Source organism: Protomyctophum bolini (genome assembly GCF_963924005.1).
Source record: "Protomyctophum bolini genome assembly, chromosome: 3".
Lineage (NCBI taxonomy): Eukaryota > Metazoa > Chordata > Actinopteri > Myctophiformes > Myctophidae > Protomyctophum > Protomyctophum bolini.
The window spans coordinates 15791754-15935932 of NC_137864.1; the positions used below are offsets into that span (position 1 = coordinate 15791754).

Sequence of the window (144179 nt, forward strand, 5' to 3'; positions counted from 1 at the left end):
ACAACAACATTACTACTACTATACTACTGTAAAACATGTGTACAGGCTATTTTACATGTACATAAGCAATAAGTGAATTCACTTTACCACTTGCAATTATTACACATACAATGTATGAGTACCCTATTCCCTATTCTTTTCTAGCCATGAATTAATCTATTTCTCTATTTTAGACCAGAAAGAACAGAATCATCACTTAATGAAAGTTAAGTGATTTGACGTAAAGTGACATGAAAACGTTTGAAACATCCTGCACTAACTGAAGATAAATAACACTGGCCTTGGATCATCATTCTGAATCCCGCCACATCTATATTCATATGCAGTGCCATTGGCAGACCGAAGGGGGTGCTATATACCCAGGATACACACACGCACGCACGTACACACTCACTCACGTACACAAACACGCGCGCACGCGCGCACACACGCACACAACACAGCACTGGAACTGCACTGACTGAGGGGAGAAAGCTTTGTGCCGAAACTAGAAACCCAACCTGTGTCAGACCAATGAATTAAAACGGCCTACTTCAGAGGTAAATACTAAAGAGGAATCCGCAGCAAGCGCCTGCGGGTACGTTTTGCTCAAACTGTATGTGTGTGGAAATAGATTGAATTCATTTAGGATGTTTAAAAATAAAAGCAGCCGTGAGGGCAAGTTGGTAGAGAGGAGAGAGGAGCTAAACTAGCGACAGGAAGAACCAATGTTGATGAAGTTGTGGTGGGGGTAAAAAAAAAGAAAAGAAAAAAAGATACAAATAAGTACATTTAATTGCATTTCTTCAATTAATAAAGTTGTAATGATTATGAGAAATTGCAGAAATTAGCCACGAGTACAGCTATTTGAAGCAAAGGGTTTGGAGACTTTTCTCTCATTGTTGTAGTGCTTGATATGAGGGTATGTTTGAATAGTTGGCGGCCTGTGTTAGCAGTCCATGCTAACCAGTTTGCTAACATGGATGGACAACATGACTAGTAGCCGTTAGCTAGCTAGCATCCTCAGCTACTCCCTCCCGCAAAATTGCCTGTGAATGATGCCTGCAGTGCAGCTAGTTGGCTAATGGACTCGTAATGTTCTGGTGGGCATGTGGCTACTGTTCGACTTGTAAAGCATACCACTTTGACTCGTTCTATTCGAGTGGTTCGTTTGACTGAAGATTGTAGTCTTTCTTGTCCCCTTGCCTAGCGACTCTTTGATTATGGAGCTTGATGTTTAGCTGGCTGTGTTTTAGCATCCGAGCTAACATTAATGTTTAGGTGGTCTTATTGTGTTTTGTCTTGCAAAAACATTTCGTTGCTCAGGACATCACAGTTTGAACGTGCTCGCTGTACCATTTTCTGGTACAGAAATTATCACTGGAGGCAAGGAATTGTCGCTTAAAGATGTTTTTTGATAAGTACGGTAGAATGGTTGTGTTGAACTTTTGTTTTGTGACCTATAGAGGCCAGTAGAAGACCGTGCGGATTATACTTCAACAAGCATGGAGTTCCCGCAACAGCAGAAACCGGCGCCGGGGCTCATCACCTATCCGCCAGGGGTGAAAGAGATTACGGACAAGATCAGCAACGATGAGGTGGTCAAACGGTTGAAGGTAATGTAATTCATCTCATGCTCTCTTTTGAATATATGGCATAAACCTCACAGCAGCTATGCTGTGCATTGATGATTGAACCTATTCGGATCGATGCCTATTGCCTACCACCTGGACCATAGAGAGAGAAACCCCCTAACTTTACGAATTAGAAAGATAACAAATCAAGGTGCTCTCTAGAACTTGCCAGGTATCGACTGACTTGTGTAACATATCCAATCCAGCATTGAGATTGATTAGTGGTAGCCTATCTGTGCTGTGAATGTGCTTGCCAAAATGTATTTAAGTTTAAGTTTGGCATAATGTCATCACACTTAGACAAAAACGGAGTAGTGGTTCTGAGTAGTGGTTCTTCTTTGGTTCTCCCCCCCCCCCCCCTTCTTTTGAGCCATGGTCTGCAAAAGCGAAATGGGGCTTATGTACCAAAATATCCAATGACCTAAAACGATTAATTTGGGACAACTACAGCCTGCACTATATTGGGGTGCAATACACTGTGTGTAGGTGTTTGTCTGTGGTGGCAGCAACACAAGATTTGAACTGTCCTACAACAACATACCAACAGTCAGACACCCTGGTCTCCTCAAACCCTAACCTCACAGGAAGCCACCAGTGATTTTTTTTAACCCGCAGCACAGATTAGTTTTAACCGGCCATGCATGTTGGGAGCCACGGGTGATTTTTAACCCGATGTAGGGATGATTTAACCCGCAGCACGGGTTTGTCTGACTAATGACTATAGGACTGTTGGTATGTCTAACCAACGTATGCATCCCTGGTTGCACTGGTGTGCGTTTTCAGAGGTGTGCCAGAATATAATTTAGGTGTACCAACACATACACAGATTACACACACACACACACACACACACACACACACACACACACACACACACACACACACACACACACACACAGACCTGCTAAATGTAAGGTGCACTGGTGTGACCAATGAAACGGTTTAGTTGTTTTTGGGTGCTTTGTGCGATTGTGAGACGGTTACATGCTCCTTGACTCCTTTGGATTAAAATTGAAACACTTGCCTTAGGGCTCCCAGTGAAAATGTTTTCCCAAAACAGCCTATATTCCCCCCCGAGCTTTTTCACATTTTTTATTTAGCTGCATTGCAAAAGTAACATTACTTTTAACAGTGCAGAAACATAGTTGCTTCCTTGATGTATTGATGAGCATCAACGACCATCACCTAGGCACAGTCACAGACACACAGCTCCCATCTACTACTGATTACTGAAAGTGACATTTTTCTCTCCAAAAGCACTTGAATAATGGAAGATGATTAAAGCTCACATTTCATATCACACACAACATAAATCACTAGCCCCCCTACATTTTATTTTATATTAAATCGATTAATATTTTCGGGATAAACGATATATGTCTGCAGGATTAATATGCATATACGATATATCGTTACATGCCTAATACATATTAGCTGGTGGACAACACCGACATACATACCCAGCCGATCGCAGTACTTGCTTGTGCAAGTAATGAGCAACCTCTAACACCAACCAAATGTAACTGAACAGCGAATTACTGTGAACTAGATAAAGTGCCCAAGGCAGGTGAGGTTGTGGCCTCACCTATAATAGGCCAATGTGAAAAGGGTGCCATTTCTTCTGACGCCTTGGATGGCAATTGGATGATTTAAGGCATTTTGTTCCAAAAATGTGTTTTGCTAAAATCCACCTGTTGGTGGCGCTCTAACCGACCAATGTGAAAAGGGTGGGATACTGTATATTCCTCAGCCTATATTACTCTCAATGGCTCTGTAGTGACATTGTGGCAACAAGTGCTGTTGTATGCTAGTGATGCAATAGGGTGGATAGTGTGGATGTGCTTAGTTGGGTAAACTTGATAGGATTTATTTTTATTCTAAGACTAGCACCTAACGAAAGCTTCATAGCATACACCTACTTATGGTCTGCAAACAAAACATTTTTTGTGATCAAGAAGAGTTGCATTTATGAGGTTCACCTCTGTTATACTAGTAGTTAGTGTTGCCTGGACATATTTGATCAAGGCTCAAGCCACGTCTCCCTTTCATACTGAAGCTGTTCTAGAAAATCCTGTGTATATCCCAGGTTGTGAGTTGTGTTTCCTTAGCGTGCTGTGAGGTAGCTTGATTTACACCTCTGGAAATTACGCTAGTGATGCCTTGATTCATGGAGGCATTGCGTATTTTTTTTTACTCCGTAACAAGGCCATACTGAGCTATGGAGCAATCCTACTCCTTAAAATTTGAACCTGGCATAAATCTTTATTACATTTAGTAAAATAAATAAATAAAGTAAATCTTATATTAGTGCTTGGACACATATGTAGTCGAATCAATATCACGATTATTTCAATGCGTCAATTACGATAATGAACGATTATTTTATACACTTTTCTCACACACACACACACGCACACACGCACACACATTGTGTAATTTGTCACAGGTGTGTGACTGGCGCATGGGTTGACAGTTGACACAGGTAGACCTGAGAATGGGTGACACAGGTAGACGGACAGAAACAGGCATCTCCATATATGGGCACCAAAGGGAAACAGACGGGAATAACCGGTACTCTGACAAAGACCCACTATGATGACTCTGACATATTGGTCGGCTTGGCGGTGCGGCGTAGGTGTGAGGGCTATCTACTCTGAACCTATAGTATAGATACATTTGCTGTGTCCAGGGTTAGAGATATGCACGGTGACAGCAATTAATTTGTTTCATGGCCAAGGTTTCCTTATTGTTATGTCTTGTGTACAGTTACAGAACAGTACTAAATTGATTTTGTTCTGGTTCCTCAGACATTGTAACAAAATGAATGATTGTAAACAACATGCTGTACGACAATTAAAAAACTAAACAGTTTGACTTTGACCGTTGTCCTAGTAGTGCTTAAGGAGCTTGAAAGCACTGTGTGCAAGGTTGTTACTCCTGGGTTATAAATATATATCAAGTCTCAACATCTTTGAGTTCATAGAAAAGCTTTAAAGTGACATGGGTCAGTGTGCCCTTGGCAGTGTTTAACACAGAGGCTGTCTGACCCCAGACAAGCAGTCATATATACCAGACAGACAGACAGTGGTAGTGAAGCATAGATTTCGAGACTATGATATAACCACAGATTGAGGACAAATACCAGTAAGACCCCCTGAGGGCGAGAAGCGTGCAGGCCTCCACTTGGGTGACGGCAGACTGCTGGGCGAGCACTGGCGCTTTGGCATGGGGGGTCAGATCAACATGGGATGAATTCTGTACTGGCCATATAATAATAATAATAATAACTTCATTTATATAGCACCTTTCTAGGCATGAGCCACAAAGTGCTGCACAGGAATAATAAAAAATTGAAAAATAAGATGACCTATCATAATAAACGTAATAAACAAGAAATAACCAAACATTTAAGCAAATCAAGAACATATCAGGGGCCCGTTTCACGAAACTTGGATTAGAGATTAAACTGGTATTTAACAGATATCCTGGTTTAATATATCCTGGATCAGCGATTAACCTGTTTCATGAAAGCTGGTTAATCTTGCCAGATTAAGTTTGCCAGTTAACCTGGATAAGTGGATATGTTGAGGCTTGATTCAGTTTCATGAAAGCAATGCCACACAAGTTACTATGGAAACTAATGCTGTGGATTTAGCCTGCTTTGGACCAGGCTAACGGCCAGGTTTAACCTAATCCTGATATCTTTACTGTTCATTAAGCAGTCAATCTGATCACAAACCAATGATTATTTCCACACTTATTCAATTATTATGGGTTTATGTTGCCTTGTTTTAATCGGTCTGCATTAAAGGACTAATTTAAGCACTATATACAAAATCAAAGAACCAACATATATATGATGGCTGCACAGTGCACAACCTCATCCTGACAGCTTGTAGATCAGCTACTTTTGGTGACTGTTCCCCCAGAATAGGTTTGCTGTGGTGCAAGTGGTAAAAAAGAATTATTATATTATAAAAAATAAAGTAAAGGTGAAAACATGACTAAATAGCACCATTACTCATTGTTTTACAACATATTACCATTGTAACATTTTACCCACTATTGAACCCATGACCCACGGTTCACCAGTCTGGCCAACAACCCCCTTCCCCAAAGGTAACTCCCTCAGAGGAGGGAGTTATGGCCAAATATCACGATGCTACAATATCATTATGCTTACAATATTAAGAATCCATTACATTTATTATGGCGATTTAGTTAACCCATTTTGGGCGGGACGGAACCCCTTTTGGTGTTAGCATTATATTATGCTTTAGCTATTGAAAAATAGCAGATCTACAAGCACGCAGTGCGCCACCGAGTGGTGCGCTACAAGCTTGTAGGTCCTAGGTGGAGCATAGGGCCGAAATCGCACCCTTTCATTGGACTCTGTTTTGAGCAGTTTTCTTCAGCTGGGCCCATGATAGTCCGGTCGACTCATCTTTGCCTCACTCTCCACTGATCTTGTGTCTGTTTTGGCCTCCCCACTTTTCTTTTGCCCTGTGGATTCCAGTCCAGTGCTTGCCTAGTGATGTTGTCAGTAGGTTTTCGGAGGGTATGTCCAATCTACCCCCACTTTCTCTTCTTCACATCCTATCTGATGGAGTTTTGGTTGGTTTTCTCCAACAGGCTGGCATTTGATATTTTATCAGGCCACCTGATGTTCATAATGCGTCTTAAGCATCTGTTGACAAATGTCTGGAGTTTGTTGGTGGTAGTATTTGTCACTGTCCATGTCTCTGATCCATAGAGGAGAACTGACTTGACGTTGGTGGTAGTGGTAAAATGTACTAATGTAGAGGGTCAGATCCACATATGGAATGTCAGAACGGGAAGGACTGGTGGAAAGGATCATCATATGGAATGTCAGAACAGGTCACCTCCATATATAGAGATTTATGGGTTTGAGGTCAGATGTAGGGTTCTGGCCGGCTCCATATATGCAGATCTAGGTGATGATCTAGTCTTCTCCATGTATGGTTATTAGTGACCTGCGGATGGTGGATTTAGCCGCGGGTAACCGCGGTTGGCATATGGTGCGGTTAATATAAATGGGATGAAGCGGTTGGATAATGGGTGAATAATGTCTTTTCGGTTGCGGGTGACAAAAAACTCCATCCGCAGGTTTATAATGTTTATCCAGCAGAATACAGTGTTGTAATTAATTGCTTAATAATATAAACTCAAGCTGGACAAAATGGCACCAGTCCAGCAGATTCTAAGCTTATTTGCACGTTTAGAGAGTCCTTGGTTGCAATGGCTTTCCCAGAAAGAGCGTGATTTCCTTTTTGTTACCTAAGTATGTTACAGTTTACTTTGAGCCAATGTCATCCCTGTTACAGTTTGCCTTCTGAAGGTCCCTCCCTGTTTTTCCAAGTCGCAATTTGGTCTTTGCCATCCATCCATTCACTGACAGATTCTCATTCCATACTCAATGTCTTCTCAATCTTTTGCCTGATACAAGTAATGCTGAATCATTGGCTTACAGTAAAAGCTTTCATTTCATCAACCCATTGGGCTGGAAGCAAAAACCTTAAATCACAGTCGATCCATCTTGCATGAATTTCACCACGACAACTCAAAATGTGACTGTGTATTGTGTATGACTTATGTGTCGGTACTACTACTGGATGATCATGTACAGGCAGAAATAGAGGGTATGCGCATGCTTAAAGTGAATGGCACATCGAGTGGCAAAGTAACATGCAAAGTGAGTAGGACTTTTAAGACTTTTCTGTTTGGATGCATGGGTTGTCGAGTCCAGAAAGTAGTTTTTTGCCACTCAGTAGGCATTCCTGCATAACTTCCGGGTTTGATGATGATGTCACGTGCATACCCTCTATTGGAGATGCTCCGATGCATGTTTACACTTTACACACAGCAACTATCTTAGGCAAAGACCCGCCCCCGTCTGCCTCTGATTGTCCCCCCTCCCACTAGTAGTAGGAAGGAATGGCCATTGGGCGCCCACATTGTCAAACTGGCAGCCAGCTGGGTTGCATGCATCGTTAGTCATTAGACTCCCAATCCACACCTCCCGGGTTCGAATCTCGCAGCTGGCAATGCTCGCGAATGTGACACATGACTAGAGGCGAAGCAGTTCATGTGCGTCACAGAAAAGGACGTTCGGTAGGCCAATCATGTTGTTTGTATGTGTCATATTTTGCTTTGTAGTCGCTACAGTGCATGTACAACTATCATCAGATTGTAAGGCAAGAGAGATGGATTTCTCCTCTTTAGTTTAGTTACACTTAACACTGGAAAAACTATGGTTAAGTGGGAAATCGTCTATGATAAATTGCAAAAAACTCTATTGATTAGTTGCCGATTCGATTAATCAATTACTAAATTAGTTGACAACTAATTGAATAATCGATTCGATTACGATTAATCGTTGCAGCCCTAATCTCAGATGTGCTCAGTGTGAACCTGCTCTCATCACTGAAGAGAACCGGCCGGCGGGTGCGAATGGTGGACCTTTCAATTCTGGTGTTCTCTGATGAATGCCAATCGAGCTGCACAGTGCTGGGCTGTTGCCACACATCCCACTAGAGGAGTCGTTGGGCGCTTATGCCACCTCATGGAGTGTCTTTCTGACAGAATATTGGTCAGAATCATCATGCACCAGTAGCCAGTAGTAGTTGCTGGAGGTTGTTTTGTATGGGTCTGGTTTACACCCTGTTCCTCCTCCTCTGCACAAAGAAGCAGATACCAGTCCTGCTGAAGGGTTGTGCCTCTACTTGTGTAAAGGCTGGTCTTCTGGTATCCCCTCCATGCCCTTGAGACTGCTAGTGACTGCTACGGTCGCGGACACGGTCGGCAAACCATTTTGCATTACTTCTAACCGCATGTATATGGATGTGCAATCCTGGATTGAGGCACCCACAAGTACCGCCTCATGCTACCTCATGCTACAAGTCAAGGACACTAGCGGAACACAAAACTAGATAAGAATCAGTCAGAAAGTATAAAGAGTGAACAATTGTCTGTGGCCACCACCACATTCGTGTGACACTCTGCATGAGAGGGGATGGGAGAGAAAAAAGATCAACACATACAAACATGATATAAATTATTTCATGTTAAATTAAGTAGAATTTCCAGATTAATTCGCCAAACACTTTATTTTCTGCCTCAGTCTGTACTGTGTGATGTCAAGTTGGTTCTGTATTGGCTATATTCGTTTTGGTGCATTCATTGGCAAATCTTGTCACTCAAACCCCTGTCAGAGGGGCTATAAAACCGACTTAAGACGGCTTAGACTGAATTTAATATGCGCAAACACAAAGGCCCTTTTTGATTCGATTAAACTTGATATCTGTCAGACTCAGCTGATCGAAGCTCCAGTTGCAGCTGAAAGAGCCGAAAGAAAGAATATGTGTGAGAGTCTGTTGACAATTTATTTAAGGGTAGATTATTTCTTCTACCTAACTCCAAACACCATTAGCATTCTGGTAATGGTACAGTACAGTACACAGGCATAAGGGGCAGGTTTGATCACGCGTCACACACCATGTATTAAGTAGACATTTGTGATTAAAGTTCAGACCAGATTTACTCAGCTGAACAGTTCCATCATCACTGATTATTATTCTGCACTACCAGAGCTAGTCGGGGAGAAGATGCTGGAGTCAAAACATTCATACACAATCATGCATATTGTTGCAGGAAAGTAATAGGGCTACGAATTCTATTGATTACTTCTTTGATTCATTATATATAATCCAGATTCATGTTTTGAATGTTTTATATATGAACAAATGTAAAAAAAATGTGAAAAAAATGTGAATAGATCTTTTCATGATGGCCGAGCTACACCAAGTGCACAATACGTGGATACGAGCATCCTCCATAAGCACTTAAGTAGACTTTAAAATAGGACTGGATCTAAACGTGTGTGTGTGTGTGTGTGTGAGACGTGTGCATTTGTGCGTATACGCACACACGCACTTTGAAAAGCCTGTTGTAGCTCGGCCGCAATCGACTAACTGATTTAACAACTTATCCCTGTGTTATACTTTGTTATATGATGATGTGTCGCAAAAATGTTTGCCACGTTGATGACCTACAAGCTCATATATCATAATTCCATGCTGCACGTTATGAACTCTAAATCAGTTATATTTTAAAATAAATGTCTGAGACGTACAGTACATCAGCTAGTCTTCAGTGCTGGTTGCATGTAGGGCTGTCACGATTTTACATTTAAGTAAAGACGATTAATTGCCACACAAATAATTGCGAATAACGTTTTAGTTGTGTTTTTCTCATTGGAAACTGGAACATTTAATATGATTGCCTTTTAGGCTTCGTAATGAAAAGGTGCACAGGGCAGATATGACAAGTAACTGAAATAAGACATTACTGGCATTTTTATACATTTTATACATAACGGTAAAAATAGTATGACAAGTAAGCTTGTAGATCTGCTATTACTGCTTTTGTTAATGTATGAACATCTTTCAACCTGGAAACGACCATGACAAAGACAATTATGACAAAATAATTGCAATTATCTCAAATAATTGTGACGAATATGAATATGTAATAATTGTGAGAACCCTAGTTGCATGAACTGTCATTGCTTATTTACGTAATTCCCTTATTTATATTGTTTGTAAAACGTCCTGGAATAATATGATCTTGGTTTGCAGATGCCATTGGAAAAACAATAGGATCAGTTTGCATGTGCAGAAAAAGAATCCTGCAGAACTCTGTAACTGATCTCAAAGTTTGTACAGAGAGAACAGTGCTGTAATGAGGGCATGCACACGTGCACGTACACACACACACACACGCTGTTAACCACAAGGCCCACAGACATGTCTCTGTGCAAGTCGACATCATCGGTTGGGAGTTTGGCTGTTTTCAGTTGAGAGTGACTGAGCCTGTGTGTGGAGGAGTGAGTTACACTGACTCTACTGCTTGTCGGGAGCAGTGTGCCCATCCCCCACTCCACTGAATGACTGTTGAGGAAGCTCCACTGAGCCTGCCACCCCCCCTCCCTCCCAACACACACACACACAGCTACAGGACTGATTGTTGGGTCCTAGTGCCTAGCATGTCATAAGATTTGTTTATGGCTGTGAACTTGTTTGAGAGCAGATATGTCCTGTTTACCATTGCACAGCTCAGTGTTTTAGAGGCCAGGTTAAAGATTGATTGTAACTTGAGACTTGGAAGTGCTGCAACAGTTATTGTTTTTTTGTTTTACCTGTTGCAGCACTATAAAAGGTTTTTTATAACTAATGATATCGATTAGTTGTCTTGTATTGTATGTTCTTGTGTTGTGCTAGACAAATTAACGAAAGCTTTTTTTTTGTCACAAGGGAGAGTGCCTTGATTTGTTTTTATTTTTCTATTTTATCCCACAATTTGTGTCAATTGTCTAATGTAGGCCTGTGCCGTGGCGCAGCGGTTCAGGCACCTTGGCTGGTAGCCCAGTCTGGCGGTGTGCCGCGGGTTCGGCTCCCCATCCCGACGGCCTTTTCTGCATGTCATCCCCCCGTCTCTCTCACCATTTCCTGTCAGCCTACTGTCTGTCCCTCCATAAAAAAAAGTATGGAATGGAGGCGAAAGCCAAAAAAAAATCTAAAGTCTAATGTAATCCTGAGCGCTACATTCCCTCTGCCAACCTTGGGAGAGCAAAGCCGGACTGACCTCATGTTTCCTTCAATGCATAAGGACTCAAGGAGTCCAAGCCGCTTCTTTTCAAAAACGAATGGAAAGACGAGACTTGCGCTCAACATACGTACAAGTACAAGCTATTAGGAAGAGAGTTTTATCTCCGCAAAATCGGGGATATTATGAACACACTCACACACAGAACGGAAAGATGATTTTGACAGCCACTTTCAAGGCTACAACTGATGCACAGCGCAGTAGCTTACCTTATCGAAATTTGAAGGAACGAACTATTATAGGCCTACTAATTGCTTAGCGAAAACATCTGCAGAAATCTTTCATGCCCCATGATTATTTTACATCTGCTGGTGGGTGCTCAAACTCCTGATTCACATCCACAGACTAGTACAAAACAGAAAAGCGTCAATACTTTTTCTAGTTGAGTGCCCATTTGTATATGAAAACACATGGTAGGTTATGATTCAAGAACACTTATTAACAATACATAGGCCTACCTCTAGATCTGGTGCGTTTTATTTTTATTGATTGTTAATCTCCACGTTAACTCTGTTCATTGAAAATATCCGATCTGTAGCCCACCAGTAGCCTGACACCCAGCCTTATAGTTCGAAATGTGTTTGTTTTTTTGTTTTGCAGTGACATTCCTCAGAGCCATGACAGCTTTGGTACAATTTTTTTTAACTGTAAATAAAGTGAAAAAAGGCAGCGATCCTAGCACTCAAAATGGTTTAAAATTTGTCCTCATTTTTAAACCATTTTGAGTGCTCGGATCGCCGCCTTTCTTTCTAGTATTCCAGTCCCACTGATCTTTGTAGCACCAGTCGACTTTATGTTTTACTTTTATTGCACCTCCATCGAGCACCTGGTTGACTCTCTCTTTGTTGTAAATAAAATGAGACTGGGAGTGGGGTGCGGCAGCTAGGTCAGGACGTAACAGGGGGTGCACGGCCAAAAACGTTAGGGAACTGCTGAATAATCAATCGTGTGAAACATGCAGTAATAGGATGCTGTCATGTTGTTCAATGCCAATAGTTCTGCATTCTAACACCAATCAACTAACCAACATAAATAAATTCCCAGCTTACCCCTCTTCCTCTCCGTTCACCTCCATCAGATGGTGGTGAAGACCTACATGGACATGGACCAGGACTCTGAGGAGGAGAAGCAGCAGTATCTAGGCCTGGCGCTGCACTTGGCTTCAGAGTTCTTCCTCAGGAACCCCAACAAGGATGTGCGCTTACTGGTGGCCTGCTGCCTGGCAGACATCTTCAGGATCTACGCCCCGGAGGCACCCTACACTTCCCATGACAAACTCAAGGTATGGAAGGACAGAGTTGTGAGTGTTAGGTAGTTAGGTAGTCGGAGTTAGTGTTGAAGTGTCCTTGAGCAAGACGCTGAACCCCTAATTGCTTCTGAATGTGCAGTTTGGTGCCTTGCATGGTTTCCTCCGCCATCGGTGTGTGAATGGGTGAATGTAATGCACAATCTATGTAAAGCCAAGGCGCTATATAAATGCACCAATTACCATTTACAAACATTTATTATAACCATGCTCTGTACTAGGGCATTAACCAAACGTGATTTTTGATAGTCGACTCGACTACCATCAAATTCTATTAGTAGTCGATTAGTCGGCGGTAAAATATGATATTTATTCCATCAAATCAAGCATTAAAACATCGTGTTCTGAAACAGCCAACGAGACGAGCGAGTGAAGCAAAACAGCCGGTGAGTAAGAGAGTGGCGACACACCTATGGGTTTATAGTTCCAAACATTGGAACTATCCCATTGAGATAGAATGAGCACTTCCGCATTCCATTGTTACAGTGGGAGTCAACGCGAGTGTCGCCACTCTTACTAGAATACGCTGAATGCCGCTCTGATTGGCCGAAATTAGCTCAGCTGTTTCAAGTCAAAGTTGCAAGTCCACAATGACTCACGGATGGACGCGTTGTGAGCTTGTACATCTGCTATTTTTGATGCGCAAGACCGTTCTACGGAGCAGCATAGCATGTTACGTTGTTCTCAATGTTTGGAGACTGTCTGGAGCCGTGGAGCGGGGAGGAGGAGGAATGAACCATGCGATGTTTTTCATACAACAATAAATGTTCAACAACAAGTTACAACCACAGTTCCTTTGGTTTTTAGATGGAGCTACAAGCTAGGAGGAGGTTATGATTACATACTAGGTTTGCTAGCTAGCAGGCTGCCACGCTATGAAGATGATCAACTACTTAACTTCATCGCGACTATTATAACTATCATCGTGCGGCAACAGTTTTTGTTTGTTGGATAAGCATGAAGAAACATGAAATCACGGCAAGAGCTACTGTAGTTTGACTGTCACCAAACTGGATAATATTGGGCAGAGTGAGGAGGAACTCCTGCTATACTTTACTGTACCGGACGACACGTCTCCAATCTAACTTGTTGAACAAACTACAGTAATAATCTCACCAATAGTAAAAGTATTTACACACTGTAGTTGTCCCCATTGAGCGTATGAGCCTATGAGGCATATCGCATTATGCTTTTCCCAAAGAAAAACTGTCTTGAATGCTGCTATAGTGCCACTGCCGATCCGCCGCCCACCGCACCTACACGAGTAAGGGTGACGGCAAAACCCACGTACAGTAGGCTTGTATATGATATGAAAACAATCAGCCAGGAATGGATTAGTACTGAAGTTGGCGAACTACCAACAAAACCACCGAGCTCACAGTTGCATGTCTGCTGTAGAAAAGCAAAAAATAATAATAATATTAGCGAATAATCGGATGTCAATTAACAGTGTCGACTAGTGTTTTGCTAGTCGACTAGCCGACTATTCGATTATTATGTTAATGCCCTACTCTGTACTCCTCTGGGAGTGGTGAATTTACCAGCTCAACTAGCTTTTGCCATCATAAATAACCACCAGCACAATACAATATCCCCTAAACTTCATCTAAATAATAATGTGACTGGGGTAGGAGAATAAAAGAAAATGGGCCTATTTTAGAAATATATTTCGTTCACATCAGGATGCCCATTTTATTTATTTCTCCAGCACACAGGGAGCTTCACACCCTCTGGTCAATACAACTTCACACAGGGAGCTCCACACCCCACACCCTCTGGTCAATACAACTTCACACAGGGAGCTCCACACCCCACACCCTCCGGTCAATACAACTTCACACAGGGAGCTCCACACCCCACACCCTCTGGTCAATACAACTTCCCGCGGCTATGCACATAGATGTTCTGTCCAGCTCATTATTACCAAACCACCCTCTCTGTTGTTGAAAGGTGCAGTTGGTAGTGTTGAAGGGCTAAAATAACCCTCCCTTTTTTAATGAAAGCGCCTTTGTTTCTTTTAGTACGTCAAATACAGTACAAGTGCATTGATATGCAGTTGCAATTATGGGTGCTGTTTTGGACATTTGAAAACATATTCACCCTGCAGTTTAGAGAAACATCAAACTGGGTCAATGGGGCATGTATTTATTTACTGGAGCGCAACACTGGCACCATAGTGAGGCATCTCTGAAAATCAAAAGGTTGCGCTCTGCAGCTTCTTTTAATCATAACAACATTTTCTTTTTTTTTTCATTCACATCCATTGTTTCTTAACTACACACCTTTGTTCTGTGTTAATTGCCCCCAGGATATCTTTCTGTTCATCACCAGACAGCTAAAGGGACTAGAAGACACCAAGAGCCCGCAGTTTAACAGATACTTCTACCTGCTGGAGGTGAGGAACTCAGTGGTGGCTAGCTAGAGTTACAGGGAAGGCTCGCTGGGCAAGACCTACGCTGTAGAGTTACAGGGAAGGCTCGCTGGGCAAGACCTACGCTGTAGAGTTACAGGGAAGGCACACTGGGCAAGACGTACGCTGTAGAGTGTATTCACTGTATTGAACTCAGTAGGTGCTAGCTAGAGTTACAGGGAAGGCACACTGGGCAAGACCTACGCTGTAGAGTGTATTCACTAAGTTACAGGGAAGGCACACTGGGCAAGACCTACGCTGTAGAGTGTATTCACTGAGTTACAGGGAAGGCACACTGGGCAAGACCTACGCTGTAGAGTGTATTCACTGTATTGTATTGTATTGTAGAGTTACAGGGAAGGCACACTGGGCAAGACCTACGCTGTAGAGTGTATTCACTGTATTGGCGGAAGACCTACGCTGTAGAGTGTATTCACTTTATTGGCGGAAGTAGCCGGATTTAGGAGGAAGTACCGCTCAAGGAAATGACGCGTTGACGCTTTACAAATCTGTTTACATCTTAGAGTATATATGAATAGAGACGGCACCCAGAGGAAACCCTGAGGCGAAATGGACATAGTGGCCGAATTTGGTATTGCAGCGTGGGCCCAAACACATGAACGTGCTGGTCCGTTGACAGTTGACTATCATTGTGCACGTTCACGATGACACATGAACGCTGTTTCATACGTGAACGCGTGCAATGATGTCTTTGGGGCAAATCCATCCCAGAATGCACTCTGTTCCTACCCGGAAGGAGGAGTGAAATCGCCCCATGCGCTTTTGAGCAACTTAATGCAAGTGGATGGAAGGAGAACTTGGGTGCCATCTCTATTCATATATATACTCTAAGGTTTACATTCTCTGTGAATTAAACAAGTGATTGTGATTGGTCGAAAAATATCGTATCCGGGGGAAATGCATCTGACAGATGTTCCCGGCCCGACACTTCGGCTATACACTGTCTGCCTTAGATTGTGGCCAGGCTTTTGTCTTCGCAGATGAGTAAAACCGAGGCTAAAGGGAAAGAGGTGTGATTTTAAGATATGTGATTGTTACTATCTGATGAGACACTCCTCTCCATCTGAGGAATGCGGTAGATGAGGACGGGAAAATAGAAGATTGTAGGTGGGTGGGTTGAGGGTCGTAAAGGAATGGAGAAGAGCCATCAATTTGTGTGTGTGTGTGTGTGTGTGTGTGTGTGTGTGATGTTCTTGGGGAGGATGAGTGAGAGCTGACGAGTATAAATTGTTGTTGTTGTTTGTCGCTGTAGAACCTAGCATGGGTGAAGTCCTACAACATCTGCTTTGAACTGGAGGACTGTAACGAGATCTTCATCCAGCTCTTCAAAACTCTATTCTCCGTCATCAGGCAAGGCCCTCAACACTTACCCACTGTCTGATTTGAATGCACCTTTTTCTACAGTCCCTTCATTTGAGCTTAAATTCTGTAGCGATTGCGATATTTGCACAAATGTCCATGACTCTAATCTACCCTAGTTTCTGAACAGTGACCTTTTTAAATAAAGAAAATAACTATTTGAGAAGAATGTATTAAAAATGTAATGTTTTTTAATGACTCGCGTATTACTCGCGACCCAAAGGGTCAAGACTGTTTTAGCGGTCGTCCCAGCGGTGTGATATGTCCTGTTGCATGGTGGCGCATGTCGACCCAAGTGATTAAACTGCTTCAATTCAATGGCCCAAACCACACCAAAGCGTCGCCAACTCGCCATGCAACTCCTTGCAACCAAACGGTTGCAAGAAGTTGGGCTTTAATTACTATCACTATCACTAATCACTATTTCAAATATTTCATAGGGCATTTAAAAGACAGTTTCACAGTTTTCAATTTTATGCAAACCGACTGGTGACATTTATTATGACCCCAAAGAATGTTATGTTCTGGTGGTGTGCACACAAAGTACATTTCCAGGGTGCTGGTTATTACCATAACTTTACCAGCGTCAGCAATGCACGTGATGCGCATATTAACATTGCCCCACTCGTCGGGAAAATGCAAAGCACCAGAAGAAGCGAGGCATGTATTCCCCTTTGACTGATAATCAAGATAAGATAAGGATTGGAATGATTGTGGTGAGAGAAACTGAATTCTCCAAAGACAACCCCAGATTGGGCTGTTTACTAATGCCCAATCTGTTTGCTCAAAATATAGACGCACATCTGTTGCCCTGATAAAACTATTACAAACCAGAGTGCTGTAAATCTGACATGTTTCTCTCTCCCTCCACAGTAATAGCCACAACCAGAAGGTTCAGATGCACATGATGGACCTGATGAGTTCCATCATTATGGAGGGAGACGGAGTCACACAGGAGCTCCTGGATACCATCCTCATCAACCTTATACCTGCACACAAGGTGCTATATTACACACACACCACTGTTCCTAATTCAGCCTTCTGATTGGTCCCTGACTGACTAACCAGCTGGCTCTTTCTGCCTTGTTCCGCCCTGGTTCCACCTTGTTTATATTGAATTTGCTAAAACATTTCTTTTGGAAAAAACTAAAAACAAATGATATGCCCAGTCACCTTTTTACTGACACAAAGTTTAAAATAAGAATTGAGTGCACAGAATATCAATATGAAGCAACTGAAAAACATATTATTTCAATGGTAGTGGATGGAGAGAGAGAGGATTTTTGTCCAACCACGAAACGGCAACCAATGGGTGCGAAGAGGGGCACAACCACGGGCGGGACTTGACAAATGGTGTATTTAGAGGTCCCAAACTGTGGTGCGTGCACCCCTTGTGGCAACATGTGCAGCAAGACCAGCAATACTAATTGTTAAATCTTCTGTGACACAGAATCTGAACAAACAGGCCTACGATTTGGCTAAAACTCTGCTGAAGAGGACAGTCCAGACCATCGAGGCATGCATTGCCAATGTGAGTACCAGCTCCTGTTCTACTCTTCCCTCTCCTCGCTTGGTGTCCTCATTTGTTTTATTCATTGTCAACAGTTCTCTAAATTAGTTTTTCAAGCATGTGATTCAGTCTGTTTTTCTTTCCACCTCACAATTTATTTCCTCACTCTCCTGTAATGGCGAATTGCAATTTTTCTGGGTTCATAAGCAATCAAGTAAACAACGTGAATGCAGCTTCACGTTAATGGAATCATCATCATTTGGAAATGAGGTCGCATAGCTGCATGAATCGTGATTGTGGTTACTTTTTGTGCTGCCCTACTGTCCTGTCTGGAACATTCTGTTGTGCCTCAGTTCTTCAACCAGGTGCTGGTGATGGGCAAGTCATCGGTCAGCGACCTCTCGGAGCACGTCTTCGACCTGATCCAGGAGCTGTTTGCTATCGACCCTCTCCTTCTCACCTCTGTCATGCCTCAGCTAGAGTTCAAACTCAAGGTTGAAAACAAACACTATTACCCCCAAAGATTTAAACCCGTTTATCCGTTGTAAATAACTAATTTATTTTCAAATAGGCCAAGCATGCTGTCACTTAGGCCATATACACATACATTCCTGACATTTGACCAGGTACATATATAATATGACTGTATTTGTGTAAACGAACAAAAATGAAACCAAATGAAAAACAAAGCTAAAATGTAAAATCTGTGCTGCTGGCTAGAGACTACAATGCTACAATGAATATAGAAAGGAAATAAGCGTCATTATTTAATAGATTCAGCATACCTTGCTGAAAGAGCCAATGACACTTTTTGATGTGTGGGTGGTAGAGACAGACTTGCAAATGAATAAAAAACAAGTAGCTATTAGAATGATTTTGATCAAGATAGCTTTATACATGGCAATATTTTCATGATTACATGTCTGTATTTTTGATGGTATTGGAAGATATATCTTTGGGATTTCTAAATGGGGTAGACGCTTACAATTTACAATTTACAATTTAGGCATTTAGCAGACGCTCTTAATCCATCTTATCTGACCACACCAACGTCCGGCATGCGCAAATCACCCATTGCTTCCGACATGCGTTGGTCCGACATGCGTTACGTCGTGCTTGCGGTTACGGTTAGGGTAGGGTGTCGGACTAATGTCAGACTGTTAGTATGTCGGAACTTATGCCTGTACTGTACCCTTCTAAATATCCTGGTATTCTGTAATACTTTGGACACCGCCCAAGCCTTCTTACAATAATAGAATATTGAAATAAGTCACATGCATTTAGCTTTCCTTAGCGGTAAGGATCTTATAAGGATACCCTTGTGTTTCAGAGTAATGATGGTGAGGAGCGGCTAGCTGTGGTACGGTTACTAGCTAAATTGTTTGGGGCCAAAGACTCTGAGTTGGCTACACAGAACAGACCTCTGTGGCAGTGCTTCCTAGGACGGTAAGTTACACACACACACACACACACACACAGAAGCCTAGTTGTGAGCCAGTGTGAAGCATAGAAAGTAGTACATGAGCCGGTCACTATTACACAATTAAGTTGCCAATTCATTGTCCCACAAAAGGTTTTGCGATTAACGATTTGTATTTTTTGCATTGAACATTGAAACGTTACAATTTGTATTTATGTTTGCCTTTTAGGCTTCGTAATCACAAATTGCACAGGGCAGATATGACCCTAACCCAAATTTATGAATGTACATTTCTTTCTTTCCAAAACATTTACAAAATTGTGGAAATGGCTGATTTACAAGCTTACAACATGCACGCTTGTAGATCTGCTATTTTTGAAAAATGTTTGAAAATGTATGGACAAAACTATTGACGATTATGAAAAAATTATTATCTCAAATAATTGTAATAATAATAATAATTTTATAATAATAAAATTAATAATTGTGACAGGCCTAAGCAGATCTAGATGCTCTTAAATCGGTTGTCTGTGCGTGAGATGATTTGCAACGACTTATAAATCAGGTGTAATGTAACGGGGCAAACCTAGCAGCACGCACCCACATCTGTATTTACTTACCCAGTCGTTGACTTGTGTGAACTCTTTTATCGTTTGTGAACTCAACGTTCTTTCGTCCTTCCACACCAGGTTTAATGACATCCATGTCCCAGTCAGGCTGGAGTGTGTCAAGTTTGCCAGCCACTGCCTCATGAACCACCCAGACCTGGCCAAAGACCTCACAGGTGTGTCTGTGTGATTCTGTGTGTCCATAATGTGCATCTTTTTCTCATGTATAGCTGTGTTCTACATCCCTTTCACATAATGTACAATAGCACAAAAACCCAACCCTGGCCCTCTCTCTATGCTTCAATGTATCAGAATTCCTGAAGGTGCGTTCCCATGACCCAGAAGAGGCCATCCGCCATGATGTCATTGTCACCATCATCAACGCTGGGAAGAAAGACCTCAACTTGGTTAATGACCAACTGCTGGGCTTTGTGCGGGAGAGGACCTTGGACAAAAGGGTGAGATCTCCTGCATGGGAAAACAAACATCTACCACTTAGACATGTGAAATAGTAAGGATACGGTATGAGACTGTGCGCCTACTCGGTGTGTTCTGACTCTTGCACAGGAAGCCAAACATGTACTACTTAATCAATCCCCTTTTGGGCAAGAAAGATGGCAGGCTTCCAGTCTTGCTGGCAAGCGATGCTGCTGCACATGTGTACAAACACACTCATGCATAACATGTATTATTCATATACGTAAACACAATGTGACTGTACATATGGAGCAGGGTATACTGTACATGTATTTATAACTACATAATGTGCATTTGCCCACTTTGTATTTTTGGCTGCTTTAGCCAAGGCCCTTCCAATAAGCATAATGTTATTCTAGTACAGTACAGTATAGGCCCCCGGGGTATTTTTCCCCGGGGGGAAAAGGCTCAACTAGTGGGGCACATGAATGGATTATTTTCCAACGAATGTGGGCAGTCAATGTTTTAATATTGAATATCACAAGAAAAGTACATTATTTGTCCTTCTCGTGTCCCTCCCCCCACACAGTGGCGTGTGCGTAAGGAGGCCATGATGGGCCTGGCCCAGCTCTTTAAGAAATACTGCCTGCACCACGAGGCAGGCAAGGAGCAAGCCCAGAAGATCAGCTGGATCAAAGACAAGCTGCTACACATCTACTACCAGAACAGCATTGACGACAAGTGAGCATATAATAACATAGATGAAGACACCCGCATTGCATGGCTAATAGTAATACACTGACTGTGACTGTTAGAATCAATGTCCCGGACAGAAACTATAAAAGACGGATGGGAATAATTGTGTAATACAAACAGCTGGCATCAAATGCTTACTAATGTTTCCTGCGTTTTGTTTTTGCCTGCTAGCGGTGTCGTTCTAAAGATGGTAATGTCTGTCCGCCCAAGTCTTTGGTCTCAAGATAGCTTTAAAACTGTCTAGCTTGTAGTCATAGGATTTGCTGTTCACTCGGGTGACCCCATGGCCTTTACAATAGTGCCAAAATGTCCACTTTTCCACGCATCTTCCATGCAAGAGATCTAAAAATGGACTAGGCAGAATGCCATGAAACGTGGAACAGCACAATATCTAGGGGAGTATATCATCTATTATCTCCATCTTATCTCTTGTCTATCTCACAGGCTATTGGTGGAGAAGATCTTTGCCCAGTACATGGTACCTCACAGTCTGGACACAGAGGAGAAGATGAAATGTCTCTACTACCTGTACGCCTGTCTGGACACAAACGCCGTCAAGTCAGTGCACCTGTACACTCATGCATCCACACAGACTGTCAAGTCAGTGCACCTGTACACTCATGCATCCACACAGACTGTCATGTCAGTGCACCTGTACACTCACGCATCCACACAGACTGTCAAGTCAGTGCACCTGTACACTCACGCATCCACACAGACTGTCAAGTCAGTGCACCTGTACACTCACACATCCACACAGACTGTCAAGTCAGTGCACCTGTACACTCACGCATCCACACAGACTGTCAAGTCAGTGCACCTGTACACTCACGCATCCACACAGACTGTCAAGTCAGTGCACCTGTACACTCACGCATCCACACAGACTGTCAAGTCAGTGCACCTGTACACTCACGCATCCACACAGACTGTCAAGTCAGTGCACCTGTACACTCACGCATCCACACAGACTGTCAAGTCAGTGCACCTGTACACTCACGCATCCACACAGACTGTCATGTCAGTGCACCTGTACACTCACGCATCCACACAGACTGTCAAGTCAGTGCACCTGTACACTCACTAGGGATGTCAGGGGTTAACCGGTTAACCGGTTAGCCGACCGTTAAGAAACATCCGGATATTTTTATCAGCTTTAACGGTTAATTTGCATAATAATAAATACGTGTTCTGATCTTAAATCCCTTTATTTTAGATCGTTTTTAGTAATAGTACAACATAAACATTACAGAGACTGTACTTGTCACTGTACAATACTTTAAAACAGTTGTCATGTTGCACACATGCCTAAAATTGTTCTTATTTGCACCGCCCAGCTTAATTGTCACACTCCAGGCTGCATGAACAGCGCTCTGGCTCGGTTTTCTGCCCCCTCAATATCCCAAAGTTCTCTGTTGTACTTCTGGCTAGTTGGCTACAAGGGTAGCTTTGCGGACTTGCGGTAGTCGAAATGTAAGCGAGTGACAGCGAGACGAGATGAACACATGTCGACCGTATAAATGCAGAGACCTACTTGGCATTATTAATTCCATTATTGGCCATTTGGCCTGGACGGAGAACGTTTACAGCCGCTGCCGCTTCCTCCTCCTATCCGTCTCCCCACACTGGGCACTGGCACGGCTTACGGCTATCAAGTTAGCCATGTGCTATCGATGTTTGAGGGATTTCTCGTCAGCGAAAAGTCAACAAACAGAACACGGTGACATGCTTGCTGATCTTCCTTAATAATAAAAAAAAAGGCTTAGCCCATGTGTCCAGTGGCTTTATAGGTAGCTCAGATCTGGACTGGATTTATTTATGTTTTGGACTAGAACTGGCGGACCTCTGTACTGTAGACGCGCATATGCATGCATCATGCAGATGCGATGCATTGTTTATTGATGATTAAGCCTACAACAATTTATTTATATTGTTAAATGTTGCTTTTTTGTTTGTCTTTTAAAAAAGGAGCATAAATAAATGTATACCATTCGTCTACCAACTTTAATTATGTAGCCTATACATGCATATTACATTTGGGGTAGCCTATTAAAAAAAAGAAAAAAATCAACCACTATCCGTTAATGACCCGGTTAATCCTGTCGGCTAACCGGTTGGGAAACTATCCGTTACTGACATCCCTAACACTCACGCATCCACACAGATTGTCATGTCAGTGCACCTGTACAGTGTACACTCACGCATCCACACAGACTGTCATGTCAGTGCACCTGTACACCCACGCATCCACACAGACTGTCATGTCAGTGCACCTGTACACTCACGCATCCACACAGACTGTCATGTCAGTGCACCTGTACACTCACGCATCCACACAGACTGTCATGTCAGTGCACCTGTACAGTGTACACTCACACATCCACACAGACTGTCATGTCAGTGCACCTGTACAGTGTACACTCACACATCCACACAGACTGTCATGTCAGTGCACCTGTACACTCATGCATCCACATTCCACACAAACGCAGGCATCACAGAACCCTGTCAAGTAACACTGACCCACATGTTTGAACTAAACACACACTGTCCCTATTGGGTTACACATTTGCTTAACAAGAACGGTGACGGAAATAAAGACGGTGAAGTTTCTCCTCCGTTTTTTGTAATCTCTCGAGTCTCAATTTACTTTCCTTTGTCTCTTTTTCTACACTTTTTTTGCACTCGCTCTCTTCTCTCAGGGCTCTAAATGAGATGTGGAAATGTCAGAACATGCTCCGAGGTCTGGTCAGGGAGCTGCTGGACCTTCACAAGCTGCCAGTGGTCAGTCTCACGGACACACGCATGCACACCCATACAAACATACTTGACATTGTTTTTGTTTGCAAGACATTCATTATCTCCATAATCCTAAATCTCTCTCCCCTGGCAGTCTGAGCCCAACAGTACAGCCATGTTTGGGAAGCTGATGACCATTGCCAGTGAGTTGAATAAGTGCATGTACACCATAAAAGTTATATTTTTTGTAAGCTTTTATACTCTTTACTCTACGTTTGTCAGTCTACATTTGTTCAATTCTTTACATCAAATACCATTTCCTTTATCAGGCACTGCAGGCAGTATAGTGTTTCTCTTGCTGCCCATCACACATTATTTAACCTTGACCTGTGTGTTTCCAGAGAACCTGCCGGATGCAGGAAAGGCCCAAGACTTCATGAAGAAGTTTAACCAGGTGCTGGGTGAGGATGAGAAGCTCCGAGTCCAGCTAGACATGCTCATCAGCCCAACCTGCTCCTGCAAGCAGGCTGAGATCTGTGTGGTGAGAGAACACGCCTACATCACACCTCTTTTCCTCAAACACATAGCAGATTTGACCTGTAAACGCATTTAACACCTCCCTATGTATTTCTGATATAAATCCTCTGCTGAACTAATCAAATCAAATCTAAGGGGAAATGATTGAGAAACGGGTATGACACTTTCTGGACAATAGGGACTACGGTTGTGCACAGAACACAGCCTATTGTATTACAGCATTGCCTATTATCATTTTAACAATATTTTAATTTAAAATTGCACATAGCACGTCGCAACGTGTTGTGATTGTGGATATTTTGTTCAACACTCTTGTATGATGAAGTAGGGCATTACAAAGAAAATTAGAAATATGGAGATATGAGTTTTCTTCCCGACAACAATTATGTTACTTTAGAGTTAGACGGACATGCTGTTCGCTTGGCTACAAATGTTAAGAATGTTAGTAATGTAGTTCACTTCACACAGATGTAGGGTTTGATGTTAACTAGTATCCTAGTACCTTTGTAGCATTTACCCTATCATTTGTTGACTAATTATATTGTAAACTGAGAACAGCAGAGCAGTTTTGTTGCATTTATTTGACCAATGAATTAGACGCCCGTCGCCACGCAACGACTTTGAAAAAAGGCGTATTTTTTAGATTTAGGGCAGGGGGAAGGAATGAGTTTATCAACTTAGATGTGAGTTTGCCCATGTGCGCACGCGTGCACACATGTCACACAGTCACACAGTCACACACACACACACACACACACAGTCACACACACACACACACACACACACACACACACACACACACATATGTATACTGTGTGTATATATCACACTCATAATCTTCAGCGTAGTGATTGAAGTGTGTTTACTCTGTTCTGTCCACAGAGGGAGATCACCCGTAAGCTAACGTTCCCCAAGCAGCCCACCAACCCCTTCCTAGAGATGGTGAAGTTCCTGCTGGAGCGCATCGCCCCCGTCCACATCGACTCCGAGGCCATCAGGTCAGCAGCAGGTCTTCATCCTTAGTGGTCCACTCCACTTACCCCTTTGGTCCAACTGGTGTGGACGTGCATTCGAATTCTGGTGCGGATCAAACATAGTGGAAAAGGCCTACTAACACGTTCCGTTTCCAAACGAACCATAGTCCGGTTCGTTGCGGTTGGCAAGACGACAATCACAACAAGCTTCTGTTGGCTAGCTTGAAAAAAGTCCTGTGTGAACGCTAAACAGACCAAATTTAAACATTTGGTCCCTGATCCGGACCTTCTAAACGATCTTTGGATGTGAAACAGACACTTTATTTTAGTTTTTTTAAACAGACCCCAGTGCTATTTACTGAATACATTCTTGTAAAAACGTGGTCACGGTATGCTACACCAGCCAGCAGAACTCTCTACAGGTCACATCCAATAAGCCTTGTGCTCTCCTCTCCCCCATGTCCCTGTGTGATTGTATAACAACACATTTACAACAGCATGCAGGCTTTTCTCATTCAGTGAGACACCTACTGGTGGCAGGATGCAACTACAGGTCTCAGACCAAATACCAGTTTAACCCTTTCTGATCAGTGGAAAAACACCACACACGGGGGCTTAACATCTGCTCTGGATTGACCGATCGAATGGATTGACCGTGTCGAAGCTGGTCAGCCTGACCGCTTGTTTCATGCAAACACTAGACATCTGCGTTAGTGCTAAAACCCTTTACCTGCAAGTGATTTTCTTCCCTTTTTTTTTTAAACTAATGAATTAAAAGAGGAATGAGTGATGTTTTTGTGTGAAAATAAGGTTCAATAGCTCTATATGTGCCATATAAAACATTGCTTCATGGTGTTTAACTGTTTATTCAGTAAAAGGGTTCTCCCCGTCTGTCAAGCTCTTTGGTAAACAGAAGAATTTCAGGGAGAGAGAACTCATGCCGGAGGCAAGATAAACAAGTGAAATTAAAGACATTAAATAAACAAAATTGGGACAGTATAAAATTGAAACTGATGAATAGGTTCTCTCTCCTGTTTAGATTACTATTTGTGACCCATCTGACAACTTATCTCTTGTCTTCACTAAAGAGCTGGAGAAGGGAGACCATGATTACTTACTACCAAGTGATTACTATGGGAATATACGCCAGAGCTAAAGAATAATAATAATAAAAAAGAATATATATATATATATATATATATATATATATACACATACACCTTATGCCTACATTTTTTATTGTTTGTTTGTTTGTGTTCTCTATCAGTGCTTTGGTGAAACTACTCAACAAGTCTATTGAAGGCACAGCTGACGATGACGAGGAGGGAGTCACCCCTGATACAGCCATCCGCGCGGGCCTGGAACTACTCAAGGTTAGAGAGTGAGGCACGGCAATGCAGGTGGACAGAGCAAAGAAAGAACTACTCGCGGTTAGAGAGTGAGGCAAGGCAATGCAGGTGGACAAAGCAAAGACTCAAGGTTAGAGAGTGAGGCAACGCAATGCAGGTGGACGGAGCAATCAAGGCATTGCTGCTTCCATGGATTCAAGTTCTCAGTCGCCACAACTGATTTCAGTCATTTGGATTCCATAGAAGCCAGCGTGTCTCCTGTGAAAGCATGCTGCGCACCGAAAATAGCAGATCTACAAGATCACAAAACGTTGCAGCGTGACGTGTTGTTGGCTTGTAGATTGGCTATTTTCGGTCATTAGTTATTTTAAGATGAAAGAGAGAAATTAAGGGCTGGCCCTAACTGATCTGGCCCTGAGGCCTGGTAGGGTTTGGGCAGAATTTGAGAGCTAGGGATGTGCCGATGAGACATTTTGGCCGATATCAATATCCGATATAATTAATTGCTGTTATTGCCGATAACCTATATTAACGATGTCGATATCATCTCATTCTGTATTAAAAAATATATAATTTTGTCCATTCTGAAAAAATACATATAACAGGGTGTCTTCACTGCAGGCTTAGGCAAGTCAGCTTTAACTTTAATACCTTTATATTTAATATTGTGAGCTTGTAGATCTGTTCAAGCTGTTACTTTGGGCTTGTTTATCTGTACAGACAGACCGATTAATCGCCAGTCAACACCATCTTCATAATAGATAAATAGTAATACACAAACCGATAGAACAGAACTATTATTTTTATAATTATGGATAAATACACAAACGGAACAGAACTATTATTTTTATAATCAGGCTTTTCATGGAGCCTGAGGCCAGGCCAGGCCCGGACCTACTGATTAGCATACATTTTAGGCCCGGCCCTAAAACATCGGGTCGGGCCAAGCTGACGTAGTCGGACCTGGTCGGGTTCGGGCAGAGTTTGAGAACACTAATGGTTGCCCACCTCGGCCACCTGCCACTGGCGGGTAAATAAAACCTTCGGGAAGGTGGAGTTTGCTTTCAGGTTGCCCGACCGGGCAAGTGCTCGTTAGAGAGAGGGTGCAACAGTCTATAAACACAACACAAGATATCAGTCGACTTATAACACCTGAGAGTGGCCAGAGTGCTCTGTCTTCTGGTCTGTGGAATGTAAAACATGAAGGCATCTGATTTACCTATAATGTGCCGTTTTCACTGTTGCTACAATTAAAAATATAAAATAACAAATGCGAATACGCTGCGCTGAGGCGTGCTGTTGTTGAAGGGAAAGGAGGAAATCCAAGGGAAAAGCTTTGCGACTATCGGACAAAAATGCTTTTTATTGAACAACGCGGAATGCACTGGTGCTAATCACCGACCTAGCAACATTCTAACATCCGTGGTGAGCGCTTTATATTTGAAATATGAATGTTTGTTTACACGTTTGCTCTGTAAATGTAGCAGCCGCGCAAAACAGGCTGAAGTTGCTGCATGACTGTCACGTTCCAGGGCTACCCCATGCTGAGCCCTTTCTCTGCCTCCTCCAGGTCCTGTCGTTCACACACCCCACAGCGTTCCACTCGGCAGAGACATACGAGTCTCTCCTCCAGTGTCTAAAGATGGAGGACGACAAGGTGGCGGAAGCGGCCATCCAGATCTTCAGAAACACGGGCCAGAAGATCGAAACGGAACTGCAACAGATCAGATCGTAAGAGACTGACAGATACATGGAGTGTTGTGGAACGAAGGAGGATACTGTAGTGCATTTTCTTTGCAGTTGATGTTTGCACTGGATCTATTTTGGGGGACAAACTGGATCAGGTCATTGGACCAACTGTGGATTAATCACTTAAATTAGCTATACGTAATAATATATATTTTGGGGTTGTCCTCAGGACAGCCAGCAATGGGTTTAATGCTCCCAAAATAAATGTAGTCTCTGACATCTCTAGGGGCCGCAATCTGCCTTCAAAGATGAGGAACAATGCATGAATTTGACTGTCCACTTCCTGATTGGCTAGTAATTTGCCACGGAAAAGGTTTGGACCAATGACAAAGCTTCTAGGAAAATCCTGGCGTGCAGCCTGCGGCCGTTAGAGGTGTCACAGAGACTAGATAGAACATTTTGGGAGCATTTAATTCATTGCGGGCTGTCTGACAAAATAATAATGATACTAATAAACCAGTCATTAAAAGGTTATTTATATTATTACTTGTAGGTAGTTTAACCCTATATATTTAGTTGACCAGGGTCCTTCAAGGATCTATAATTGGTCCTCTACTTTTTGTCTCTCTGCACCAAATGTCATGTGATTAAAATACATTTCAACACTGTCTCCATTGATCTGTCCCCTCTGTGCTCACTAGGACACTCATTCCCGTACTGCATCAGAAAGCCAAGCGGGGCACCCCCCACCAGGCCAAACAGGCCGTGCACTGCATACACGCCATCTTCAACAACAAGGAAGTGCAATTGGCACAGATCTTTGAGGTGGGTCACTTCCTCTGCTTTTGCCCTGCCTGAATTTGCACTTCAAAATAGATGATCGTCTAGTTCAGTGGTTTCAACCCTTTTCATATCAAGGCCCAATTATTTATTCGTCATTTGAGCCACAGACCAACATTTGATTCAGACCCAAAACTAAAGATTTTGTTGTCATTGGATAAGATTTTGTCCACAATTCCTTGCTGTATTGATTACATTCTCTAATTGTGTAGACTTCTTGTAAATTACCAGCTGCAAACAATAAGGTGAAACGAAATGGACCCATAAGGGTCCATTTGTTTTCATTTTACGCTCTCAATAGTTCTATAAGGGTCCATTTGGTTACCAACTCCTCCATCATTTAGCTGGGGACAACCTGGAACCTGCTCAAGGACCACTGGTTGAAAACCACCGGTCTATTTGGTTATGTTCCATTCTACACATTTGTCATCTTTTGTCCCATTTCCCCTCCCGCAGCCTCTGTCTCGTAGTTTGAACGCAGATGTCCCAGAGCAGCTGATAACTCCTCTGGTGTCCCTGGGCCACATATCCATGCTGGCCCCAGATCAGTTTGCCTCGCCCATGAAGTCCATTGTGGCCAACTTCATTGTCAAGGACTTGCTCATGAATGACAGAGTATGGAACGAAGCGGTGTAGTCGCACACACACACACACACACACACACACACACACACACACACACACACACACACACACACATTCTGAAGTATTGTATACCCCATTATACTTATTCAAGGGGTGATTACTCAGCATTTCTCATATATAATACATAAAGAGAAAGACATAACATAGCCATGGTTCTTCTTAACCACCAAACTTGCAAGTTTTCATTTTTTATCCATATGGTTTCAGTATTTACTTGTACATGTAATAAGTAAGTAAGTAGGTCATGTGGCCTTCATGTAATAATATTGACAATTAACAATCAATCATTGAAACCCCCCCCCCCCAAGGACCCCTGGGGAGTCTCTGGGCAATGTTGAGGCCATGGAATAAAGTTTTCAGTCATTTGGATTCCATAGAAGTCAACATGTCTTCTATAGAAGTGTGTGCTGCACCAAAACTATTGTCTGTTATTAGTTATTTCAGTTAGCTGTATGGTTACCAAAACATCGTAATTTGACATATTGTGTTAAGTGCTAGTGTGTGTGGTGGCTCCTTTCACGCCGTTTCACAAATTACTTGGCCTAGCAACATTTTTCCGTCTTTTTATTTTGTTTTCATCCATGTGTTGAGGCCCAGAGACCCCCGGTTGAAATATATGACGGGACAGTGTTAATACTTTCTAATGCAATCTGTCCTGAACCTTTGTTTTGTCAAGTCAATGGGGAACAAGAATGGGAAGTTGTGGACATCCGATGAGGAGGTCTCGCCTGAGGTTCTAGCGAAGGTAAGACCCTTTAAAACACATGTGAGAGTTAAGGATGCTTTATCCGAACATGGATCAAGAACAATCCTGTGTTGATGACATGATTGTGGCTTGAACCTTTGTTCTAAAAACGCAAACACATGTGTGAAAGAGTGCTGTTTCCTCTATAATCCCATTCGAATGATGATGCTTTATTATTTTTTACATTAAAATATATTTGACTATGAAAACAAATAGCCTCTCCATCCACCAGGGCTGTTGATGGCCACAGGTCGACGTTGTAGCGACAGCACACACAATGTTATATAGATTAACTTTCATGTTGTACTAATTATGAAAGTTTCTTAAACTTTCAAATGAAGTTTCGTTCCCACGGCCCTTGTAACAGATGTCGTTGGGTCAGCGAGGCAGTGTTGTTAAACACCTCTTCCTTCCTCTTCCTCCAGGTGCAGGCCATCAAGCTGCTGGTGCGCTGGTTACTAGGGATGAAGAACAACCAGTCGAAGTCGGCCAACTCCACCCTGCGACTGCTCTCTGCCATGCTGGTCAGTGAGGGAGACCTCACGGAGCAGAAGAAGATCAGGTAATTCTCAGTACCCAGGCTTTATTCGGCTCAAGATGACTTTATTTTTTCTCCCAAGGGAGAAATTTGTCTTGGCCACAAGGGCCCACACTGCAGCAAATTGTACAATACAATACAATTGAGGTACACAGTGACTTGTACAACATCTAAGTAACACACACGCCAAAATACCTAGTCCAAAAGAGAGAGCAGCACCCTAGTACCACCTCAAAACCTTCTACCCCTACCCTGTCTGCCCCCTGCAAAGACTCTGGTAAGGAGTGTGATTGACAGAGGGACAAAGGGATGCTTGTACCAATTATACCTATTATATTTGCACGCATTAGAAATGCCTTCTAAATCAGTACATCTGTGCGTATGTATGCCTTTGGACCTCTCAGCTTCCCAGAAGAGAAGACTCTTCAATATTAAAAAAAAAACAAATAGCAGATGTACAAGCTTGTGGCACTGAGCAATGATTAATTAGTCTCTCTCCTTTACAGTAAGTCAGACATGTCTCGTCTGAGGTTGGCTGCAGGTGGCGCCATCATGAAGCTGGCCCAGGAGCCCTGCTACCATGAAATCATCACACCTGAGCAGTTCCAGCTCTGTGGCCTGGTCATCAATGTCAGTCCTCTCTCTCTCTCTCTCTCTCTCTCTCTCTCTCTCTCTCTCTCTGTGTATGTGTGCGTAACTGTGTATGCATAAAGGGATCATTTATACCCATAATCATGCAGTTTGAATCTTCTGTTTTGATTTGCTTTGATTTCCTGCTATATTTAACCACATGTCTACGAACGTGAGTTTGTACAGTGGTTCCCAAACTTTTTAGCCTGGGACCCAAGCGCGCAATGCAGCGCGTGCTTGTAGATCGGCTATTTTCACTACTACTTAAACATTTGTTTTCTGATTTATAAAATGTATTTGATTATTTTTTAATTCATGAAAGATTTTGCGTTCTTGGGGATTTTTTTCTTCTTTTGAATGTTTTTCTCGTGGCCCATGAAAATGTGTCCCACTGTTTGTGAACCAGTGATCTAATTGTGTCAGCCTTTTCCCTGCCTCCTCCTTCTCCTCTGCCCTGCCATGCAGGATGAGTGCTACCAGGTGCGTCAGATCTATGCCCAGAAGTTGCACTTGGCGCTGGTGAAGCTGATGCTGCCCCTGGAGTATCTGGCCGTGTTTGCACTGTGTGCCAAGGACCCCGTCAAGGAGCGACGCGCTCACGCCCGACAGTGCCTGCTCAAAAACATCACCGTCCGCCGCGAGTTCATCAAACAAAACCAACTGCCTCAGGGTGAGTGAGTTCAGGGTTGCTTGGACTGAATTACATTCACCGTTGATCACCATCATTATCCCATAAAGACCTGAGAACAGATTCTACAAAATGTCTTCCAAATCTGAAAGTTTCTATGTCAGTGGTTCTCAAACTATTTCATGTCAACTTAAGAACCCCCAAAATTATATGTAATTGGCTGCCAAACTCCATCTGAAAATATGTTGTTCCAGGGACCCCCAGAAGCAAAGATATGAGTTAAAAACGTTTGCTGTGAAATTGATAATATATTCAAAAGATTTTCACACGTTTTCACGAATTTTCAAAAATAGCGGATCGAGTGCTATGAGCTTGTAGATCTGCTATATTTCAACAGTTAAAGTTTAAAATAATGGTTAAAGTGGTTAAAAGCTATAAGGTGACACAGATGCGTCCTCAGGACTAAATGGGTTATGAGAACACGGCTAGAATTCGTATTATGTCAGTGGTTGATAAGAACTTACAATATAAGTAATAAAGAGACGTAACATGAACTTTATTACTTATGGCTTTTTTGTTTTTACAGAAAAGATGTTGTCGCTTCTTCCCGAGTACGTGGTTCCCTTCATGATTCACCTGCTGGCCCATGATCCAGATTTCACCAAACCGCAGGAGTATGACCAGTTAAAGGACATCAAAGAGTGAGTCATACGTGTCATCTGGCATGTTTAAAGTTAAAGGACGGACCACTTGTCCACTTCACCACTTTTCAACCTATCTTCATATAATTGGTCCTCACTAATCATGATAAAATAGCAAAAGATCTACTCAGTGTGGGCAGTTCAGAAACCCGTACACATCAAATCCAAGCTAATAGAAACTGCAGGCTTTCTGTTCCTTAAAAGTTGCAATGCGAAAATGGAAGCCATCGTTCTCATGATAATACAGATCTAAATGTATGTTTTAAAAAAATCTTCCTAACGATGACACTGGTGGACGGGTTTCTGAACTGCCCACAGCCCTCCCATGATTGATATTAAAGGATTTCATTTTATAGCGCTTTTCTATGCACTACGTGCTTACTCAAAGTTTGGCACAGTTTCTCAGTACCGAGTTTCATTTATCCAACAGGTGCCTGTGGTTCATGCTGGAGGTTCTGATGACCAAGAATGAGAACAACAGCCACGCCTTCCTGAGGAAAATGGTGGAGAACATCAAACAGACCAAGGACGCACAGTGTCCGGAAGACGCAAAGGCCAATGAGGTAACGTTAGCCGAGTTAACAGAATACCAGTGGTGGAAAAAGTACTCAAAGTTACTCAAAAGTATCAATACTGCAATGTCGAAGTACTACCGTTACAAGTAAAGGTCTGGAATTCAAAATGTACTTGAGTAAAAGTACAAAAGTATTGGCATCAAGATGTACTTAAAGTACCAAAAGTACTCATTATGCAGAATGTCGAATGTTTCAAGTTTTCAAGTTTAAAAATCTTTTGAAAATAGTCTATCTACAAGCTCACAATGCGTTGCATAGCGACACATTGGATGGAGTAGAAGTAAAAGTTTTGGAAATTGAAAATTCTCAAGTCAAGTACAAATGCCTCAAGGTGTACTTAAGTACTGTACTTTGGTAAATGTACTTAATGTTACAGTGCCTTGTAACACAAATTCTGAGCCTCTCTCTGTTTCTCAATTTCATTATATTTTGTACTGCCATGTCAATGTGCCTCATTTTCCATGGTTACAGAAGCTGTATATTGTGTGTGATGTCGCCCTCTTCGTCATCGTCAACAAGAGCACAGCATGCTTCCTGGATCCTCCCAAAGAACCCATCCTACCTGACAAGTTCTACATTGCGCAGGACAAGGTGATATCTTTGTTTATGCATTCACATATAGTTTAGTTTTAGTTTGTTTTGACAATAATCTTTCTAAATCACTTATTATGACATGCCCAGAAATGGGAACGCTGTGGTTCAAGTGGTTTTAGTGATTGTGCTCATCACCAATTTCTTTTGCTCGACAGGACTTCAAAAATGACAAAGACTATCTTTCTGCAGAAACCAGACAAGTGCTTCTCACCGGCAAGGTAAGTACATAGTACATAGTACATAATGGGCTTAATTTGTAGATTTTATCATACTCTGTTGCAAACGTTTCCACAAATAATTGGCATTAGCAAGTATTAACCACTTCCTTTGACCAATACCAATAGACCAATAAACGAAAGACAGTCCTGGTTGTTTAAACATAAATGCACCCCCACTACTGCTTTGTTCTCACCCTAACGTTACGGCCATCTCCACAGCCTAAGCCCTCTCCAGTTCTGGCAGCAGTGAACAAGCCTCTGACCGTACCAGGGAGGAGGGTCTACGTCAAGCCCACTACGGGCTCAGACACAGCCAGCAACGCCAGCACCAACTCCCAGCCGAGCTCTCCAGCCCTCAACAAGAACAGGTAGACAGAAAGCCCCCACACACACACTGAACTCCCATTCTCCTGCATGGTTTGTTGACGCACGTGCACACATTTTTGAGGAAAATGTTTTTACTTTTCTCGTTTCTCCCATAGCAACAGTAATGTGGGAACAGAGTCGTCGGAGAGCGGAGCACGGGAAAACGAGGAGAACCCGATCATCAAGAATAATGACAACAACGCAAAGGTAAATAAAACCTAGACAGGATCTACACAGGGTCTAAGAAAGGTAAAGCAATAATACCGGTATGTACTTGAAGGTTATTAAAAGAGAAAAGGAACCGAATATGTATTCAACATCAATTGGCATTGAACATTAAAAATGTGTTTTGTAAGTAACCCTCTGTGTTCAAAAGATGTAGTGGGGCTATTCCATATACTAAAGCATGTGTAGACAAGAAACAGATTGGCTTTTTTTGTTATTCAATAAATCTAATATGATACTTTTAAAATGGTCATAAATGTACTGCTCAATACACATGCTCATGGATCTTCATCAAGCGTTTCCTCTCTCAGGAGGAGGTAGGCCGGAATGCGACCACCCCTGACGCTACGACGGAGGCGTCGCCCGTCAAGCGGCGCGGGCGTCCCCCCAGGGGGTCTGCGCCCGCAGCGCCCCCTGTGACCATGGCCGACAAGGAGGGAGTGGCGGTGGTGACGGGGGGCGCGGGGGCTGGCAGAGGGAGGAAGAGGGCGGCTGACCCTGCTTCCGACAACTCGGCGGACTCCATCAACATCAAGATGTCAAAACAGCAGCAGCAGAAGGACGAAGGCACGAAGAGACAGATCGACTTACAGAGGTGAGCCCGTTGATGGAACGGGGGTGTAATGTGACTGAGTACATTTACTTGACACTTTATTTTACCATGAATATTCAGAATAAAGGTGCTAGAGTGCCCAGCAGATGAGGCAGAGTTTACTCTAAAAAGCCCCGCCTTCCATTATCCCCCAAAACAGGGAGACATAATCTTCCATTATTATGTCTAAACTCTCTATAGAAGCGTTTATATTCCAACCGAGATGCTAGGTTAAGTCAGAAATGAAGACGGAACATTGCCGTTTTAGTCAAAACCATGGAGAGCGCCGTAGATTTAGAGTTATGAGCCACTTTAGTCGGGCGTAAACAAGGAAGTGAATGGCAGTGCGCATGCGTGAAACAGGTGAAGAAGGAATGGCAACAAAAAAAAAGGTATTGAGGTATTGATTATGAGTATTTCCAATACTTTTACTTCTACTCTACTAGATCTTGGAGACAAATATTATACTTTTACTCCACTACAATTATTTGAAAACTTTTATTTGTAGATTTGTAGATCAGACCTAAATACATTTCGGCCATTTGAAAATAGCTGATCTACAAGCTCACAATGCATAGCGATGCGACGCATTTTGAGCTTAATGTAGACCCTGTAATTTTCAAAAGAGTTTTATACATTTTGAAAACTTCAAATGAAAAATTCTGCCTAATGAGTACTTTCTACTTTTGGTACTTTAAGCACATTTAGATACAATACTCTTATACTTTTATTCAAGTATATTTTGAATTCCGGACTTTTACTTGTAATTTCTACATTGCAATATTGATACTTTTACTTAAGTAGAAAATGTGAGTACTTTCCCCACCGCTGGAATAAAGGCACCCGGGGCAACAGTTTAGGAAGACTATTTTGGTTACTGTGATGAAAAGAGAGGAACGAGTTTTAAGTCTGAACTTTTGGGCAAATTATAACTTGACACAGAATTCTGTCATCTGTTAGCATTTAGCTTGACTGAACTGTACATATTGCATACAAGGTTTGGGGGGTATAAATGAGAAGGAGCACCCAGCCTTGTCTTTGTGTAAAAGTTGTTTGGAATCCGTCGCCAATTATGTCATTGATGGGCAGGTTTCTGTGTACAAGGACATGGTACCGTATTATCATAATGAGCAATTATTGTTTACAATTTCTAGAGCGACTTACAGGTCAACATAAGAACATGGAGGAAGTTCTCATTAAGGAACCAAATGGATATCCAAACAATGGCAAATCACAGTAGAACACTGAATAAGCTCCTTCACTTGATGGCTCTGGTTTTTCTCCAGGTCTTTGCCCCTGAGCAGAGAACAGGATCCAGTGAAAGACAGGGAGAGTGGAGAAGTGACGTGGACAAATGTAGGAATTGCCTTCCTCCTGGACAGTGAGGATGATGATGTCAGAGAGCTGGAGATTAGCCCAGAGAGTTCTCTCTGGTAGGAACAATGTGTGCAGCAAAGTTGACACCAGTGTTACGCCAGGGCTCCACCAGACGCGTTGCGTCTCCGTCGCGTCATGACAACGTCAACGTCACGCTAGAGGTGCTCCACCGCGGGCTTTTGCGCGTCGGCAACATTATGGACAATGTATTGTAGGTACATGCGTGCGTCAAAAAACGAACCGGGGCAATTTTTGAATCACCGAACGCAGCACAACGCAACGCGGGCAGTGGAGCCACCCTCCATTGATTAAAAGGGAACATTCCCAACGCTGACGGAGACGCGACGCTGACTTGACGCGGACGTGCCCGGTGGAACCCTGGCGTTAGGGGCAGCGCCCTCTGGCAGGCAGCAAGAGACCAACGGGGAGACATGACAGGGATACTAACAGTGAGTTGGTGAATTTTTGCTATTTGCTAAAATTTTGTCAAATGCCAGCAAATGGCAAAACATCTGATTGCCAATACTGGCCCAAACAATGTTTGCCAGGGGATACACATTTTCTCTGACTTAACTACCCTGAGCGTCAGTGGTCTTCTAAGGTTGGTTATGTGAAAGTTGCATTGGCCCTGATGAAAAGGGACTTTTAGGTGGGTTTCTCGAGTATTCATCCAAAAGAGAGACAATGGAGACATCAGGATGGGGGACTCTGGTCCTATCCTGGTGCACTCAGTTGCACTGGGTGCGTTGCTACATTTGCTAGGTTTTAAATGGCCTCTCGTGCATGAGATAGGTGTGTTTTTGCCATTGCTGAAACTAATAATAATCCTTGTGTATCTATGAATGCATCATTCGCAAATGGCTTCCCTTGTGTCCAGCACACATTTGAGTCATGCTTTGTATGTAACGTCACTTGTGGAAAAATGGACTGACTGAATAGATTTTGTGGCAAGTCTGTACCCCATTAGGAATTTTAGGAATTGGCAGATCGCCAAAATGTGATCTGAAGACATTTGGGAGTTTGGACAGAAATGTTCCACTTCCAGGTATAGGAACGAAATAAGAATGTTATTTAACATGTAGCCTAAAGGAAATTTCAAATTAACGTTTTGGCTCAAACAGTTTAATATTGTGTCTTCGTATTTGCTTCTAGTACAGTATTTCTTTTTTTTAATATATTTTTTTCTAGAAACCCTGCTCATTAAGTTTACCTGTTTCCAAATTAGAATATTCTTATTTGCTGTTATTCTTGTATTTTCTTGATAATAGTTGTAATTATTTGTCTTTCAGGTAAAGAGGAGACCACTGAGGGCCAGATCAAGACTGTAGAGAACATAGCAGAATCCCTCATGCCCCCCCCACCCCCCTTCCTTAGCCCCTACACATGCTTTCTGACTCTAAAGCTCTTCTGGACACGTGATCGTGATGGACCTTTCGTACCCATACATATACAGTACATACACACACACCACTGATACTAGAAGGTTTTAAACACCTCGTAGTTATGAATGGAAGCTCATTGTATGTAGATCTTAATCTCAAAAACATGTATTTTTTTCCTTTGTGTTTGTTGCTCTTTGCTTCTTTTGTGGAGCTGTTTTTAAAAGAAGAAAAAAAGGATGGACATTTTACAAACGTTTTAATCTGGTTATGATTGTTGCTTATTAAATTCCCTGGGAAAATATTATGTCTCCTGGTGTCTTACTCAAGTCTTTTTTTTACTAGGCAATGTTTAAATTTCATTTTTGCTAACCTGTTGAGTGTTTTGCTAATTATAAACTTACATGGCAACTTCCAGTTAAACATTTTAGATCTTGGAATACAAAAATAGCTAAAGATTGGTTCACTATCAAGTTCAAGGGAATGAAAATGTCCAAGTAAAACCCTATTCCTCTTGATAGTGGATATTTTGTTATAAACTTAGTAATGTTAAATGTCATGGACAGGGACAAAGTGAATGGCTTTATTATAAACAATTTAATGGAAATTAATTAGTCTTTTGACTAAAAGAAACCAATATCCTAAGCTCCTTTCACTTAATTTATACTGGGAAGAGGATATTGAATAGGGGTGGGTGACGTGACATGGTGTCCCTGGCTGTCCTCAGTGTCACTCATGTATAAAAAAAAAATATATTTGATGATAAATTGGGTATGATAAACATTAAGTACTTAACTGTGGATTTCACAATTATTTATATTTTTATGTACAGTATTGCCGTTTTGTCAGTAATATTTTGTAGTTAAAATGGGTTCACAGCTGTTTTATCATTTAATTATTCTTCAGAAAATAAATGCTTTTACATTTTCTTGTACAGTGCATTTGTTTTTGTCCCAGCATGTTGTAAAGAAGACTTGACTTGGCCCAACCAAGAGACACGGAATGCAAATCGTTGGTTTTCTAGATTTTTTTAATCAAAGAAACATGACACTGTCACAATAAATAACCATGCTTTGTACTGTTGATGCTTGCGTCCAGAGGGGGAAAAAAATGGAAAATAAATTCCCAATCCTAACAGAATCCCAGATGCAACAACCCAATTTTTTCCCCACGTCATCGTGCAATATTGAACATTGTGATAACATCCATCAGTAAGACAGGGTAAGTGTCTTTGTCTGGTTTTCTTACAAAATATAAATCCGGCCTTCAATGGTGCACTCTAGTAATAATCAGAATGCTCTTATTGATAAAGAGCCTTCACTATTTACAAAAGAAGCACATGTGCCTACACCACGTATTTGGATCTAGTCTGATGCACTTCACTGTTGGGTGGTCAGCTTCTGCTCTCCATCTCCTAGTCATACTACATGCTACTGGGTTGGTAGGGGTAGTGCAAGGAGGGCAAGCAAAAGGGGGGTATGTGTGTCTTCGAAGGAGGCAGTGAGGATGCATGGATACCCCACTAATCTATGCTAAGCAGTCCATTTCTTGTGAATTTTGCTCACGGTACCTCAGTAAAAGAAAAAGTCTTGCAAATATTTTGCAGGCCTGCCATCTGATATTAAATAACAGAGGAATTCCAGCCTCCATATACCATCCATAAGACTTGAGTTTAGCACAAGCTTGACCATCTCACGCGGTTACAAATGAGGGCATTGCCGACTGTACACCATGGACATGGTCCAAGTTTTGATTGCCTCCAGCTGGATTGTGTGACCAAGTCAGAGCAGAGAAAAGAGATCTCATACTGATCTCTGGAAAGGTTAATATATCTCCTTCAATTTATATTAGGATCTTTAAGATGGTGAGATGCTTTTAAATCTGGCAAAAAGCATGTTGTGCCTATGGTTAGTGATCTGTACAAAACAAAACCTACTCAGCTCTTCTAATGCAACATCCAGCATGTTTTTTTTATCAATTACTGATTCTAGGTAAATCTATTCATGATGGGATTTCTCAGAAACATATTGAGGTAAAATAAACAGCGAAGCTTGAAATTTCACAAAACTATACCACACTGGATGTGCCTAGTGGTTAGTTTTGTAGCCATCAAGGTGGCTGCTATACAGTAGAACTGGATAAGTTTTTAGCACTATTATAGTTCACTCCAAAGGAGGATGCCAGTAGTTAGATAACTATGTAACTTGGCCAGGAAAGCCTATTAGAAGGCAACATACTATAACGTGCAAAGAAGCACAGACACAATAAAAGGTTAGTGGTACAGCGGAGAAGGTGGTATGTCTTTACTTTAAAAAGGACCTAGCAGCCTGAGCAGGTTGTTCTGTAACCCCCTTGCAATACAATCAGGACCAGTATATTGGCTGTGCCACTCACTATAACACAGTCTCGGCCACTCAAATGTACTTGGAATAAAATGGAAATCATTTTAGAAAACAAGGTAGACATTAGGTATAGCAAGGTAGGACTTATGGACCACAAAAGGATAAAAAGATATTTCCATGTATTTGTAAACTAGGTATAGTTTATATTTAAAATAATTTGTTTTACAATGTCATGTAAGAAAGAAAAGTATATCCCAATTTATTTTCAAATTTACACACTTATATATCTATTTACAGATAACTTTCTTCCTGCTGTGCAGGTGTTAAGAGAATGCATGTATGTTTGTCTGCTTCTATAAATTAGACCCTAAAATCCATATCCAAAACTCTGCAGGTGTTGGACTCTAACATTAAGGAAATCCCACACACCACTCTTGCACCACAACAGCATCTATTTAGCCCAATCAAGGCTTTAGTCAGGGTATTAAATGTCCATCAAAAGAATACTCTGACAATCGTCCAACTGGGATGAAATAACAGAATAACTGACAATGTACAGGAAGTGCAGTTTGAGGGGTTTCCCTTTTGTTTTAGGATGATTCTACAGATTAAAATGTAACCAGGTGGTGGCAGTTATTCTTTGAAGTAACAGGAAATCTTGTCAAAAGTTTTAGAATTAAACTTCAGAATCAATCTTGTGCCAAGTTGCCCCCCCACCACCCCCCCCCCCCCCCCCCCACCACCCCAAAACAAAGCGGGTCATAAATGGCGTCATGTTTAGGTTTGTCTGATTTCTTTTTGGGCGGGACATGATTAAGTTAGTGGAAATTCAAAGTGGAAGAAAACACATAATTCAAATGGAGAAGAGTAATGAATGGCGAGAGACAGTAGGCAGCAAGGTGGTGTGCATATTGGCGATTGTGACAAGTTTATAGCATACAAACTTGTAACAACACTCCTCCCTCCCCCCCCCCCCCCCTCCCCTCTCAAAAAAAGAGGGAAAAAAAAGAAAAAGGCTCAGTTTGATGGATGTGGTTGGCGGGAGTTTCAATGTAATGGAAGGCAATGGTGAAATGGCAACCGGGAGAAGTGGGTGTTGGGGATCATCAAGCCTGGCTGAGACTCAGTTGCTGAGGAGCAGCTCTGTTGCCGTTTCCACATCCCAAGATTTTGAAGACAAGGCTGCTATTACTGCATTCTGGAAGGAAGGAAAGAAATTACTTGCGTGTGATCAAACGCTATGTCAAACAGTGACCTTCCCCACTACTACATACAAAGTTGTTTTAACTTGAGGTAATGACCTGAAGGAGGGAGAAGGGATGGCATTCCTCTTGTTAACATAAAATATGTAATGCACCCATTCTCTATACCTGTATATTTTCATTGAAACATCAGAGAAAGAGATGGTTTATATTCACACCATGCCCCTTTCAAAATCAGGTGTATTGGCATATAGTATTTTGAAATAAGACTCAACAAGTCCTTCAACAAGGTTGCCTTGCAACTAAACCCATTAAGCTATGCTGTCCCATACTATGCTTCATTCGATATTAATTTAGCCTGAGAAAAAAAGTGATACTGACCTTATCAAAGCCCATAGCACAGAGTTTGTCTATTTTACGCGTGTAGTCGGGACTGGAAACAGGAGCACCTGCGTACACGTGGGACCACAGTCGTGCCGTCTGTTTGAACATCTCTGGGTTCTGCTTATACTGTGGGAGCAGAGAGAACAATTACATCCTAAAGAAGGCATATCTCCATGTTGGTGTATAAATAGCATACATAACTTGTTGGTATTAGATGTGTGCAGCCTGTATTATTAATTTGATTTACTCTATGGGTCTCAAAGTACCAACAAATATTAGTTTCGTCACAAACCAGATTGAGAAAGGTTGCATTCAACCTGTTGTGGGCAAATCTAAAAATAAGTACTTGTATCTACCCTTACAGTGCAACAATCCTTTCTGCATGTTTATTTGATATGCTTCCAAAATAACTCAATAACAACGGATGGCCGAGAGATTAGGTTTTCAGTAAAAAAAAAGTCAAGGTCACAATCAAGGTCATGCTCAAAATACAGAACAGGCGGGTGTATTTTAATGACACTTGATGTGGGGTACAGGCTTTAGTTCCGACATACTATTGGTCCGACTGTCATTAGACAGACACCGTACCCAAAACCCTAACCGCAAGCATGGCGCAACGTATGTCGGACCAGCGCATTGTTGGGAGTGACGGGTCATTTCCACATGTCACACCTTTGGTGTTGGATCTGCGTGTGCATCCCATTCACTTTTGGGTCAAAAAGATCAAGGGCAGATGCCTGGTGGACAAACCATTTGTTTTCTTACCTAGTTTTAACTTGACCCTTTTTTGTTTAGCCGAGCTGGGTTCCATGATATTGATTGTTGCCATGCTTTTAACCCTGTACCACTATGAGATTTGTGATAATGTAAAGTGCTTTATAAATAAAATGCATTATTATTATTACCATCATTATGCTCCTAGTGAGTGTTAGGACTCAGGTTCGACCCCTGTATTGCATCTCTCTCAAGCATACAACAATAAAAAGACAGTGTACCTCATCCTTAACTATTATATGACCTGTCAACTATCAACTTGCAAAACAAAATGACATGCTTTAGCTTGCAACTTCACCAGCCTTGCCAAACCTGTTTGCTTCTGAACAGGGAGAGAAGGTATGTTTGAAATGGAGAACCTGAGCATTATTCTCTTATCCAATAAAAAAATAAAACATTGTTCATTACCTGGTTTGCTACTACTGCATCCTGTGGGTCATCTGGCTCAGCAGCAGCAAGGAGAGCTTGTAGAGATAACAGCACTGTCCTCAGGGTCATAGCAGCCGCCCTGGACATAACAGGAGGACAGGGGTGGACATAAATAGAGTGGGTATGATTAAACGATTGGCGGAAAGAACAGAAAGCAAGTTAGAGGTGCTGGCAGCGAGTGTAAAATGTATTAATTTGAAGTGCTGCCAAGTCTATTATATAAAGCACACTGGAACGATGTTTGATGTTGGTCACTAAATGCAGGCATTGTTTACCTACCACTGGTCTTTTAAAATGTCCAGACAAATTGCTCCTGTCACAGAGCTGATGTTTGGATGCCATATCTTAGTTATGAATCGCACCTAAGAGAGAGAAAGATGCGAGATTGAGAAAAAGAATAGGAATAGTATGTGTGCGAGAGAGTGTGTGTAGCTTCATGTATAGATAGTTTATATCATTTCTGCAGAGCAAGTGGTTGGGTGATACTGGAATACATACCTTTGGTGGGTTAAATGGATACGTTTCTGGGATTTTTATTTCAAGCTGATACCTTCCACCTTAGGAAGGAAAGACATGAAACACAATCACACTGATCATGATGATAATGAGGAACCAACAAATAAACTTGATTGACTAGCATGACATTTTAATGGGTACACACAGCACTGCTAATTGCACAAAAAAGACATGGGTACTACCTTCATATGGTGTGTCTGGTGGACCTGCTATTTCCCCTCTCAGCTCCGTGAAGTTCTCATCCACTAAATCTACTTTAATTTGGTTTTTACTTGTCTGTCAGGGAGAACAAAAATTGATTAGGACAATAACATTGGTGGGGAATAGGTTTCAGGTGGTCACAGTAATGGATCACAATCTATCGTATATAAAATCACAGATTCTGACATCATAAGACTGTTACTGACAGGTTAATAACGATGACAAGTCATAGAAATACCATGGAGTTTCAGTCTAAAGCTAGTTAGCAACACAGCTAAACCAAATTGTTAACTTCGGAACATTTCATGTGTAACAACTGTCTGCAAGGTGACATAATAAAAGCTTCGCCTTAGCTTGGACAAATCCATTTAACTTGGGACACGTGACCGACCACTAATTAATGTCAAGTTAATGTGGACAAGTTTCTTAGTTAAGTTAGCCTGAGACAGAGAGAGCCGTCACTGCATGGCTAATGTTAGCAGAGACATAGCTGTCAAAACGCTGCTAAAACAAGCTTGTTGGGCGTTGATCACGTCTTCTAACATAGCATTATAAACATGTAATGACTCATAAAGAGTGTCACAGATGCCATCAGCAAGCAATGGTGTTTGTTAGGACGGAGTAATGAAACGAGAGGCCTGTAAATCCGCGGGGTTTCCTACGTGAACACCCGCTGCCACCTGACAGATATTCATCCGATCAAAATACCTTTCAGTCGTAAACATGTCATGGTTTTTTTCCGAGCGTAACGATCGGAAAAAACACAACATGTTTACGACTGAAAGGGCGTTTTCAGCGCATGATCATTGTTTTGTTTTTTTTGCCATATCGTTATCTTGTTATGATGATGAAGTGGTTGTCAGCTAGCTAGGTTAACGCTAGCCAACCTCAATATCATGACACTAATCGTCATTAATTTATACTTCGTCGTATACATACGACACCTTTCTCATTTGAAAACAACGAAGTGTTTTTGTAGTACTGCGACTAAAGTATATAAATACCGCCGTATCGGTTTTAGATCACTAACAAACAAGCTCAACAACTCCCAATTTATCCCAGGCCTCACTTCCCTTCCTCCCCATCACAATCCACAACACACACAAGCTAACGTTAGCCCAAAGTAAAATAGCAGTGAGAGCCGCAACAAAATGACATGAGACAGGACTATTTCATTTGACCACATTAAAACCCACTTCAACACAACAACACATCGTTCGTTTACAGGGTGTAAAAACCGTTTCGCCAAGTGGCGTCCACACCTCTTCGCTTTTAAGAACTTCCTTGAACTCCCGTTTGATCCTCTGGACCGCGATGTTAGCCATGGTTCTGACTGTTCCTCTCCTGTCCTAGGCTGTCCTGTCTGTCTGTGTCTGTCTGTGTGGAGCTGCGCCCAGATCAGACCAGCTTCTCCCCCGGTGTGTTTGTGGCTCCTGGTCGTGGCTCGCTGCTGCTTTTCTCCACGATGGAGGATCTCGATCTTCTTCTTCCTACGTTTCACTTTCCAGCTAAATGATAATAATAATGATTAAAAACACGGCACCCCTTCAACAAACTAAATTAGACGGCAAGAGGCGGCATTGGGTTGTGTATATGAATGTGGCCCGCGTCACTCAGTCTCTAGAAATATTATTCACATTCCACGCAAACAGTCAGTGATTCAATGGTAGCAAATCGTGGAGACGCTGGAATGTTCATTATAGTGGACAATGATGTGAACTGAAATGATTTGTGTTTTTCGGGATATTTCTCATTTTCTCCTGTGAGAGGTGAGCAGGTGAGAGGCACAAATAGACACAAATAATGTTATCTTTACTGACTGACGATATAAATCTGAGGCATTATTATTATTATTTAATAATAAATACTGTGTTAATTTAACTCTGCGAGTTGCCACCAATTTGATTACTTTCGATACATTTGTATCTGTTTACTAGACAGTAGGGTTTTCTTTTGACTGATTTTTTTTTTTTAAGAAAATCTGTCAAAAGAAAACCCAGATGTCCAATTTGCTCTTGGACCTAATATTTATGCTGACAGAATAAATAAAAACGTAACCACATGCAACGACTTATTTGATCTCTTTTTGGCCAGCAACTCTACATCTGACCTCAAACCCTTAGATCTCCATATATGGAGCTGACCTGTTCTGACATTCCATATGTTGATCCTTCCCCATGGGTTGACACTAAAGGTCTCAGACTCAGAGGCAGGTCATGTTCTACTTGCCCAAAAAGTAAATCCTCCATTATAAAATGACAATTACCGTTCAATTTAACACTTACCATATTTATTTTAAAGGATATGTACTCAAACTAGAGCTCGTTGTCTTGGTTAGGAGGACCGCTGCAGTGGTGTCCTTAACTTAACCTGGGATGCCAAAATCTCTGTGAGAATAAATACCAGCACTCACGTTGTGTCCTTTTATGATTGTTTTATTTTCCGTTTCCCCCCAGCAGGCAACAAACAGATAGATGGACGTTTCGGCCGAAATCTCGGACACAACGATATCAGGGTTGTAAGGCCAGATATCCTGTCTCGTACTGAGGGCGAGTCTCTCGCAAGGAGCGTAGCAAATTATGCTTGCCTCTAACTTCAAGGGCAACAACCACTAAGCTCTAGGTGAAAGCCTTTGTTACAGGCTGTGTGATAATAAATGTCATACCTCAATTTGTATGCCAAATACCTGCATAGAATATGCCCACGCTGCCACACTAGAGTTCTCATCAGGCCCGAAAATTAAGACCCAGCCCTAACTCTGCCCTCATCAAACCCTGTGTACACTCAAGACACTGCCCCCCTTAGAGGAGCTGACCCGTTCTGACATTCCATATGTTGATCTGACCTCATCAAACCCTGTACACTCAAGACACGCTCCATATATGGCCAGTACAGAATTAATTCCATATGTTGATCTGACCCCCCATGCCAAAGCGCCAGCGCCAATCTTTATCTATCTATCTATCTATCTATCTATCTATCTATCTATCTATCTATCTATCTATCTATCTATCTATCTATCTATCTATCTATCTATCTATCTATCTATCTATCTATCCATCCATCCATCCATCCATCCATCCATCCATCCATCCATCCATCCATCCATCCATCCATCCATCCATCCATCCATCCATCCATCCATCCATCCATCCATCCATCCATCCATCCATCCATCCATCCATCCATCCATCCATCTCTTTGTTACACAACTGTACAGATGTTACGGGTGGCTGAGTGGCAGCTGTGTTGATTGTTTACTGAATCGTCCCCTGCCTGTGATAGGCTCTTAGATCTGGTGGAGTCCTTATTAGACCAATCAGATGTGCTTTTGGAAACGTAAAGCTCCCGGATGTCTCGCGTGTCCAATGTGTGCTCGAGTCTAACCTGGACCCCATAGCCCCGAAGGACGGTCAGCTTTGGGGAAGGAACTGCAGCCAGGTATCATTCCAAAATAAATACCTCGACAAAAAGGTATATTATCCACCTTCTGTTCTCTTATATTATTTTATATTAAAATATATATACAATGTATACTTTAAAGCTAACTTTAGCTCATAAATCTGTTAATCTTTAAACCAACATTTTACAGATATAATAACTTAGTAATACACATTGTGTGAGCTAACCGTCGCGTGACAACAAACCCCGTCGTCCTTATGGGATATGGGATTTAGACCGTTCTCATCTGCCTGCTGCTGCCGCTAGGTTCACGTGTAACAAAACAAAACATACTGGTGATACTGCCCGAGATTTTGCTGCTGTTCAGATGACATGTTAGCCGTTTAGGGCTCTGTCTGGAAGGCGTCTCGCGTTACAACGCTAGTCCGGAGAGTAGGAAGAAGCCAGCCAGTGGGGAAGCTTGCATTGAACATTCCCAACACTCAAGTAAGTCACGATTTCTGATCTTTGTTGTCTTATCCGTTTTAATAATTCAGATGCACGATTGATCGGAAACAGCCCCAAGATGGCTAGGTGAAAAACCGGTTTTCGGACTAACATTGTTGTAGCCTCACACACCCATGAACATGGTGGTGTGATTATTTGGTTTCGTGAAAATAAACATTAAGATTTTCTTATGGTAAAGGTTGCTGAAAATAACCATCGTCCTACTCCAAAGTCTTACTCCATGTATTTCAGTGTTTTTCTATGTGTGTCCTTCCTTGTTGTCCTGCCCCAACTCTGCCAAAACTGTAGCCAGAATGAGAGAACGTGCTGTGTAAACAAATCCTGGAATGCATAAAGGAAGATCCCTGTACACGGGGAATTGTTTGCTTATTCCCAGGCTGCATGTCTCCACCCCCTGACTGACCTGTGTTTATCAGACACATCCAGTCAGACTCATAGCCCAGCAGCGCTGACAGTGACAAAAGTTAGCAGGCTATATTACATTTCTCACCTTGCCTCGGGTATTTACAGTACTATACTGCATACTTTTTTGTCTAAGGTGAATCCTTCTGGTAAGACATGGCGGAGGGTGGCTTCGACCCCTGTGAATGCATCTGCTCCCATGAGTATGCCATGAGACGGCTCATCAACCTGGTAAGTGATGTACACTAGATAAAGGATTATTTATTGTGCTAGCTCCTTGGGATCCAGTGGAAAGGCCTAATCAAGTAATACAAAATAATTATCGTGCAAGAGGTGTAAAGTACAATTTATTCAGTTGAAGTGTATGTAGAGAAGAAACTCACAAAGCGTTTTTATTTGTTTTTTTAGTTTAGCTACAAGGTTAATGAAAGGCTTTTCTTGGGGAGAAAGGGAGCAATACAAGAGAAGACTATTTCACCCAGGATATCCTGGTTCCTGGTCCTGTTTGTCTTGAGTGGCTCGCTGCACAGCAGTTTGACTGTCGATCAGGTGTACTGTGTAGATGAGAGCATTAATGCTTCGGTCACTTATTTTTTTACCCAATAGTGAAAGGAATAGTCTTAACTCTTAAGAAACTTTTTTTCCCTCCAGACCTTTCTCTCTGTCTCTCTTGTTACTCTCCCCACTCTCTCTAAAAAACAAAACAAAAAAAACAAAATTAATAGCCTCAAGTTTAGTGTTTATTACCAGGCAACCTCATTGGCTTCATTACACTGTTGTAACAGGGCCTACGTGGCGAGCTGCAATTGGCCCAGGACATCCCTGGGGGCTTCCTGATACAGTATAGGCTACAGGTGGAACGGATTTGAGTTCTCTAAGCCAGGGGTTCTCAACGTGTGGGTCGGAACTGCCAGGGGTCCCCTCATGGTTTTTGGTGGGTCCCCAATTGACAATTTAAGGACATTTAAGACATTTTTAAAAAACAAGAAAAAGACCAATCAAAAGTAAGTCAGTAAACCTAGACCACTGGGTACTTTGGGGGGGGGGGGGGAGGAGGAGGAGGAGGAGGAGTCTGGTGCATCTTCTAGCGTGCATGCACATGCACCGTTCCGTCCCTGCGCGTGCACGTCAAAAATGTACTGGTACCACGGTGTGGTACTGCGGTCTACGAGCATGACACCACTGGGGATCACTTAAAACTGTAGGATCACTTGTCTTAAAACTGTAGATGCATTCTGGAAAACAATTAACTACGACTATTGTCTGAATGTTTAATGTGTGATCATCAAGTAGGTGATTTTGTTGTACTTGGCTTTGTGCTTTGTGCAGTTAGACTGAGCCCTGTGTGCATGTCTCATGTACTAATGTGTCGAGTCATCGTGATGGGGAACTATACACAGAAACTAATTTCACCCATCGTTTTTCTTGTAAAACTGTGATGTGACAATAAAGATGATTCCGATTCAGTTCCTTCTTTTAGGACATTTCTATAATTTTGGACATTTCAAGCAACCTCCCCCTCATTTCTGATTATTATTTTTGCTTCTTTTTCTGCTTTTATATTTTTGCTCCGTGGTGTCTTAGTGGTGTAAAGTAACTAACTTTTACTCCACTACATTTATTTGAAAACTTTAGTTACTTTGTAGATTACTATAGCAAAATGTACACTAACTACTTTAACACTTTTTAAACTTTTACTTACTTTTTGACTTTTACTGTAACATATATATTGAATTTCTATTTAAAGGATAAGCCCCTTGCGATGCATCATCTCGTTTTAGAGGGGGGTCCTCATAACAGAGTATTTCTATATTGCAGACAGTATTGATACTAGGCTCCAGACTTCCCAAAACAAACTGGTCAGGCTACTACTTGGCCTCACTCCCCGAACCAACCTCACCCCTGCCCACTTTGACAGGCTGGAATGGCTTAGGGTTGACGACAGAGTACAGCACCTTGCAATGGGTCTTGTCCACAAGATTCGCTACACCACCAAGATACCCATGTACCTGTCTAAATACTTCCTTAATGTCAACGAAGTCCACACCCACAACACCAGAGGGAGTTCAACAAACCATGTGCAACCCAGATTCGGCACAAACAAGGGATTAAATTAATTTCGCTCCTATGCCACCAAAATGTGGAACGCCATACCAACAGTCATTAAGACATGCAAATCCCTTGACTCCTTCAAAACTGCTCTCAAAGGGCACCTACGGACGGCTGCAATTCGAAACTGGCCCCTGTAAAATCTGAATCCCCCACCCACCCCTGTTTCCCTTTTTACCTCCTATGATGATTTATTTTTTACTATATAGTTGTGTATATTCGTACGTCTCTAAATGTTTTGATTAATTGAAAATGGTGGGCCCTATTGTAAACAAGTGTAACGCTTTATGGTGTCGTCCACTCACTGTTAACAGTTTTTGTATTGAGTTGTACTTGAAATGTACTGTAATTCTGCAAACTGTTAATAAATCAATCAATCAATGCTTTTACTTAAGTAAAACATTTGAGTACTTTCCCCACCACTGCTTAAGCATTCTTATTTTCTCTTCCAGCTCAGGCAATCCCAGTCATACTGCACAGACACGGAGTGCCTTCAAGAGTGTATGTATAAGCGTAACTTTGTGGGTTTTATATTGGGCATTGTTTCTCTCATATTTGATGTTTTATCAGGAAGCATTCACAATATGAAAGAAGTACTCACATGATTTACTTAAGTAAAAGTATCAATTCTGCAATGTAGAAATACTTTGTTACAAATAAAAGTCTTGAATTCAAAATGTACTTGAGTAAAAGTACAAAAGTATTGGTATAAAACTATGCTTTGACGTAACTAAAAGTAGAAATGATCATTATGCAGAATGTCCCATTTCAAGTTTTAAATGTAAAAAGGAAAACAAATCCTGCTGAAGGATTTAGGTGAGGTCCTGGAGTCATAAAAGTGTAGAAATTAAAAAATAAAGGGAGGCTCCACACACTGTCTCAAATCTCTGCACAATCGATAGGTTCATTGCAAGCTTTCGGTCTACTGACCTTCAGGCAAGTTTTAAATGTATAAAACAATCTTTTGAAAATAGCAGATCTACAAATTGCGACGCATTGTGCGCTATAGATCAGCTATTTTCAAATGGCTAAATGTATATCGGGCTGAAGTGGATAATGAGTGTTTTGTAATAATAATCAAAATCTCCAAAGTAACTAGTAACTAAAGTTAACATCGCAGTAAAAGTACAATATTTGCCTCTGAGATGTAGTGGAGTAGAAGTGAAAGTATACACTGAAAATTGGAAATACTTAAGAAATAAAAATGTGTGAAGCGAGGGGCGCTCTTATCATGCTATGATTAGGTGATGTAATGATGATGTCAAAACAAACATTAAATTATCTTTATTGTTAATGGGATTTAATGTTTGTTACGGACAAGATGATGTAAATTTTCCCTTCATTGTCAATGGCGTTTTTAAAACAAACATTGAACTAAAAACAAACATTAAACCTGTATATAGTAGGGGGCGGGGCTAGTACCCCTCAAAATTAAAAATACTCAAAACGTACTTAATTTACAGTGCTTGACTACATGTACTTAGTTACTTTACACCACTGTTCATGAGTGTAGATTTCTTCCTGTATGTACAGTGCCAGCCCCCGGTGGGTCAGTGGGAGCTGGAGGCGAAGGCGACCTGACTTTTCCCATGATTTTTATGGGATGGATGCTGCTGGCCTTGATACTCTTCGTGCTCCGCCCACCTAGCCTCAGAGGTTCACGTCCCACTGGCAAACCCACTGGACCCCACAATGTTAGTATCAATTAACATGCACGTGTTGTTACTCTAATAATTGATACTTTGTCAGTTTCTTCTTGAAAAGAAAGAAACACCGTTTGTTGTGTGACATTTTTTGCAGTTATAGCAGGGAGAGTATTCCACATTTGTACGCTAATAGTTTTTTAATCTCTCATCACACATTTCTTGTACCTAGTGACTGTAATGCCAATTCTAAAAGTAATCTTCTATCGCAGAGAATGAGGCAGAAGGGTGAACAAAACAAATGTGGGAATATGCACATAAAGTTGTATTTTGCCCAATCTGGCCTGTGACCTGACAGAGAATGTATGTACCAATAGTTATGTGGGACATGCCACCATGTTTGGAGGAGTGACAATAGGAGAGATTGTAATATTATCACCTATTCCTCTCTGACAAAACCAAGGAAATGCCTAAGCCTCACTTGTTGGTTGAATAGTAGCCTGCCCCAGCCAGTGTGATTTCTGGTCTAGAGGGGGCGGGGCAGATTAAAATTTCAGAAGAAAACATCCGTGGGCTCCTATTGGTTCACCGATCTGTGACTAGGCATGTCAACAGATAGCCGGTTAGCCGACTGTTAAATATCCGAATATGCTTATCTGCTTTACGGTTAATTTGCATAATTATAAATGCATGTTCTGATCTCAAATCCCTTTATTTTCTTACTTTAGTTGTCAGTTGTCACTATACAATACTTTAAAACAGTTGCACACATGCCTAAATTGCTGTTATTTGCGCCGCCCGCGTTGAAAACGATGTATTTCAAACTCTTTCAAAAGCTTGTCACACTCAAGGCTGCATGAACAGTGCTCGAGCGCTGTTTTCTGACCCCTCAATGGCACAAGTCTGTCATACTTCAACGGCTCTGCACAACAGTAGCTTTGCGTCAAAACTAAGAGCGAGTGACAGCGAGACGAGATTACCACAACATGTCGACCGTATCAATGAATGGAGAGCCTACTTGGCATTATTAAATCCATTATTGGCCTGGATAAAGTTTACAGCCTCCTCCGTCTTCCCACTGACACGGCTATCAAGTTAGCCATGTGCTATCTGTGTTTAACCGGCAGGCAACAGGGACTGAGGGTTCAAAACTGTACCTGCCTGGACACTGTAACAGTCCACAAAGATCACCATTGTTATTGTTCTTATGTTAATAAATCCAGACCTAAATGTAAAATATCTTGTTTATATATTTTTCATTGTATTGGGTTGCAGAGCAATGACCGTGGGCCCCCTGCACCACCTATTGACTAGCAGTGGACCCAGGGAACCCATGATCATCCAACCGTTGTGACTGGACCTTCACAGTTGGCAAGTTACTATGAGCTGGACTGCACCAACTCCCTGTCAACCTTCATTTGACTTTTGCTTTTTCCTTTTCTGGTACCATTTTCTATGTTAATTTTTTGATTAGATTTATTTCTGAGATAGGTGTGTTTTAACAGAGGTTGTCAAGTTAATTTTATTTTGATGGAATTATAACCATGTCTCTCCCCCCCCCAACTACGGTGCAGATTTTTGCTATTCGAAATCAGACACAAGGTCAAAATGAAGGAATGTGTTACAAGGATTAGGGGAGAAGGGAGGGGTGGCCATGAATTCCTCTCTGGACAGTCAAATTGCTATTCTAGTTCTTGCTGAGCAATACTGGGTGGAGGGTTCTTAAATGTTTAACACATACATTCCACTTAGATGTAACAACTCTGTATAGTGCCAGTAATTTTGTCAAATGGCAGATTAATTTAATTGCATACTTAAACAAGGCCTTCACAAACGGTATAGTTGTTCAGAAGGTATATACTTAAAAAGATCCGGTTTGCAACGTAACAGTTCCAATGTAATCCCTGCTTCCCCATTCCCCACACACCTCGCTGTGGCGTGTTTAGTAGCGACTGTGAGCTGTGCATCTGTATTTGACTTCGGACTCTCTTCACCATGATATTTGTTTTGATAACACATTGATGAAAATAAAATATCTATATTTCCCAAAGAAAAGGTACCAAGCTTCAATACTGGAAGAAATGTGTGACAAACACACACACACAAACAGAGAATTCAGTTTTTTACTTTTTTACGTTCTCAAACTTCTCATGCAGGCTGCAATGACTTTAAACCATCCAACCCAAAAGTTGTTAGGAATAGAAGAAGATTTACCTTAAGATTTAACTGCTGTCAGTTCAGTTGAAACAACTGAATCCCATTTATTTGAGTATGTAGTCATCAAGGAATGGGTCCCAATTATGGAAACTAATATTTGTATAGAGTGTTATGTAAATGATATATTGTCTATCCAGAAAGTGATAAGTGTGGCATGGTCTTTTACATACAGCTTAATCAAAGGGTTGATTGGATCAAGACAGGCCTTCAGGCCAAGGTGCCATTGCTCACAGACGCGACCTAACAACAGCATGGAACAATATACTATATAGATTAAAGTCTTCAGATCTACTGGGATTTACAGGTAGCTAAGACATTTTATTAGCACTTTTGTTTCAATACATTCATGTAAATACTGGCCGTGAGAATACCAGGGTTGATGTAACATACCCTACCATCATTGTGGTGTGGCATTAGATTGAAGGACGAGGTCCCAAGTTTATTCTTAAAATGTCTGTCCTATCACTCTAGTAGTGAGTACTAAACAGGACGCAGTTGTGAGAAGCACATTCTTGTTTTGTAACGGTGCCAATGTGAGGTGTTGTGGTCTTACTACTAACATCTCTCACCTATTCAGAAAGTTGATAACCGCAAGACACAAATTTGAAAGAAAAGCTATAAGCATTTTTAGCTTTATTATGGTCACTAGTGTTGTTTACAGATGTAAAGAAGTTTTGTGCATCGTTCCCATCATATCTTTATTTCGTAGAGAAGTAAGAAATGGAAGAAGAAAGGGGAGGGCAAAGGAGATCAAAAATTAAAAATATAAAATATTTACATACATATCTACATGGTGCCTGAGATAGGATATAAAAGGTGTGTAAGCATAGCAGCAGATGTATGCTCATTGCTGTGCATGATATACTTATGGGCATTGGTTAACACATTTAACGCCATTGCCGGCAATCTAAGGGCAATTAATAAATACTACGCTTAGCGCCATTGCTGGAGATCTTCGGCAATATTGGTCTTTTATAGTACTTTTGATTGATCAAGTAATGCTACTCATGTTAGCATTGAGTTGCTACCTGGTGTTGTCTAACACTGGAGCACACCATCATGAATTGCGCACACACCCACGCCTGTTCTGTTTCTTTCAATTGACTTTATCTCCAATTGCCAGATAGCATTTCTGGTCAAAACAAGCTTTATTCCATGGCCAATAGCCGACGCTGTGATCGCCGCAGTAGTCCTTTCTGATCGTCCAGCGGGAGACCAGAAGTGATATGCGTCAAAATAAGGGTTGAAGGGGGGGAAATGCTGGCGTGAATTATGTGTGTAAAGATGTTCCTCTCACACGCTTCTGAGTAGGTTATGCAGTGGAATTGGTTACCTGGCCCTTGTGGAAGTTTGGCTGTAAAGAATACATAATAAACTGGGGATGCATTTAACATTAGTTATAACTTATGAATGAGATGGGTAAGTCTTTTGGAAGTTCAATGTTAAACACAGGATATTAACTTTGATTGTCGTAGCCACTTTGACCATACTGTAAAGTAATTGTAATCATCTACAGAGGCTGTTGGTACGGTGTTCTGTATTTTATCTGCCGTGGACTACATGTTTTGGGTGTTACTGCCAACTATGCCCCTCCATGTAAGTAGCAGTGTGTTTCTTATTTGTTTCTCTTTTTTTGTTGGACCCTTTCAAAAATGTGTGTGAGGTGATGTGAAACAGGCTGTATAGATATGGGAATCTTTTATTTTTTTTGTAGATCAAGACAGCCCCTTGTCAAGTGTATCTGGTGCCATATGAGGCCTCAGTTTACACAGTAAATTCTATTTGAAAAGAAAGGGCTTCAACTATGCACTTTTCCTTACAAAATAACAAATAAATAAGAATGCAGTATTGTGTTGTATGTATGTGTTTATTAAGCGCTATTAGATGATCACACCAACATAGACTCATACATACTTGCTTGTTTGTGTTTGATAGATTTGTATCTGCGTGAGAGTGTGTGATTGTGACAGTGACAGAATGTAATATCAAACCTTTTAATTAATTGTCTGGTTTGGGTCTTTTTGTGCATGCTATTCTTGTGTGATCCACAACACAGGATTTGATAAATCCAGACTAAAATTATTAGTATTACTGTATTACCACCACCACCAATAACCATGATAGTACAGCAGCTATTTGCACCAGGGGGCATCACTATGCCAGCTGTGATGGACATTTCCATTTAAGTTTTATTTTTGCCACAGACATGCAAAACAAGTGATCAATAATATTACACAGAAACACATGTATAGCCTAATGGACTTGATGTGCCATATAGTGTCTACTCTGTTCCACTGCACTACGTTTTAAAACAAGTCATTTATCGAAACTTTTTTTTTAAGCCGATCTACAAGCTAACAAACACATCGTGGTATGTTGTGAGCTTGTAGATCAGCAATTCTCTCTTTTTTTGCCTAATGCCCAAAATTGCGATGTCGGGGTTAAAGGAGTTACCCAGCAAGACTGGGAAGTTATTCACTGTATAGCCTACATGTGGCGGACCTGGGACAGGTATTATATGTGGCATAATAACGCATGGTCCGACCGTCCAAGGCTCCAAGTATATTCCATGTTTGGGATTTTAAATGGGTCTTATCAGTACAGTTGCAGGAGAGAAAGGGCCACTTGGCTGCAAAGGTGAATGTATTATATTAATGTATTATACACTTTATATAACTGACGGTAAATGCACGTTTTCATAGATCGCTTTATTATTATTAAATTCAATAGAACAACTGACACTGACACTTTTACACTTACTTTGAAAATAGAGGACCCGGTCGGAAGTAGCTTCCCTGCCGGGCTAACCCCCCCGCCCCCCCCCCCCCCCCAGCTCAGCTTAGAGGGCTGGTCTTAGAGCCTTTATAACGGCGCTATGAACTAGAGGTGTGTGTGTCTGTGTGTGACTGTGTGAGTACAGAGACCAGAGTCAGTCCAGACTACAGCAATAGAAGAAGTACTAGAGGGCTGGGTTGGCCGTTGGGTTGTGTGATAGACTGAGAGTTACATTATACTTCTAGGTTCAGTCGTTTAGAAAGTTGGGAGAGAAATCTATGCTGTAAATTCAAGTAATTTGTCGTGACATTCGGACAGACAGATTCCAAGATCCATTCAACAACTTCCACGATCGACTGCTGCTTCACGAAGGTATTTGCTGAATTCTACACATTAGTACAGATTTATCAGATTGTCGAGTTGGCACCACAGGTAATGTAGCTAGCATGGATGCTAACATTAGCTAGCTAACGAAACTATGCCTCCATTCATTCATGATGTTACAGTTACAAGAAAAAGGTCCAGTTTGGTTAGAAAGTGAAACTTCTCCTGAGTCCTGACTAACGTAACCACTTAAACACCGGCGTCCCCTATTTGGACATGTCGTCATAGGAGAGCATTTTCAAAGATCTTCAATAATCGTATCATTACAACGAACTTGTAACTTGCCTACCTAACGGATTTAAGGTTAGCTGGAATAAAAGGCTCCTTCTGTTCTGCTTGGATCATACGTGGCTTACTTGGCTGAACTGAATGGGTCTTTATCCCCCCTTGACAAGGTTTTACTGTTAACATTATTCCAGCATAGAACGAACCACAACCTGGGAAGGATTAGGAAATCGATCATCTTCTTGAGAAGGGTTCTTCAACGTTTTACACGCCATGGGAGAGAGAGGCAGGGAGTCAGGGACCCCCACTGTGTGTGTGTGTGTGTGTGTGTGTGTGTGGGGGGGGGTCTTTTAAGCCTTAAATTGAACTTGATAAGCGACTTTCCGATTCTCTCATCAATGTCTGTTGACTATTGAGAGATGGAGGTTTGAGACTAGCTCAGCTAAAGTACAGTGACTATGAAGTGGCTAAATTGAATCTAAGGGACTATGGGTTGCCTCCAAGTAATGCTGCAGCGTTGATGGCTTCATAGATAGAATTCATTTGACACAGTTGTGTAAATGAAATGTTTTTGTGTTTGCTTGTTTCACACATTATCTTTGCTAATATGTTCTATTCGTGTTAGTATTTGATTCCTTCCTTTTGTTGTTCCTATCAGAGAAAAATTGCTCTGTAATGAACTCTGAGGACCCCCTTTTGAAGACTCATGTTCTTGAGAACATGGAGTGTAGAATTACCGTTACAAGTAAAAGCCTGGAATTAAAAATGTACTTGCATAAAAGTACAAAAGTATTGGCATTAAAATGTACTTAAAGTACTCACTATGCAGACAGACACAATGCATCACACGATGCATTGTGAGCTTGTAGATCGGCTATTACAAATGGTCGAAATGTATATCGAACTGAAGTGGTTAATGTATGTTTTGTAATAATAATAATACAAATCTACAAAGTAACTAGTTTAGTTTTAAAATAAATGTAGAGGAGTAAAAGCACAATATTTGCCTCTGAGATGTAAATCTCAATTATCCAAGGCGCTTTACATAGACCAACCAGCACATCAGGAGCAATTAGGGGTTCAGTGTCTTGCTCAAGGACACTTTGACACTAACTCTGGGGGAGCCCGGGTTCGAACTGGCAACCTTGCAGTTACCATCCAGCCACTCTACCATAGACTGTAAAAATACTCTACCCCTGAGCCACCGCCTCGTAGTGGAGTAGAAGTACAAATACCTCCAAATTGTACTTGGTACAGTACAGTACTTAACTAAATGTACTTAGTTACTTTACACCACTGCGTATAAATCAAAAGCGATCTAGCAAATTTAGGAAGGATCATTTTAAGGATCACAATACAATGTTTTGTATTCTGATTCGAATGTTACAAAAGATTGATCAAATTAACACACAGTATGATTAATGTCGGTGTGATAACCATTTACCATTGATAAGAACGCACAGTATGCCTTGCCACAGATATGGAAATCCCTTTATCTATTACAGATTATCAAGGTGGAGACATTTACTATTAACTAATTAACTATGGAGGAACCAGATAAAGCAATCAATGTCTCCAGGGAAACATCCAGGGGGGTGCCGGGGTGGGCCGTCAAAAGCTTTGATCTTTGATGAATGGTGTCAGGAAAAGGGTATTCAAACAGTCAAAGGTGTGGTTGTACTATTTATGGTATTTATTTGTGGTATGTTCTGTTTCTATGCAAGTATCAAAAACTGTAAAGGACGACATGCAGCCATGCTAACTAACTTGAAGAAAGAAATATTTATAGTCAAACTACCTTTGTGTGTGTGTAGGCAATCCAGGGTTTCTTTTTTGTTGAAAGTACGGTATTTGTGGTAATTACATTGTTATATCAATATATAAGGCTTTCCTCAGTACATGTAAAGCCTGGTTTCTATTCCGAATCAACCAGTCTAGAGCCCGCCTAATGCATTCGGTAATTTTTGCAGTGCACTCACATGCCAGCACTAGTCTGTTTCCGTATCCACTCTAGAGTCTAGACCCAGACCGGATCAGCAAAAAGGGACTTGATCCCAGTCTAATGAATAGATCATTATACATCGCCGTGGGGAAATTGCAGCAACAGAGACAATATGCCATAGCCTGTTCCGAGTTATTGCTTAAACCAGCAATGCTGTAGGTCTTTTTATGGTATTTTGCCGGTGTGTTTTATTAGAACCCCCCCCCCCCCCCCCCCGCACTTATTGCTACTGTATCTTAAATGTTTCATAATAGCGAGTACCTCTAACAACACTCTCTTCTCCAGATGTTTCAGATAAAGAAGATCTGTTGCATTGGCGCAGGGTATGTCGGAGGGCCAACGTGCAGTGTGATTGCCCAAATGTGTCCGGGGATCACAGTGACTGTTGTGGATATCAATGAGGCTAGAATCAAAGCTTGGAACTCGGAGACACTGCCCATATATGAGGTAATTGTCCATAAAACCATCACTCTCTAAAGTAAATTCATGGCTGGAGCTTGTGTAAGAGATCAAAGCACAGCTGGAGGCCCCTGGTCATTATGGGCAATAAATTAGCCTGTAACCTGTGTTTAACTTTCTTAGTGCTTCATGTTTGGCCCCACCCCATTCAGAGTCACTACAGCCATCCTGGCATCTAGAAAGGGAACAGTTTTGGCCAGTTTCAAGATCTCTAGGCTATTGCTCACTAATGCTCAGAGAACAAAAAAAAGGGAAAAAAGAGCCTTAATGAGTTCCAGACTCCTCGATGTTGCAACTTCTCAAGTTGTCAGCCGTTGAGTTGTAGCTCTAATGACGTCAAGGGTGACTAGTACTGACCAATGTTGGTGTAAAGGGGGGGATGGTGGTGACACAGTCCTCATGACCACTTGTGAAAGTAACGTTAAAACCGGGAAAGCATCTTTGTAACCACTTTAATCATAATTTTATACTTTGGATATTTAAAAATAGCAGATATACAAGCCCAAAGTGCTACGAGCTTGTCGAACTGCTACTTTTGGAAAATCTTGAAAATGTGTGCAAATCTTTGAATATAATTATGTATAAGGGAAGTAGGGAACAATGGTCCCTGGAAGGCTGGAACCTCCAGATTGGTCGGCAACCAAATGCATATCATTTTGAGGGTCCACCCAATTTCCCTTTTTCTTTCTTCCTTTCTCCAGCCGGGCCTGAACGAGGTGGTTGAGTCATGTAGAGGACGGAATCTGTTTTTCTCTACAGACATTGATTCTGCCATAAGGGATGCTGATCTAGTCTTCATCTCTGTGAGTCCTCTAGTTACCATGCCTGTTACAAACACACTACTTTCACATGTGATTTACTATGCTTGCTACTGTTTGACAATGCAAAACTAAATACAACCAAAATTACACACCACAAGTACGAATGAGTGATTGAATGGCTGTATCTTGGTGGCATTGGAATCCATATAAAGTTATTCTCCAACTACAGGTGAATACCCCCACCAAGACCTACGGGATGGGGAAAGGCCGTGCAGCTGACCTGAAATACATCGAGGCATGTGCCAGGCGGATCGTGGAGGTTTCTGATGGCTACAAGCTCGTCACAGAGAAGAGTACAGTTCCTGTCCGGGCTGCCGAGAGCATTAGGCGTATATTTGACGCGAACACTAAACCTAGTCTCAATCTGCAGGTATGTTTGTGTGTCTCTGTGTTGTTCTAGAGCTAACCCTACCTATATTACAACTTTCCCTTTATTCATACAGACCAGGGCCGTAACACTCTCAGGTCTGTCATTATGCAAGTTACTAAAAAAAAAACAATGTTCCCCACATCTGTCTAGGTGCTTTCCAACCCAGAGTTCCTTGCGGAAGGAACTGCTGTGCGTGACCTGAAGGTGCCCGACCGTGTTTTGATTGGTGGAGATGAGACAGTGGAAGGTCAAAGGGCAATCAGAGCACTGTGTGCAGTGTATGAGAACTGGGTACCCAAGGAACGCATCATCACCACAAACACATGGTCCTCTGAGCTTTCCAAACTGGTATGCAAGGCAATTACTTTTTGTCTGTAATGCTGCGTTCACACGAGCGGAAACAATGAAAATGATCCAAGCGTGGTCAGCCACATTGCGTAAATGAAAAAGGGTTGGGTTAGATGGCACGGGGCACTGGTTTAACGGCAAGAATGTAGTTCTTCTTCAGTTCACAGAACGGAGCAGGAATTGTGGTTGAGAAAGAAGGGGAGTGGAGGTGGAGAAACAAAAAGATAAGATTGATTGATGCTTCACTGCGTCATTGAAGTGCTGAAAAGTTTTAAGTCAATAGAACTTGTTTTTGTTATGTGCCCGTCAAGTGGTGGATTTCTAGCTTATTTTTTAGCTTCATGTTGCTGGCTTCCATTTAAAATGACTTGTTGTGTTCTGTTACCACTAGTGTGAATGCAGCGTAAGCGTATCCACAAGTGTCTTTTTTTATTCCAATATACAAAACCTATGTACTGTGTGTGTAGACGGCCAATGCATTCCTGGCCCAGCGGATCAGCAGCATCAACAGTATCAGTGCTCTGTGTGAAGCCACCGGCGCTGACGTGGAGGAGGTCGCTAAGGCTATCGGCATGGACCAGAGGATAGGCAGCAAGTTCCTCAAAGCCAGCATAGGTAAGAGAGAGACCTATGCCACAGCGCATAGGTTTGCACTGAAATGTTATTGCATAACCACGTGAACCCCGGCCGACAACATGTTGCATCAGGTTTCGTTGTGACCTTATATAGGTTATTTTGGTGTAGATGTGGTGTACAGGGAAAATATGAGGGGGTGGTGGGATTATAAACCCCCTAGGGGCCCCAGTCAACTAAGAAAGGTTTACTGTCAGTGGTTTGTTCTGTTCAAATCTGGCTTAATGTGCTTGCTCTGTCTCTCTCTGACCAGGTTTTGGTGGCAGCTGTTTCCAGAAGGATGTATTGAATCTTGTGTACCTCTGTGAGGCCCTCAACCTCCCCGAGGTGGCCAATTACTGGCAGCAGGTGGGAACTAAACTATACATTTCACAGCACTATATCAATATATCTTGGATTATGTTGTGTCTCAACATCCATGCAAAGCGCCTTCGATAAAGGCGCTATATAAATGCACCATTTAATATTATTTTACCTCATCATCTCTCCGATTCTTTATCTCAGGTCATCGACATGAATGAGTACCAGAGGAGACGATTTGCTTGCAGGATCATAGACTGTCTTTTCAACACTGTCACTGGCAAGAAGATCGCCCTGCTAGGTTTCTCGTTTAAAAAAGACACGGGTGACACGAGGTAGGTCTCAAATCACTTCAGCTTCTTCTGAGGCCCTATATACGCTGGGTACGGTACTTTGTTGTATGGCGACTAGTAAAAATATCTGAGCTTGTAGATCTGTTATTTTCAAAGTTTTAAAGATGTTCGCAGTCAATGCCATGCCAAAAACAGGGGTGCCAGGTTTAAATTGGTGAACTTATATTATTTACACACCTCATTCCCTCTTGTCACGCCAACAAACAGCTCTGTTCTGTAAAAGATCCTATCACACTCTTGCAGATATTTAAATTCCACAGTTTATTCAATTAATCATTACATTGTTATCACTTGCCAGGGCCTAGGTGTAGGTGTGTATACAAGGTCAAGGTGCATGCTGAACATTTATCTACTTTTGGGCGTGGCTATATATTGACAAAAGCTGCATGTTTGTGTTTCGAACCCCAGAGAGTCATCGAGTATCTACATTTCCAAGTATCTGATGGATGAGGGGGCCAAGCTGTTCATCTATGATCCAAAAGTCCTTAAGGAACAAATCATTCACGACCTCTCCCAGCCCAACATCTCAGAGGACAACCCAGAAAGAGGTAACTGGTGTAAAAAATTAATAAAGACGTGAATTAATTTGAAAAGTCCTTAATACTCATTAATACCACCCTCCCAACCCCCGCCCCCCAAAAGAAGGAGAAACAAAAAGGTTTACCCGTATGGAGACACAGAGTCTCCTTTGTGTCTCCATAGGGAACGACTGCTGGTCATCAAATTACCATGGGGTAAATAGAAAAAAGTCATTTTGGGGGTGAACTATCCCTTTAAATGAAATTCAGTCTTAGCAAACCTATAGTAATTGAGGGCTACAGTATAAATTGACTGTCTAACTGCCCAGTCAATTAAATTATTAATGTATAAACACTGACCAAAAGTAAGTAGAATCATGGGTTTTTTAATTGGAAAACCGGTAGGAATCTTGATATATTCTGAATTATCAATTTATTTATTTTATGAAAGGGGAGGGGGGTGTCCTTTTAAAAACGGTTATTGCTCATATTTTCCTTGGGTGAACACACTGAATGAACCTTGACCATAAGTATTACTAAGCATTGAGAGACTGATGACTCGTTGCTGATTACTTACTGTGGGTGGCTTTTTTCTCACTTCTCTTTATTAAGTGTCTGAGTTGGTGACCGTGACAACAGATCCCTATGAAGCTTGCCACGGTGCACACGCAGTGGTCATCTGTACCGAGTGGGACATGTTTAAGGTCAGACACACACACACACACACACGCACACACACACACACACACACACACACACACACACACACACACACACACACACACACACACACACACACACACAAAATGTAAGTCTGGAATCATTAAGGAAATGTAAACAGCTTGAATTGACAAGAGCTAACCCCTCATGTTTCTCCACAGGAGCTGGACTACGAAAAGATCTACAAGAAGATGCTTAAGCCAGCCTTTTTATTTGATGGCCGGAGAGTGTTGGACCATCTCCATCCTGAACTACAGAACATAGGCTTCCAGGTAATCACAGAGGGGCCTGAAAAGAATATACATACACACTTTTATTTTGTTCTTTTCCGCCAAAGCAAATATTTAGTTTCTTACGAGCTTTACAGGTTTTTACGAGCTTTTTCGTTTCCTAGAAGTGCCTTTGGTTAACAATAGCAACTTTCATGTTGTTTTTCAGATTGAGACCATTGGAAAGAAAGTGACAGCGTCACGTATCCCCTACACCCAATCAGCTGTATGCCCCAGCCGCCACTCTGTCAGTGAACCGCCCACCAAAAAAGCCAAAATCTGAACCCTGCTTCTCCCCCACTATGTGCACTACATTCCTGCCTTTAACCCTTTCTGCAGCAGGTGTCCAACATTTCAATTACCTTCAATCAATCATTCTCGTTGGAACGTGCTTAATAATAATAATGGTTATATATACACAAAGTGGTTTGTTGGCCAACTTCTGCTCGACAATGGGTTTCTGAATGAAGATCGTTAATGAAATTAATTATGTAGAAGTGGTAAAAAAAAGACCCAATCACGAAACTGTCTTATTGTACTGCTAATAACTGGCAGTCGCCAGTTATTTTAAATGCAAATGTTAACAGAGTAGTCTTATAAAGTATTTACTGTAATGTAATCCAATATTGCCTTAGCAATGGCACAAGTTTTTATACGTTTTTCTAAAAACTATTTTTTATAATTCATCTGAGTGTATGTTGATGAGCGATGTTATCAAAGGAGTCTGTTTACCAAATGGGCCAATGCAATAAAAATAAAATCACCTGAGACTATTTTTGTTAATTATTTTCCTACAACTCCTACATTTAAACAAAAAAATTACTTAAAAAAATGTGGTGATATATAGTTGTTTTGTTCTACAGGAGTTATACAACAGGGGTCTTCAAAGTTGTTCAGGTCTAGGACCCTTTAGCTGAGGTAAAGACAAAGCAGGGACCCCCACTACATATATTGTGTAAACGTTTTTACGCTTAAGCATTCTTTGTATTTTTTATTTTTTTCAGAAACCCTTCCAACTTGATAAGAGGCTCAAAGCTAGCTCACCATAATTAGTTGGAGATTTGAGACTGACATGGAAGTATTCCAGTTTTTGAGGGGTGCTAGCTTGCACTTTTAACGCACATCGAATGTCTTTTAATGTTCGTTTAGGGTAGCAGAGCAATTAAACAAACATTGACGTTGTGAGACGTCATGTGGCCAATATAAGTACACCTTGTGACTGATTTTGTTTTATACAATAATAACACTGCATTCATGTCTCATAATGTATATGGCAGTGAATCCGCACTGCATCATCATGCAGTGCCACTATATAGTGGGTGCCTCTCACTTCACACGAGTGAAACCCTCTTTTCCTGATTTCTGGATCAAAGTACCCCCTTTACCCAACTACGTTGCTTACAAAAAGAGCACACTATATTTCGCATATCGTTGCTGTCGGGCAGAAACCTCATATCTCTATATTTTAACCTTTTTGGGGGGTATTGGAAGTAATGCCCTACTTTGCCATACTAGTGTCAAAAATTACACAAGCTCAAAATGCATTGCGTTTTGAAGCTTGTAGATCTGCAATTTGACACTTTTGAATTTGAATCCTGAAAAGTAGCTATTTTGTACATGAGATATCCACCCAATTCTATGAATGATAACCCACCTTTTGAAGAATATTATAAGAATATTATTTGTAATGTAGAATATTACAAATAAATGGAGTCAAGACTTGTAATTAGAGCATCCTGAGCACATTTACTTGTGTCCAGTTTTTACATTTTATATTTTCTCTCAGGTTCCGCCTGTAGTACCTCTGCATACCACCATTTGAGAACCACTGCTTTAGCCCATTAAGACCTGAGGCCGATTCTACAAATGCCTTCTAAATCGGTAGTTAAAAATAGCAAAAACGCCTATGATGAGTTGTCTCCAAGTCCAAGTGATGTTGCAAGCTTTTGATGCTTAATAGATTAAATGTTTTGCTTGGTTACAAATCACCAGCTCAGTGGCCTCGTGGTTAGTGTCCGGCCTGAGACTGGGAGGTCAGGGTTCAATCCCTGGCCGGGTCATACCAAAGACTCTAAAAATGGGACCCAGTGCCTCCCTGCTTGACACTCAACATCAAGGGTTGGATTGGGGGTAAGTCCCTGCGACATACTAGCGTCATGTCCAGGGGGTGTACTTGTACATCAAGCTGCCTCACGCTACAGAAACAGGAGATAGGCTCCTGCCCTATGGGCCTCATGGCTCGGCAAGGCTACTTACTTACTTGGTTACAAATCATCTTTGCTAATACCTTGGATTCATGTTAATGTGTATTATCAAGGATGTGGCCTGCTAAGTGCACACATTGATTACAAGCTTTTCTATTTGCAACCGTTTGTTTGATTACACACAATTCTATTCAGTATGCAGTTATGCCACACCTTCAGAGTTGTCAAACACACAACTATGAATAACAGAACAGACCACAGTCTACTCTACAGTGTCGCTAATATAGAACATTTCTTTAATAAGACAACAAAATTACTCAACTAATAACAGCTTTTACGCCTATCATGTCTGCTCCACCATGTGTTGCTCCTTTTCCAAGCACACTCTCTGATGCAGTAATAAATCAGTGCTTTCCAACCAAGAGGGACGGTGAGTGGGGGTGGGGGTTCAGGAAGCCCTAAGGAGACTTGCGGTTTCCAGACTTGTGCGTCTCAGATAAATAGTGTACAGGGTGTGAAAGAAGGGATTATATAGGTGGAATTCAAACGCCATATCTTGATGTAACCAACACATTTCCTGTCCCCCACTTATATACTGCATCTCACTTTCCTGATAATCTTCCTCCTATGGGAATACTATTGTATATGATTATGCAGTGGCGTAGTTTACGCTTCACTTTGATGCTGGCATTAACTTGAGGTCAAATGAAGGAAGGGAAAGCTAAAACAGGAGGCAGCAGGTTTTCACTCTGCAATAGTGACTTCTGATTTTCTCTTCTCGAGTAGGTTCTTCAGGAAGAACTCTCCTGTAGAGGGAAGCCAGATATGACCATGACAAGGTAGCCCAAAATAATAATAATAATACACTTTATTTATAAAGCACTCTTCAAAACAAAGTTACAAAGTGCTTTCCAATAGCAGAATAACATACAGTGCAGCCAGCAATATAAAACAACAATTAAAATATGTAAACCGGTGACACCATACACGGTCTATAAACCTTAAAAGCATCACAGCACCTCACCTGCTTTATAAGACGATCGCACCAGGGGGCCACTGGCCGTGTAGGCAAAGCCCATTTCATTCCCAACCTTCTCCCAGTGGGCAAACCTCTCAGGGGTCACGTACTCTTCCACCTAGACACAGATCATCACAGTTGAATCCAACAGATATAAAAATGCCAAAAAATTATGGATTCAGAATCACTGTAGCAAAAGGTGAAAGGAAGATGGAGTGAAATGTTCTGATTGTACCTTGAGGTGGCGTTTGGTGGGCTGCATATACTGGCCCAGTGTCAGACAGTCCACCCCTGCCTCCCGCAGCTCTGTAACAACATCACAAGACCCATTTAAAATAAATTTGAACAGGGCTAATCCAGCCATCGTAGAGCCACCTTATTTCTGTGGATTTGAGTCAGAAACACACACCTGTCAGGGTATTGAGTATTTGTTCGTCGGTCTCCCCCAGTCCCAGCATAATTGAGGTCTTGGTAAGCAAGTTGGGCTTGACCTTTTTTGCATGTTTGAGCACGCTTAGTGACTGGTTGAAGTTCGCTCTTGGATCGCGGACATGCCTGTGATTAGAGGTGACAGATCATGAGCAATTACAAAGCAATGCACATTAAAAGCAGATGTAAACATAGAAATGTTTCTACAAAAGTAAGAGTGACTCGGCGTGATACATACATACGCTACAATATTTGTACTTACTGCATTATTTTGCTTAATGTCAATACAAATCAATTATTTTTTTAGTTTATCAGTGTACTGAGAATTGGCTTCATTGTGCCACCTGCTGGTCAATGTGTATAACCATCCCTCCCCATTTTGTCATCTAAATTATAATCTTAATCTCTGTTTGTACTAAACATTTACAGATACACCTAGAGAAAACATTAATGTGATGTGTACCATAACCTGAGTTCCAGTATATTATTATCAGCTGCTGTGCACCAGCTAGTACCTTTGCAGTTCACGGACTGTCTCCACATTGTGGGCGTAAACATCCAACCCTGACAGGGCGATCTTCTCCACCGCTGCCAGGTCACCACGGAAATCAGGAGTGAGGCATTCCACCAGGATCCGAGAAGTCCTAGATGGAGAATAACCAGGGTGAAGGTCTGCAACTATTTATTCCTTTCTTAGTGGTTATTCTATCGATTACTGTTTGGATTCATTGAATAATCGATAAATGCTGTTTTAAAACATTAGTAATTCTTGTTTTATACTAAATCGATTAGTATGATTAACCACTTAAGCCATATTTAAAACTTTCGTTAATGTTGTTGCACAACAATATCTGAAATGGGCTGGCTTATCTACAAGCTCATATAACCTTGCAGCTCCTTGTAGATCTTCTATTTCCGCTACTTTCAAGAACGTATTTTATTAAAATAGATAATTTGCTATAATCCAGTGGTTTTCAACCAGTGGTCCGGGGACCACCAGTGGTCCGGGGACCACCAGTGGTCCTTGAGGGGAGGATTCCAGGTGGTACCCAGCTAAATGGAGAGTTGGTAACCAAAAATACCCTTATAGATCTTTAACTCTTGAGAGCGTCAAATATAACCAAATGGACAAGTACAGGTCCATTTGGTTTAATGTTACACTCTAAAGAGTTAAATTATTGTTAATCATCTGCATTACTTAACCTCTCCTAATGGTACCAACATCAATACAGCATGGAATTGTGGACAAAATCTTATCCAACGACAAGAAAATATCCAACGTTTTGGGTGAGAGGCTAAATCTCATCAAATGGTGGTCCGTGGCTCAAATGCAGAATAAATAATGGGCCTTGATACAAAATGGGTTGAAAACCACTGTTATAATCGATTAAATCAATTAGTTTGAAACTTATTAACACAATAGTGCCGTTATGTCAACTAGATAAACCAGCCTTTCATCGTGGAAATGACTGTCCCAGAATAATGAGAAGACTTGATTACATTATTCAGTTCTGTTCTAGAACATGGTGCGTTTGTCTTACCTCTCCTTCAGTTGAGTGACCGTGTTGGCAATATGCTCCGCCCCTCCATCAGCGATATCTGACAAATAAGTAATGTGAGAGCATCTTTAAAATAACCTGTTCCTATTGATGCGAGTGCTGACATTCACTCACATGTAGAATACTGTATTTATCTTGGTACAAAACACTGTCTTCTTACCATCTCTGTCTACAGAGGTCAGTACCACATAGTCCAACCCCCAGGCCGCGATGGCTTTAGCGGTGTTGTAGGGCTCGTTTGGATCTAGAGGAGGGGGCCGGCGGGCCGTCTTCACCGAACAGAACCGGCACCCACGGGTGCACGTGTCTCCCATCAGCTAGAGAAAGACAGAAAATGGAAAGAGAAAATGATCAGGGAGAGGTTATGGGGTTATATGTATTAGTAGTCTACCTCCCTGCTTTATTTACAACTTAAATTTGATAGAATCCAAATACCCACCATCATAGTCACCGAAAGACAAGAAGGTCTGTGTCTCTCACTTTGTTCTTTCAGAGTCCATACCATGGCTACATCTTACATCCCATTTTATCGCCATTATTTTACAGATAATAGTTTGCATTGTTTATTTATATATCACTGCTTTCTTGTGAAATGTACTGTAGCTTTTCAATCCTGAAGTATATATATTTTCCAAATTTTTACTTCACTAGTTTCTGACCCATGTGATTGATAAATACTTGGATGTTGAAAGCATAACCTCCACTTTTAATTATATATAGAAAGTGCTTTTTCCAATACTGGCTGAAATCAGCAATGAACATCAGAAAACAAGTTGTCTAGACACTATACTGACTACAGTCAAGCATACAATAAAACTAGAACTCCTATGGGACTATCTCAGAACTAATTGAGGTTTTTAAAATGGCCTCTTATCTGCAGGCCTTCCCCTAAGCCTTTTACAATGTTTTAATCTTTTTATGTGACCCACCCACTGGATTTCCCCCATTTTATTAGTGTTATTTTACGGTGTTGCGCCTAGGGGGCAAGATGTGTAGAAAAGAGCGTTTGTCTGTATGTACTGTATGTCCCCCAAATGTATCCATCCATATTTGGACATCATTCTGACAAGATTCACAGAGAAGCCATACTGTTAGACTAACCTAGACGATTTGTCTCGATAAGAAGTGCAATATAAACTCAATTTATTATAATGTATTATAATTATCAGTGTCTTGCTCAAGGACGGGGCAATAGAAGATAAGAAGTAATAGAAGTAAGCCCACTGGTAGTGACGCCATTTCGGAGGAGCAGGGTCTAACTAAAATTCTTGCGATTCCGAGGTGACCACTCTAGCTGCTGACCCACTGCTGACCAGTATCATAATAATATCAACCCTAGGTCAGTAAGTAAGTAGCTTTGCCGAGCCATGAGGCCCATAGGGCAGGAGCCTATCTCCTGTTTCTGTAGTGTGAGGCAGCTTGTTGTACAAGTACACCCCCTGGACATGACGCTAGTATGTCGCAGGGACTTACCCCCAATCCAACCCTTGATGCTGAGTGTCAAGCAGGGAGGCACTGGGTCCCATTTTTAGAGTCTTTGGTATGACCCGGCCGGGGAACGAACCCCTACCTCAGGGCGGACACTCTAACCACAAGGCCACTGAGCTGGTCAAAAACCTTAGGTCAGGGCTCATGTTATTGCCAGACAAATCATCCAGATGAGGACTCACCATTATGGTAGCTGTGGCTGTAGCATACTCTCCTCCTCCCCAGCACTCCCCAATATTCGGACATCTGGCCTCCTCACACACCTGGAAGTACACATATTAAAGACATCACACAAATACACAGTGTATGTACTATAGTTAAGTTGAGTGAATTTTAGATGCATTTTGAAAACTTATAAAATTAATTTCAGTGTGACCAAGTCTAAATTTGGATTAATTATTTCCATATTCTATGGCATTTTTTTCGAAGGGGTAAAAAGGTAGTGCCACTTTACGGCCCATACGAACACACTGAATATAATGAAAATGTCACTCTCTCATACAGACACAAAGACAAAGTCACGCACATGCAAGCACACCACTTACGGTGTGTAAGTTAAGGTCTCTCAGCGTATTCTTTAACTTGTTGAAGTTCTTCCCAATCGGAATTTCCGTCTTCAACCAAGGAGGAAGCCTAAGCCTGTCAGAGCACAAATACAAGTTTATCTAAATAAATATACACATCTAATCCCTGCATAAAGCTGCTGAAACAAGATAAAAGTTTGGATTGTCTTTCAAGAAATGTAAGAATGATATGCCACAGTAGTAGTACTAGTGCTTGTGATAGTTCATCGCTGTCTATTGCGTAAGGACAAGGAATGTCTGATCTTTGAACCATATACTTCCACTTCCAGTTACAAATGAAATACATATGACAAGTGGTCATTAATGTGATTCTACATGTTTAGGTTTACTTTGTACCTCTCTCCTTTCTCTCTCTTTAGCTTCCCTCTGTACTCATCCCACTTGCTCTTTTCTGATAGATCCCCAGAAATGAAATCCTGCAGGTCAGGGCCATCATCTGCCAATACATCCTTCCTGCTGTCTCTTCCTGTCGTGGAGGATTTGGCCACTGTGGTCATGCCACTGGCATACACCTGCGGAACAGTTAGCATTATCATTTATTATTCAGCAACAATTTGTCATTGACATTTTTATGTTCCTGCCCACTTATTTGGAGCAGTTATTCTCGCCTTTTAGCCTCAATTATTTGGTATGCATTAGTTCATACACAGACTACCCCCTCAAGGAACCCTGTCTGGACCATAGCTCTGGTCCATAGACCCTAGCCCAAAATTTGAACTCTCGAGATGTATTTATCGATCTAGGACAGTTGACATGGGGTATACTTAGCCCAAGTTTAGACTCTCGTAGACGTATATATCGATTCTGACGTCATCGTCAATGATTACGTCAGAATCGATAAATACGTATACTAGAGTCTAAATCTTGGCCTATATAAGTAGACGCCATGTCAACTGTCCTAGACCTAAGCAACCATTCTAAATAATGACTGCTGTTTATTTGTGGAAACAAATACAATAATAACGTATACATCAATATTACTAGGTTACATTAACTGCAAGTAAAGGCCAACGACAACCAATTACGACACTGACCAGGGGTAAGTATTATATAAGAATGAAGAAACCATGTAAGAAATTGTTAGTGACAACAGAGCTAGTGACAACAATGCAGTGAGTGTAAAATACTTACATATCTGCTGTATGTTGGACTCAACCATAAATTATGACAGGAGAAACGACCAGCAATAATGCATGTTTGTTTGATCAACGCCATGACATCTAGCTCGCAGTGGCTACTTAAGCTGTCATTGAAAAGAAACAACACTCTCACTCTGTGTGCGTTTATTTTGGTCTGAAAGCAAAAGACAAGAATTACAGACACCAAAAACCTGTAAAGAAGTACAGTGTGAGCTTTTCAGTTCAGAGTTAGATTTTAACCCACTTATGTTAAACCTAATTGCGTTTTGGCCTTACAGTTATTAAAATGATAATAATAATCTGTTCGTCATTTAATTTATAATGCCTGCTGGAGCCGTTACGTCATGACGTAGTCACCCTACAATTGCGTCGTGACGTCCTTCCTTCCTCCTTTCCTCTACTACCGGCGAGGTGAGAACGAAGGCGGATAATCTATCTTTGTTAAATCTAACTCCATCTGTGGCCAATAAACTCACATTTTACATCCCTGTTGGAATATTTGTCCGGGTATTGCTAATACACATTACAGACATCGTATTTAACACATACGCTACGTTTATTGGCATTCCACAACATTAGTTATTCCGATGGTCACTTCCCAGACTCGTCCTAGCCCAGGCCTACGCGTCTTTTTTTCCTGCAATATGGCCCCGTGGATTGGTTTAATATAATGAATGTTAGAATCTTCTAACCCGCTACTGCTAAATAATGTTTATAGCACCCTGTCATGCTGTTCCATTGAACATAGCTTACCGATATGTATCGGTTGAGCTAGCGTCACATTAGCATCATGAGCAGCTAAATGGTACTGTTCAGTCATTTGTGTCACTCATACACTACGTCCAAAGATTAAATCAAATAAACGTGCCCTTCCACAAACTGCTTCATGTAGATTTTAACTTTGAAGTATATTTTCGAATCATCCAAGGGCCCACTTGCTGTCAACTATGAATAGTGGGAAGGGCTTGTGTTCATCTAGTGTTGTCAGGCTATTATATTATATGTACTGCTGTTTGGATGAAAGTTGCTTACTTGCTGTACAACTAAACCATGCTGTGAAACCTAAATATCAGTGTTTTTTATTGCAGAATGAAGACCATTCTCAGCAACCAGACTGTCGACATCCCCGACAATGGTAAGGGGAATGATTGAGTAATCACTGGGCGTTGTAATGCATCTTAATTAATTGTTTTGAGATCGTACATCTTATCTGCTGTTTTGATGTGTCTGTGCAGTGGATATCAAGTTGAAGGGGAGGACGGTAATCGTCAAGGGTCCCCGTGGCATGCTCCGCCGGGAGTTTACCCACATCAATCTTGAGCTCAGACTTCTAGGCGCAAAACACAAGAAGGTAATCATTTAGCACCTTGTAGTTTATCTAAAATGTCTGGAACTTTGGGACAACTTTTGGACTGTCTTCTTTATACTATGTGTGTGACACATTTTAGACTGACTGAAGGCTTGATCATGGAACTGAATATTTGCATTTTGTGTATGCATACAGCATTGAATAATTAGATGAGATAAAAGGGTAACATGGTGAAGTTGGGGGTTCTTTTGGACAACATGATACATTTGTCATCTCATTTGAGCCCCTTTTCATTGATGGGCAGATCATGTGAAGTGAGGATTTGTCAGTGCTTACTGCTTGGTAACACTATTCTAGTTATTGTCAATGGATAATCTCCACAAAAGAGTATACGATGTACAGTTTTGCGTAAAGTGTGCAGTGTCCCAAGTGTGCAGTGTCTTGTGTAAATATGTAATCAGTTATGTACATGTGTGCTAGCTGGTCAATCTCTGTTTTTTGGTCAGAGCTTGTTGCTTTTGAGAACTGATGTTTCAAGCCTTCAGAGTTGGGTACATTCGTAACCTCCAAGGCTCCAGCTATTTGTAGAGGACAGCCAGTGTCATAATGTGATGGTACAAATGGCGTATGTTCTGTACCTTCTGGCAAAAGCCTGCCTGGCCCCTTAAAAAACATTAAGATACTTTTGCTCACTTGGGTCTCACTGCTCAAGGGATTGTGTGGTTTCGAATGGAAGTGCAGAAGTTGATGTCCTGATCTGTTTTCAGCTGCGTGTGGACAAATGGTGGGGCAACAGAAAGGAGCTGGCCACAGTCCGCACCATCTGCAGTCATGTCCAGAACATGATTAAGGGAGTCACAATGGTGAGACTGCTTTGTATTGGCATTTTGTACATTATACACATGGATTAAAGTTCTGTCGCCACGACTGATTTCAGTCATTTGGAACAGTGAAAATAGCCAATCTACAACCTCTCAATGCGTCGTCGATAGGCTGTTTTTGGTTATTTTAAGATTAGAGCATTTGAAGTAGCTTGTGTTAAAAAATATATCATTAAATCTTAATCGTCTGGGATATTTCATATAAAAGCAAAGGTTAAAGCCTGATCTCTTCACCTGTAGAACAGCCGGATCAATACTTAAAAAATGTTAATTGTTTATTGTGTGGGGCTTCTTTCACACTTTCACAAATGGCACATTATTTAGAACTTGACAATATAAACATTTTCAGTCTTGAGATTTTATTTAGCTTTAATCCATGTATACAACTATACATATATTCTTGCCTGTTTGATACTATTTTGTTTTGTCATGAAATTTACTTTATTTAAAGATGGGGCTTATTTGGAGAGGGCGTTCTATTCAGTGCTCCAGTCATGGTTTTTATTGTTGGAAGATAAGTCACTGTCAATGCTGACTGCCATGTTTCTTCCCTCTATAGGGTTTCCGGTACAAGATGCGATCTGTGTATGCCCATTTCCCCATCAACGTAGTCATTCAGGAGAGTGGGAATTTGGTGGAGATCAGGAACTTCTTGGGAGAGAAGTACATCCGCCGTGTTCGTATGAGGGCCGGTAAGTGAGACTGCACCTAGTGACAAAAATAATTGGTGCTTTTGTGACTGCAGTTTGCCCATGTGGTATAATGTGCCGTAACGATTTTTCTATCAGGTTTCCTCAAAAGAGCTGTGATATTAATCCTCGGTTGGTTCAAAGATTTTGTTTGTGCAGGATCATTCTGTGGCTGCAAACTAAGCTATTGTCTTCTCTGTTTCCCTACCCCAATCTGTCCCCTTCCCAGGTGTGTCATGTGCACTCTCACAAGCCCAGAAGGATGAGCTGGTCCTGGAGGGTAATGACATTGAGCTGGTGTCAAACTCAGGTGGGTTTAACAACTTTTCCATGTAGCTCAGTGATGATCCACCCTCCTCTGGGGTAACTGCTAGTTTTCCACTGTACCAAATAATATCAATCTAGTGTCGAGGTCATTCTAGTGACCGTAAGCGGGTCGCCATGAATGGTTTCTTTGTCAAATCAAAGCTCATTTAGGTGTACATGTCAATGCTAGGGGACCACTGCAACGATGGGATCCTTTTGCTGCTTCTGTGAGCATAAGGTTTGCCGATGGGTGATTCAGTTACCCGTCATATCCTTGTCCATGGAACTGTCATTTACTGGTATTAGACACCATAGTTTACCTACCTGTAGTGCCATGATATTTGTTTTGTCCTTAAACTATCCAAACCATCCCTTTGACATGTAGAACATCCCAAGTAAATCATTGTCAGAATCCATATATTAGAAATTTGATCATTCTCCCCGCCCATCTACATTTTGTAAACTGCGTGCTGTGGCTCGCCCCTTTCGTGCCCATTGACAAGATGGAGCATTTACACTGGCTGTGATAATGGAAGCACACTTTGACATGTTCAGTGTACTTGAAGACAGCTTCTAAAGTTCACCTAATCATATTTGAATAGATCTTATTGACTGTTGCTTTCCCAAGTGTAATGCGCCACAATTTACATATTTCTTAACCAACCATAATGCTAAGTTTTGTCAGCTCCATCTTGAAATTAAGTCTTGTGAATTCTGATAATACTCTTCCCAGCCTTTTCCGTATTCCTTTTCTGATATAGAAAATGTTGTGGGCAACAACATTTTACCCCTCCAATTCCCCCATCTTTCTTCAGCCCTCCTCCCTCTTCCCATCATTCTACAAATCCATAATCTCCCTGGCCTATCCTTAGTAGGGCTGAGCAATTTGTAAAAGAATGTCCAATTGCAAATTTTCAGACCAAGGTTTATTTGGTTGAGCTTCAATTCTGTTTACTGGGTTCCAAAATATGTAAGGACCATACCAATGTTATTCCATGTTTAGCCCATTGACTACAACTCATGAATATTTTTCATTACTACCAACGATAATTGTGTTTCTTTTTGTATAATTATTGCCAAGGTTGCCTATTATAATGTTGCTCAAATCAACTCTATCTTAAAAATAATCGGCTTAAAGATGTAATAGACATCTGAATGTCATACGTCTTGACTATTTTCTGCGAGCCTTTTAAAAATCAATCCATGCCACATTAAAACTAAACAATGGCTTACCGGTAATTTTGCTGTGACGTTCTAGACAGTGAGCTAAACATGCAAAATGGTCCTGTTGGTATACATATTAAGTTTGCAATATTGTGCTTCATTCATTGGACCAAATATTACCTAAAACATTAGAATACCTTGTTATGAGGCCATTTAGAAATTTTTGATGCTTTTTTTTCTGCAATAAATCAAATTGGACTCATTGTTAAGCCCTATTACCTAGTGTAGAATGTGTGTTGTCCTTGACCCTGTGTGACCTGTGCATGCTGCTCATCACCCCTAGCTTCTCTGTGTTCCAGCTGCCCTGATCCAGCAGGCCACCACAGTCAAAAATAAGGATATCAGAAAGTTCTTGGACGGTATTTACGTGTCTGAGAAGGGAACAGTTGAGACTACGAAAAATTAAAAACAACAGCTGCAACTGTAAAGGTTAGAGAATATTGCCAAATCTTCCCCTGTGGACTACAGGGGTTGTGCATTTTGTTTCATCTTAACCAATTAACACCTTTTCTTTTCCTTGTGTGTCCAGTTCATGCATTGCCAGGTATGCTAGACATGTTTTAGTAATTTCATGGTAACACATGGTGTTCAGGATGTTTGCATGTTTCATTTTGATTGTCAATATGTGTGACTATTGACTAACCACAGCATGCTTCTGATCATAACATAAGTTTGTCTAGTGTTAACAAAAATAACTGATTGACGTACTGTATTTTGTAGGTTAAAAATGGTATGCCTCATATAATTCTCCAGTGAACCACCTTGACTATGCATGTGACTCACTCAATCCCTGTATTCACTCTTGGCCCTTGTTTCCCCCTCCAGCGGCCTTGCTTCAACAGGCCACCACGGTCAGAAAGAAGGACATCAGGAAGTTCCTGGATGGCATCTATGTCAGCGAGAAGACCACTGTTATTGAACAAGATGACCAATATTGTTCTGTTTTGACAAATAAAGTTCCATCTACTACACTTTTTTGAAACTTACTAGTTTGTCATTTTCTTAGTAGTTAGATGGATTGGTGTTTATGAATGATGCAATTTTATTGTCATGCATTTTCCAAAAGTATGCTGTGGCTGCATTAGTGTTGAAACCTCAATTTGAGCAGTTATTCTGGAATTCTTGGATATGAATCCAGATCATTTCTATGTGCTACCAAGTATCCTAAACAAAAGCAAGGGCTCGCAACTCAATTTGTAATGCTCCAGGTAAGTTTATTCAAAATTGCAGCAGGCAGGTGTACGTTTCGACCCAAATTGGTCTTTCTCAAGTATACTTGAGACCAATGCGGGTGATTGTGAAAAAACCTACCTGGAGTATTACATTACAAAGTGAGTAGCAAGCTATTTTCTACAGTCAGATTGTTGCGAGCCCTTGCTTTTGTTAATGATATCTGTTAGTTTAACAGTTGCTCAGCACCAAGATCGGAGGATGCGTGCCTTATTCTACCAGGTATCCTAACCTTTACCTCTTGAGTTAAATAAATAACAATGTGGATAGATATTTTTCAATGTCCTTGTGGAAATGGCTAATCTTGAATTTAGGTTTTAGACATTTCATTCAGGGATGTGTTTGTAGTAATTGCCCAGAAACATAAACAAACTTATAATTGAATAATTGTGATACATGGAATCAAGTAAATACATACCGTTTGGAAAATTGAAATTTCTATTTCACACTGCAGAATGGGTGCATTTCAAACAAAATACAATTTACAAAACCTAATGTGGACCACACCATGTTAAAGCATTACACTTGTTTACAACGGGTCCATTTTTAAAATTTCAATTCATCAGAGATGCTGTAGGGGTTTTATAAGCTGTTTATATAAATAAATAAAAAATACAGTGGTGGACGTGACGTACAGTCAGTCTACGCCTCAACCTTGGCCTCAACACTGATTTGAGTGGCGCGCTGGAAATAACCGATATACAAGCTCACAACTCTTCGTGGAGGTGGCACGGTGTGAGCTTGTAGATCTGCTATTTCTCAGTGCGCGGCACCACCGTACGGCGACGTATCAAATCGAGGTTACGTCATTTCCAGGCGACAGCAACGGACGCCGCGCGCGCCAGATTCGTTGGATTATGATTATTTCTCACAGTTACAACTGATCTGACAAGCCAGAAGAAAGATAACGTTATTGTGTTGATTATCATGGTATGTCAACCGATCTGAGCATTGACGTGCAGCAGTCTGCGTAAATTAGTTGCATTGCATGAAATAATCTGTGTTGTTAATTTGTTTATCATGTTTTGGGAGCATGCACACTAGCCAACGAGCTAATGTTAGCTGGCATAAAGTTGCATTATTATATGATTATATCTACCACTCAACTGTCACATTGTGGTTTTATAGCCATGGTTAGTTATGTTTCTTTTACTCTTTAAATGTTATAAAAATGACATGATTTACTTTCGATATTAACGAACGTTGCACGTTGAATCGTGAAATTAACATTAAACACAATGTAGACAATGCAGTGTAAAAATAATGATTTGCTAGGTAACATTGATTGAATAGTTAACATTTAGCAAAATAGTATAAGCCTAGTCGTACGATTATACGATGGCGCTATAAACTTGGATTACACATGACACAAAGCCCTTGAGGGCAAGTCTTGTGTATTCAATTCGGTCGCAGCATCTTGGTTTATTTTCTGTTGAACCTGGATCAATGTTGTGTATGTATTGTTTGGTAAGAACAGCAAAAAGCATGACTACCGGTATACCTGTTTAGTAAGTAATAGCAACACTAGCTGTTGTGTTACATGCATGCATAGCTGTTGTTCTCGATCCTTTCTCTTTCTTGAGTACCAAACGCGCCATTTTTAAATTAAATTAGATTGGAATGTTCAGATGCTGGGTTTATGTCTGCTGTAATTCCTGAGAAGAACCCTACATGCCAAATTCTTCTTGTGGTCTCTAGTGTCATGATGATTCAAGAATCTCTTCCTCTCTGAAAACACAGGACATCAGGAGATTCTTTGCACCAACGTCAAGTAAACCAACGGTGCAGAAAACAGCCCAGAATGGAAATGGTAGAGATGAAGATAGTAAGAAGAAACATAAATCTGTTTCCTCAGAGGAGGATGTGAAGAAGAAAAATAAAGTAACTAAAAAGGTATTTAAATAGTATGATTTTTCCTACTGCCATATATTGGTCTGTATAATTACCATGATCATATGTTCATATGAAGCACATCTTTTGCCTGTGTCAAGGTGTTTGTGGGGCATTCATTTATGTGGGCTATGTCTTGATCTTTCCTTCAGATCAAAAGTCCCAAAGCTGAGGTGAAACATAAGGACAATGAGAAGAAACGTAAGAAGCGAGCTGTCATAGAATCAGGTAACAATAGAGATGACTTCGCCATGATCACATCAACTACGCTAGCCAAGATCATTATCAAAATAATTGTCCTCATCATTACTACTGTATTTCATACAATATATATTTCATTGCAACACTAGATTTCTTTATAGGCCTAATGGGTTGAATCTAGAGTTGCAATACCCTCCATAGAAAATGTCGATCTGCTTGTATTAAACAATGTTTATTTTTTTGTAGTGTTGTAGTTTGGAAGCGCTCGTTGGAAGTCACTGAACATACCACCTGTTTCGAATTTGCACATAATGCAGGAGGCAGCAGCACGATGCGTTTATGAGTGCTTCCAAACTCCAACACTAAAGACTTAAAAATATATTCACCTTTTATGAAACAAACATTGAAAGAGGATAATTCAAGCTTGCCCTACAGCTGTAATGTTGGTGTAAATTTCTATTTGGATCAATGGGCTGTCAATGGAGGGTATTGCAACTCTAGATTCAATCCATTATAAAAAATATAATTGCGCCTATGTATTTGACAGTTGTCCCGTCAAGCGGATTACCACCTACATTTTCTTAGGATCTCCTCACAATCGTCTCTTTACATTTGATACAGACTCTGAGGAGGAGGCACCACAGAGACAGCCACAGAAACCCTCAAAATCCAGTAAGAAGACCAAGGAAGAATCCCCTCCTAAAAATGATCCTATACAGTATGTCTCTGAAACAGGTGTGGAAGAGTAAGGTCATTTACATGCAGTGCACAGAAAAATGTACACAGAGCAATTTCCAGTATTGTTATTATATTGGATATTGTAACCCAACCTGCAATACTAGATCTATTTTGTGCATTTTTGGTTTTAGACTCAGACAGTGATAACTTCCTGTCCCTAAAGAAGACTGCGAAACCCAAGGAGAATGGCCTTTCTAAACCAGTAAAGATGGAGGAAGAAAAGGCTTGTCCAGTGATCAAAGACGGGGCAAAGACTCCTTCTAAAGCCTCCTCCACTCAAGGGAATTCATCATCAAAATCCCCACGTATAGCTGTAACCCCCAAGTCAACTACCATTCCCCAGACCAAACGAACCCCAACCTCAGTGATGGATTTTTTTGGCATGAGCAGTGTGCAGCGCTCGGATAAGAAGCTGGTAGCCAGCACCAAGAGGAAGGCTGTGAGTATCTGAGCCCTTTCTTTCTCTACCTATTTCTTTTTTTAATGTATTGTGTTTCTGTTTTCTCTTCTCTCACCCATTACACCAAAACAAGAAATACAACAACAACATGGACTGGGAGTATTACACTTGAATGTGCTACTTAGTTAGATGTATACATTTGAATATGATTTGTACCCTCAGCCAACTCAGGACCCAGACGATTGCATGAGTGATGACTTAATTGCCAAACAGCTGCAGATGGAGGAGGACATGGAGGTAGGCTGGCATCTGCGATAGCTATAAGTGAACTTATATGCTAATGTATCAGCAAAGTGATATCTCTTTACATTCCTGTTATGGATTTTTTTTAACTTGTAGATGAATGAGTGAATGATGAAATCATTCAATATTCAATTAATTGACGACGGCAGTGGGATCTATTCTTGTATTTAATTAATTTGTGTTATCTCTCTCACACAGCTGGAGAAGCAGGTCCACAATGATGAGGACTTTGCCAGGACTCTGGCCATGCTGGATGAGGCACCACAGGCCAAGAAGGCATTGAATATAACCCGACATTTCACATGAACATTAAACAATACTCACTTTCCATAAAAGCCACTGGTCGTGACATTATGCCTTGTGTGTGTCTGTTCGTCCAGGCTCGTAAGGACTCTGCTGAGAAGCCAGGGCCAACTATATCGCCCAAGAAGGAGAGTCCATTCTCGGCCAACAGCAGCACAAGCAGACAGTCAAAGGCCAATGAAACTGACTGCTCCATAAGCGAGGCTATCAGCCCATCCCCTAAAAAGACCACAGCTCCTGTGAAGGCCAGCTCCAAACTGGCCCTAATGAAGAAAAAAGATGAGGTGAAAGAGGAAAAAATAACAATTTCACCCAAGAAAATGAAAATCTCTCCCAAAAAGGAGCCCTGTACTGATTTAACCATAGAAAAGAAACGCACACCGAAAACAGGAAGCATTGATGAAGGAGAGACTGCAATCAAAGTGTCCCCCAAAAAACCACAGGTAAGCCAAACCATTGATGCCAGTTGCAAGGGGAGGAAAAATGCTTTTCAGTTGAAATTGTATTTTAAAAGACATACGGCAAGGGTCCTTTTTGTGGTTGACATAATGTTCTCAACTGCCTAGTCCACAAGCACTAGTCCTGATGACGGCGAGAAAAAGAAAGGCAACGCTACAGCCTTCAGAAACTACCTAAACAGAGATGGACCACGTGCTCTGGGCTCCAAGGAAATACCTACGGTAATACCTACAGCCACTTCAAACTAGTGGTGGGATGATTCACTTACCTCCCGATTCCATACGATCTCCATACCTAGGGTGCAGATTTGACTTATATTGCGATACTTAATTATTTTGCGATTTTGCCCCCAAGTTACTTTTAATTAATTTAGTTAATTTTAAAACAATTATAAACAATATAAACCATGAAAAGTTGAATCATACACTTCAATGCAGCGAGCTAACACTCTCTTACATAAAAATAAAATAAAATGGAAAAACGAACCTAAAAAAACCCCACACGATTCGAACTTCACGATTCAATTTTAAAATGGTGGCATTAAGAATCACAATTTGTGAGTGAATCAAAATGTTTTGCCCACCCCTAGTCAAAACAACATTACGTTTGATTCATAGATGATCTCAAATTCTAATAAATGGTGTGATTGTGTATTCCAGGGTGCAGAGAACTGTCTGGAGGGGTGTGTTTTTGTGCTGACTGGAGTCTTGGAGTCCATGGAGAGGGACGATGCCAAGTCTCTCATCGAGCGCTATGGGGGCAAGGTGACGGGCAACATCAGCAAGAAGACCTCTTACGTGGTGCTGGGCAGAGACAGTGGAGTGTCCAAGACAGTGAAGGTAGCAAGCTGAGATAGCACATAAACCACACCGTTCAGGCTCATTTTAATAGTGTATCGCTAAAGGTCTCTGTCAAATTAGCACATCTTGCTTTTGTGTTTATTCTTTCTTTAGTTGCTACCATGTTATTCTATTGACTGTGTGATTCTACTACTGCTTTGATATTCATGTTTCCACTCTTTCATCAATTCAACTTCAGTTAAAAGTGAATACACTTTGCATTGATGAATTAGTTCCCCGGGCCTAGATTGTTTTCTCACTTGTTGTTCTCTCCTTCTGTATCCAGGCAGAGAGTCTGGGAACTAAGATCCTCGATGAGGACGGCCTGTTAGAGCTGATCAGAACCAAACCAGGGAAGAAGTCCAAGTATGAGATTGCTGCTGAGGCTGAGGTCAGTGTGCGCACATCTGCCTCCATCCACGTGACTGCCATGCTTCAAACTCATTTGTATTGATTCATTTTTGGGTGTCATTTCTATTCAAGTCCCGTAAGTTGAGTCGGATACATAGAAGTTAAAGTAACACTTTGATGTATTTTGTCTCCTGTGTACTCTCATACCGCACAGTGCAAGGCCTCTAAGAGCAGAACTCCTTCCAGCCAGCCATCGAAGAGCACCCCACCTGCTCAGAAAATCTCACCCTCCAAGGGCAACTCCAGGTCCCCTCAGACTCCCAGCCCCTCCAAGACGGGCCGGAGCTCCAGGCCCGCAGCAGGAGGCAGTGCCACCCCACCCGGGAGAGGCTCCTCTAGGTCCGAGGTCCGCAGGGGACTCTGTCTTTCCCCCTCTTCTTCCTCTGCTGTGGCCGGCGATGCCGCTGCTAGCCTGCTGTGGGTGGACAAGTACCGGCCCCGGTCTCTGAAGGCTATCATTGGCCAGCAGGGGGACCTGAGTTGTGCCAATAAGCTGCTGCGCTGGCTGAAAAACTGGCACAAACACCAGGCAGGCGGCGCTGCTGCTAAACCAGCGGGTAGGTGTGCCTGTCTGTGATGCTTTTTTTAAAATAACTGATTTCACATAAGGTTTCACGCACATTGAGTGAGCCAGCAACATTTTGTTTTGTGGCCTAAAAAGGATTGCGGTAACACTTAACAGACTGTATATACTTCTCTCTCTGCAGCAGCAAAGTTTGGTAAGTTTGGAGGCGGTAAAGATGATGGATCAACATTTAAAGCTGCTCTGCTGTCTGGACCCCCAGGCGTGGGGAAGACCACCACAGCAGCACTTGTCTGTGAGGTCAGTCTCTCTCTCACACACAGACACACACAGTCTCATTTTGCCTTGACTTTTCAGACACAAAAAAGCAATGACATTTCTTGAAATCAGCTTCAATGTCCGTCCACATTCTGTGTGTGTGTGTGTGTAGGAGGTGGGCTATAGCTATGTGGAGATGAACGCCAGCTGTACTCGCAGTAAGAGCAGCCTTAAAGATGTGGTAGCGGAGTCACTGAACAACACTAGCATCAAAGACTTCTATACGGGTACTGATGTGATTTGCATAATCCTTCCACTCACACCTGTACACCAATCACATCCGGCTTTCTGAAATGACTCCTGTTTTCATGCGTTTGCATATGTTGCGCAGGAACATCCCGGACGGTCAGCAGCAAGCATGTCCTTATCATGGATGAGGTGGACGGTATGGCTGGAAATGAGGACCGGGGAGGAATACAGGTACACTGGCCTGGCCCAGCCAGCATGCTTTCTGCTATAGAGAGGGGCGGGTAGCGCCGATCTGAGCGCTGTTGATTATTACAGAACATACGTTCATCACAAATCCAAGCGTGGCTTGAGTTTCCAGAGGCCCTTTTGCGTGGTCCAAGGGAGATCAGTCCATGTTCTCCCTCATGTTGTCACTTGAGAGGATATCGGTTGTTGTTCTGTCCACTCACCTGTATCTCACACACTATGTTGACGCGTGACCTTTTCAGGAGATGATTAGCCTCATCAAACAGAGCAAGATCCCAATCATCTTCATGTGCAACGACCGCAACCACCAAAAGATTCGGTCCTTGGCCAACTACTGCTTCGACCTGCGCGTCCAGAGACCTCGAGTGGAGCAGATCAAGGTACCTGCTGACAGCTACTTGTCTGATGTTAGATCATTGTTTTTACAAAATTCTTTTCTCTCTCTACACATACACACACAACCCATTGAACCCAAGCCACTTTCCTTTTCCTTGTTGCTCATCCACCTGCTTTTCCTTTCCCTCCTCAGGGAGCCATGATGTCAATAGCATTCAAGGAGGGCATCAAGATTCCACCGCCAGCACTCAACGAAATAATCCTAGCTTCTAATCAGGACATCCGACAGGTAAAGAGCCCAGTCGTTCATAAGCGGCGGGTGCGTTTTACCTTTGGGTAGGCTATAGAATTGCGTTGGGGGGGACTGTCGCCCCGGATTTATTTATTTCCATAATGGTCTAAAAATTAGTTATTTAGCATACTTTCCCCAATTAATTAGCCTATACACAGACAACGACTGATCAGCCTAAATATATATATTTTGGACGATATTGGTCTTTTCTCGAGTCAGTGTGTAGTCTCACTAGTCTGTGTAGATTACCCGGCGGTGTTGCTGCCCCTCCCGGGAGTCCCGGCTCATGGCTCTTCACAGACGGCACAGAGACAGCAGCCACTCCACTGAACGTGTCAGTGTTGCTGCAGTGGTGTGAACCGTGCGGGCACTGGTGGTGCTGAGTTCTGACAGCCGACTCACAGCTTCTTCTTCTGAATTGCCTTGAAAAATACATTTTGCGTTTTGCTGTTTCTCAAAACAAACCAGACATACCAATAGTAGCCAATCATATGCTGATTAGGCCTGTTGCCTACCCGATCAGCGATCACCAGGGAGCAGTGACACACACACACACACACACACACACACACAATAGCCTTCTATATAATGCTGCGCACATATATTATATATATTTATAAACAAATATCCAGCATAAATTTTGGGAAGGCTAAGCCTTCCCTAGCCTTACACACCCGCCGCCTATGCAGTCGTTGAATTTGCCACAGAGAGTGACGAAACCTAAAAGGCAACTTTGCTCATCTTTAACCCGAATCCTATCATTCTATTGTGATGAGGACACCGATCTGTGCTTGAGGTGTGTGTTGAGGTGAGAGAGTGCCCTCAGTCGCTAGAAAATCAGAAAAATCCACAAAACTGAAATTACAGGTGCAAATTATATCGCCAGCATCACCATTTCTCCCTCCTTGCTCAACTCTCTCATGTGCATCATCATGTCACCTTTCTCCGCTCTCACCAGGTGCTCCACAACCTCAGCATGTGGTCTTCTACGGACAAGGTGATGACAATTGACCAGTGCAAGGCTGACGCCAACAATGCCCGCAAGGACCTGAAGATGGGACCCTTTGATGTCTGCAGGAAGGTCTTTGCCTCAGGGGATGAGACAAGAAGCATGAGCTTCATAGACAAGAGCGACCTCTTTTTCCACGACTACTCACTCGCGCCGCTTTTTGTCCAGGAGAACTACGTGCACGTACGGCCAGCAGCCGCCGGGTAAGAGAGGGAAGATGTACTCAAACCTGTAGTGTAAAACATCTGTGTCATTATTTTCACCCCACTGAGCAATAGTAAAAATGGGCTATAACTGGTCTAAGAATTGCCGTCTAAGCTTTAGACCTTAATTAGCAGTTTTTTAAATGTCTAATGTCTATATAGACTGTCTATATATATCTGTTGAAATGACATTAGACTTCCAATACCCTGACAAATGCTCAGTAGGACAGTTCTTTCAAACATACTTTTAAATGTTGTATAAATATGTTGTCCTGTCTGTCTGTCTGTCTGTCAGTGGTAATTTGAAGTCTCACCTGATGCTGCTCAGTAAGACGGCTGATTCCATCTGTGATGGAGACCTGGTGGACAGACAGATCCGCTCTAGACAGACTTGGTCACTGCTGCCCACCCAGGTACACACGCACACAACTTTAACATGAAAATGAACTAGGGATGGGAATGATCCATTCATTTATTGATAATTTATACGTTTTTATATCGTATCGATTAATATCTAACTAAAAAATCTACATTTTGCTGATATACAGAAAGAATACAAAAGGCATATTATATTTCGATAAATGATGGAAGTTGGAGACCCGGCTATGCAATACCCAATTTTCTGTTAAGAAAAAAACTTTAAAAAAAACTGTTAAGTTTAATTGAATAATTTATTAACGGCAATTAACTATTAACATCCCTATGAATGCCTTCAAGTGCTTGTGGCTGGAGTGACTGTTTTCCATTCTAAAACGTACTTTGTCAGATAGAATTGAATTATCGGGTGAAAACCTGAATCCTCTTGTGCCATGATAGAGAGGTGAACTATTTCTTGTGTGTTGATTGTGTGTTTTCTAGGCCGTCTATGCAAGTGTGTTACCAGGGGAGCTGATGCGAGGCTATATGAACCAGTTCCCTACTTTCCCAAGCTGGCTGGGCAAATTCTCTTCCACCAACAAACATTCCCGTATTATCCAGGAGCTGGCTTCACACATGTGCTTAAAGTGAGTTGCAGCACATAGTACCGCTCGGCTATACTGTATGTTTATCATCCTTTTTCAGTTTTATCGATACACATTTTAGTCTCTTGCAATGTGGGATTTTCTGCACACGAGGACAAACAAGTTTTTCAATTAACTCATACACCTACTCCATTGCTGTCTGTCCGTTTTCATCACTTTTCTCTGCCTTCTCTGCTTCCATTCCTCCTCCTCATCTCTTATGGTCGTGCCTCCTCTCCCAATAAAAGGACACTGAGCAGCAGACAGGCGGTTAACCAGGACTACCTGCCGTACCTGCGAGGGGCGCTGTTGAGTCCTCTCCAGACGCTGGGGGCCGAGGGGGCGGGCCAGGCCGTGCAGCTGCTGGACGACTACCAGCTCATCAAGGAAGACGTGGACAACATCATGGACATCAGCGTCTGGGGCGGAAAGACTGACCCCTACTCTCAACTGGACCCCAAGGTAAGACTGACCCCTACTCTAAACTAGACCCCAAGGTAAGACTGACCCCTACTCTAAACTAGACCCCAAGGTAAGACTGACCCCTACTCTAAACTAGACCCCAAGGTAAGACTGACCCCTACTCTAAACTAGACCCCAAGGTAAGACTGACCCCTACTCTAAACTAGACCCCAAGGTAAGACTGACCCCTACTCTAAACTAGACCCCAAGGTAAGACTGACCCCTACTCTAAACTAGACCCCAAGGTAAGACTGACCCCTACTCTAAACTAGACCCCAAGGTAAGACTGACCCCTACTCTAAACTAGACCCCAAGGTAAGACTGACCCCTACTCTAAACTAGACCCCAAGGTAAGACTGACCCCTACTCTAAACTAGACCCCAAGGTAAGACTGACCCCTACTCTAAACTAGACCCCAAGGTAAGACTGACCCCTACTCTAAACTAGACCCCAAGGTAAGATTGACCCCTACTCTAAACTAGACCCCAAGGTAAGACTGACCCCTACTCTAAACTAGACCCCAAGGTAAGACTGACCCCTACTCTAAACTAGACCCCAAGGTAAGACTGACCCCTACTCTAAACTAGACCCCAAGGAACAGGGAATGGTGGATAAAGTACTCACATTGTTTTACTTAAGAAAAGTGCCAACTACAATGTAGAACTACTACTGTAGTAAAAGTAAAAGTCCAGAATTCAAAATGTATTACAAACGTATTGACATCAAAAATGTACTTATTATGTACCAAAAGTAAGAGTACTCATTGGGCACAGAATGTCTCGTTTCAAGTTTTCAAATGCATTAAAGATGATCCCGACGCACTGTGATTATTGAAACAACGAACAGGGAGTGGTGGAATGTCGACGGGCCAACATTAGAATTCTTGGTCACTATTCTGCTCAGGTGAAATCAAATGTATCATTATTCCCTACAGGTGAAAGCAGCCTTCACTCGGGCGTACAACCGCGAGGTCCACATGACGCCCTACTCCCTGGGGACGGTGAAGAAGGGCCGACGCGGCGCAGGAGGCACCGAGTCTGAGCTGGGAGGAGGCGGCGAGACGGAGCAGGAAGCTCAGGATGCCGAGGGGGAGGAGGAGGAGGATCTCGACCTTGACGCCATGATCAAAGTACGACGTCTCACTCACACCGCATCCGCACTGCCAGCGATACGAGCTTACAATGAAATCTCATTAGAAGACATGTTTTTCCAATGAGTCTGTGCTGACGTACCACGAGCGACAACCATAGACTGTAAAAATATGGACAAAGCGTTCCGCGGGTCTAACATGAACATAAAATGAAGCCTGTCAGTCCTTGCAATGGAAGTCGCCATCTTTCTAGATCCGTTTGGGCCCAGCTGGCCCATTGGCTGGCCCAGACAACGAGGCGGAACTTCCCCCCTTCTTCTTTGTTGGTTTTTATTTTGACTCGAGTGGGTGGGGGATCCCGTTCATAGACTGTAACGGTAGCCACGCCCCTCAGAACATGCACAACTTTATGGTAATTTATTTTATAAATGGGACCATAATTTTCCAAAAAGAATATTATGACATTAGAAATGAGACTTTAAACTAGTGACTGGAAGCAAAAAGTATCCATGACCATGTTTATTAAGGTAATACAGTCTAGGTGAAGTTGGGCCCAAATACATGGACTTCTATGGGGCTATGGGTTTTTTTGAGCCCAATGACAGCGCCACAACAGGCCATTATATGAACTTTCATTTCCTTAGTGGCTTCACAAAATATCTGTCTGACTGCCCCCCTGGCGACAACGCGCCCATGCAGCGACATCCTATATTCGCTCGCAGAGTCTTATTCGAGCGAGGTTTCACGGCCCCAAAACACATTTATTAGTTGAGATCTACACACTACTATTTATTGGTTATTTGATTGGTTCAAGCTACGTCACAACGCAATGGCCCAACGCTCCATATCAGGACAGTTTTTCCACACGATGACACTGTCGGAACGCTCGCTCCTTGCCTGTGTAGATGAGCTGTCAGACTGCTCACTGCACCCTGCTGCCTGTGATTATGATGAAGGCGTGTTTATGCATTTATTTTTGTTTCTACACTATTTAATCTGCCTTGCTTGTCTGTGTCGTCCCACAGCAGAAAAAGGCCAAATCCACCAGGGAGCCCAGGAAGAAGGCAGAGCCCAAGAAGAGGGCGGAGGTTTCGGGGAAGGGCAGAGCCAAGGCCAAGGCTAAGAAGTGAGCCGTGAACAGAACTGAGCCCAACGCTCCTCTAGGCCTGGAAAGCCCCCTACAGACTGTTCATAATGGGCTATATATGTGCGCACACACGCCATTTTGGAAAGAACTTGGGCCACTTCCCTACTTCCAGGTGTTACCGATGATACTAAATGAAGGCTCTGTTCCATTCTGCTCAAGCAGAGTCAGGCTGCTGTTTCCCACTGGAAACGCACTGCTACAACAGTGGGTCTCGAAGTGTCCTTGAGTGGGTTCTAAATGGTCCCGTATGGGTGTGTAACTCTGAGAGTGTACAAATAGGACCAAATGGACCCCCATTTGTACACTCTCAGAGTTATGGGGGTCCTTGAAATTAAAAGGTTTGAAAACCACTGCACACTAAAGGGAACAGAGCCTTTATTAGTATCATCGGTAACACCTGTGAAGAAAGTAGGGAAGCGGCCCGGAAGTAGGAAGAGTTATTTTGTGTGATTTTTTTTGGTAAAGGCTTGTAACCAGGACGACAAAGTCAAGGAATCATCTGTGTCATTCTGAGTTGGAGTTCTCTTCCACGTTAACCACTGCATCCGAATGTCTAGAAGTGATATTCAACTTGAGTCATATCATGTCAGCAAAGAGGCATTTACACTGCAGAGGTCATCTGTATGCCTCTGCAGGTGTGTGTGCTACTCTAGAATCATTATTGGGTTGAGGTGTTACAGCTGTAAATATTTGACTGTAGTGTCAAAAGACTTGCTTTGATATTACTACAACTACTGTTGCTACAATGGAGGTCTGTGTACAAGAATACTGTTTTTTTTTTCTCACTTTGATGACCAAAATTAACCAACACCACCACGTTTTCCTGTAAATGGCAATTTTGTATATAAAAAGATCACAGTAATCAATAAAGACATGTCTATTGTCATTTAGTCTTAGTCTAAACATTGCAAGGATGCACCTGGGACATACAGTATCCTCAGTGATGTATCCCTTCCCAAGGTCCTCTGGGTTTCGAGTCTCTCAACATCATACCCCTCACTCGGGTGACCCAGCCGGGGTGATCAAGTCCCGAATTATGTCCCAGTAGCTACCCTCGATCAGTCCCATTAGGGAAAAACCAGGGACACACAATCCTCTGCTCCAGAACCTCTCTGCCGGTACTGGGCGGGCCATCCGGCGCAATGGCGCGGCATCATCACTAAAAATGATCTGCACATGGGCACTCATGGGGGTTAATCCGGCCCTGATTCGGGAGTGGTGGATTCTGCAGGCTCCACCGGCAGGGAAACGGTGGTGGCTCCACTTGCGGCTCCACTTGCGGCTTGAATGGCCCTCATAAAGGCCTCTAAAAAGTCTTTCTTGTGGAATCTCAACAGTATGATGGAAACTTGAAAAGTAGTCTCTCTTGGGAGAAAAGTGAAAAAGTGATTGATGTGTCATCAACCTTCACGGTCGCCATTAATTTTGTTCAAGGCCAGTGAAGGTGCTTCGAGGACAAAGAAAATAGGAGTCCAGGGAATTTCTGTATCATATTCCAAATTTAAATTCATAGCCAATTCCAACCTATCAGCTATCTGTTGCACATGCATATTATTTTACTACCCAGAATATACAGACAGCGGAGGCAGACAGTTGCGCGTGCTCGCGCACATCTTCGGCTGCGCACAGCAGCTGCACACAGTTTTTAGACAGCTGGTGGATGGAAAAGAAGCTCCACCTCCGCGCCCGACTGACGCGACGGACAGCTTCCCGGAAACGCTCTCCTCCGCGTCAGTCGGGCGCGGAGGTGGAGCTTCTTTTCCATCCACCAGCTGTCTAAAAACCCCACGAAGAAGAAGGGCTTCAGGTTCTTCTGACGCGTCCGCGGCTCCGCGCGCGACAGTGTGCCTATGCCCATACAGACAGACAGACAGACAGACAGACAAGAATATATCGAAATGTAATTTTTGAGGATTTGAAAGATAGATGAAAATCACTTGAGATTGGCTATTTTCAAATGGCCGAAATGTATAATAATAATAATTGCACCACAGAACCTTTCTTAGTGGACTAATTGCAGGCATACCGATCATAGCAATGCACGCAATTTGCTTGGACCAGTGCATGATGGGAAATGTTTATACAATAAACTCACTCATTGATTCACTCATATACCATAATCTTTTAATTGACCAAAAACTGCTTCTCAAGTCAAAACTTGATATGCAATTACAATGCGATTAATTTTGATTAGTTAATTACAATGCTTCAAATTAATTATTTATTTAATCGAGTCCCAGCCCTAAAATCTCCTCTTGTCTAGTAAGGGGCGGAGTCTAGCCAAGTACACAGGCCGGGGCTTCCGCTTTACTTCCGCGTCTATGCAAAACAGATGGAGAATTGCTTCAGTATAGACCCTATTCACGTGACGTCAGTTACTCTTCCGGTTTAGACTTTGTAGGGGATAATATTTAATTCTCCATTGAGTTTCTATGGACCTCTTCTGATCTACGGCTACAATATTTAATTTCGACCGGTACATTATAAGGTAATGGTATTTATGGCTTTGCGATGATCCTGTCTTGCTAATGTTATCGGTCTTTTGCATTTTACTGTTATGAAAATGTCTACGTTAGTTGGAAATGGAAGCTAGCGATTTTCCTCTTGTATATTTAGCCTGGTTTATGTTAAGCTTTACCTTTTTATATGAATGTATAATGATCACTATACCTCCACCATACATTTGACTCTTGTCCAAAGCTTTTAATATAATCTGTTTCCATATATATCAATCATTTTAGTCATTTGTTTAAGTGATTTTGTCCTGACACCTTTCTTGTGATGCATAGCCTAGAGTGGTTCGCAAAGTGGGGTCCGGGGACCCCCAGGGGTACCTGAGGGAGTTCCAGCGGGGACTCATCTATTTTTTTCATGTTCATAAAGTGCTAAAGTGTTTAAAGCAGTGGTTCCCAAACCTTTTCATGTCAAGGACCCCCAAATTGACACTACTTAGCCCGTGGACCCCCATTTGAAAAGATATGCCAGGGACCCCCATAAGAGAAGACGTACACATTTAGACGTCTACATTTAGACGTCTGTATACAGACGTCTATATACATTTAGACATCTACATTTAGACGTCTACATTTAGACGTATACATTTAGAAGTCTACATTTAGACGTCTACATTTAGACGTCTACATTTAAACGTATACATTTAGACGTCTACATTTAAACGTATACATTTAGACGTATACATTTAGACGTATACATTTAGACAGTGTCCCCCCGAGTGCCTCCCCAGTGTCCCCCTGAGTGCCTCCCCAATGCCTCCCCAGTGTGCCCCCCGAGTGCCTTCCCAGTGCCTCCCCAGTGTGCCCCTGAGTGCCTCCCCAGTGTCTCCCCAGTGCCTCCTCAGTGCCTGCCCAGTGTCCCCCAGTGTCCCCCCAGTGTCTCCAATAGCAATACAAGAGCAATAATACAAATTAATCTTATTAATTAATTAATCAAATTAATTAATTAATCAAAATTGCGGCCTGTGCCCAGCACCATGCCAAAGCTTTTTCCTGCAGGAAACACTGCTTGTGGTTGTAAATATATTGTTATCCGTGTTGCGAGGATGAGGGGGTACCTGGAAAAATATCTACCCCAAAAGGGGTACCTGGTCCAAAAAAGTTTGGGAACACCTGGGCTATAGCCCATATCGTACGGCATACTATAGCGTGCCGTTTTTCATAATTCTTGAGGATTTGAAAAAAATGACGAAATGACAAAAACGATGGGTTATAGCCCATGTTTTTTGAAATTTCAAAAAAAAAAAGTTAGCCTCGTTTCTCATCATTTTGGACCATGGGCTATAGCCCATATCGTACGGCATACTATAGCGCGCCGTTTTTCATCATTTTTGAGGATTTGAAAAAAATGACGAAATGACAAAAACGATGGGTTATAGCCCATGTTTTTTGAAATTTTGAAAAAAAAAGTTAGCCTCGTTTCTCATCATTTTGGACCATGGGCTATAGCCCATATCGTACGGCATACTATAGCGCGCCGTTTTTCATCATTTTTGAGGATTTGAAAAAAATGACGAAATGACAAAAACGATGGGTTATAGCCCATGTTTTTTGAAATTTAGAAAAAAAAAGTTAGCCTCGTTTCTCATCATTTTGGACCATGGGCTATAGCCCATATCGTACGGCATACTATAGCGCGCCGTTTTTCATCATTTTTGAGGATTTAAAAAAAATGACGAAATGACAAAAACGATGGGTTATAGCCCATGTTTTTTGAAATTTTGAAAAAAAAAGTTAGCCTCGTTTCTCATCATTTTGGACCATGGGCTATAGCCCATATCGTACGGCATACTATAGCGCGCCGTTTTTCATCATTTTTGAGGATTTGAAAAAAATGGGGGAAAAAATCCGCAATTTCCGCAATTCAATTCCGCAATTCAACCACCTCATTTACTTTACTAATAGATAGACATACCAACCAAAACCCAACCTTTATTCATTGCAGCCAGCAACACCTTCCTGGATCTCAGCCAACTCCCTCCCCAGGAGTGGGGCACCCTCCCACACTGTCAGGAAATCCCAGTGGGAACTGTAACTGACTTGACTAACATTCCGTTCACCACAGCAAATCCTCCTCCTCCTCCTCCTCCGACCGACAGCAATGTGAACCGATTAATTATGTTGAACTGTCCATCAACTGTCTGTCTGTCTGTCTGTCTGTCTGTCTGTCTGTCTGTCTGTGTCTGTCAGTCGTGTGTGCGTGCGTGTGTGCGCGCGCATGCGTGCGGCTTCCTTCCACACAGCTGTGATCCATACACTCTGACGGACCAATGACCGACGGTCTAGACCCGGATACAGTAGTCGGGGCTTATGATTTAAAATGGAACCGCACGCGTTCCGTAGCAGTGTGTTTGGGGCGTAGCTGCAACAAGGTAAGGTTTGTTTTAGAACCGCATGGTTGTTAGCCAACATTAACTCTGTTGTTGTTTTTAATATTAGTGTTGTTAGAAGGACTGTTGGTTGTTTATTGTGACTCTAAAAGGACAACAATATGAGGAATGTGTTGGTACTTTTTGAGACGCAAACAAATAAACAAACAAACAAACAGGTGGAAAGTAAATAATTACATCTACTGAAGTACTGTGGACAATATATTGTACTTTTATATTTTATTTGGACACTACTAGTTGTTTTGTAGACTTGGATTATTTAAAAAAAATATCCCTTTGGCTACATTGGCTACACCATTTACCACTGGGCTAGCTACAACCACATTTTGGCCATTTGGAAGTAGCTGATCTACAATCTCACAATGCATTGTGATGCAATGCATTGTGAGATTGTAGTTGCTATTTTCAGATTAATTTTTCTTTCAAACATTTGATATGGGACATTTCTGTGTAATGAGCTACATTTGGTCATTTTTTAAGTGCATTTTGATGCCATACCCTTTTACTTTAGTACATAATGGTAAAACAAGTTGTAACTGTGGCTCAGACACTTCACCCCTTTTGCAACCAGATCTTATTTGAATGATTTTTGAGACACACTTTCCTGGGGTTTTTATGTGTTTTTAGATATTTTAGTATTTCAAAGTGTCCATGGACTCCATGATGTCATGGACACCGGGCTCACTTCCTTCCTGAACTACAATTCCCACAATGCTTTGGGCCACTGCTCCTCCTTGTGGATAGGGGGAGGGCTGTCTTACTGAGACAACATTTAGTCCAGGAAGGAAGTGAGCCCAGTGTCCATGATGACATCATGGACTCTTTGAAATACTGAAATATCTAAACGCATAAAAACCCCAGGAAAGTGTTTTTTGTCTCTAACATCATTAAAATAAGATCTGGTTGCAAAAGAAAAATGCAAGAATTTCCTAAAGATGTGTTTTCTACAATGTATAATATCTGGATAAAGAGTAATGTTGGTGTATGTTTGTGTCTTACAGGTTGATCATGTGACCTTTGTGTCATGCGGTGACCTTGGCTGCAGTCTTCAGGAGATAGCTGGTATTGATAATAGAGTGTCTACTCGGCTGAGCTGAAACGAATAACGGTGTCAACGAACGCTCCCTGAGATTACGAGGCGTACGGTGCTCGGGACGTATTGTGCCATACAACCTACGCGGCTCTATTAATACCGGCTATCTTCAACCGAGCGACGGAAGGCCCCCCATGGTAATTACATACAGAACTTTTTAGCTTTTAGGCTTCATAAAATAAATGGTTGCACAAGGCAGATTATAGCCCTAGAATGTGTGTAATAATGGTGACACAGCTCTGTCAGTGACTGTTATGACTTCCAAAATGTCATCCTGTAGGCCGACTACTAATTTTCTTTTCCCCTGCCATTTCAGAAAGTGAAGCGGACTGGAGGTGTGAACTCTATGCTGTTGCCACTGCTGGGTGAACTCTATGCTGTTGCCACTGCTGGGTGCTGTTATCAGTGAAGGTTAGTTAACCGTCTGATTCCTGCTGCTTGTTTAAGTGGGCTACATGCTACCATACCATAGGTTGTCTTTCGCGCCATGTATAATTTCACTTAATTTGTGTGTATAATGCCAGTCCACATCACAGTTATGTGATGTTTGTGGAGGCATGTGATTTATTTATCGTTTAACATAATTTACGGGTAAAGTCTGTCCACATCCACATCACATAATGCATGTTCTCTTGTGTCTCCTCTCTATTCTTTAATAAAGTTGTTTATTTTTTGTTGTCATAGTTTTTAATCGCATTTTGCTTTATTTTATTTAGGTAATTTCTTTCTTGCCTATCTTTCCCTAGTTCTTCACTAGTGTTTTATGTGATGTGGAGGTGTGTGCTTTATGTCTTATGTCATTATGGTAGCATGTAGCCCCTTAACACTGTGTTTACAGCTTACTATGCTGTAGGTCTGTGTACACTAACAAGAGGAAGCAAATGATGGCCGCTGTGTCATTTGCTTCCTTCGTTGGTGTGTGTATTTTGTTTAGTGCTGATATTGAAGGTAAGTGAGTGTAGTTTATTATCCTTGACTGTTGGGCAGAAACCTTGTATCTCCATAGTTCAACCTTTTGTAAATTAATTTCCTTACTTGGTCATGCTACAGTGTCACACACAAGTACCAAATGGCCAATCTCATGAGGCAAAGATAATCCATTATTGAATATTTAACATGTAGTATTCTGTTTTTCAAACCAGTGAAGTATCAGCAAGAGCTTGTGACTAAATAATAACATTGGAACACAGATTATTATATTAATAATATTGGATCAGTTGTTTTGGTCCATAAAAGTAACCATTTTGGACGTACAAGGTTTTTACCCAACCTTCATCTTTTCTCTCTTCTTTGCTTTAATAAAGTTATTTGTTTTTGGTCTCAGAGTTTTTAATCGCATTTTGCTTTATTGTATTGTAATTTCTTATTTCTTTCTTTCCTATCTATGACACTAGTTTTTCACTAGTGTATGTGTGACTCGGGTGAGTCGGGTCATGTCTCCAGTACAGTTTCTCATTTGGAGCTGTTTCATGTAATTTACCAGTAAAGCGTCATCACGTCAGTTCACATCAGATATGAACACAGGCCGATATGTGATGTGCATTTATGTGGGTTTTTTTTAAAGGTGATTTTTCACAGCAATTGCGGCTAGCTCGTCATTCACGTCTGTTGGCATTGCGCCATATGAATTGTGTTTATTGCTGTTCATGTTGTGTACTAATGTTCATATTGCTGACAAATACTGGGGCGCAAAGAATGCTGCTACCTCGTATAATTTATGTCAATCGTCCACAAATGGCATAAATTGTACAGTCTTGCCCCATGTTTCCTACATGGGACAACTAGATAGAAAAATACTTGCACCACGGAAACCTAAAGGCCAACTGCTTGGGCAGAGACCAAGAAAATCTATTTTGTTCATGTTCATAAAGCGCTCAAAGTGCTTGAAGTGAAAAGTGCAGCAGCAAACATCTAGGTCATAAGACCATTGTTCGTGCTATATTATCAGATCTAATTTGTGAGTAAAGCTTCATTACGTAAGCCCACATCACCTATGAACACAGGCCCGGTATGTGATGTGTGTTTATGTCTTGTCTCATTTCACATTTGTGAGTAAGGCTTCATCATGTCATCCCAACATCACATAATTAACTTGGGGTTAGGGTAGGGCTAGGTATGTGATGTTGGTTGATGTGATGTATGTCTTATAATGTGCAAGCTTCATCGTGTCAGTTAACATCACATTATGTGGTGTGTATTGATGTGATTTATTTATGCTGCCATTTGCAGCTAAAACTTTGGCATTGACGATGGGCCTATGACCCAAACGTTTTCTGCTGCACTTTTCACTTTTAGCACTTTGCAGCACTTTATGAGCATGACAAAATATTTTCTTAGTTTATGTCTGAGGAGTTTTCCTTAAGGTATTTGTGGAGTGAGTCTTCCGGCTTTCAATTGTATAAAGACATAAGCATGGCTATCATTATAGTCAAGATTCAAATTGAGTGTGTAGGCTCTCTCTTTTTTTAAATTATATTGCAAAATTGAAACTAATGACTGATTTGGACCTGTAAATTATAAACAAAAACTAAGGCACTGGTGTGGTACTCCTGGTTTACCAGAACGGGGTTCAACTCCCTGCGGTGCCCTCAATTTGTTGTATTTACATGGTTCATTTTCTGCTCATTGTTTCCTTTTCATAGATGATAACCCCCAGGTTCTTTACTGTGTTTGTACTCCCTACAGTTGGGTTACAAGTCTATTTAGGGACCAAGTCCGAAGGGACTCTTGGTCCCTTATTTTTCTCTTCTCCTTCCACCAAAAATGTTAGTTCTGGCTGAACTGTGCTGTCGGGTTTTCGTCAAACTTGGCAATATGGTAGCCCTTTATTTTTTTGGGCTCCCAATAATTTGAAAATGACGATTTGCCCTGATTTCCCATCACCCCATCTGATCAGGACAACCTAGAGGGCAATGCCAAACGGCGAGGACACAAAGCCCACAACCATTGTCCAATAGGTGGCGCTATAGCACTCAATTGAAAATTCAAACTTTAAACGGGCATAGCTCATGGACCGCTTGACCATGAGCAATAAAACGTTGATACCCATGTGTAGCGATGGAGCTCGATACCCGAACAAAATCCTTAAACTTGAGTACCCGTTATCAATAAGCTGTGTAGGGATGGAGCGATACCAGGAAAAATCCTTAAACTTATTGAGTACCCGTTATCAATAAGCTTTGGGCTTGTTGAGCGTAGTGGCCCGTTCATGTTTGAATAATCAAGAGGTGAATCAATAAATGCCAACCAGCACTATCTGGGTAAACTCAATTACGCTTTTAAAGTGGCGGAACATACATTAACCTGTTAACAGTTTCTTTAATATTTTATTGGTAAAAAGGTCAATTGCCCTAGCATTTGCCCCATTGGGGCAATTGCCCCAGTAGATACTAGTTCTGTTCAGAGTTTATTGTCTCCTGTCTTTCCTCAAAATAATATAAATTGCTCTAAGCCTGATCGTTATCGATATAAATTAATGAGCTCCATCCCTACCCATGTGTCTCCTCTTGCCTCACTTTCGTATTCTGACTTTTGTATCTCTCTCCTCCTGGGATCTTTGCTCAAAATGCCTAAACATTTATATATGGAAATTAAGTAAAAGACTGAGTTGTCCGAACCTGGAAGGACCACAGACGAGGGTTTTAAATGTATAACAATCTTTATTAAAGTAAATACTCAGTGGGTGTTAGAACAACACTAGAATGAGGCAAAACGGTAAACTACGACAAGACATTTCATATAATGCAAAGCACTTAAACACAATTAAACTCCCATCACATAATAAAGCCTTTCTCTATAAAATACTAGCCTCTAATACGTGTACATAATATACTGTATATACAACAGTGTTTGGTTGTGCAATTAACTCGCCCTGGTGGCGTGACCACGCCGAGGGGTTGGGTGGAGGGGTTCTCTTCTCACCCTCTTTACTTTGTCGGGTGACCTTTTGTCATAGAGGTTTTTAATCTAGTCTTGACTGTGCAGAGCGTGTCACCCCCGAGGACAGATGCCGGGAGAACTTAAACGCTCTGCCTCCTATTGTAACTTTTGATATTCAGGACTAAACATTTTTGTAAACTATGAACACACTGTTCTGTTAAGATTGTAGGGATCGATGAGTTCTTTGAAATATTGTGGTGCCTGACCATTGTGAGCTTTATAGGTGAGGATTTTGAACTATATGTATTTAACCGGGAGCCAGTGTAGAGGCCAGTGATGGTTCTGATCACATGGTTCTCGGACCCCTAGTATAGGGGTTCCTCGTTACTACAGAGGAGTGCCAAATCTTTGATTTTTACTTTTTTCATTTAATATCCATTCATTCGTTCATATCATTAATGTAATAAATCAAATTTTCATTTATGTATTTGCTACATTAATTACATTAACCCTAGAATCACTATTCTGAGGGGAACATTGGCAAAAAAATCTGATGCTACAAGCACATGATTTAAGAGGATTGGAAAAAAAGCTTTCATGACAATGCCAGGCCCAGGAAATGAATCCCAATGCATTTTTCCCATAGACATCAGTATTTATTTAAAGACCCAAGTGTCGTACAAAGCAGAGTGGTGACGAATCATGACAACAAACACAATATCTTGGCCCAAACAAAGAAGAAAAACAACAAAGTGTTGTACCTGCCGTTTTTTTTTCTAATTCTTTGTTTTGCCCAAAACATTGTGCCGTCATGATTTTGTCACAACTCCAGTTGGCTTTGTCCGTGGCGTAAACGTCTTTAAATAAATACTTTCTGAAAAGTCTGAGGAAAATGAACAGGGATTTATTTTCCGGGTCACTCGAGGGGGCGGGACTGCGACGCTCTATACTATAGTATGCCGTGGTGCAACTCAGCAGAGTTGCAGCACTTACTTCACACAGGTGTGATTTTTCAAGATTGGAGGATTTGAAAAAAAGATTAATCACGTAAAAAAGGTATACTATGGTCCATGGTTTCGCATGACGTTTTTCATGATTTTGCAGGATTTGAGTACAGGATGAAAATAATGGACCTGTAAATTACAATAAAACGAACTAAGGCACTGGTGTGGTACTCCTGGTTTACCAGAACGGGCTTCAAGTCCCTGCAGTGCTCTGCTCAATTTGTTGTATTTACATGGTTTCTTTTTTTTCTTCTGCTCATTGTGTTGCCTTTTCATAGATGATAACCCCAAGTACTACGTAAGTAGTAGTATACTTATACTATATAGAGGATGGATACTACTAGTAGTATCCTCCAATGATGAAAAACGGCATGCTATCGTCTGAGATGGGCTACAGCCCATGGTCAAAAATTATGAAAAACGAGGATTTGAAAAAAAAGACGAAAATCACTCCGAGACCATTGTCTCGAGTGATTTTCGTCTTTTTTTTTTTCAAATCCTCAAAAATTATGAAAAACGCCATGCTATAGTAAGACTCCATATAGGCCTATCTGCCGTTTGTTTGACAGACAGACAGACACCCATGTTGTTGCTTCATGTACTGTATACATACTGTACTGTACTATACATACTGTATGCTCAGTGAATATACTGCTGTACAGATAGTTTCTAGCAGATGTGGAACCGCTTCTCCACGTTTTGCATTCAATAAACCATGAAAGCCTTTCGGTTTAATAACTATGTCATATGATATCGTTGCATGACAATAATATAGATGCTGTACATTGTCCTGACTGTCATGCCAGAGGGAGGGGGGGCGATGGGGGGGCAGTATCCCCTTCCTGCTGCTGTCTGTGTTCCAGACCAGAGAACAGCTGGGCTCTCAAGTTTTAACCCATTCTGACCTGAGATCAGATTAAAAAAATGTCTATTACATCCTGACAGTTTAATTATTAACCCATTCTGACCTGAGATCAGATTCTAAAAGTGTCTTTGATTTTTCAAAAATAGCAGAACCTACAAGCTCATAGCGCGCCACTCGGTGGCGCGCTATGAGCTTGTAGATCTGCTATTTTTAAATAGCTGAAGCATAACGTAATGCTAACACCAAAAGGGGTCCCCGCCCAGAATGCATTAACCTGGTTTGACTCCTGGAAACAATGCAGATCTCAGAGGATGCCAGAGGGAGTGAAAAGGGGGGGGACAAAATGGCAAGAGTCCAATCGGAAAATGTTGGTCATTAATGATTTTTGTCTGTTTCCCTTTTTTTTCGGGGGGGTTTAACCCATTTTGGGCGGGAACCCATTTTGGTGTTGGCATCATGTCGTGCTTTAGCTATTGAAAAATAGCAGATCTACAAGCTCATAGCTCATAGCGCGCCACCGAGTGGCGCGCTATGAGCTTGTAGGTCTGCTATTTTTTGAAAAATCGAAGAGCGACTGACGTGCGTCCGTGCGTGTGTGTTGTACAGTATTAGGACTTTAGGAGAGAAGTGATTTTCCACGTTGGGGTCTAACCGTGCCATGCAGCAGCCAGAGTCCAGCCAGAGACCTGACAGACAGACATGCAGCTTGAATTAGTCCTGTATATACTTTGATGATAATGGATCTTTACAACTGAGAACGAAGACGCTGTCTGTGAACCGACAGTCTGTGAACCGACTGTCTGTGAACCGACTTACTGCTGGCCTCTGCTCCGGCCCTCTCGTTCTCACAGGCACTGTGTATACTGTCTGTTATAGCCTGGAAAACAGACAGATCTGGAAAAACAACTAAATAATAATCCAGGTTGAGATTGGCTCAATGGCAGACAGTGGCACGTACGTCAAAAAGTCACTTTCACCTAGAAACTCCATTCACATTTTGTATAATTCACCTTACTGTGGAGACACATGCTGGGACTTTTTACTTTGAAATGTTTTGTAGTTTCTGAGTCATTTAACTTAAACGCCCAATGAATGCATTCTCCATGGCAAATACCACACACTTTGGCATGCTACTAGTCCTACATACCATTCAAACCTATTTAGGTTCATCTTACGGTGGACATGTTTGCCTGAAAAGGAATATTTGAAATGTTTCATATAGTTTTAGAAATATAGTGCTTTCAAATTTGAGAAATGTCACACACTGGAACTTTTTACTTTGAAATGTTTTGTATAGTTTCTGAGTTATTTAACCTATAAACGCCCAATGCATTCTCAATGGCAATAGAAAAAACTTTGTTTTACTTACACTAGAAACCCCATTCAAACTTTAAAATTTTCATCTTACGGTGGACATGTTTGTCTGTATACAAAGCCCCAAAAACATGGGCTATAACCCATCGTTTTTGTCATTTCGTCATTTTTTTCAAATCCTCAAAAATGATGAAAAACGGCGCGCTATAGTATGCCGTACGATATGGGCTATAGCCCATGGTCCAAAATGATGAGAAACGAGGCTAACTATTTTTTTCTAAATTTCAAAAAACATGGGCTATAACCCATCGTTTTTGTCATTTTGTCATTTTTTTCAAATCCTCAAAAATGATGAGAAACGGCGCGCTATAGTATGCCGTACGATATGGGCTATAGCCCATGGTCCAAAATGATGAGAAACGAGGCTAACTTTTTTTCCCGAAATTTCAAAAAACATGGGCTATAACCCATCGTTTTTGTCATTTCGTCATTTTTTTCAAATCCTCAAAAATTATGAAAAACGGCGCGCTATAGTATGCCGTACGATATGGGCTATAGCCCATGGTCCAAAATGATGAGAAACGAGGCTAACTTTTTTTTTCAAAATTTCAAAAAACATGGGCTATAACCCATCGTTTTTGTCATTTCGTCATTTTTTTTAAATCCTCAAAAATGATGAAAAACGGCGCGCTATAGTATGCCGTACGATATGGGCTATAGCCCATGGTCCAAAATGATGAGAAACGAGGCTAACTTTTTTTTTCAAAATTTCAAAAAACATGGGCTATAACCCATCGTTTTTGTGATTTCGTCATTTTTTTCAAATCCTCAAAAATGATGAAAAACGGCGCGCTATAGTATGCCGTACGATATGGGCTATAGCCCATGGTCCAAAATGATGAGAAACGAGGCTAACTTTTTTTTTCAAAATTTCAAAAAACATGGGCTATAACCCATCGTTTTTGTCATTTCGTCATTTTTTAAAAATCCTCAAAAATGATGAAAAACGGCGCGCTATAGTATGCCGTACGATATGGGCTATAGCCCATGGTCCAAAATGATGAGAAACGAGGCTAACTTTTTTTTTTTAAATTTCAAAAAACATGGGCTATAACCCATCGTTTTTGTCATTTCGTCATTTTTTTCAAATCCTCAAAAATGATGAAAAACGGTGCGCTATAGTATGCCGTACGATATGGGCTATAGCCCATGGTCCAAAATGATGAGAAACGAGGCTAACTTTTTTTTTCAAAATTTCAAAAAACATGGGCTATAACCCATCGTTTTTGTGATTTCGTCATTTTTTTCAAATCCTCAAAAATGATGAAAAACGGCGCGCTATAGTATGCCGTACGATATGGGCTATAGCCCATGGTCCAAAATGATGAGAAACGAGGCTAACTTTTTTTTTCAAAATTTCAAAAAACATGGGCTATAACCCATCGTTTTTGTCATTTCGTCATTTTTTAAAAATCCTCAAAAATGATGAAAAACGGCGCGCTATAGTATGCCGTACGATATGGGCTATAGCCCATGGTCCAAAATGATGAGAAACGAGGCTAACTTTTTTTTTTTAAATTTCAAAAAACATGGGCTATAACCCATCGTTTTTGTCATTTCGTCATTTTTTTCAAATCCTCAAAAATGATGAAAAACGGTGCGCTATAGTATGCCGTACGATATGGGCTATAGCCCATGGTCCAAAATGATGAGAAACGAGGCTAACTTTTGTTTTTCACAATTTCAAAAAACATGGGCTATAACCCATCGTTTTTGTCATTTCGTCATTTTTTTAAAATCCTCAAAAATGATGAAAAACGGCGCGCTATAGTATGCCGTACGATATGGGCTATAGCCCATGGTCCAAAATGATGAGAAACGAGGCTAACTTTTTTTTCCGAAATTTCAAAAAACATGGGCTATAACCCATCGTTTTTGTCATTTCGTCATTTTTTTCAAATCCTCAAAAATGATGAAAAACGGCGCGCTATAGTATGCCGTACGATATGGGCTATAGCCCATGGTCCAAAATGATGAGAAACGAGGCTAACTTTTTTTTTCAAAATTTCAAAAAACATGGGCTATAACCCATCGTTTTTGTCATTTCGTCATTTTTTTCAAATCCTCAAAAATGATGAAAAACGGTGCGCTATAGTATGCCGTACGATATGGGCTATAGCCCATGGTCCAAAATGATGAGAAACGAGGCTAACTTTTTTTTTCAAAATTTCAAAAAACATGGGCTATAACCCATCGTTTTTGTCATTTCGTCATTTTTTTCAAATCCTCAAAAATGATGAAAAACGGCACGCTATAGTATGCCGTACGATATGGGCTATAGCCCATGGTCCAAAATGATGAGAAACGAGGCTAACTTTTTTTTTCAAAATTTCAAAAAACATGGGCTATAACCCATCGTTTTTGTCATTTCGTCATTTTTTTCAAATCCTCAAAAATGATGAAAAACGGCGCGCTATAGTATGCCGTACGATATGGGCTATAGCCCATGGTCCAAAATGATGAGAAACGAGGCTAACTTTTTTTTTCAAAATTTCAAAAAACATGGGCTATAACCCATCGTTTTTGTCATTTCGTCATTTTTTTTAAATCCTCAAAAATGATGAAAAACGGCGCGCTATAGTATGCCGTACGATATGGGCTATAGCCCATGGTCCAAAATGATGAGAAACGAGGCTAACGTTTTTTTTTCAAAATTTCAAAAAACATGGGCTATAACCCATCGTTTTTGTCATTTCGTCATTTTTTTTAAATCCTCAAAAATGATGAAAAACGGCGCGCTATAGTATGCCGTACGATATGGGCTATAGCCCATGGTCCAAAATGATGAGAAACGAGGCTAACTTTTTTTTTCAAAATTTAAAAAAACATGGGCTATAACCAATCGTTTTTGTCATTTCGTCATTTTTTTCAAATCCTCAAAAATGATGAAAAACGGCGCGCTATAGTATGCCGTACGATATGGGCTATAGCCCATGGTCCAAAATGATGAGAAACGAGGCTAACTTTTTTTTTCAAAATTTCAGAAAACATGGGCTATAACCCATCGTTTTTGTCATTTCGTCATTTTTTTCAAATCCTCAAAAATGATGAAAAACGGCGCGCTATAGTATGCCGTACGATATGGGCTATAGCCCATGGTCCAAAATGATGAGAAACGAGGCTAACTTTTTTTTTCAAAATTTCAAAAAACATGGGCTATAACCCATCGTTTTTGTCATTTCGTCATTTTTTTCAAATCCTCAAAAATGATGAAAAACGGCGCGCTATAGTATGCCGTACGATATGGGCTATAGCCCATGGTCCAAAATGATGAGAAACGAGGCTAACTTTTTTTTTCAAAATTTCAAAAAACATGGGCTATAACCCATCGTTTTTGTCATTTCGTCATTTTTTTTAAATCCTCAAAAATGATGAAAAACGGCGCGCTATAGTATGCCGTACGATATGGGCTATAGCCCATGGTCCAAAATGATGAGAAACGAGGCTAACGTTTTTTTTCAAAATTTCAAAAAACATGGGCTATAACCCATCGTTTTTGTCATTTCGTCATTTTTTTTAAATCCTCAAAAATGATGAAAAACGGCGCGCTATAGTATGCCGTACGATATGGGCTATAGCCCATGGTCCAAAATGATGAGAAACGAGGCTAACTTTTTTTTTCAAAATTTAAAAAAACATGGGCTATAACCAATCGTTTTTGTCATTTCGTAATTTTTTTCAAATCCTCAAAAATGATGAAAAACGGCGCGCTATAGTATGCCGTACGATATGGGCTATAGCCCATGGTCCAAAATGATGAGAAACGAGGCTAACTTTTTTTTTCAAAATTTCAGAAAACATGGGCTATAACCCATCGTTTTTGTCATTTCGTCATTTTTTTCAAATCCTCAAAAATGATGAAAAACGGCGCGCTATAGTATGCCGTACGATATGGGCTATAGCCCATGGTCCAAAATGATGAGAAACGAGGCTAACTTTTTTTTTCAAAATTTCAAAAAACATGGGCTATAACCCATCGTTTTTGTCATTTCGTCATTTTTTTCAAATCCTCAAAAATGATGAAAAACGGCGCGCTATAGTATGCCGTACGATATGGGCTATAGCCCATGGTCCAAAATTATGAGAAACGAGGCTAACTTTTTTTTTCAAAATTTCAAAAAACATGGGCTATAACCCATCGTTTTTGTCATTTCGTAATTTTTTTAAAATCCTCAAAAATGATGAAAAACGGCGCGCTATAGTATGCCGTACGATATGGGCTATAGCCCATGGTCCAAAATGATGAGAAATGAGGCTAACTTTTTTTTTTGAAATTTCAAAAAACATGGGCTATAACCCATCGTTTTTGTCATTTCGTCATTTTTTTTAAATCCTCAAAAATGATGAAAAACGGCGCGCTATAGTATGCCGTACGATATGGGCTATAGCCCATGGTCCAAAATGATGAGAAACGAGGCTAACTTTTTTTTTCAAAATTTAAAAAAACATGGGCTATAACCCATCGTTTTTGTCATTTCGTCATTTTTTTTAAATCCTCAAAAATGATGAAAAACGGCGCGCTATAGTATGCCGTACGATATGGGCTATAGCCCATGGTCCAAAATGATGAGAAACGAGGCTAACTTTTTTTTTCAAAATTTCAAAAAACATGGGCTATAACCCATCGTTTTTGTCATTTCATCATTTTTTTAAAATCCTCAAAAATGATGAAAAACGGCGCGCTATAGTATGCCGTACGATATGGGCTATAGCCCATGGTCCAAAATGATGAGAAACGAGGCTAACTTTTTTTTCCGAAATTTCAAAAAACATGGGCTATAACCCATCGTTTTTGTCATTTCGTCATTTTTTTCAAATCCTCAAAAATGATGAAAAACGGCGCGCTATAGTATGCCGTACGATATGGGCTATAGCCCATGGTCCAAAATGATGAGAAACGAGGCTAACTTTTTTTTTCAAAATTTCAAAAAACATGGGCTATAACCCATCGTTTTTGTCATTTCGTCATTTTTTTCAAATCCTCAAAAATGATGAAAAACGGTGCGCTATAGTATGCCGTACGATATGGGCTATAGCCCATGGTCCAAAATGATGAGAAACGAGGCTAACTTTTTTTTTCAAAATTTCAAAAAACATGGGCTATAACCCATCGTTTTTGTCATTTCGTCATTTTTTTCAAATCCTCAAAAATGATGAAAAACGGCACGCTATAGTATGCCGTACGATATGGGCTATAGCCCATGGTCCAAAATGATGAGAAACGAGGCTAACTTTTTTTTTCAAAATTTCAAAAAACATGGGCTATAACCCATCGTTTTTGTCATTTCGTCATTTTTTTCAAATCCTCAAAAATGATGAAAAACGGCGCGCTATAGTATGCCGTACGATATGGGCTATAGCCCATGGTCCAAAATGATGAGAAACGAGGCTAACTTTTTTTTTCAAAATTTCAAAAAACATGGGCTATAACCCATCGTTTTTGTCATTTCATCATTTTTTTAAAATCCTCAAAAATGATGAAAAACGGCGCGCTATAGTATGCCGTACGATATGGGCTATAGCCCATGGTCCAAAATGATGAGAAACGAGGCTAACTTTTTTTTCCGAAATTTCAAAAAACATGGGCTATAACCCATCGTTTTTGTCATTTCGTCATTTTTTTCAAATCCTCAAAAATGATGAAAAACGGCGCGCTATAGTATGCCGTACGATATGGGCTATAGCCCATGGTCCAAAATGATGAGAAACGAGGCTAACTTTTTTTTTCAAAATTTCAAAAAACATGGGCTATAACCCATCGTTTTTGTCATTTCGTCATTTTTTTCAAATCCTCAAAAATGATGAAAAACGGTGCGCTATAGTATGCCGTACGATATGGGCTATAGCCCATGGTCCAAAATGATGAGAAACGAGGCTAACTTTTTTTTTCAAAATTTCAAAAAACATGGGCTATAACCCATCGTTTTTGTCATTTCGTCATTTTTTTCAAATCCTCAAAAATGATGAAAAACGGCACGCTATAGTATGCCGTACGATATGGGCTATAGCCCATGGTCCAAAATGATGAGAAACGAGGCTAACTTTTTTTTTCAAAATTTCAAAAAACATGGGCTATAACCCATCGTTTTTGTCATTTCGTCATTTTTTTCAAATCCTCAAAAATGATGAAAAACGGCGCGCTATAGTATGCCGTACGATATGGGCTATAGCCCATGGTCCAAAATGATGAGAAACGAGGCTAACTTTTTTTTTCAAAATTTCAAAAAACATGGGCTATAACCCATCGTTTTTGTCATTTCGTCATTTTTTTTAAATCCTCAAAAATGATGAAAAACGGCGCGCTATAGTATGCCGTACGATATGGGCTATAGCCCATGGTCCAAAATGATGAGAAACGAGGCTAACTTTTTTTTTCAAAATTTCAAAAAACATGGGCTATAACCCATCGTTTTTGTCATTTCGTCATTTTTTTTAAATCCTCAAAAATGATGAAAAACGGCGCGCTATAGTATGCCGTACGATATGGGCTATAGCCCATGGTCCAAAATGATGAGAAACGAGGCTAACTTTTTTTTTCAAAATTTCAAAAAACATGGGCTATAACCAATCGTTTTTGTCATTTCGTCATTTTTTTCAAATCCTCAAAAATGACGAAAAACGGCGCGCTATAGTATGCCGTACGATATGGGCTATAGCCCATGGTCCAAAATGATGAGAAACGAGGCTAACTTTTTTTTTCAAAATTTCAAAAAACATGGGCTATAACCCATCGTTTTTGTCATTTCGTCATTTTTTTCAAATCCTCAAAAATGATGAAAAACGGCGCGCTATAGTATGCCGTACGATATGGGCTATAGCCCATGGTCCAAAATGATGAGAAACGAGGCTAACTTTTTTTTTCAAAATTTCAAAAAACATGGGCTATAACCCATCGTTTTTGTCATTTCGTCATTTTTTTCAAATCCTCAAAAATGATGAAAAACGGCGCGCTATAGTATGCCGTACGATATGGGCTATAGCCCATGGTCCAAAATGATGAGAAACGAGGCTAACTTTTTTTTTCAAAATTTCAAAAAACATGGGCTATAACCCATCGTTTTTGTCATTTCGTCATTTTTTTTAAATCCTCAAAAATGATGAAAAACGGCGCGCTATAGTATGCCGTACGATATGGGCTATAGCCCATGGTCCAAAATGATGAGAAACGAGGCTAACTTTTTTATTCAAAATTTCAAAAAACATGGGCTATAACCAATCGTTTTTGTCATTTCGTCATTTTTTTCAAATCCTCAAAAATGATGAAAAACGGCGCGCTATAGTATGCCGTACGATATGGGCTATAGCCCATGGTCCAAAATGATGAGAAACGAGGCTAACTTTTTTTTTCAAAATTTCAAAAAACATGGGCTATAACCCATCGTTTTTGTCATTTCGTCATTTTTTTCAAATCCTCAAAAATGATGAAAAACGGCGCGCTATAGTATGCCGTACGATATGGGCTATAGCCCATGGTCCAAAATGATGAGAAACGAGGCTAACTTTTTTTTTCAAAATTTCAAAAAACATGGGCTATAACCCATCGTTTTTGTCATTTCGTCATTTTTTTCAAATCCTCAAAAATGATGAAAAACGGCTCGCTATAGTATGCCGTACGATATGGGCTATAGCCCATGGTCCAAAATGATGAGAAACGAGGCTAACTTTTTTTTCAAAATTTCAAAAAACATGGGCTATAACCCATCGTTTTTGTCATTTTGTCATTTTTTTAAAATCCTCAAAAATGATGAAAAACGGCGCGCTATAGTATGCCGTACGATATGGGCTATAGCCCATGGTCCAAAATGATGAGAAACGAGGCTAACTTTTTTTTCCGAAATTTCAAAAAACATGGGCTATAACCCATCGTTTTTGTCATTTCGTCATTTTTTTTAAATCCTCAAAAATGATGAAAAACGGCGCGCTATAGTATGCCGTACGATATGGGCTATAGCCCATGGTCCAAAATGATGAGAAACGAGGCTAACTTTTTTTTTCAAAATTTCAAAAAACATGGGCTATAACCCATCGTTTTTGTCATTTCGTCATTTTTTTTAAATCCTCAAAAATGATGAAAAACGGCGCGCTATAGTATGCCGTACGATATGGGCTATAGCCCATGGTCCAAAATGATGAGAAACGAGGCTAACTTTTTTTTTCAAAATTTCAAAAAACATGGGCTATAACCCATCGTTTTAGTCATTTCGTCATTTTTTTAAAATCCTCAAAAATGATGAAAAACGGCGCGCTATAGAATGCCGTACGATATGGGCTATAGCCCATGGTCCAAAATGATGAGAAACGAGGCTAACTTTTTTTTTCAAAATTTCAAAAAACATGGGCTATAACCCATCGTTTTTGTCATTTCGTCATTTTTTTCAAATCCTCAAAAATGATGAAAAACGGCGCGCTATAGTATGCCGTACGATATGGGCTATAGCCCATGGTCCAAAATGATGAGAAACGAGGCTAACTTTTTTTTTCAAAATTTCAAAAAACATGGGCTATAACCCATCGTTTTTGTCATTTCGTCATTTTTTTCAAATCCTCAAAAATGATGAAAAACGGCGCGCTATAGTATGCCGTACGATATGGGCTATAGCCCATGGTCCAAAATGATGAGAAACGAGGCTAACTTTTTTTTTCAAAATTTCAAAAAACATGGGCTATAACCCATCGTTTTTGTCATTTCGTCATTTTTTTTAAATCCTCAAAAATGATGAAAAACGGCGCGCTATAGTATGCCGTACGATATGGGCTATAGCCCATGGTCCAAAATGATGAGAAACGAGGCTAACTTTTTTTTTCGAAATTTCAAAAAACATGGGCTATAACCCATCGTTTTTGTCATTTCGTCATTTTTTTCAAATCCTCAAAAATGATGAAAAACGGCGCGCTATAGTATGCCGTACGATATGGGCTATAGCCCATGGTCCAAAATGATGAGAAACGAGGCTAACTTTTTTTTTCAAAATTTCAAAAAACATGGGCTATAACCCATCGTTTTTGTCATTTCGTCATTTTTTTTAAATCCTCAAAAATGATGAAAAACGGCGCGCTATAGTATGCCGTACGATATGGGCTATAGCCCATGGTCCAAAATGATGAGAAACGAGGCTAACTTTTTTTTTCAAAATTTCAAAAAACATGGGCTATAACCAATCGTTTTTGTCATTTCGTCATTTTTTTCAAATCCTCAAAAATGATGAAAAACGGCGCGCTATAGTATGCCGTACGATATGGGCTATAGCCCATGGTCCAAAATGATGAGAAACGAGGCTAACTTTTTTTTTCGAAATTTCAAAAAACATGGGCTATAACCCATCGTTTTTGTCATTTCGTCATTTTTTTCAAATCCTCAAAAATGATGAAAAACGGCGCGCTATAGTATGCCGTACGATATGGGCTATAGCCCATGGTCCAAAATGATGAGAAACGAGGCTAACTTTTTTTTTCAAAATTTCAAAAAACATGGGCTATAACCCATCGTTTTTGTCATTTCGTCATTTTTTTTAAATCCTCAAAAATGATGAAAAACGGCGCGCTATAGTATGCCGTACGATATGGGCTATAGCCCATGGTCCAAAATGATGAGAAACGAGGCTAACTTTTTTTTTCAAAATTTCAAAAAACATGGGCTATAACCAATCGTTTTTGTCATTTCGTCATTTTTTTCAAATCCTCAAAAATGATGAAAAATGGCGCGCTATAGTATGCCGTACGATATGGGCTATAGCCCATGGTCCAAAATGATGAGAAACGAGGCTAACTTTTTTTTTCAAAATTTCAAAAAACATGGGCTATAACCCATCGTTTTTGTCATTTCGTCATTTTTTTCAAATCCTCAAAAATGATGAAAAACGGCCCGCTATAGTATGCCGTACGATATGGGCTATAGCCCATGGTCCAAAATGATGAGAAACGAGGCTAACTTTTTTTTTCAAAATTTCAAAAAACATGGGCTATAACCCATCGTTTTTGTCATTTCGTCATTTTTTTCAAATCCTCAAAAATGATGAAAAACGGCGCGCTATAGTATGCCGTACGATATGGGCTATAGCCCATGGTCCAAAATGATGAGAAACGAGGCTAACTTTTTTTTCAAAATTTCAAAAAACATGGGCTATAACCCATCGTTTTTGTCATTTCGTCATTTTTTTAAAATCCTCAAAAATGATGAAAAACGGCGCGCTATAGTATGCCGTACGATATGGGCTATAGCCCATGGTCCAAAATGATGAGAAACGAGGCTAACTTTTTTTTCCGAAATTTCAAAAAACATGGGCTATAACCCATCGTTTTTGTCATTTCGTCATTTTTTTTAAATCCTCAAAAATGATGAAAAACGGCGCGCTATAGTATGCCGTACGATATGGGCTATAGCCCATGGTCCAAAATGATGAGAAACGAGGCTAACTTTTTTTTTCAAAATTTCAAAAAACATGGGCTATAACCCATCGTTTTTGTCATTTCGTCATTTTTTTTAAATCCTCAAAAATGATGAAAAACGGCGCGCTATAGTATGCCGTACGATATGGGCTATAGCCCATGGTCCAAAATGATGAGAAACGAGGCTAACTTTTTTTTTCAAAATTTCAAAAAACATGGGCTATAACCCATCGTTTTTGTCATTTCGTCATTTTTTAAAAATCCTCAAAAATGATGAAAAACGGCGCGCTATAGAATGCCGTACGATATGGGCTATAGCCCATGGTCCAAAATGATGAGAAACGAGGCTAACTTTTTTTTTCGAAATTTCAAAAAACATGGGCTATAACCCATCGTTTTTGTCATTTCGTCATTTTTTTTAAATCCTCAAAAATGATGAAAAACGGCGCGCTATAGTATGCCGTACGATATGGGCTATAGCCCATGGTCCAAAATGATGAGAAACGAGGCTAACTTTTTTTTTCAAAATTTCAAAAAACATGGGCTATAACCCATCGTTTTTGTCATTTCGTCATTTTTTTTAAATCCTCAAAAATGATGAAAAACGGCGCGCTATAGTATGCCGTACGATATGGGCTATAGCCCATGGTCCAAAATGATGAGAAACGAGGCTAACTTTTTTTTTCAAAATTTCAAAAAACATGGGCTATAACCCATCGTTTTTGTCATTTCGTCATTTTTTTTAAATCCTCAAAAATGATGAAAAACGGCGCGCTATAGTATGCCGTACGATATGGGCTATAGCCCATGGTCCAAAATGATGAGAAACGAGGCTAACTTTTTTTTCCAAAATTTCAAAAAACATGGGCTATAACCCATCGTTTTTGTCATTTCGTCATTTTTTTCAAATCCTCAAAAATGATGAAAAACGGCGCGCTATAGTATGCCGTACGATATGGGCTATAGCCCATGGTCCAAAATGATGAGAAACGAGGCTAACTATTTTTTTCTAAATTTCAAAAAACATGGGCTATAACCCATCGTTTTTGTCATTTCGTCATTTTTTTTAAATCCTCAAAAATGATGAAAAACGGCGCGCTATAGTATGCCGTATGATATGGGCTATAGCCCATGGTCCAAAATGATGAGAAACGAGGCTAACTTTTTTTTTCAAAATTTCAAAAAACATGGGCTATAACCCATCGTTTTTGTCATTTCGTCATTTTTTTCAAATCCTCAAAAATGATGAAAAACGGCGCGCTATAGTATGCCGTACGATATGGGCTATAGCCCATGGTCCAAAATGATGAGAAACGAGGCTAACTTTTTTTTTCAAAATTTCAAAAAACAAGGGCTATAACCCATCGTTTTTGTCATTTCGTAATTTTTTTCAAATCCTCAAAAATGATGAAAAACGGCGCGCTATAGTATGCCGTACGATATGGGCTATAGCCCATGGTCCAAAATGATGAGAAACGAGGCTAACTTTTTTTTTCAAAATTTCAAAAAACATGGGCTATAACCCATCGTTTTTGTCATTTCGTCATTTTTTTTAAATCCTCAAAAATGATGAAAAACGGCGCGCTATAGTATGCCGTACGATATGGGCTATAGCCCATGGTCCAAAATGATGAGAAACGAGGCTAACTTTTTTTTTCAAAATTTCAAAAAACATGGGCTATAACCCATCGTTTTTGTCATTTCGTCATTTTTTTCAAATCCTCAAAAATGATGAAAAACGGCGCGCTATAGTATGCCGTACGATATGGGCTATAGCCCATGGTCCAAAATGATGAGAAACGAGGCTAACTATTTTTTTCAAAATTTCAAAAAACATGGGCTATAACCCATCGTTTTTGTCATTTCGTCATTTTTTTCAAATCCTCAAAAATGATGAAAAACGGCGCGCTATAGTATGCCGTACGATATGGGCTATAGCCCATGGTCCAAAATGATGAGAAACGAGGCTAACTTTTTTTTTCAAAATTTCAAAAAACATGGGCTATAACCCATCGTTTTTGTCATTTCGTCATTTTTTTTAAATCCTCAAAAATGATGAAAAACGGCGCGCTATAGTATGCCGTACGATATGGGCTATAGCCCATGGTCCAAAATGATGAGAAACAAGGCTAACTTTTTTTTTCAAAATTTCAAAAAACATGGGCTATAACCCATCGTTTTTGTCATTTCGTCATTTTTTTTAAATCCTCAAAAATGATGAAAAACGGCGCGCTATAGTATGCCGTACGATATGGGCTATAGCCCATGGTCCAAAATGATGAGAAACGAGGCTAACTTTTTTTTTCAAAATTTCAAAAAACATGGGCTATAACCAATCGTTTTTGTCATTTCGTCATTTTTTTCAAATCCTCAAAAATGATGAAAAACGGCGCGCTATAGTATGCCGTACGATATGGGCTATAGCCCATGGTCCAAAATGATGAGAAACGAGGCTAACTTTTTTTTTCAAAATTTCAAAAAACATGGGCTATAACCCATCGTTTTTGTCATTTCGTCATTTTTTTCAAATCCTCAAAAATGATGAAAAACGGCGCGCTATAGTATGCCGTACGATATGGGCTATAGCCCATGGTCCAAAATGATGAGAAACGAGGCTAACTTTTTTTTTCAAAATTTCAAAAAACATGGGCTATAACCCATCGTTTTTGTCATTTCGTCATTTTTTTCAAATCCTCAAAAATGATGAAAAACGGCGCGCTATAGTATGCCGTACGATATGGGCTATAGCCCATAGTCCAAAATGATGAGAAACGAGGCTAACTTTTTTTTTCAAAATTTCAAAAAACATGGGCTATAACCCATCGTTTTTGTCATTTCGTCATTTTTTTAAAATCCTCAAAAATGATGAAAAACGGCGCGCTATAGTATGCCGTACGATATGGGCTATAGCCCATGGTCCAAAATGATGAGAAACGAGGCTAACTTTTTTTTTCGAAATTTCAAAAAACATGGGCTATAACCCATCGTTTTTGTCATTTCGTCATTTTTTTCAAATCCTCAAAAATGATGAAAAACGGCGCGCTATAGTATGCCGTACGATATGGGCTATAGCCCATGGTCCAAAATGATGAGAAACGAGGCTAACTTTTTTTTTCAAAATTAAAAAAACATGGGCTATAACCAATCGTTTTTGTCATTTCGTCATTTTTTTCAAATCCTCAAAAATGATGAAAAACGGCGCGCTATAGTATGCCGTACGATATGGGCTATAGCCCATGGTCCAAAATGATGAGAAACGAGGCTAACTTTTTTTTTCAAAATTTCAAAAAACATGGGCTATAACCCATCGTTTTTGTCATTTCGTCATTTTTTTCAAATCCTCAAAAATGATGAAAAACGGCGCGCTATAGTATGCCGTACGATATGGACTATAGCCCATGGTCCAAAATGATGAGAAACGAGGCTAACTTTTTTTTTCAAAATTTCAAAAAACATGGGCTATAACCCATCGTTTTTGTCATTTCGTCATTTTTTTAAAATCCTCAAAAATGATGAAAAACGGCGCGCTATAGTATGCCGTACGATATGGGCTATAGCCCATGGTCCAAAATGATGAGAAACGAGGCTAACTTTTTTTTCCGAAATTTCAAAAAACATGGGCTATAACCCATCGTTTTTGTCATTTCGTCATTTTTTTTAAATCCTCAAAAATGATGAAAAACGGCGCGCTATAGTATGCCGTACGATATGGGCTATAGCCCATGGTCCAAAATGATGAGAAACGAGGCTAACTTTTTTTTTCAAAATTTCAAAAAACATGGGCTATAACCCATCGTTTTTGTCATTTCGTCATTTTTTTTAAATCCTCAAAAATGATGAAAAACCGCGCGCTATAGTATGCCGTACGATATGGGCTATAGCCCATGGTCCAAAATGATGAGAAACGAGGCTAACTTTTTTTTTCAAAATTTCAAAAAACATGGGCTATAACCCATCGTTTTTGTCATTTCGTCATTTTTTTAAAATCCTCAAAAATGATGAAAAACGGCGCGCTATAGTATGCCGTACGATATGGGCTATAGCCCATGGTCCAAAATGATGAGAAACGAGGCTAACTTTTTTTTCCGAAATTTCAAAAAACATGGGCTATAGCCTATAACCCATCGTTTTTGTCATTTCGTCATTTTTTTCAAATCCTCAAAAATGATGAAAAACGGCGCGCTATAGTATGCCGTACGATATGGGCTATAGCCCATGGTCCAAAATGATGAGAAACGAGGCTAACTTTTTTTTTCAAAATTTCAAAAAACATGGGCTATAACCCATCGTTTTTGTCATTTCGTCATTTTTTTTAAATCCTCAAAAATGATGAAAAACCGCGCGCTATAGTATGCCGTACGATATGGGCTATAGCCCATGGTCCAAAATGATGAGAAACGAGGCTAACTTTTTTTTTCAAAATTTCAAAAAACATGGGCTATAACCCATCGTTTTTGTCATTTCGTCATTTTTTTAAAATCCTCAAAAATGATGAAAAACGGCGCGCTATAGTATGCCGTACGATATGGGCTATAGCCCATGGTCCAAAATGATGAGAAACGAGGCTAACTTTTTTTTCCGAAATTTCAAAAAACATGGGCTATAGCCTATAACCCATCGTTTTTGTCATTTCGTCATTTTTTTCAAATCCTCAAAAATGATGAAAAACGGCGCGCTATAGTATGCCGTACGATATGGGCTATAGCCCATGGTCCAAAATGATGAGAAACGAGGCTAACTTTTTTTTTCAAAATTTAAAAAAACATGGGCTATAACCCATCGTTTTTGTCATTTCGTCATTTTTTTCAAATCCTCAAAAATGATGAAAAACGGTGCGCTATAGTATGCCGTACGATATGGGCTATAGCCCATGGTCCAAAATGATGAGAAACGAGGCTAACTTTTTTTTTCAAAATTTCAAAAAACATGGGCTATAACCCATCGTTTTTGTCATTTCGTCATTTTTTTTAAATCCTCAAAAATGATGAAAAACGGCGCGCTATAGTATGCCGTACGATATGGGCTATAGCCCATGGTCCAAAATGATGAGAAACGAGGCTAACTTTTTTTTTCAAAATTTCAAAAAACATGGGCTATAACCAATCGTTTTTGTCATTTCGTCATTTTTTTCAAATCCTCAAAAATGATGAAAAACGGCGCGCTATAGTATGCCGTACGATATGGGCTATAGCCCATGGTCCAAAATGATGAGAAACGAGGCTAACTTTTTTTTTCGAAATTTCAAAAAACATGGGCTATAACCCATCGTTTTTGTCATTTCGTCATTTTTTTCAAATCCTCAAAAATGATGAAAAACGGCGCGCTATAGTATGCCGTACGATATGGGCTATAGCCCATGGTCCAAAATGATGAGAAACGAGGCTAACTTTTTTTTTCAAAATTTCAAAAAACATGGGCTATAACCCATCGTTTTTGTCATTTCGTCATTTTTTTTAAATCCTCAAAAATGATGAAAAACGGCGCGCTATAGTATGCCGTACGATATGGGCTATAGCCCATGGTCCAAAATGATGAGAAACGAGGCTAACTTTTTTTTTCAAAATTTCAAAAAACATGGGCTATAACCAATCGTTTTTGTCATTTCGTCATTTTTTTCAAATCCTCAAAAATGATGCAAAACGGCGCGCTATAGTATGCCGTACGATATGGGCTATAGCCCATGGTCCAAAATGATGAGAAACGAGGCTAACTTTTTTTTTCAAAATTTCAAAAAACATGGGCTATAACCCATCGTTTTTGTCATTTCGTCATTTTTTTCAAATCCTCAAAAATGATGAAAAACGGCGCGCTATAGTATGCCGTACGATATGGGCTATAGCCCATGGTCCAAAATGATGAGAAACGAGGCTAACTTTTTTTTTCAAAATTTCAAAAAACATGGGCTATAACCCATCGTTTTTGTCATTTCGTCATTTTTTTCAAATCCTCAAAAATGATGAAAAACGGCGCGCTATAGTATGCCGTACGATATGGGCTATAGCCCATGGTCCAAAATGATGAGAAACGAGGCTAACTTTTTTTTTCAAAATTTCAAAAAACATGGGCTATAACCCATCGTTTTTGTCATTTCGTCATTTTTTTTAAATCCTCAAAAATGATGAAAAACGGCGCGCTATAGTATGCCGTACGATATGGGCTATAGCCCATGGTCCAAAATGATGAGAAACGAGGCTAACTTTTTTTTTCAAAATTTCAAAAAACATGGGCTATAACCCATCGTTTTTGTCATTTCGTCATTTTTTTCAAATCCTCAAAAATGATGAAAAACGGCGCGCTATAGTATGCCGTACGATATGGGCTATAGCCCATGGTCCAAAATGATGAGAAACGAGGCTAACTTTTTTTTTCAAAATTTCAAAAAACATGGGCTATAACCTTAGAGTATATATACAATAGAGAAGGCACCCAAGTTCTCCTCCCGTCCACTTGCATTGAGTTGCTCAGAAGCGCATGAGGCGAATCCACTCCTCCTTCCGGTTTAGGAGCCCTGTGCATTCTGGATTTTTGCCCTCAAACACATGAACGCGCGACGACCGACACATGAACTAGCATCGTGCGTGTGTGCGTGTGCGTGCTACTCGTGGTGAACGCGCATCGCTATGTTGTCTATATCTCAGGCTCTGACGTGACCTAGCATCTAGCCGAGCTGAGTGGCTAGCGCAGTAAAGGCTAGTGGTTTTGAGGTGGCCTTTTGCGTCATACAAAGTGAAAGTGTAATAAAAAAATTTATTTTATTGCTCGAAAAGCTTCCTTACAATGACATTGAGTTGACGTGTAGGTCTTAGGGTAAGCTGTTGCATAATCGCTATTTCGCACTCGGAGTTCCATGCTGCGGCAGAGAGCTGGGATGCAGCCCTGCTCACGTCCGTTTGTCCCCTCTCACCGGCCGGGCACAGCCTAGTGCGCACACGGTATAGCCTCTGGTAGTCATGCAGGCTGCTCTCAGCCGGTCGGACTCTAAATGTGTGAAAATAAAATGTATATAACGTACTCAAATGTGTTAGTTTTACCAATATTGTTTGTTCATGTGAAATGTTTGTTTATGCATAATGAATTGATGAGAAGGCACATCAAAACGGGGAAATTGCCGTACTCTTTGAGTGTGTGTAAACGTATGTTTTCTCATGCCAATAAAGCCCATTGAATTGAATTGAATTGAGTGTGACTCTGTACCAAATAATAAATTGCCTCAACTGATCGTCTGACCTGTCCTAGATTATAAGCCATGAAAATATTCTGCATTCTTTCCCATTCTGCAGCAAGGGGCGATATAATGCTGTGATTCATTCCACTTTACTGACCGTTTCATTGCCTATATGTCCGATTGTCCGTCATGAGTGTGTCAAAAACACACTTAAACTCGCTTCAAGAGATTAAGCCAAAATACTGTGTCTGTGTTTTGTTGGTATTTTCAAGGGGTGCCAGCCCCTCCTATGCCCAGCTTTGTGTTTGTGTGTACCACATAGTGATGATTTCATTGACTGAGCACGGAATGTGATGTATGATGATGTATGATGATAAGAGTGCCCCTCACTTCAATGTATATTCTATCCAATGGATAATTGGATAATTCTATCCAGAATAGAGCCATACTGTGTTGATGTTTGTATGATTGTATGATGATGATTGTATGATTACTTCATCTTCTGGTTTAAGCTGGGACACCTGTGACCTTCAAGCTAAAATTTAAATTACAGGGAGACAATCTTACCACAACATGCAGCTTACTCAATCGGTTAAGACATACATTTATTGTTTCATTCTCATTCTGTTCTCATTGGATATCAGAACTGGATATCATCATGTCAAAACTATGCGTCTTCATGATCATTTTTGTGGAATCACATGGACTATAAAAAAATAATGTGTTTTGTCTTTTAGGTATTTTAATTCTGGTAATAATAGAAATATTCTAAAATATATAACATAATCTAATCTGGTGAACATATAGTACAAGTGCCTAATGAAATATATCGATTATCTAAACAAACGAGTACAAGCTCACAGCATGTGAGCTTTCCATTTTCTTTAGCTATTTAATGTAAAACAAAGTGGTTAATGAAATATATCCAGCATATGGTGTCATGTTCCTGAACCAGGTTTTAACAATTCACCTCTGAATGTTAAATGGGGATTGGAAAAAAAAACAGATTCCATGTGACCTGTCCATTTAGACTTATTTAAACAAATCAGATTCCAATCTGGATGTGGCACAGATAGATCTGATTCAGGCTAGATTTGGCTGTCAGTGTAAATGGTGCCTAAGGGAAATGTGTTCTCCACTGACCTTAGAGTATATATACTCTAAGGCACTGACCCCCCCTAGTGTCCAAGTTCACTTATTCTGTTAATAGGACCCAAGGAAGATATTTAGTTAAAAATGTTTAAAAGAAAACGTTAAATATTCTGATAGTAAGCATTGCCATAGCATCCCATCAGGAAGGAGTACCTTGGATGTACAGTATTCCAGTCCCACTGTTGTTTATCCAGTGTGAATAATAGATTATTTTAAAAATCATTGCAATTTGATCTGTGACTTTTGCAGAACCCAATGTTTTAATTCAGAGGTTGGTTTAAAATGAAAGCATTTTGATTATCTCGGTAAGCACATCAATACGAATCTGGGTTATTATTGTGGTTATCTTAGCACTTCATCATGGATTCCTTGGGTGAAATTCCCAGTTTTACACTTCACATGTGACATAGAGAAATTCTTCCTTGATCTCCACCTTTTCTTAACTGCACTTTGTCCAAACAGAATAAATGTAATTTACACACTTAACCATAATTTGATTTTAATTGGAAAATTGATCATTTTCAGTGTTATGGAATAATTTAACCATTGATTTTAGACTGTAAAGAGAAGGCACTGCACAGAGCTCCACGACCACCAGTCAATCATTCAACCTCTGCCCAGGGATGGAGGCTTGAAGACGGGGTAGATGGAGAGACATACGCCTGGCAGAAAATGACTTTCGCCTACTTGTAGGTTATCAAACCATGTATTTATATCGGTAAATAATCATGTTGATGCTAAATCAACATTAACATTTCATGTACAGCTGCTATTTAAAAAAAAAAAAAAAGAATTCGGACTCGGGAGTTCTACAGCAGAAGCCTATGGTAAGTGAATGGGAAGTCCCTGGCCGTCAAAATGACATAAGCGATCTTTATAATCTTAATACTTGGTCACAAACCAACTATTTTACAAGAACAATATTGATGTAACTAGAGATTAGACAAATTATCTATATTTTATATACACAGAATAATAAGTAATGAGCAAAAGTCCTGATGCGACATTTCCTGGTTTTAATGCGGTCTGTCTCTCAGCGCTCCGCTCTGGGGCAGAGCTCAGAGAGCTGGCTTAAACTTGCTGGAGTGGGCGGAGCCTAGTGCGCGTTCATGTGTTTGAGGGCAAAACCTTACCAAACTGCAATACCTTCTTCGGCCACTATGTCCATTGCGCTTCAGGATTTTCTCTGGGTGTCTTCTCTATTGTATATATACTCTAAGGCTATAACCCATCGTTTTTGTCATTTCGTCATTTTTTTTAAATCCTCAAAAATGATGAAAAACGGCGCGCTATAGTATGCCGTACGATATGGGCTATAGCCCATGGTCCAAAATGATGAGAAACGAGGCTAACTTTTTTTTTCAAAATTTCAAAAAACATGGGCTATAACCCATCGTTTTTGTCATTTCGTCATTTTTTTTAAATCCTCAAAAATGATGAAAAACGGCGCGCTATAGTATGCCGTACGATATGGGCTATAGCCCATGGTCCAAAATGATGAGAAACGAGGCTAACTTTTTTTTCCAAAATTTCAAAAAACATGGGCTATAACCCATCGTTTTTGTCATTTCGTCATTTTTTTCAAATCCTCAAAAATGATGAAAAACGGCGCGCTATAGTATGCCGTACGATATGGGCTATAGCCCATGGTCCAAAATGATGAGAAACGAGGCTAACTATTTTTTTCTAAATTTCAAAAAACATGGGCTATAACCCATCGTTTTTGTCATTTCGTCATTTTTTTTAAATCCTCAAAAATGATGAAAAACGGCGCGCTATAGTATGCCGTATGATATGGGCTATAGCCCATGGTCCAAAATGATGAGAAACGAGGCTAACTTTTTTTTTCAAAATTTCAAAAAACATGGGCTATAACCCATCGTTTTTGTCATTTCGTCATTTTTTTCAAATCCTCAAAAATGATGAAAAACGGCGCGCTATAGTATGCCGTACGATATGGGCTATAGCCCATGGTCCAAAATGATGAGAAACGAGGCTAACTTTTTTTTTCAAAATTTCAAAAAACAAGGGCTATAACCCATCGTTTTTGTCATTTCGTAATTTTTTTCAAATCCTCAAAAATGATGAAAAACGGCGCGCTATAGTATGCCGTACGATATGGGCTATAGCCCATGGTCCAAAATGATGAGAAACGAGGCTAACTTTTTTTTTCAAAATTTCAAAAAACATGGGCTATAACCCATCGTTTTTGTCATTTCGTCATTTTTTTTAAATCCTCAAAAATGATGAAAAACGGCGCGCTATAGTATGCCGTACGATATGGGCTATAGCCCATGGTCCAAAATGATGAGAAACGAGGCTAACTTTTTTTTCCAAAATTTCAAAAAACATGGGCTATAACCCATCGTTTTTGTCATTTCGTCATTTTTTTCAAATCCTCAAAAATGATGAAAAACGGCGCGCTATAGTATGCCGTACGATATGGGCTATAGCCCATGGTCCAAAATGATGAGAAACGAGGCTAACTATTTTTTTCAAAATTTCAAAAAACATGGGCTATAACCCATCGTTTTTGTCATTTCGTCATTTTTTTCAAATCCTCAAAAATGATGAAAAACGGCGCGCTATAGTATGCCGTACGATATGGGCTATAGCCCATGGTCCAAAATGATGAGAAACGAGGCTAACTTTTTTTTTCAAAATTTCAAAAAACATGGGCTATAACCCATCGTTTTTGTCATTTCGTCATTTTTTTTAAATCCTCAAAAATGATGAAAAACGGCGCGCTATAGTATGCCGTACGATATGGGCTATAGCCCATGGTCCAAAATGATGAGAAACAAGGCTAACTTTTTTTTTCAAAATTTCAAAAAACATGGGCTATAACCCATCGTTTTTGTCATTTCGTCATTTTTTTTAAATCCTCAAAAATGATGAAAAACGGCGCGCTATAGTATGCCGTACGATATGGGCTATAGCCCATGGTCCAAAATGATGAGAAACGAGGCTAACTTTTTTTTTCAAAATTTCAAAAAACATGGGCTATAACCAATCGTTTTTGTCATTTCGTCATTTTTTTCAAATCCTCAAAAATGATGAAAAACGGCGCGCTATAGTATGCCGTACGATATGGGCTATAGCCCATGGTCCAAAATGATGAGAAACGAGGCTAACTTTTTTTTTCAAAATTTCAAAAAACATGGGCTATAACCCATCGTTTTTGTCATTTCGTCATTTTTTTCAAATCCTCAAAAATGATGAAAAACGGCGCGCTATAGTATGCCGTACGATATGGGCTATAGCCCATGGTCCAAAATGATGAGAAACGAGGCTAACTTTTTTTTTCAAAATTTCAAAAAACATGGGCTATAACCCATCGTTTTTGTCATTTCGTCATTTTTTTTAAATCCTCAAAAATGATGAAAAACGGCGCGCTATAGTATGCCGTACGATATGGGCTATAGCCCATGGTCCAAAATGATGAGAAACGAGGCTAACTTTTTTTTTCAAAATTTCAAAAAACATGGGCTATAACCAATCGTTTTTGTCATTTCGTCATTTTTTTCAAATCCTCAAAAATGATGAAAAACGGCGCGCTATAGTATGCCGTACGATATGGGCTATAGCCCATGGTCCAAAATGATGAGAAACGAGGCTAACTTTTTTTTTCGAAATTTCAAAAAACATGGGCTATAACCCATCGTTTTTGTCATTTCGTCATTTTTTTCAAATCCTCAAAAATGATGAAAAACGGCGCGCTATAGTATGCCGTACGATATGGGCTATAGCCCATGGTCCAAAATGATGAGAAACGAGGCTAACTTTTTTTTTCAAAATTTCAAAAAACATGGGCTATAACCCATCGTTTTTGTCATTTCGTCATTTTTTTTAAATCCTCAAAAATGATGAAAAACGGCGCGCTATAGTATGCCGTACGATATGGGCTATAGCCCATGGTCCAAAATGATGAGAAACGAGGCTAACTTTTTTTTTCAAAATTTCAAAAAACATGGGCTATAACCAATCGTTTTTGTCATTTCGTCATTTTTTTCAAATCCTCAAAAATGATGAAAAACGGCGCGCTATAGTATGCCGTACGATATGGGCTATAGCCCATGGTCCAAAATGATGAGAAACGAGGCTAACTTTTTTTTTCAAAATTTCAAAAAACATGGGCTATAACCCATCGTTTTTGTCATTTCGTCATTTTTTTCAAATCCTCAAAAATGATGAAAAACGGCGCGCTATAGTATGCCGTACGATATGGGCTATAGCCCATGGTCCAAAATGATGAGAAACGAGGCTAACTTTTTTTTTCAAAATTTCAAAAAACATGGGCTATAACCCATCGTTTTTGTCATTTCGTCATTTTTTTCAAATCCTCAAAAATGATGAAAAACGGCGCGCTATAGTATGCCGTACGATATGGGCTATAGCCCATGGTCCAAAATGATGAGAAACGAGGCTAACTTTTTTTTCAAAATTTCAAAAAACATGGGCTATAACCCATCGTTTTTGTCATTTCGTCATTTTTTTAAAATCCTCAAAAATGATGAAAAACGGCGCGCTATAGTATGCCGTACGATATGGGCTATAGCCCATGGTCCAAAATGATGAGAAACGAGGCTAACTTTTTTTTCCGAAATTTCAAAAAACATGGGCTATAACCCATCGTTTTTGTCATTTCGTCATTTTTTTTAAATCCTCAAAAATGATGAAAAACGGCGCGCTATAGTATGCCGTACGATATGGGCTATAGCCCATGGTCCAAAATGATGAGAAACGAGGCTAACTTTTTTTTTCAAAATTTCAAAAAACATGGGCTATAACCCATCGTTTTTGTCATTTCGTCATTTTTTTTAAATCCTCAAAAATGATGAAAAACGGCGCGCTATAGTATGCCGTACGATATGGGCTATAGCCCATGGTCCAAAATGATGAGAAACGAGGCTAACTTTTTTTTTCAAAATTTCAAAAAACATGGGCTATAACCCATCGTTTTTGTCATTTCGTCATTTTTTTAAAATCCTCAAAAATGATGAAAAACGGCGCGCTATAGAATGCCGTACGATATGGGCTATAGCCCATGGTCCAAAATGATGAGAAACGAGGCTAACTTTTTTTTTCGAAATTTCAAAAAACATGGGCTATAACCCATCGTTTTTGTCATTTCGTCATTTTTTTTAAATCCTCAAAAATGATGAAAAACGGCGCGCTATAGTATGCCGTACGATATGGGCTATAGCCCATGGTCCAAAATGATGAGAAACGAGGCTAACTTTTTTTTTCAAAATTTCAAAAAACATGGGCTATAACCCATCGTTTTTGTCATTTCGTCATTTTTTTTTAATCCTCAAAAATGATGAAAAACGGCGCGCTATAGTATGCCGTACGATATGGGCTATAGCCCATGGTCCAAAATGATGAGAAACGAGGCTAACTTTTTTTTTCAAAATTTCAAAAAACATGGGCTATAACCCATCGTTTTTGTCATTTCGTCATTTTTTTTAAACCCTCAAAAATGATGAAAAACGGCGCGCTATAGTATGCCGTACGATATGGGCTATAGCCCATGGTCCAAAATGATGAGAAACGAGGCTAACTTTTTTTTCCAAAATTTCAAAAAACATGGGCTATAACCCATCGTTTTTGTCATTTCGTCATTTTTTTCAAATCCTCAAAAATGATGAAAAACGGCGCGCTATAGTATGCCGTACGATATGGGCTATAGCCCATGGTCCAAAATGATGAGAAACGAGGCTAACTATTTTTTTCTAAATTTCAAAAAACATGGGCTATAACCCATCGTTTTTGTCATTTCGTCATTTTTTTTAAATCCTCAAAAATGATGAAAAACGGCGCGCTATAGTATGCCGTATGATATGGGCTATAGCCCATGGTCCAAAATGATGAGAAACGAGGCTAACTTTTTTTTTCAAAATTTCAAAAAACATGGGCTATAACCCATCGTTTTTGTCATTTTTTTCAAATCCTCAAAAATGATGAAAAACGGCGCGCTATAGTATGCCGTACGATATGGGCTATAGCCCATGGTCCAAAATGATGAGAAACGAGGCTAACTTTTTTTTTCAAAATTTCAAAAAACAAGGGCTATAACCCATCGTTTTTGTCATTTCGTAATTTTTTTCAAATCCTCAAAAATGATGAAAAACGGCGCGCTATAGTATGCCGTACGATATGGGCTATAGCCCATGGTCCAAAATGATGAGAAACGAGGCTAACTTTTTTTTTCAAAATTTCAAAAAACATGGGCTATAACCCATCGTTTTTGTCATTTCGTCATTTTTTTTAAATCCTCAAAAATGATGAAAAACGGCGCGCTATAGTATGCCGTACGATATGGGCTATAGCCCATGGTCCAAAATGATGAGAAACGAGGCTAACTTTTTTTTTCAAAATTTAAAAAAACATGGGCTATAACCCATCGTTTTTGTCATTTCGTCATTTTTTTCAAATCCTCAAAAATGATGAAAAACGGCGCGCTATAGTATGCCGTACGATATGGGCTATAGCCCATGGTCCAAAATGATGAGAAACGAGGCTAACTATTTTTTTCAAAATTTCAAAAAACATGGGCTATAACCCATCGTTTTTGTCATTTCGTCATTTTTTTCAAATCCTCAAAAATGATGAAAAACGGCGCGCTATAGTATGCCGTACGATATGGGCTATAGCCCATGGTCCAAAATGATGAGAAACGAGGCTAACTTTTTTTTTCAAAATTTCAAAAAACATGGGCTATAACCCATCGTTTTTGTCATTTCGTCATTTTTTTTAAATCCTCAAAAATGATGAAAAACGGCGCGCTATAGTATGCCGTACGATATGGGCTATAGCCCATGGTCCAAAATGATGAGAAACAAGGCTAACTTTTTTTTTCAAAATTTCAAAAAACATGGGCTATAACCCATCGTTTTTGTCATTTCGTCATTTTTTTTAAATCCTCAAAAATGATGAAAAACGGCGCGCTATAGTATGCCGTACGATATGGGCTATAGCCCATGGTCCAAAATGATGAGAAACGAGGCTAACTTTTTTTTTCAAAATTTCAAAAAACATGGGCTATAACCAATCGTTTTTGTCATTTCGTCATTTTTTTCAAATCCTCAAAAATGATGAAAAACGGCGCGCTATAGTATGCCGTACGATATGGGCTATAGCCCATGGTCCAAAATGATGAGAAACGAGGCTAACTTTTTTTTTCAAAATTTCAAAAAAATGGGCTATAACCCATCGTTTTTGTCATTTCGTCATTTTTTTCAAATCCTCAAAAATGATGAAAAACGGCGCGCTATAGTATGCCGTACGATATGGGCTATAGCCCATGGTCCAAAATGATGAGAAACGAGGCTAACTTTTTTTTTCAAAATTTCAAAAAACATGGGCTATAACCCATCGTTTTTGTCATTTCGTCATTTTTTTCAAATCCTCAAAAATGATGAAAAACGGCGCGCTATAGTATGCCGTACGATATGGACTATAGCCCATGGTCCAAAATGATGAGAAACGAGGCTAACTTTTTTTTTCAAAATTTCAAAAAACATGGGCTATAACCCATCGTTTTTGTCATTTCGTCATTTTTTTAAAATCCTCAAAAATGATGAAAAACGGCGCGCTATAGTATGCCGTACGATATGGGCTATAGCCCATGGTCCAAAATGATGAGAAACGAGGCTAACTTTTTTTTCCGAAATTTCAAAAAACATGGGCTATAACCCATCGTTTTTGTCATTTCGTCATTTTTTTCAAATCCTCAAAAATGATGAAAAACGGCGCGCTATAGTATGCCGTACGATATGGGCTATAGCCCATGGTCCAAAATGATGAGAAACGAGGCTAACTTTTTTTTCAAAATTTCAAAAAACATGGGCTATAACCCATCGTTTTTGTCATTTCGTCATTTTTTTAAAATCCTCAAAAATGATGAAAAACGGCGCGCTATAGTATGCCGTACGATATGGGCTATAGCCCATGGTCCAAAATGATGAGAAACGAGGCTAACTTTTTTTTCCGAAATTTCAAAAAACATGGGCTATAACCCATCGTTTTTGTCATTTCGTCATTTTTTTTAAATCCTCAAAAATGATGAAAAACGGCGCGCTATAGTATGCCGTACGATATGGGCTATAGCCCATGGTCCAAAATGATGAGAAACGAGGCTAACTTTTTTTTTCAAAATTTCAAAAAACATGGGCTATAACCCATCGTTTTTGTCATTTCGTCATTTTTTTTAAATCCTCAAAAATGATGAAAAACGGCGCGCTATAGTATGCCGTACGATATGGGCTATAGCCCATGGTCCAAAATGATGAGAAACGAGGCTAACTTTTTTTTTCAAAATTTCAAAAAACATGGGCTATAACCCATCGTTTTTGTCATTTCGTCATTTTTTTCAAATCCTCAAAAATGATGAAAAACGGCGCGCTATAGTATGCCGTACGATATGGGCTATAGCCCATGGTCCAAAATGATGAGAAACGAGGCTAACTTTTTTTTTCAAAATTTCAAAAAACATGGGCTATAACCCATCGTTTTTGTCATTTCGTCATTTTTTTTTAATCCTCAAAAATGATGAAAAACGGCGCGCTATAGTATGCCGTACGATATGGGCTATAGCCCATGGTCCAAAATGATGAGAAACGAGGCTAACTTTTTTTTTCAAAATTTCAAAAAACATGGGCTATAACCCATCGTTTTTGTCATTTCGTCATTTTTTTTAAACCCTCAAAAATGATGAAAAACGGCGCGCTATAGTATGCCGTACGATATGGGCTATAGCCCATGGTCCAAAATGATGAGAAACGAGGCTAACTTTTTTTTCCAAAATTTCAAAAAACATGGGCTATAACCCATCGTTTTTGTCATTTCGTCATTTTTTTCAAATCCTCAAAAATGATGAAAAACGGCGCGCTATAGTATGCCGTACGATATGGGCTATAGCCCATGGTCCAAAATGATGAGAAACGAGGCTAACTATTTTTTTCTAAATTTCAAAAAACATGGGCTATAACCCATCGTTTTTGTCATTTCGTCATTTTTTTTAAATCCTCAAAAATGATGAAAAACGGCGCGCTATAGTATGCCGTACGATATGGGCTATAGCCCATGGTCCAAAATGATGAGAAACGAGGCTAACTTTTTTTTTCAAAATTTCAAAAAACAAGGGCTATAACCCATCGTTTTTGTCATTTCGTCATTTTTTTCAAATCCTCAAAAATGATGAAAAACGGCGCGCTATAGTATGCCGTACGATATGGGCTATAGCCCATTGTCCAAAATGATGAGAAACGAGGCTAACTTTTTTTTTCAAAATTTCAAAAAACATGGGCTATAACCCATCGTTTTTGTCATTTCGTCATTTTTTTTAAATCCTCAAAAATGATGAAAAACGGCGCGCTATAGTATGCCGTACGATATGGGCTATAGCCCATGGTCCAAAATGATGAGAAACAAGGCTAACTTTTTTTTTCAAAATTTCAAAAAACATGGGCTATAACCCATCGTTTTTGTCATTTCGTCATTTTTTTTAAATCCTCAAAAATGATGAAAAACGGCGCGCTATAGTATGCCGTACGATATGGGCTATAGCCCATGGTCCAAAATGATGAGAAACGAGGCTAACTTTTTTTTTCAAAATTTCAAAAAACATGGGCTATAACCAATCGTTTTTGTCATTTCGTCATTTTTTTCAAATCCTCAAAAATGATGAAAAACGGCGCGCTATAGTATGCCGTACGATATGGGCTATAGCCCATGGTCCAAAATGATGAGAAACGAGGCTAACTTTTTTTTTCAAAATTTCAAAAAAATGGGCTATAACCCATCGTTTTTGTCATTTCGTCATTTTTTTCAAATCCTCAAAAATGATGAAAAACGGCGCGCTATAGTATGCCGTACGATATGGGCTATAGCCCATGGTCCAAAATGATGAGAAACGAGGCTAACTTTTTTTTTCAAAATTTCAAAAAACATGGGCTATAACCCATCGTTTTTGTCATTTCGTCATTTTTTTCAAATCCTCAAAAATGATGAAAAACGGCGCGCTATAGTATGCCGTACGATATGGACTATAGCCCATGGTCCAAAATGATGAGAAACGAGGCTAACTTTTTTTTTCAAAATTTCAAAAAACATGGGCTATAACCCATCGTTTTTGTCATTTCGTCATTTTTTTAAAATCCTCAAAAATGATGAAAAACGGCGCGCTATAGTATGCCGTACGATATGGGCTATAGCCCATGGTCCAAAATGATGAGAAACGAGGCTAACTTTTTTTTCCGAAATTTCAAAAAACATGGGCTATAACCCATCGTTTTTGTCATTTCGTCATTTTTTTTAAATCCTCAAAAATGATGAAAAACGGCGCGCTATAGTATGCCGTACGATATGGGCTATAGCCCATGGTCCAAAATGATGAGAAACGAGGCTAACTTTTTTTTTCAAAATTTCAAAAAACATGGGCTATAACCCATCGTTTTTGTCATTTCGTCATTTTTTTTAAATCCTCAAAAATGATGAAAAACCGCGCGCTATAGTATGCCGTACGATATGGGCTATAGCCCATGGTCCAAAATGATGAGAAACGAGGCTAACTTTTTTTTTCAAAATTTCAAAAAACATGGGCTATAACCCATCGTTTTTGTCATTTCGTCATTTTTTTAAAATCCTCAAAAATGATGAAAAACGGCGCGCTATAGTATGCCGTACGATATGGGCTATAGCCCATGGTCCAAAATGATGAGAAACGAGGCTAACTTTTTTTTCCGAAATTTCAAAAAACATGGGCTATAGCCTATAACCCATCGTTTTTGTCATTTCGTCATTTTTTTCAAATCCTCAAAAATGATGAAAAACGGCGCGCTATAGTATGCCGTACGATATGGGCTATAGCCCATGGTCCAAAATGATGAGAAACGAGGCTAACTTTTTTTTTCAAAATTTAAAAAAACATGGGCTATAACCCATCGTTTTTGTCATTTCGTCATTTTTTTCAAATCCTCAAAAATGATGAAAAACGGTGCGCTATAGTATGCCGTACGATATGGGCTATAGCCCATGGTCCAAAATGATGAGAAACGAGGCTAACTTTTTTTTTCAAAATTTCAAAAAACATGGGCTATAACCCATCGTTTTTGTCATTTCGTCATTTTTTTCAAATCCTCAAAAATGATGAAAAACGGCACGCTATAGTATGCCGTACGATATGGGCTATAGCCCATGGTCCAAAATGATGAGAAACAAGGCTAACTTTTTTTTTCAAAATTTCAAAAAACATGGGCTATAACCCATCGTTTTTGTCATTTCGTCATTTTTTTTAAATCCTCAAAAATGATGAAAAACGGCGCGCTATAGTATGCCGTACGATATGGGCTATAGCCCATGGTCCAAAATGATGAGAAACGAGGCTAACTTTTTTTTTCAAAATTTCAAAAAACATGGGCTATAACCAATCGTTTTTGTCATTTCGTCATTTTTTTCAAATCCTCAAAAATGATGAAAAACGGCGCGCTATAGTATGCCGTACGATATGGGCTATAGCCCATGGTCCAAAATGATGAGAAACGAGGCTAACTTTTTTTTTCAAAATTTCAAAAAACATGGGCTATAACCCATCGTTTTTGTCATTTCGTCATTTTTTTCAAATCCTCAAAAATGATGAAAAACGGCGCGCTATAGTATGCCGTACGATATGGGCTATAGCCCATGGTCCAAAATGATGAGAAACGAGGCTAACTTTTTTTTTCAAAATTAAAAAAACATGGGCTATAACCAATCGTTTTTGTCATTTCGTCATTTTTTTCAAATCCTCAAAAATGATGAAAAACGGCGCGCTATAGTATGCCGTACGATATGGGCTATAGCCCATGGTCCAAAATGATGAGAAACGAGGCTAACTTTTTTTTTCAAAATTTCAAAAAACATGGGCTATAACCCATCGTTTTTGTCATTTCGTCATTTTTTTTAAATCCTCAAAAATGATGAAAAACGGCGCGCTATAGTATGCCGTACGATATGGGCTATAGCCCATGGTCCAAAATGATGAGAAACGAGGCTAACTTTTTTTTTCGAAATTTCAAAAAACATGGGCTATAACCCATCGTTTTTGTCATTTCGTCATTTTTTTCAAATCCTCAAAAATGATGAAAAACGGCGCGCTATAGTATGCCGTACGATATGGGCTATAGCCCATGGTCCAAAATGATGAGAAACGAGGCTAACTTTTTTTTTCAAAATTTCAAAAAACATGGGCTATAACCCATCGTTTTTGTCATTTCGTCATTTTTTTAAATCCTCAAAAATGATGAAAAACGGCGCGCTATAGTATGCCGTACGATATGGGCTATAGCCCATGGTCCAAAATGATGAGAAACGAGGCTAACTTTTTTTTTCAAAATTTCAAAAAACATGGGCTATAACCAATCGTTTTTGTCATTTCGTCATTTTTTTCAAATCCTCAAAAATGATGAAAAACGGCGCGCTATAGTATGCCGTACGATATGGGCTATAGCCCATGGTCCAAAATGATGAGAAACGAGGCTAACTTTTTTTTTCGAAATTTCAAAAAACATGGGCTATAACCCATCGTTTTTGTCATTTCGTCATTTTTTTCAAATCCTCAAAAATGATGAAAAACGGCGCGCTATAGTATGCCGTACGATATGGGCTATAGCCCATGGTCCAAAATGATGAGAAACGAGGCTAACTTTTTTTTTCAAAATTTCAAAAAACATGGGCTATAACCCATCGTTTTTGTCATTTCGTCATTTTTTTTAAATCCTCAAAAATGATGAAAAACGGCGCGCTATAGTATGCCGTACGATATGGGCTATAGCCCATGGTCCAAAATGATGAGAAACGAGGCTAACTTTTTTTTTCAAAATTTAAAAAAACATGGGCTATAACCAATCGTTTTTGTCATTTCGTCATTTTTTTCAAATCCTCAAAAATGATGAAAAACGGCGCGCTATAGTATGCCGTACGATATGGGCTATAGCCCATGGTCCAAAATGATGAGAAACGAGGCTAACTTTTTTTTTCAAAATTTCAAAAAACATGGGCTATAACCCATCGTTTTTGTCATTTCGTCATTTTTTTCAAATCCTCAAAAATGATGAAAAACGGCGCGCTATAGTATGCCGTACGATATGGGCTATAGCCCATGGTCCAAAATGATGAGAAACGAGGCTAACTTTTTTTTTCAAAATTTCAAAAAACATGGGCTATAACCCATCGTTTTTGTCATTTCGTCATTTTTTTCAAATCCTCAAAAATGATGAAAAACGGCGCGCTATAGTATGCCGTACGATATGGGCTATAGCCCATGGTCCAAAATGATGAGAAACGAGGCTAACTTTTTTTTCAAAATTTCAAAAAACATGGGCTATAACCCATCGTTTTTGTCATTTCGTCATTTTTTTAAAATCCTCAAAAATGATGAAAAACGGCGCGCTATAGTATGCCGTACGATATGGGCTATAGCCCATGGTCCAAAATGATGAGAAACGAGGCTAACTTTTTTTTCCGAAATTTCAAAAAACATGGGCTATAACCCATCGTTTTTGTCATTTCGTCATTTTTTTTAAATCCTCAAAAATGATGAAAAACGGCGCGCTATAGTATGCCGTACGATATGGGCTATAGCCCATGGTCCAAAATGATGAGAAACGAGGCTAACTTTTTTTTTCAAAATTTCAAAAAACATGGGCTATAACCCATCGTTTTTGTCATTTCGTCATTTTTTTTAAATCCTCAAAAATGATGAAAAACGGCGCGCTATAGTATGCCGTACGATATGGGCTATAGCCCATGGTCCAAAATGATGAGAAACGAGGCTAACTTTTTTTTTCAAAATTTCAAAAAACATGGGCTATAACCCATCGTTTTTGTCATTTCGTCATTTTTTTAAAATCCTCAAAAATGATGAAAAACGGCGCGCTATAGAATGCCGTACGATATGGGCTATAGCCCATGGTCCAAAATGATGAGAAACGAGGCTAACTTTTTTTTTCGAAATTTCAAAAAACATGGGCTATAACCCATCGTTTTTGTCATTTCGTCATTTTTTTTAAATCCTCAAAAATGATGAAAAACGGCGCGCTATAGTATGCCGTACGATATGGGCTATAGCCCATGGTCCAAAATGATGAGAAACGAGGCTAACTTTTTTTTTCAAAATTTCAAAAAACATGGGCTATAACCCATCGTTTTTGTCATTTCGTCATTTTTTTTAATCCTCAAAAATGATGAAAAACGGCGCGCTATAGTATGCCGTACGATATGGGCTATAGCCCATGGTCCAAAATGATGAGAAACGAGGCTAACTTTTTTTTTCAAAATTTCAAAAAACATGGGCTATAACCCATCGTTTTTGTCATTTCGTCATTTTTTTTAAACCCTCAAAAATGATGAAAAACGGCGCGCTATAGTATGCCGTACGATATGGGCTATAGCCCATGGTCCAAAATGATGAGAAACGAGGCTAACTTTTTTTTCCAAAATTTCAAAAAACATGGGCTATAACCCATCGTTTTTGTCATTTCGTCATTTTTTTCAAATCCTCAAAAATGATGAAAAACGGCGCGCTATAGTATGCCGTACGATATGGGCTATAGCCCATGGTCCAAAATGATGAGAAACGAGGCTAACTATTTTTTTCTAAATTTCAAAAAACATGGGCTATAACCCATCGTTTTTGTCATTTCGTCATTTTTTTTAAATCCTCAAAAATGATGAAAAACGGCGCGCTATAGTATGCCGTATGATATGGGCTATAGCCCATGGTCCAAAATGATGAGAAACGAGGCTAACTTTTTTTTTCAAAATTTCAAAAAACATGGGCTATAACCCATCGTTTTTGTCATTTCGTCATTTTTTTTAAATCCTCAAAAATGATGAAAAACGGCGCGCTATAGTATGCCGTACGATATGGGCTATAGCCCATGGTCCAAAATGATGAGAAACGAGGCTAACTTTTTTTTTCAAAATTTCAAAAAACATGGGCTATAACCCATCGTTTTTGTCATTTCGTCATTTTTTTAAAATCCTCAAAAATGATGAAAAACGGCGCGCTATAGAATGCCGTACGATATGGGCTATAGCCCATGGTCCAAAATGATGAGAAACGAGGCTAACTTTTTTTTTCGAAATTTCAAAAAACATGGGCTATAACCCATCGTTTTTGTCATTTCGTCATTTTTTTTAAATCCTCAAAAATGATGAAAAACGGCGCGCTATAGTATGCCGTACGATATGGGCTATAGCCCATGGTCCAAAATGATGAGAAACGAGGCTAACTTTTTTTTTCAAAATTTCAAAAAACATGGGCTATAACCCATCGTTTTTGTCATTTCGTCATTTTTTTTTAATCCTCAAAAATGATGAAAAACGGCGCGCTATAGTATGCCGTACGATATGGGCTATAGCCCATGGTCCAAAATGATGAGAAACGAGGCTAACTTTTTTTTTCAAAATTTCAAAAAACATGGGCTATAACCCATCGTTTTTGTCATTTCGTCATTTTTTTTAAACCCTCAAAAATGATGAAAAACGGCGCGCTATAGTATGCCGTACGATATGGGCTATAGCCCATGGTCCAAAATGATGAGAAACGAGGCTAACTTTTTTTTCCAAAATTTCAAAAAACATGGGCTATAACCCATCGTTTTTGTCATTTCGTCATTTTTTTCAAATCCTCAAAAATGATGAAAAACGGCGCGCTATAGTATGCCGTACGATATGGGCTATAGCCCATGGTCCAAAATGATGAGAAACGAGGCTAACTATTTTTTTCTAAATTTCAAAAAACATGGGCTATAACCCATCGTTTTTGTCATTTCGTCATTTTTTTTAAATCCTCAAAAATGATGAAAAACGGCGCGCTATAGTATGCCGTATGATATGGGCTATAGCCCATGGTCCAAAATGATGAGAAACGAGGCTAACTTTTTTTTTCAAAATTTCAAAAAACATGGGCTATAACCCATCGTTTTTGTCATTTCGTCATTTTTTTCAAATCCTCAAAAATGATGAAAAACGGCGCGCTATAGTATGCCGTACGATATGGGCTATAGCCCATGGTCCAAAATGATGAGAAACGAGGCTAACTTTTTTTTTCAAAATTTCAAAAAACAAGGGCTATAACCCATCGTTTTTGTCATTTCGTAATTTTTTTCAAATCCTCAAAAATGATGAAAAACGGCGCGCTATAGTATGCCGTACGATATGGGCTATAGCCCATGGTCCAAAATGATGAGAAACGAGGCTAACTTTTTTTTTCAAAATTTCAAAAAACATGGGCTATAACCCATCGTTTTTGTCATTTCGTCATTTTTTTTAAATCCTCAAAAATGATGAAAAACGGCGCGCTATAGTATGCCGTACGATATGGGCTATAGCCCATGGTCCAAAATGATGAGAAACGAGGCTAACTTTTTTTTTCAAAATTTAAAAAAACATGGGCTATAACCCATCGTTTTTGTCATTTCGTCATTTTTTTCAAATCCTCAAAAATGATGAAAAACGGCGCGCTATAGTATGCCGTACGATATGGGCTATAGCCCATGGTCCAAAATGATGAGAAACGAGGCTAACTATTTTTTTCAAAATTTCAAAAAACATGGGCTATAACCCATCGTTTTTGTCATTTCGTCATTTTTTTCAAATCCTCAAAAATGATGAAAAACGGCGCGCTATAGTATGCCGTACGATATGGGCTATAGCCCATGGTCCAAAATGATGAGAAACGAGGCTAACTTTTTTTTTCAAAATTTCAAAAAACATGGGCTATAACCCATCGTTTTTGTCATTTCGTCATTTTTTTTAAATCCTCAAAAATGATGAAAAACGGCGCGCTATAGTATGCCGTACGATATGGGCTATAGCCCATGGTCCAAAATGATGAGAAACGAGGCTAACTTTTTTTTTCAAAATTTCAAAAAACATGGGCTATAACCCATCGTTTTTGTCATTTCGTCATTTTTTTTAAATCCTCAAAAATGATGAAAAACGGCGCGCTATAGTATGCCGTACGATATGGGCTATAGCCCATGGTCCAAAATGATGAGAAACAAGGCTAACTTTTTTTTTCAAAATTTCAAAAAACATGGGCTATAACCCATCGTTTTTGTCATTTCGTCATTTTTTTTAAATCCTCAAAAATGATGAAAAACGGCGCGCTATAGTATGCCGTACGATATGGGCTATAGCCCATGGTCCAAAATGATGAGAAACGAGGCTAACTTTTTTTTTCAAAATTTCAAAAAACATGGGCTATAACCAATCGTTTTTGTCATTTCGTCATTTTTTTCAAATCCTCAAAAATGATGAAAAACGGCGCGCTATAGTATGCCGTACGATATGGGCTATAGCCCATGGTCCAAAATGATGAGAAACGAGGCTAACTTTTTTTTTCAAAATTTCAAAAAAATGGGCTATAACCCATCGTTTTTGTCATTTCGTCATTTTTTTCAAATCCTCAAAAATGATGAAAAACGGCGCGCTATAGTATGCCGTACGATATGGGCTATAGCCCATGGTCCAAAATGATGAGAAACGAGGCTAACTTTTTTTTTCAAAATTTCAAAAAACATGGGCTATAACCCATCGTTTTTGTCATTTCGTCATTTTTTTCAAATCCTCAAAAATGATGAAAAACGGCGCGCTATAGTATGCCGTACGATATGGACTATAGCCCATGGTCCAAAATGATGAGAAACGAGGCTAACTTTTTTTTTCAAAATTTCAAAAAACATGGGCTATAACCCATCGTTTTTGTCATTTCGTCATTTTTTTAAAATCCTCAAAAATGATGAAAAACGGCGCGCTATAGTATGCCGTACGATATGGGCTATAGCCCATGGTCCAAAATGATGAGAAACGAGGCTAACTTTTTTTTCCGAAATTTCAAAAAACATGGGCTATAACCCATCGTTTTTGTCATTTCGTCATTTTTTTTAAATCCTCAAAAATGATGAAAAACGGCGCGCTATAGTATGCCGTACGATATGGGCTATAGCCCATGGTCCAAAATGATGAGAAACGAGGCTAACTTTTTTTTTCAAAATTTCAAAAAACATGGGCTATAACCCATCGTTTTTGTCATTTCGTCATTTTTTTTAAATCCTCAAAAATGATGAAAAACCGCGCGCTATAGTATGCCGTACGATATGGGCTATAGCCCATGGTCCAAAATGATGAGAAACGAGGCTAACTTTTTTTTTCAAAATTTCAAAAAACATGGGCTATAACCCATCGTTTTTGTCATTTCGTCATTTTTTTAAAATCCTCAAAAATGATGAAAAACGGCGCGCTATAGTATGCCGTACGATATGGGCTATAGCCCATGGTCCAAAATGATGAGAAACGAGGCTAACTTTTTTTTCCGAAATTTCAAAAAACATGGGCTATAGCCTATAACCCATCGTTTTTGTCATTTCGTCATTTTTTTCAAATCCTCAAAAATGATGAAAAACGGCGCGCTATAGTATGCCGTACGATATGGGCTATAGCCCATGGTCCAAAATGATGAGAAACGAGGCTAACTTTTTTTTTCAAAATTTAAAAAAACATGGGCTATAACCCATCGTTTTTGTCATTTCGTCATTTTTTTCAAATCCTCAAAAATGATGAAAAACGGTGCGCTATAGTATGCCGTACGATATGGGCTATAGCCCATGGTCCAAAATGATGAGAAACGAGGCTAACTTTTTTTTTCAAAATTTCAAAAAACATGGGCTATAACCCATCGTTTTTGTCATTTCGTCATTTTTTTCAAATCCTCAAAAATGATGAAAAACGGCACGCTATAGTATGCCGTACGATATGGGCTATAGCCCATGGTCCAAAATGATGAGAAACGAGGCTAACTTTTTTTTTCAAAATTTCAAAAAACATGGGCTATAACCCATCGTTTTTGTCATTTCGTCATTTTTTTCAAATCCTCAAAAATGATGAAAAACGGCGCGCTATAGTATGCCGTACGATATGGGCTATAGCCCATGGTCCAAAATGATGAGAAACGAGGCTAACTTTTTTTTTCAAAATTTCAAAAAACATGGGCTATAACCCATCGTTTTTGTCATTTCGTCATTTTTTTCAAATCCTCAAAAATGATGAAAAACGGCGCGCTATAGTATGCCGTACGATATGGACTATAGCCCATGGTCCAAAATGATGAGAAACGAGGCTAACTTTTTTTTTCAAAATTTCAAAAAACATGGGCTATAACCCATCGTTTTTGTCATTTCGTCATTTTTTTAAAATCCTCAAAAATGATGAAAAACGGCGCGCTATAGTATGCCGTACGATATGGGCTATAGCCCATGGTCCAAAATGATGAGAAACGAGGCTAACTTTTTTTTCCGAAATTTCAAAAAACATGGGCTATAACCCATCGTTTTTGTCATTTCGTCATTTTTTTTAAATCCTCAAAAATGATGAAAAACGGCGCGCTATAGTATGCCGTACGATATGGGCTATAGCCCATGGTCCAAAATGATGAGAAACGAGGCTAACTTTTTTTTTCAAAATTTCAAAAAACATGGGCTATAACCCATCGTTTTTGTCATTTCGTCATTTTTTTTAAATCCTCAAAAATGATGAAAAACGGCGCGCTATAGTATGCCGTACGATATGGGCTATAGCCCATGGTCCAAAATGATGAGAAACGAGGCTAACTTTTTTTTTCAAAATTTCAAAAAACATGGGCTATAACCCATCGTTTTTGTCATTTCGTCATTTTTTTAAAATCCTCAAAAATGATGAAAAACGGCGCGCTATAGTATGCCGTACGATATGGGCTATAGCCCATGGTCCAAAATGATGAGAAACGAGGCTAACTTTTTTTTCCGAAATTTCAAAAAACATGGGCTATAACCCATCGTTTTTGTCATTTCGTCATTTTTTTCAAATCCTCAAAAATGATGAAAAACGGCGCGCTATAGTATGCCGTACGATATGGGCTAAAGCCCATGGTCCAAAATGATGAGAAACGAGGCTAACTTTTTTTTTCAAAATTTCAAAAAACATGGGCTATAACCCATCGTTTTTGTCATTTCGTCATTTTTTTCAAATCCTCAAAAATGATGAAAAACGGTGCGCTATAGTATGCCGTACGATATGGGCTATAGCCCATGGTCCAAAATGATGAGAAACGAGGCTAACTTTTTTTTCCAAAATTTCAAAAAACATGGGCTATAACCCATCGTTTTTGTCATTTCGTCATTTTTTTCAAATCCTCAAAAATGATGAAAAACGGCACGCTATAGTATGCCGTACGATATGGGCTATAGCCCATGGTCCAAAATGATGAGAAACGAGGCTAACTTTTTTTTTCAAAATTTCAAAAAACATGGGCTATAACCCATCGTTTTTGTCATTTCGTCATTTTTTTCAAATCCTCAAAAATGATGAAAAACGGCGCGCTATAGTATGCCGTACGATATGGGCTATAGCCCATGGTCCAAAATGATGAGAAACGAGGCTAACTTTTTTTTTCAAAATTTCAAAAAACATGGGCTATAACCCATCGTTTTTGTCATTTCGTCATTTTTTTTAAATCCTCAAAAATGATGAAAAACGGCGCGCTATAGTATGCCGTACGATATGGGCTATAGCCCATGGTCCAAAATGATGAGAAACGAGGCTAACTTTTTTTTTCAAAATTTCAAAGAACATGGGCTATAACCCATCGTTTTTGTCATTTCGTCATTTTTTTCAAATCCTCAAAAATGATGAAAAACGGCGCGCTATAGTATGCCGTACGATATGGGCTATAGCCCATGGTCCAAAATGATGAGAAACGAGGCTAACTTTTTTTTTCAAAATTTCAAAAAACATGGGCTATAACCCATCGTTTTTGTCAGTTCGTAATTTTTTTCAAATCCTCAAAAATGATGAAAAACGGCGCGCTATAGTATGCCGTACGATATGGGCTATAGCCCATGGTCCAAAATGATGAGAAACGAGGCTAACTTTTTTTTTCAAAATTTCAAAAAACATGGGCTATAACCTTCAAAAAACATGGGCTATAACCCATCGTTTTTGTCATTTCGTCATTTTTTTAAAATCCTCAAAAATGATGAAAAACGGCGCGCTATAGTATGCCGTACGATATGGGCTATAGCCCATGGTCCAAAATGATGAGAAACGAGGCTAACTTTTTTTTTCGAAATTTCAAAAAACATGGGCTATAACCCATCGTTTTTGTC

General features: G+C 40.2%; 7 protein-coding genes across 9 annotated transcripts; 5 read left to right on the forward strand and 2 right to left on the reverse strand.

Annotated features, from left to right (window-relative positions):
• Window positions 1–435: 435 nt before the first annotated feature.
• Window positions 436–38748, forward strand: pds5a (PDS5 cohesin associated factor A). Of its 2 annotated transcripts, none has more exons than XM_080759200.1 (33): window positions 436–539; window positions 1446–1595; window positions 12376–12579; window positions 14912–14998; window positions 16287–16384; window positions 17267–17393; window positions 17844–17924; window positions 18257–18397; window positions 19234–19349; window positions 20013–20107; window positions 20244–20389; window positions 20938–21089; window positions 21549–21662; window positions 23807–23888; window positions 23998–24046; window positions 24245–24384; window positions 25263–25378; window positions 26622–26727; window positions 28274–28434; window positions 29094–29217; window positions 29689–29847; window positions 30554–30622; window positions 31048–31184; window positions 31667–31790; window positions 32256–32460; window positions 33005–33119; window positions 33550–33682; window positions 34166–34285; window positions 34444–34506; window positions 34726–34874; window positions 34989–35079; window positions 35409–35692; window positions 38356–38748. In XM_080759200.1, the coding sequence occupies exons 2-33, from the start codon at window positions 1485–1487 to the stop codon at window positions 38357–38359; spliced, it is 3903 nt and encodes a 1300-aa protein (XP_080615326.1). In that variant the 5' UTR covers window positions 436–539; window positions 1446–1484; the 3' UTR covers window positions 38360–38748. The 2 variants fall into 2 exon arrangements, with proteins under 2 accessions (XP_080615326.1, XP_080615327.1); XM_080759201.1 differs by having other exon boundaries at window positions 455–577.
• A 2776-nt stretch (window positions 38749–41524) lies between these two features.
• On the reverse strand, window positions 41525–45967 carry ube2kb (ubiquitin-conjugating enzyme E2Kb). Of its 2 annotated transcripts, XR_013963784.1 has the most exons (8): window positions 45556–45967; window positions 44275–44368; window positions 44075–44133; window positions 43856–43938; window positions 43556–43655; window positions 42371–42499; window positions 42089–42157; window positions 41525–41985 (listed from the first exon to the last, which is right to left on the reverse strand). XR_013963784.1 is itself a non-coding variant. In XM_080759264.1 (7 exons), exons 1-7 carry the CDS (start codon window positions 45616–45618, stop codon window positions 41911–41913), a joined length of 603 nt encoding a protein of 200 aa, XP_080615390.1. In that variant the 5' UTR covers window positions 45619–45965; the 3' UTR covers window positions 41525–41910. The 2 variants fall into 2 exon arrangements, 1 of the variants encoding a protein (XP_080615390.1); XM_080759264.1 differs by lacking the exon at window positions 42089–42157 and having other exon boundaries at window positions 45556–45965.
• A 1919-nt stretch (window positions 45968–47886) lies between these two features.
• smim14 (small integral membrane protein 14) lies at window positions 47887–56421 on the forward strand. The gene is made up of 5 exons (XM_080760293.1): window positions 47887–48181; window positions 48741–48835; window positions 51166–51214; window positions 52247–52407; window positions 53632–56421. The coding sequence occupies exons 2-5, from the start codon at window positions 48761–48763 to the stop codon at window positions 53668–53670; spliced, it is 324 nt and encodes a 107-aa protein (XP_080616419.1). The 5' UTR covers window positions 47887–48181; window positions 48741–48760; the 3' UTR covers window positions 53671–56421.
• Window positions 56422–57466: 1045 nt separating this feature from the next.
• ugdh (UDP-glucose 6-dehydrogenase) lies at window positions 57467–65518 on the forward strand. The gene is made up of 12 exons (XM_080759145.1): window positions 57467–57720; window positions 60245–60406; window positions 61120–61221; window positions 61409–61609; window positions 61760–61957; window positions 62425–62572; window positions 62844–62938; window positions 63095–63225; window positions 63652–63791; window positions 64374–64465; window positions 64643–64753; window positions 64920–65518. Exons 2-12 carry the CDS (start codon window positions 60245–60247, stop codon window positions 65031–65033), a joined length of 1494 nt encoding a protein of 497 aa, XP_080615271.1. The 5' UTR covers window positions 57467–57720; the 3' UTR covers window positions 65034–65518.
• A 1704-nt stretch (window positions 65519–67222) lies between these two features.
• lias (lipoic acid synthetase) lies at window positions 67223–73312 on the reverse strand. The gene is made up of 11 exons (XM_080755742.1): window positions 73164–73312; window positions 72369–72544; window positions 71994–72087; window positions 71631–71711; window positions 70121–70277; window positions 69943–70000; window positions 68917–69045; window positions 68382–68527; window positions 68208–68278; window positions 67979–68090; window positions 67223–67760 (listed from the first exon to the last, which is right to left on the reverse strand). Exons 1-11 carry the CDS (start codon window positions 73245–73247, stop codon window positions 67699–67701), a joined length of 1170 nt encoding a protein of 389 aa, XP_080611868.1. The 5' UTR covers window positions 73248–73312; the 3' UTR covers window positions 67223–67698.
• A 230-nt stretch (window positions 73313–73542) lies between these two features.
• Window positions 73543–78562, forward strand: rpl9 (ribosomal protein L9). Its single transcript, XM_080755754.1, has 8 exons — window positions 73543–73582; window positions 74260–74306; window positions 74407–74522; window positions 75248–75343; window positions 75921–76053; window positions 76280–76360; window positions 77880–78009; window positions 78406–78562. The coding sequence occupies exons 2-7, from the start codon at window positions 74261–74263 to the stop codon at window positions 77984–77986; spliced, it is 579 nt and encodes a 192-aa protein (XP_080611880.1). The 5' UTR covers window positions 73543–73582; window position 74260; the 3' UTR covers window positions 77987–78009; window positions 78406–78562.
• Window positions 78563–79625: 1063 nt separating this feature from the next.
• On the forward strand, window positions 79626–92054 carry rfc1 (replication factor C (activator 1) 1). The gene is made up of 23 exons (XM_080757084.1): window positions 79626–79740; window positions 80551–80703; window positions 80853–80928; window positions 81523–81636; window positions 81771–82078; window positions 82262–82336; window positions 82541–82618; window positions 82723–83088; window positions 83212–83325; window positions 83764–83943; window positions 84230–84334; window positions 84509–84911; window positions 85062–85177; window positions 85308–85422; window positions 85527–85615; window positions 85873–86010; window positions 86160–86255; window positions 87217–87470; window positions 87766–87883; window positions 88329–88474; window positions 88720–88933; window positions 89868–90062; window positions 91049–92054. The coding sequence occupies exons 1-23, from the start codon at window positions 79738–79740 to the stop codon at window positions 91151–91153; spliced, it is 3561 nt and encodes a 1186-aa protein (XP_080613210.1). The 5' UTR covers window positions 79626–79737; the 3' UTR covers window positions 91154–92054.
• Window positions 92055–144179: the final 52125 nt, after the last annotated feature.

Excerpts from the sequence above, each read along its gene's own strand:
- rpl9 (XM_080755754.1), top strand. The coding sequence starts at position 74,261 with ATGAAGACCATTCTCAGCAACCAGACTGTCGACATCCCCGACAATG. Across the intron at positions 74,307-74,406 it reads TGTCGACATCCCCGACAATG|TGGATATCAAGTTGAAGGGG; the intron begins GTAAGGGGAATG and ends GTGTCTGTGCAG. Across the intron at positions 76,054-76,279 it reads CCGTGTTCGTATGAGGGCCG|GTGTGTCATGTGCACTCTCA; the intron begins GTAAGTGAGACT and ends TCCCCTTCCCAG.
- ugdh (XM_080759145.1), top strand. The coding sequence starts at position 60,245 with ATGTTTCAGATAAAGAAGATCTGTTGCATTGGCGCAGGGTATGTCGGA. Across the intron at positions 61,958-62,424 it reads CCTCTGAGCTTTCCAAACTG|ACGGCCAATGCATTCCTGGC; the intron begins GTATGCAAGGCA and ends CTGTGTGTGTAG. Across the intron at positions 62,939-63,094 it reads TGGCCAATTACTGGCAGCAG|GTCATCGACATGAATGAGTA; the intron begins GTGGGAACTAAA and ends TCTTTATCTCAG.
- lias (XM_080755742.1), bottom strand. The coding sequence starts at position 73,247 with ATGGCGTTGATCAAACAAACATGCATTATTGCTGGTCGTTTCTCCTGT. Across the intron at positions 72,088-72,368 it reads AAGAGAGAGAAAGGAGAGAG|GCTTAGGCTTCCTCCTTGGT; the intron begins GTACAAAGTAAA and ends GTGCTCTGACAG. Across the intron at positions 69,046-69,942 it reads GTCACTCAACTGAAGGAGAG|GACTTCTCGGATCCTGGTGG; the intron begins GTAAGACAAACG and ends TTCTCCATCTAG.
- ube2kb (XM_080759264.1), bottom strand. The coding sequence starts at position 45,618 with ATGGCTAACATCGCGGTCCAGAGGATCAAACGGGAGTTCAAGGAAGTT. Across the intron at positions 44,369-45,555 it reads AAGTTCTTAAAAGCGAAGAG|ACAAGTAAAAACCAAATTAA; the intron begins GTGTGGACGCCA and ends TCTCCCTGACAG. Across the intron at positions 41,986-42,370 it reads GTGCTATGGGCTTTGATAAG|AATGCAGTAATAGCAGCCTT; the intron begins GTCAGTATCACT and ends CCTTCCTTCCAG.
- rfc1 (XM_080757084.1), top strand. Across the intron at positions 80,704-80,852 it reads AAAATAAAGTAACTAAAAAG|ATCAAAAGTCCCAAAGCTGA; the intron begins GTATTTAAATAG and ends TCTTTCCTTCAG. Across the intron at positions 82,337-82,540 it reads AGATGGAGGAGGACATGGAG|CTGGAGAAGCAGGTCCACAA; the intron begins GTAGGCTGGCAT and ends TCTCTCACACAG.
- smim14 (XM_080760293.1), top strand. The coding sequence starts at position 48,761 with ATGGCGGAGGGTGGCTTCGACCCCTGTGAATGCATCTGCTCCCATGAG. Across the intron at positions 51,215-52,246 it reads CACGGAGTGCCTTCAAGAGT|TGCCAGCCCCCGGTGGGTCA; the intron begins GTATGTATAAGC and ends CTGTATGTACAG. Across the intron at positions 52,408-53,631 it reads AACCCACTGGACCCCACAAT|AGCAATGACCGTGGGCCCCC; the intron begins GTTAGTATCAAT and ends ATTGGGTTGCAG.
- pds5a (XM_080759200.1), top strand. The coding sequence starts at position 1,485 with ATGGAGTTCCCGCAACAGCAGAAACCGGCGCCGGGGCTCATCACCTAT. Across the intron at positions 17,394-17,843 it reads ACCTTATACCTGCACACAAG|AATCTGAACAAACAGGCCTA; the intron begins GTGCTATATTAC and ends TCTGTGACACAG. Across the intron at positions 31,791-32,255 it reads TCTGTGGCCTGGTCATCAAT|GATGAGTGCTACCAGGTGCG; the intron begins GTCAGTCCTCTC and ends CCTGCCATGCAG.